This window comes from Rhagoletis zephyria, unplaced genomic scaffold (assembly GCF_001687245.7).
Source record: "Rhagoletis zephyria isolate East Lansing unplaced genomic scaffold, Rhagoletis_zephyria_1.1 Rzeph_scaffold_00198, whole genome shotgun sequence".
Lineage (NCBI taxonomy): Eukaryota > Metazoa > Arthropoda > Insecta > Diptera > Tephritidae > Rhagoletis > Rhagoletis zephyria.
Window position 1 is genome coordinate 13458 of NW_016157282.1, and position 144179 is coordinate 157636.

General features: G+C 35.6%; 11 protein-coding genes across 16 annotated transcripts in view; 6 read left to right on the forward strand and 5 right to left on the reverse strand.

Moving 5' to 3' along the window:
• Positions 1-15863: 15863 nt before the first annotated feature.
• LOC108358057 (uncharacterized) lies at positions 15864-66517 on the reverse strand. The gene is made up of 2 exons (XM_017609187.1): positions 66247-66517; positions 15864-16477 (listed from the first exon to the last, which is right to left on the reverse strand). The coding sequence occupies exons 1-2, from the start codon at positions 66265-66267 to the stop codon at positions 16184-16186; spliced, it is 315 nt and encodes a 104-aa protein (XP_017464676.1). The 5' UTR covers positions 66268-66517; the 3' UTR covers positions 15864-16183.
• Positions 22895-33019, forward strand: LOC108358050 (UDP-glucuronosyltransferase 2C1-like). 3 transcript variants are annotated; one of them, XM_017609177.1, is made up of 2 exons: positions 22895-23714; positions 31698-33019. In XM_017609177.1, the coding sequence occupies exons 1-2, from the start codon at positions 23017-23019 to the stop codon at positions 32611-32613; spliced, it is 1614 nt and encodes a 537-aa protein (XP_017464666.1). In that variant the 5' UTR covers positions 22895-23016; the 3' UTR covers positions 32614-33019. The 3 variants fall into 3 exon arrangements, with proteins under 3 accessions (XP_017464666.1, XP_017464667.1, XP_017464668.1); XM_017609178.1 differs by lacking the exon at positions 22895-23714 and adding an exon at positions 27625-28501; XM_017609179.1 differs by lacking the exon at positions 22895-23714 and adding an exon at positions 27625-28492.
• On the forward strand, positions 53443-55901 carry phu (phurba tashi). The gene is made up of 4 exons (XM_017609176.1): positions 53443-53763; positions 53924-54261; positions 54360-54887; positions 54960-55901. The coding sequence occupies exons 1-4, from the start codon at positions 53691-53693 to the stop codon at positions 55680-55682; spliced, it is 1662 nt and encodes a 553-aa protein (XP_017464665.1). The 5' UTR covers positions 53443-53690; the 3' UTR covers positions 55683-55901.
• On the forward strand, positions 60974-66253 carry LOC108358045 (uncharacterized). Of its 2 annotated transcripts, XM_017609173.1 has the most exons (7): positions 60974-61668; positions 61754-61984; positions 62895-63707; positions 63768-63926; positions 64338-64694; positions 64764-65829; positions 65860-66253. In XM_017609173.1, exons 1-7 carry the CDS (start codon positions 61237-61239, stop codon positions 65865-65867), a joined length of 3066 nt encoding a protein of 1021 aa, XP_017464662.1. In that variant the 5' UTR covers positions 60974-61236; the 3' UTR covers positions 65868-66253. The 2 variants fall into 2 exon arrangements, with proteins under 2 accessions (XP_017464662.1, XP_017464661.1); XM_017609172.1 differs by having other exon boundaries at positions 64764-66253.
• A 214-nt stretch (positions 66518-66731) lies between the features above and the next one.
• su(f) (cleavage stimulation factor subunit su(f)) lies at positions 66732-70758 on the reverse strand. The gene is made up of 10 exons (XM_017609175.1): positions 70475-70758; positions 70074-70396; positions 69737-70012; positions 69566-69677; positions 69304-69495; positions 68399-68590; positions 67920-68333; positions 67747-67854; positions 67155-67446; positions 66732-67092 (listed from the first exon to the last, which is right to left on the reverse strand). The coding sequence occupies exons 1-10, from the start codon at positions 70505-70507 to the stop codon at positions 66866-66868; spliced, it is 2169 nt and encodes a 722-aa protein (XP_017464664.1). The 5' UTR covers positions 70508-70758; the 3' UTR covers positions 66732-66865.
• Positions 70759-71131: 373 nt separating this feature from the next.
• On the forward strand, positions 71132-74732 carry LOC108358056 (RAS oncogene family member Rab35). Its single transcript, XM_017609186.1, has 4 exons — positions 71132-71948; positions 72008-72444; positions 73225-73524; positions 73595-74732. The coding sequence occupies exons 2-4, from the start codon at positions 72393-72395 to the stop codon at positions 73843-73845; spliced, it is 603 nt and encodes a 200-aa protein (XP_017464675.1). The 5' UTR covers positions 71132-71948; positions 72008-72392; the 3' UTR covers positions 73846-74732.
• Positions 74733-75820: 1088 nt separating this feature from the next.
• Positions 75821-86441, reverse strand: aspr (asperous). 2 transcript variants are annotated; one of them, XM_017609182.1, is made up of 8 exons: positions 86179-86441; positions 82732-82798; positions 82053-82285; positions 81676-81757; positions 77089-77180; positions 76629-77016; positions 76427-76560; positions 75821-76357 (listed from the first exon to the last, which is right to left on the reverse strand). In XM_017609182.1, the coding sequence occupies exons 1-8, from the start codon at positions 86179-86181 to the stop codon at positions 76127-76129; spliced, it is 1230 nt and encodes a 409-aa protein (XP_017464671.1). In that variant the 5' UTR covers positions 86182-86441; the 3' UTR covers positions 75821-76126. The 2 variants fall into 2 exon arrangements, with proteins under 2 accessions (XP_017464671.1, XP_017464670.1); XM_017609181.1 differs by having other exon boundaries at positions 82633-82798.
• Positions 86442-103770: 17329 nt separating this feature from the next.
• On the reverse strand, positions 103771-121502 carry LOC108358046 (uncharacterized). The gene is made up of 2 exons (XM_017609174.1): positions 120358-121502; positions 103771-106144 (listed from the first exon to the last, which is right to left on the reverse strand). Exons 1-2 carry the CDS (start codon positions 121480-121482, stop codon positions 104606-104608), a joined length of 2664 nt encoding a protein of 887 aa, XP_017464663.1. The 5' UTR covers positions 121483-121502; the 3' UTR covers positions 103771-104605.
• Positions 121503-122214: 712 nt separating this feature from the next.
• Positions 122215-124461, forward strand: RhoGAP5A (Rho GTPase activating protein at 5A). Its single transcript, XM_017609180.1, has 4 exons — positions 122215-122429; positions 122483-123610; positions 123692-123797; positions 123857-124461. Exons 1-4 carry the CDS (start codon positions 122363-122365, stop codon positions 124014-124016), a joined length of 1461 nt encoding a protein of 486 aa, XP_017464669.1. The 5' UTR covers positions 122215-122362; the 3' UTR covers positions 124017-124461.
• Positions 124342-125956, reverse strand: PpV (Protein phosphatase V). Its single transcript, XM_017609185.1, has 4 exons — positions 125463-125956; positions 125232-125390; positions 125016-125170; positions 124342-124946 (listed from the first exon to the last, which is right to left on the reverse strand). The coding sequence occupies exons 1-4, from the start codon at positions 125754-125756 to the stop codon at positions 124643-124645; spliced, it is 912 nt and encodes a 303-aa protein (XP_017464674.1). The 5' UTR covers positions 125757-125956; the 3' UTR covers positions 124342-124642.
• An 11004-nt stretch (positions 125957-136960) lies between these two features.
• Positions 136961-144179, forward strand: part of LOC108358054 (leucine-rich repeat-containing protein 58) — an 8815-nt gene continuing 1596 nt past the window's right edge. The window contains exons 1-3 of one of the 2 annotated variants that reach the window (XM_017609184.1): positions 136961-137081; positions 137151-137376; positions 137414-138032. In XM_017609184.1, coding sequence (XP_017464673.1) covers positions 137545-138032 — 488 coding nt within the window. In that variant the 5' untranslated portion in view covers positions 136961-137081; positions 137151-137376; positions 137414-137544. Of the gene's footprint in view, positions 137082-137150; positions 138033-144179 lie in introns of both variants that reach the window. The other variant, XM_017609183.1, reaches the window with a different exon arrangement.

The window sequence follows — 144179 nt, forward strand, 5'->3', positions numbered from 1 at the left end:
GTGATTTCCGAAATAGCTATCACTTCTACCATTTTTTCAAATTGTTGTTGCTTTTCCACAATAAATTTTTCATTTAAAAATGGCCTCGAGCTCATTATAAAATTGTTGAATATAAATGATTTATTTAACTAAAATCAACAATCGTTTTCACAAACTAGATTTAACACCAAAATAAATAATTTTTTTTTTAAATAAATGATTTATTTAACTAAAATCAACAATCTTTTGCACAAACTAGATTTAACACCAAAATAATTATTTTTTTTTTTTAATAAATGATTTATTTAACTAAAATCAACAATCTTTTGCACAAACTAGATTTAACACCAAAATAATTATTTTTTTTTTTTAATAAATGATTTATTTAACTAAAATCAACAATCTTTTTCTAAAATTCTTGTTAAGTAGTGAGTATGGAAAAGTAGTTTTTCGCAAAAATCTACTAAAAATACCATCTTGATTTTCATTTTCATAAATATTTGTCGAAAATAACAATTATATTTTAGTTTTCATACATCTTCAATTTTACAGCAAAAAGGAAACATTTTAGTGAATCTCGTGATGACGTTTTTGCTACGAATCGATATTCGATTAATTAAATTTTAGTGTTAATATCATCAGTGAACTGTAATTTTTATTTTCTTTCCTCAACGTTTGAGACATTGCGATTTTAAAGTTATTCCAGCATTAAATTTGCGCAGGAACACAATAAATTATAAATTAATAAAGGTTAAACATTATTTTTTATTATGATAAATAACAATTTTTTATTATAATAAAAAATAATCACTTAACCAATCAGGTGATAAATAACATAATCGAAAAACCCCACACAACTAATTGTGCTTGCAAGTCGTCACTTCGACAATTACTTCACTTTTCCTCCCAAGTCACTCCGAAACACTTCACTTTTAATGTGTTTTCATTTCGCTCGAAAATTAGCAAACGGCAACACTGTTCATAAGCAATTCGTTTACAAGTAATACATTCGTAAACGTAAATTATTATATAAAAAGTCATAAGTATTCCCGATATCTATAACTAATAAAACAAGTTGCCATAAAAAAGATGAAAATTGTATTTACCCACTTCAAAAATTATTTTCATAATTAAATCAGTTCGAAATTTAACTCAATTTCCTGCTGATTTCAGTCAGCCCATTACCCACTCAATTATTGCGAGCAACGACACGAAATCCTATTAAGCAGCACTTATTCGACACGTTTAGCAGCAACACACGCACACACACATATGTACATACAGTCAGTGTCAAAAATTCGAATACCCTGACGTTTTGACGGTTATATTTTTTATTATTTATTATTTTTTTATAAAAATATAGTTCATTTAGCAGCAAAAAACCAGCGGAATAAATTTTTTTAATTTCATATAGAACTCGGGAAAATTCAAGAAATACCAAAAAAATTTTCACAAAAATGTTCAACTTCTCAATTCGATTTCGTAGAAAAATTTTGAGTAAGCAGTTTTGTAGCCTATTAAATTTTAGTATAATAAGATGCAAGTGTCAAGTCTCTAAAAATTACCGGTGATTTTTGAGTTTTTTCTTTTTGTCAATGGTGTTTCGCCTTTTCTTCCATATATCACATGAACAAAATCTATTTTTATATGGAAGAAAACCCATACCCCACGACAAAAGAATTCTCAAAAATCAATTGTAGTTTTTAGAGTTATTTTGGAATGAATTTCCGTCATCCCTTGTCAAGCTTGGTATGCAGCCAAACCGGTTTCGGCGTTGTGCCACCTTCAGTGTCATTTTTAGAGACCTGTAACTTGCACTTTATTATACCAAATGAACTACAAAACTGCATACTTAAAATTTTTCCAAAAAAATCGAATTGAAAAGTTGAAAACTTTTGTGAAAATTGCTTGGTATTTCTTGAATTTTTCCCCGAGTTCTATACGAAATTAAAAAAAAATTGGGTCTGCTGTTTTTGCTGTTGAATGAACTATATTTTTATAAAAAAAAATTGGTATGGAAAATATAATTAAATAAAACCGTCAAAACGGAAGGGTATTCATATTTTTGACGCTGACTGTATGTACATACACACCTAATAAAACATCCGCACTATTCACATTCATATTTAATATAGCTTTCAAGCACTTCAAGCAGTTACTTAACCCGATCGACTATCAGTCAGGCAGTGAAGGTAGTCAAGCCGCCAAACAGTCGATAGACAACTTGTCATTAGTCAGTTAGTTATGTAGTTGGTTGGCTGTAGAGCGTCGGTGGTAAACTCATTTCCTTCTTAACATAATTTCCGCGATGCAACAGCAACAACAAGAAGAACTATCGACACCACCGGCGTCTGGTGATTGTCAGCAACAGATATGCACCCACTTCATTCAATACGCCCGCCCAATAGTGAATGGTAGCTCTGGCGTATCCTTGTGGCATTGAATTGATGCTGGCGCCAGTACAACTGCTAGTAATTTCCGCACTAACATCAACACCCACATACACTTCAAGAAGCTGCTACCACCAGTCAGAGCAGATGAGGCGTAAATAGCACAACGCTTCAGTAGTAGTGTGCAGATTTAACATTTGCTGGCGGCTAAGATCCAGTGGGTTGAAGGCGCGCAGCAGAAATAATCCATTATCGTAGCATAAATTCATTTTCTATACTGATATGCACTTATAATACTGTTGTATGTGTGTGTGTGTAGACAAGCGTATGGTACGCCTGCATATGTGAGCGACAATTTTTAATTCAATTCCCAACGCTGCTCGGCATCCATATGTAGACACAGCCGTATGTATGTAAGTGCATACAGCAGCTGAAGCTTAGCTCCTCTTTGGAAATTTCAATTTTATAGTTCGAAAGGATAAGCGGCAATCGCTCACACTTCATTGCTCCTTGATGCTTAGCACTATTTCCACTCAAGTTGTCTATCGCATGTCTATCTCAGTACAATATATGCATTTGAATATCTGAATGTGAGGCTGTCGTCTGCCTGTTCGTCCGCCTGTCCTTTGCCTGTCGATGCTGGCCTCCGTGTTGCCGTTGCATGTTAATTATTGTGGTTTTGGTTGTCTGTTGGCGCGTCTGTTGCGGTCACAGTGATTGCTGCGTGCACATACAGCACGCACGTAAATTTGTGTTAAATTGCGCATGTATGGGTGTGATTTAATGTTAATTAACTGGGGGATTAAAAATATTCTTAGGCAGGAGCTGTGATTGGCTGCAGAGCACGATTTTGAGAAGTCATAAGCACAGTTAATAGCTGACTAATGATATTAGAAAAAATTAATGATATTATTTAAAGATTTTATTTTTATTAAAAAAGCTGTAATTGGTGCAAATAATTGCTCAACAGACAAATTGAAATCACTTTAGAAGAAAAAAATTAGAATTTGAAAAAATTTTTTAATTCATTTGTTATATTTTTCTCAATAATTAAAAATACGTGCTGAAACGAAATTCGCAAATAATTTTTAATAAAAATGTATATAATTACATAAATCAAAAGTGGAACTATTGATTTTTTGGCATAAAATGTTACAAATAAATTAAAAAATAGCTTACATCGAAATCAAAAACTAAGTAAAAAATAAAATCAACGCGCGATTAACGCGTTTCTGAGAGTGATTTTAGGACACAATAAAACTACCCCTTTTTTGATTGTTCATAAGGGTCTTATAGGAATAATTTTAGTTTAAAGATTTTATTCTAAAAAAAAAAAAACACTTATTTTAATCTTATTTAGTTTTAAACAGCATGGAATATTTTTCGAGCTAAGGTCACATGAAATTAAGCAAAGAAAAAACGAAATTTATTCTTGAAATAGCCGCTGTATCAAAAAAAAATATTTTTAAATAATTTCTGTTTTGGTGTACTTTTTTCACGTAATTCCAACATACTACAGACGGCCAACCAAATTTCCACGCTAACGGAATTATGGATGTTTTTCAAAAATTTTAATTAAAAATTTCCCTTTTAGTCTAGGATTCGAATAAGGCACGATCTTCACTCATCTGTCTAATGGATGAAATGTATTTTGTATGAAATTAGGAAATATTTCGCTAGTGGGTTGGCTGAAAAATTTCTGGTCAGAATATTTTTGGAAAGAAGCAATTAACAAAAAAGAAGCACAAGAACATGTCCTTATAAAATTTAATGAAAAATAATTTTTTATTCTGAAAATCAAAAAATTTATCAAATTAAAGAAAACAAAAATATCTGAAAATATTTATTTGTTGAAATCAAAGGAAAAAATATTTTTTTACGAGAGATCCATCAAACCATTAATTTGATCTAGTTTCGCAGTTTTTTTTTTAATAAAACAATCCATTCTTGAGTAGTTATTGTCTCGGAAGTTAAACTTTTTGTCTACGATATTGCAAAAATATCTCGAAAAATAACATAAAGAAGCACCAAAAATAATTGATTTCAAAAATTAAGTAAACGAGATCTTTATTTTCACTAAGTTTATATCTTGAAATTAAAAAAGTGAGTATTTCGAGTACAAAAAAAAAGATTAAAAAAAACAGCTTCATTTGAAGACTTTTCTTGTTGATTTGTACAAATTATTTGAATTTTTTGAATTTTATATAGAAATTTACATTGAATTGAAAGTAAAAAATCTGGTAAAACCAGCTGTTAGAAAATTATAAATTTTTACAAAAGTAGAATGAAATATTTTTACATAATTTTGAAGATTTTGGTTTACTTTACATAAATTAAATTGTTTGAAAAAGTCGTTTTAAAAGCATTTCAAACAACTGCTATTTACATTTATGAATTTTAAAACAAGTAAATTAAAAAATTCAAATTTTGGAAAAGCTAGTACAAACATACATTTTTGGTCTAAGTGCTAATTCTGATTATTTTTCGCTCGTACACTCAACCACTCCAGACACATTTTTAGTCGAATTGTAAACTATGTATTTTCAAAGTCATCGAAAATAAATAAAGCAAAAAGTTATGAAGTATGCTATATTAAAAAGCCAAGCAACAAAAGGCCACCTCAAGCAACTTTGCTAAGCACTGACAGCCGCCAAATGGAGACTACTTTGAGGCGCACGATTTCGGAAAACAAAAGCCATTCGACCATCTAGAATATTTTTTAACAAGTTTGCTATCAAAAAACTAAAATAAGCAAATTTTGTATGCTCTTTTGTGCGCTGACAACGGCAGTTCATGTTATATGTACGAAAACTAAATGGACCGGGAAAGAGTATGTACTAACTTTGAACTAGTCGCACCGAACAGCGAAAAATAAAAAAGTTTCTAAACAAAGAAATTTGAACAGGTGTGAATTTTTGCAAACATTTTCGTAATCAATTTAACTTGTTACCAGAAATTGAATTTGCCAACTATACGTACAAAAAAAAAAACGAAAACAAATAAAACTATCAAAAGTCAGGAAACTTAAAATGCGATGGCAAAACTTAAAAGCAACAAGGATGCCAGAAGAAGACGTGGAAGCTGAAAATGACTAGGAAAAAAATATAATAAAATTGAAATAAGAATGACGGAAGCGAGCCGGCAGTGTGAAAAAGAGGACAGCATATAAATAGGAGAACAACGGACAGGAAGTAAAATATAAACAAAATAATAAGCAAAAGTAAACTTGAACGGAAGCACGGAGAAACGAATCCTTGAAGCCTTTGATAGATGTCGGAGCTCAGAATAACTTAGCGTATAAATCGAGATTTCGCTATGAAAAGCATTCGGGTTTAGCGGTGTTACTATGCACTATCGCAGATTTTTTATACGATTGAAAAAACTTCTATACTTAACGAGTTGAAATTTTAATTTTTTAAATACAAATTTTCAATTTCCTTTTCACGTGACAGTTTTTCTACTGAAATCTTCAAAATATCGATATGGTATTTTTTAATTGTGTTTTTATTTAAAAAAAAAAATTTTAAATAATTTTCGAAACAAAAATAATTTATTAAGCAATTTTTTTAACGAAAGCCTTTTAATTTAAATACCGGTTTAATATTTGTCTTAAAAAAAAAAATACATTACTAAATATTTTTGTTTTTTTTTTCATTTTTCTTAAACGCTTAGCCAAGCTTATGCTCCAATTTTTGCCGTGTCTCTTGATGTTGTCACGCCAAAGGAGGGATCTACTGCTGTTTCAAATGCCAAATGGTTCTTTTTCGCGGAAAAAATTAACTTGAAGTTTTTTTATTGCCTTTGAGAAAATGTGGCTGTTTTTTTAAAAACAGGTCTTTCGAAATATTATTTTTGAGTGTTGAACCGACTAGACCTCTAAATAGTCGGCCAGGAAACTAGCTGCTCTTTTTTTAGCTTTTGAAATGGGGGAAACACCTTTTGCGTGCCTTCTTTTGGTACCTGTTAATATGTACCATAACAACTATAAGCAAAGTTTATATCAATTTATATACAGTCATCGTCAAAAATATTATTACCCTAACGTTTTGACGATTTTATTTGTTTGTCGTTTCCATAAAAATTTTTGCTTATTTTTTTCCTTATAAAATATATGTCGTTCACTCAACAGCTAAAACCACAAGAATCAATTTTTTTTAATTTCGGGGAAAATGCAAGAAATACCAAAAAATTGGGAAAAATTGACTTGAAACTTTCACTTTATTGTACTAAAAACTAATGAGCTACAAAATTGCGTACTCAAATTTTTTTTTAAGAAATCGAGTTGAAAATTTTAAAATTTTGATGAAATTTTTTTTTGGTATTTCTTGCATTTTCCCGAGCTCTGTATGAAATTAAAAAAGTGATTTTTGTGGTTCTTTCTGTTGCATGAATTATATAAAAAAAATGAAAAATTTGGTATAGAAAACATAAAAAAATAAAATCGTCAAAACGTCGGGCAACCATATTTTGGACGCTGACTGTATTTTGTTTATAACTATGATGACAATATTTTAAGGCTTATTTTTTGCATACAAAACCGGCCTCTAGTTATCAATCATAAAAGAAGACGATTGTAGCTCTCAAGTATTTTTAACCCCGGTGAGACTCGAAGATAAATGGTAAATAAAAAGTAATTTAAAAAAACTACTAAAAGTTAAAGCTGCTGCGCAAATGAACGAAATGTAATTTTTCGCTATTGTCCCACACTTTCCAACGCCTTAAAGTATGCCACAGTTTCAAATTTTACATTCGACAAGCACACATCCAAGGCCAAATGCTTTTTGCGGCGCGGCAATTACTATCTCTCTGCCCACAGCATGACATTGCATACATGACCTTCTCGTGTCACGAACATGCCAATGCATAACAAAAATCTAATTAAATCCAACACGATTCACGCTAGCAATTTAACCTTCAAGGGGTGTGGGCAAAAAGCGGAAGAATAAGAATCGCGAAATTGAGAAAATTGGCAGACAAGGAGAAGAAGAAGCAGACGAAGTTGAAAAAAAAAAGATGAGCAGATTGTGACTCACTGGCTAACGGTTGGCGGTCCGACTGGTCCTCGAAAGGCTGTCACATTTTAACATGCATATATGTATATGTATAATATATATCTACACAAAATTTTATTTAACCAAAGGTGCACGGTGACCTAGCAACCTACACAGGGACACACACAGCAAAATATGTATGTATATGTATGTGCGCCGAAAACTGCCCTACGATTGCATAAATTATGAGCATACTTACAGGCGATTGACATTTACAAGTTACGACTGCCACGAAAAGTGAATGAAAATACATGCACACACACACACCCATACATTAACTAAAGAAGCCTAAAACAATTTATAGCGCTTGGCAGGTGGAAAAACAGTTTCGCTTTCAATTCAGCTGCCTGCTCGCGCGACAGGACATCTATCTGCTCGCTTGCTCGACTCGACTCGCCTGTCGAAGTCTTCAGTTGCCACATTTAGCTTATCAGTAGTTGGCAGGCCGTTAGTTCGCCGTTAAAGTGAACTTTCGTGTAACACTTTTGATTTGATTTAAAAAATTTTAGTTTACTGTTTTTGGGTTGTCTATATTTTAGTGGCATGCAACAACTTCAGCAGCTAAGTGTTGCAAAAATGTTTGAAAAATTTTCCATTGAAACGTATTGCATGGCAATTACGCTGAGTTGCAAAATTTCTCATACAACTGACCTAATAGATTTGAATTTTATTCAACGCGCATCATTGTTAATTGACAATTTGAAGGCTTTAGTGTGTGTGTGTAAAGATGTGCTTGTAATTGTGGCGTAATTGACATATTTAATTGATAGAAATGCAACGGGTAAGTGAGTTATCGAGTTTTTATTGTACATACCCTTGTGGTCAGCTGATTAAGTCAAGTGACATTTAGACTAGTTTAGGCTATTTTTTTTTTGTTTGTTTGTTTAATGTTTGTATTTTTTATAAAAGTTTAGCATTTTATCTAACCAGTGCCACATAACACACTACATACTACATTTCAAACTTCGTACAAAAATTATGAAAATTCAACAAACTTTAACATTTGCAACCAAAAAAGTTTAACCTTTTTATTTCGAATTTTTAGAAAGAATTTGGGTATGCAGTTTTGTAGCTTATTAAATTTATTAGGTTAAAGTGCAAATTTTAAGACGCTAGAAAATCGCATTGATTTTTAATAATTTTTTTGACTGACTTTAACTTACTAATATTTAATGAGCTACAAAACTGCATACCCAAATTTTTTCGAATAATTCTAAATAAAAAGTTTAAAATTTTGGGTGGAAATGTTAAAAGTTTGTCGAATTTTCATAATTTTTGTACAAAGTGTGAAATGGGATTCATGTGACGCTGGTTAGGTAAAGTGCTAAGCTTTTATAAAAAAATATAAAGATTAAAATTTAATTTATTTAATAAAGAAAAGAAAAATAGCCAAAACTAGTCAAAATGTCAATTGACTTAATCAGCTGACCGCAAGTATACATATGTATGTATGTATATGCAAATGTATGCAACCTATTTTAATTGCAAAACAAAATAAATGTCTAAATTATTAACTATTTATTCAAACACACATTAGCGGCGCATTAATAGCCTACAATTAGGCACTGGCAGTGCGTTTATTATTGGTTTATTGAGTGCATTTAAATTTAAGTAATTCGCATTAAAAATTTTTCAACCGCACATTAAGTGCTGCGCTTTTGTAATAGTTGTTTGTGTCAGAAGAGTAATTGGTTGCGTTAATTTTGAAAAAAATAATTAAAAAAGTTAAAAATAATAAAAAATCTAAAATAAAATAGAAAATTACATAGGGGGTCAAAACTGAGTGAGTGTGTGAATGGTGATTTTTTAATATTCACAATTAAAATTTGTTGTTATTTTTTTTTTTTAAATATTGGTCATGCCTTAGCCGAAATTTTTAATCTCGATTTTAAGGGTACGGTAAAAAATCGACAGAATTAAGTGCACATTAATTTTTACAATAACAAAAATGATGGTGAAAGCAATGAAATATTTTCAGAAAAAAAATTAACAAATGTTTAAAGTTTTTCCTTTTTTAAACATTTTTAAACTTTATTCCCATTTTTCAAAAACATAGTATGGCCAAAAACTAACCAAAGATTTATTTTTAAACAAAATATTTTCTAATGGAATGTATGCAAATAACACATTATATGTAAATATTTATGTAATAGTTTCTATTAATTGTTTGGCGCTGGAAAATTAACAGTTTGCTTGGAAGCAATTAAAAACTATATGTGTTCTACAAATGGCCAAACAATTTACTTAAGTGCAAAAAAGTGTGTGAACAAAATGGTATTTAAAAAAATAAATGAATTATTTAACCAAAAAAAAAACATTGATTGCCATTTTAAATTTTCACAGATTTTATGAAAAATATCAAAACAAAACAATGATAAAAATATAATACAAAGAAATTAAAAATTGTTGACAAGAACCAAAAAAAAATAAAAGAAAACAAAAAATTAATAAATAGAAAAAAAAACACAAAAAAATTACAAAAAATACTTATATAACTGTTTGCTATGCAGAAAAAAAAACCAAATTTTTTGCTTATTGTACTAAAATAATTTCGATGTGGTTTTTATTATTAGAAGCATTTTTTAATTTTTCAAATTTTAATTTAAAAAAGGGTCAAACTGAATTTAGGTTTTATAGCGTTTTTTCTCGATCAATCGAATTCTATTTTTTGATAAATTTTCCCTTCATGTCACAATTCTGAGTGTAAAAAGTTCGCTGCTCCAGAAAATATCCGGCTTACACAACTATGAACGCGCACTAAAATTTATGTAACTACCAGGAATCACTTTACATTGAAATGCATAAAATACTACGAGCACCGAAAATATTGCTACAGCTTTAACACCATTTCTTTGCTGCTGCAGCGACTGTTGGTAAAAGATGGCAGGTAAATAAATAAATATTTCACGGCATCGAGCTTGTAATGCCATGGCGTACATGTGTAAGTGACTTTGTGTGTATGTGAGTGAGTGCAGTTGGCACGTAAAACTGTAGTTGTTCTTATACATATTTTGTTGTTTGCTTTGCTTTTGCAATATTTACCCCCCTTTCAGGAGAAACAGCTGCAATCTTCACAAAACTATATACAATTTTCCCCTTTACCCATTTCCTGTGTTAAGCCCGCGCGTATGGAGGGAGGTGAGCTGCAGGACTTGGAAGAGTGAAGTCTTTGCTGGCTCGTAAATGTTGAAATGTTTATGGCGACATTATTTTTGGCAGCACTCCATTGAAATGGTGAAATGTTGCATACAACCAAGCGTCTATGCACTCAATTGCAAAATTTAGGTGCAGAATTTGGAAAGACTATAGCAGTGTGAATTGATTGGGTGGAAAATAGGGGAAATATGTAACTTTCTACGCAAACCTTTTTGGGTTTTAATGGTGATGAATAGTCCGATCAAGAATTTGAAGATACATTATTAAGTACTTAAAGCGCCTAAAGGTTCCATAGAAAACGCCAATATGATTTCCAGCTAGAGAAGAATAAAGCTTGGACCTTTCAATTAGTTCAAAGAAGAAGCAGGACATGCCGTCGCAAAATTTTCAGAAAGTTCGGCAATGTCTGCCAAAAAGACTGAAGTGAAGAATGGACTTATTTTATATAAGTGGCACTCTACACTTCGCTCTATTTTTCCACCTCAGTCGAGTGCAAATTCTGCATGACATTTAGGCAGACCAAGTCAGGGTATCGAAAACATTTATTGTTATAAAAAGGCTCATCATAGGTAGGAAGTGTTGTTCGGAAACATAAAACTGCACCACTCTTCATTAGTTGAACCTTATGCGGAAGCATATTGAGAGCTGTTGTAAAATCTGGGCCCATAAAATGATCTTTTATCACTGTATATCTCATTTTATTGAAATTTGTAAATATGTATAATTTAAGTGCGTATTTCCAATAAGGTCAGCCTTCCTCGACTCATCGTTAAGTACAAAAGTATACTCCGTTTAATTAGGCACTCGAAAGCTATTGAAACACAAATTAATAATGGCACACAATTTTTATGTATGCTCACAGGCCATAAAGGTATTCCCACCAAAACAAAGCCAATTGTAGTAAAGAAAAACAACAGCAACCTCATCGAAAATAAGTTTTACAATAACTATTAACAGCAAGCAGTAACATAATTTAATTACACTGGTTTACAGCCAAAATGTTCCATGGATGCCACTATCCAGCTCCTATGTAGAATTACTCGCTGATTCCGAAAACCGGGTAAGTTTTTTTTCTATGGATGATTTTCAAAATATTTGCAATTTACCGCTAAAAAAAAAGAAGTGATTCCACTTAATCACGTATACCTAATGTAGCAACTAAATAATCTTAATGCGAAATATGGCAAACGAAAGCTAATGAAAATCCCCCATAGACCGTATATACATCACTTTTCGATAGGCCTGATGGTTCCTAAGAAATTAATTAATCATTCCAGATTTTTTGTTTTATGAAAAGGTGGAAAATCAGGAAACAAATTAAAAAGTAAAAGTTTCTGTGTAAATTTGTTTTTATTTTAAAGAAGAAAATTGATGGATAAATAAAAAAGGAATGAGTGGTCAAATGAAAATGCGCAAGAATTTGTTGCATGAAAAAGGGGAAGGAAAGCGTGTACATGGTTTAAGTAACATGAAAATAATCGAAAATCCATATAAAAAATTAGCTCGATTTTCGAAATCAGCATGCGGCTCGACATAGCAATTGGATAGGGGCATCCGTGGCACAAAAAAAATTAAAAAATTGTGATCTAGTGTTATTAAGTCATGTCAATTGCTGACATTTCCCCAATGAACGAGCCGCGCTGAACAGCAAAAATTGCAAACAATGGCGCGATGCTAGGAATATTTGAATGTACATACCTATGGGCAAAAAGGACTAGCAAAATTTAACAGTGAAATTTTACAGTTGCTACAATTGCATGTTTACCGTTAAAAAGGCCCATATTTGAAGGGTAAAAAATTGTAATGGATTGAGTGAAATACTTGTTTTGAATGATAAATCACAAAAAATTTTTTGTTGCATTATTGCTATTGCTAGAACAAGTACTTACTTGGCTTTTGCTGTAAATTTTCTTGAAGGAATAAATAGACGAGTATTTTTTTCTTGACAGCTGCATACTGAGTTAAAAAATTTTGAAAAAAATAAAATTTCTTTTCCATTTCTTGTGCGTCATTTTATATGAATTTTTCGTTTTTCTTGAAAGCTGAAAACAGCCCTTTAACCGTGAAAATTGGATTTCTATTTTTCCAATCAAATTTAACCAGTATCATTTTGATTTTTATTTTTTCGATCATGTTTTCACCGCTATTTTCAGATTTAATTTTAGATTAATTAGATCATAAAAGACTTAAAAACTAAAAATATCAAAATAACGATTAATTTTGACCGAAAAAAAATAGAAATAAAAAATAACGATTTTGCAATGATCTAAAAATAACAATCTTTATATTTAACGGTTCATTTCGGTCGTTGTAAAAACACTTAAATTTGGTTAATTAAATAAATAAAAATTTAGTCCTAAGTTTACGCATTTGAATATGAAACAAATAAAAAAAATTGCCAAATTTGGTGATCATGACCAGTGATCGTATGCGTTCAGCTGAGAAATCAGTGAAGAGAAATCAAGTTTATATCAAAATTTAATGGATTAAATGGATTGAAGTGAAAATTAAATACGTGAATTTAAATTTATTTGGAAAAACATAATAAATTTCGCATATCTCGATACTATGCATAAGCATGTATTGTAGGTACATACAGTATTGGCCAAGACAATAGCACCCCCATTTCGAAGTGATATTCAGGGCTATCACAGAATCCATCGTAGCTTCAATTTTCGTGAAACCTACGAAAGTGCTATCATTGCTCGTAGAGAGCTTTCATTGAATCCGTTCGTTATGAATATTCGTACAGATACACTACGACGAGTTTATGCTGTCCGAACAAAATTTAAAATCACTCAATCTTAAAAATAACGGAGAAAAGCTGCATTATTGTTAATAATAAATATTTATTATACTCCATATTTGTTATAGTTTGATATAATTCCATATATTTGTGTAAACGTAGACGTAAAATATAAATGGCATACATACCTACATATGTACATTCATATATTCATCTGCTAGACGCTATTTAATGAATGTTTTTTTTGAAGCGAGGAAATAATAGTGTAACAACAATTTATTAGGAAAGAAATCTAATTACTTTAATATCATATAAATTTATTTAAAAAAATACAAATTTAAATTATTTAAAAAANTTTTAAATTATTTAAAAAAAATAGTTTTCTCTTTAAAAGAATAAGATCTAAACTAAAAAAAAAAAAATAATTAAAAAAAAAACAAAAATGAAATAAAAAAGAAAAAAGCTCCACTGCCGACGACTCAGACTCGAACTCGGATCTCCCAATTGGCAGTCTAGTGCTTTGCTCACTCGGCCATTGCGACTGCTGGGGCAGCGTGAGCAAAATGGCATACATAAATGTCTATTGTTTCCTATGCACTTGCTGATTTCGAATCAACAATCGAAGCTGGCAACGATATTTTCGAGTTCACTCGGAATCAGTGATAGCAATTTTTTCGTATTCGTAGCAGGCATTCAAATTCGTAGATNTTGGATTCCGTGATAGCCCTGATTGTTTGCCACTCATGTTTATTTATTTATTTTTAAGAATTTTCAATTAAAATACAGTTAATTCTCTCACAAAACTCACATGAACTCAAGTTTAAAACTTTTTAAAATACCACAAAAAAGCGCAACAAATTTTCACCCAAATTTCAAACTTTTTTCTCAGAAGCGGTAGACTTTTTTTGAATACACAGTTTTATAGCCCATTCAATTTTAGTCTAATAATGTGCAAGTTTCAAGTGGCTAAAAATTACCGTTGATTTTTTAGAATTTTTTTCGCCGAGGATGTTGCGGGTTTCTGCCATATAAAAATAAATTGTGTTTAGTCGTTATATGGAAGCAAATGAGACAAAAAAAATTCTAAAAAATCAACGGTAATCTTTAGCGACTTGAAACTTGCACATTATTGGACTAAAATTGAATGCGCTATAAAACTGTGTACTCAAAAAAATTCTAGAGCTTCTGAGAAAAAAGTTTGAAATTTAAGGGAAAGTTTGTTGCGCTTTTTTGCGGTCTTTTAAAAAGTTTAAAACATGGGTTTATATGGGTTTTGTTAGAGAATGAACTGTATTTTAATTGAAAATTCTTAAAAACAAATAACTAAACATAAGTGGCAAACAATATCGCTTTGAAAGGGGGGTGCTATAGATATGTCCAATACTGTATGCATGTAAATATAAGATAAAAAAATTAAATCTCTTCAAATATAGCTTTAGCCCTTGCATTGGAAAAACAAATAGGATGAACTTAATTGTTACCGACTGTCAACGTTAACGACTTCGCTTACCACATTGTACGTGCGTACACAAACTATTTTTAAACCGATAATAAATTTATATACCGTTTAAGTGAATCTTATCTTCTTACTTATGTAAGTATGTACGTATGTATATCAGTTCTTCTAAGTTATGTGATAACAGGAGAACACGTTTTAGTAATAATTGCTAAGAAAAAAAACTTGTCGTAGCTGAAATTTTTGGCCGAAAATAAGAAAAGATTTTTTTCTAAATATTTAAAAGCTGTCTTTGAGCGGTCAATATTATTATTCTAAGTTTTTCATAAAAATATAGTTCATACAATGGTAAAAACCACAAGAATCATTTTTATTTAATATCATATATAACTCGGAAAAATGCAAGAAATTTTAATTTTACAATTCGATTTCTGAGAAAAATTTTGAGTGTGCACTTTTGTAACCCATTCAATTTTAACATAATAAAGTTCAATTTTCAAGCCGCTAAAAATTGCCGTTGATTTTGGACGTTTTTTTTTGAGGGTGCGAAAAAAATCTCAACTACCGACTTGAAACATGCAATTTGTTATACTAAAATTTTAAGGGCTACAAGAAATCGAATTGGAGAATTTCAATGAAAATGTCTTCCATTTTCCCCTGAGTTTTGAATGAAATTAAAAAATATATTCTTGCGGTTTTTGCTTTTGAACGAACTAACGTCAGGCTATGGATATTTTTGACGCTGACTGTATGTATAACCCTAATAGGTTGTTCAGTTTGTCAAAGAAGTTGCAGTTCGATATGAAGAAACTCAAAAGACATTAGGAAACCAAGGCTTACAGCTCAAATTTTTATGTGTAATAAGGGGCCGCTGGATTTGGGGGTTTGCAGTAAACAACTCCTAGGAAATTCGCAGAACAAGTCTTTGGGGGTTTCTTCTTTCTACACAAACAGCAGTGCAGAGTGACCGCAAGCTCAACCGAATTTTTCGCGCGTTCTCAGCGCAGTTTAATTGAAACATTTCAAGCGTTGAGTTCAATAAAAAGAAAACGGCGACCCGACCTCCTCCAATTCAATATGTTGAACAAAAAATTTCCACATTTCTCAATAACAGTGCTTACCTGCTTCTTAATCCAGGCGCCGCAATCACTCCACGCCACCGCACGCATACTGGGCGTCTTCACTTCCTACTCCATATCGCATATGCTGATCTACTGCATAGTCGCCGAGGAATTGGCACGCGCCGGGCACGATGTCACCGTAATTGGCGTTAAGGAGAATTTCTATCCAAATGCCACATATGTACAAATATATACGCCTGCAACTGCCAGACGGCGGACAATTAGATGACAAAGCGCTGCGCGACGTAGTCAATCAACATAGACAGTCCTTCATACGAAGCATGCTAACCACAACGCGACACTACATACATATATGCAAATGGCCAATGAGACGTTGTGGCTGCCATGTATGCGTCAATTCTTAAGCGAAAATCGCGAGGATGCATTTGATCTGATGCTTTTTGGGTTTGTGATGAACGAATTTCTGATGGGTATAGCGGCGCATTTTCGCTCCCCCATTTGTGATTTTGTGGCGGACAGTACAGCCGGCTATGCAAATCAATCGCTTTGTTGGCAATTCCGCAATGGTCGCGTATGTGCCTACCCTGTTCAGTCATCTGCAACAGCCGATGGATTTTCTGCAAAGAGTGGGAAATTTTATTACATCGAGGTTGGAGGATTTATTAGAGCTGTATTTGGATGACTGCACGCAGCAGTTGTATGTGTAAGTACTGAGTATGTGGGAAGGAGGGTTTAGGGAGTGAAACTAGGGATGGCCACTGTGGGGAAACGCAACTTAATTTATTTTTTTTTTTAACTTTGAAGTTTTAAGCCCACAGTAGACAAGACCATGCGGGTAGGGTCGGGAAGAGCATGAAGGTTATTTCGGTTCATTAAAAAAGCGCCAGCAAAGCCATAAAATAGTTATGGTTTTCAGGAATAGTTAAAAAACGATTCTACAAGAATGCTTTATTCGGATTAGATAAGAGAGCTTGTGCTGCCCTTCGGTATGTGGCATTTTGGTCCATCCCAAGGCTCTTTCGATAATCATGTGTAGCAGCATTTCGCTCAAATACACACATAACTACATATGTATGTATGTACGCCCTGAAGGCGGCGTATTCATTCATCTAACCTAGCCGATAGCTTTTATCGCACAAGGAACTCACATTAATGAGCCAAATTACCAATTCATTGATAATCCATGTCATAAATAAAATCATGAAAAATTTTTCAGTCACTGAGGAGCCATTTCAAGCGAATTCTTATCTTCATATAAAAAGTCTTTTGCTCTTTATTATGTTATTCTTTTAGATTTGAAAAAAAAAAACGTAGCTCTTAAGATAAGATAGATGGTTACGTACATACACACATACGCTTGTGGTCAGCTGATTAAGTTAAGTGACATTTTGACCAACTTTGGTTATTTTTCTTTTGTTTATTTAATGTCTATAATTTTTTTGTATAAAAGTCTAGTACATTACATAACCAGCCCCACATAAATCCACATTTTAAAGTAGTTACAAAATTATAAAAGTTCCAAAAATTTAACAATTACACCCAAAAATTTTAAACTTTTTATTTAAAATTTTTTAGAAAATTTTAAGGTTAATTTAGGTTAAAGTGCAAATTCTAAGACGCCAGAAAATCGCGTTTAATATTTTTGGGTGCAATTGTTAGTTTGCTTAATTTTTATAAATTTCGTATGAAGATTGAAATGTGCATTTATGTGGTGCTGGTTATGTAATGTGCTAAATTTTAATAAAAAAAAATTAAAAACATTCAATAAACAAAAGAAAAATAGCCAAAACTGCTCAAATAAGTTAGGCGACATAACTTATTCAGCTGACCACAAGGGTACGTATGTATAAACAAAAAAATATTGTGGCAATATGATAAAAAATAATGATAAATACACAGTAAACACATGGATAACAATTACAATACCAAAAAAAAAATATAAAATAATACCGACCACGATCACAATATCGATGACAATAACAATATCGAAAACGATAACAATAACAATATCGAGAACGATAACAACAACAATAACGACAGCAACAAAAATATGGCTAACGACTATAAATGGATATATCACTGCTGAAGGACCATCTCTAACTGACATCGTCTGCTTGCGTAACTCGTTTTTGCTTAGGGGTAAGCCTCCAATGAATTTTGGGCTCATGGAAACCACCGCAAGCCAATCTAGCCTAAGTGGTATTCATCGAGTGGGGTAGTGCAGCCTTTAATATGACTGGCCTTGAAGTTTTAACAAGCTTCTCTACTTTTGAAAATACGTATATGTACATAAATACGTTCATATGTCCATATGAAAAACAACGTCTCAGGCTAGTGCTTTATAGCTCTATGCGCACTCAGGTACTCGATAAGTATGGCTATCTCTTAAAAAAGTACGTTTTATATGCCGTTAGTCTAGCTAATCCTAGCATTTCAAATGCGCGATTAAACTTGCAACAGGTCATTGACAGGTCTCGAAACAATGTTTCTTCAGATATGATAACATTAGGCGCACATCTCACATTCCTACTAAAATCTCACCTTGGCCGCTCTAAATGGACGCTGACGCGCACAGAATGATGCTTATCATCATTTAGCAAAGATTACATCCCTATTATTAGGCATCTGTGAGTGACTATATTAGGTTGGTAATCTAAGCAAATTTTTTAGTATACAAAGTAGCTTACAACCGTCTAATTCGCGGGAAGAACAGTGCATAACAAACATAACAAAAAGAAATAAAAATGATGTACGCTCGCAAGCTCCACTGGCTTTTCGCCATAGCGATATTGGGCATCGTCCTCCTCGGTACGCAAACAAGGCACACACACGCTGCGCGCATACTCGCCTTCTTTCCGACGCCATCCAAGTCGCATACCATAATACACGCCGCTGTTGCCGATACACTCGCGCGCGCCGGACACAATGTCACCGTCATTGGTGTTTCGAAGAATGTTTACCCGAAAGCGGCCTACGAATTCATACACATCGAGTTGGATGGTGGGGCATCTTTCGATCGAACGGAACTACAGCAAATGGTTAATAAGCCGAAACCCTTCTATGTGACCATTTTCAATATAGTAAATTCGTTTATCAGCATCGGAAATCAAACATTGAGTCACCCGAAAATGCGTGAATTCCTGCGCAACCACGGCGCGGGAGAATTCGATTTGGTGCTGTTGAGCTATGCAGTCAACGACTACACTATGGGGTTGGGCGCGCATTTTCGCTGTCCGATCGTGTCGTCCTTCCAGGTGCAACCGATCTTCGCAAGTGATCGTTTAGTGGGCAACCCGACGGAGCCGTCTTATGCACCTGTATTGCTGAGTAATCTGAGGCAACCACTAACATTCTGGGGACGTGTGGTGAACTACTTGGTCAACATGCTGGAGCAATGGATCATACAGCCGATTTTCGAAAGGGAGTGGCAGGAAGTGTACAAGTAAGTGGCGATGGGGTGGAAATATGGGGGACTTGTAAAATGATTTCTATGAAATCTAAAAATATGTGGCTGGGTATTTATTTATGTATATATACACCGACTGTTGTCATTCAAATGAATACAAAGGTTTTCGTCAGAGCGAAACAGAACAGAGATAGCTTTTACTCTGTGCGCGTCCTTATAAAATCTATAAATTTAAAGCTTTCCAAGTAGGATATGTTTTTGTCGTGGCAAACTTAAATTAAAAGGAAGAGTTCAGCAAGCCTGAAATTCAAATTTTCTTCCCAATATATCTGCTACGAAAATTCCTTATTTAAAGGATCCAATTTGATTAAATTTATTTGTATTGCATAACAAAAAAAAAAACTTATCAACCGCTACGCAGCACTTATCGCCTTGTAAAAATCGTCTTTATTTTCAGATAACTGAAAGACATTTTAAGAAAAGTGATAAAAATATAATGCCAAAACTATCATAAATGCACGCGTTCAAATTTTTTAGATTTATGTAAATCTAGTAGAAAAAATGTTAGCTAAAAATGTAAGACTGATTTTAAATGTTTTTTATTAAAAAGGTCAAAATGAGCAATTAAATTGTGTAAAGAAAATAAATACATAGACTTTTAAAACTAAATTTTCAATTCGTTTTACTAAAATTAAAAATAATAATCGTTCATAAATTTAATAAATATATAATAATAATAGATTTTCGCTTAATCATATGTTAGTGTTTGGCCGAGCTTCTCCTCCCATAAATATATAAAAAAAGGCTAAAAAAACCCCCAAAAAAAAATGTTTTAAAGTCAAATCAGTTTTTTTTCCTGAAAAAAATAAAAGAATTTTGCAAAACAAGGAAACATAATCATGATACAAAAAAAGGTAGTTTCATTTCAAAATTTTTGAGAAAAAATAAGTTTTTGAAGTTTCATAAATTGCAAAAAAAATTACGAGCTACCTTGCCACATTGATAGCAATCAAACAATACATCAGGGGATTCAATGTTGCGCGAGGGAAGTGTTCGATTATTTGTACAATGATTTTTTGGTGTGGAGCAGAGGGGGAAGGGGTGTGTCACCTAAAACTCATTAGAAAGAGCAGAGTATAAACTTTAAGTAAAGTGCCTTCGTCTCCCTGCCCCTTCTACAGGGTAAAATTAGAATTTTCGCAAAGAGAAATTAAACTCGTATTAGGCCATCAGCTGTATTTTTGCGCATAACTTCTTTCCGCGTTGGTGGCCTTCGGCCGCGCTACAAAACATAACCTCAATAGTCCAACTCCGTTTACGCCATCCCCAGTATTTTTGCGCAAAATCCACCTCCAAATTTACAAAAAAAAAATGCATATTTCTAACCGAAATCTTTGTTTTAAAATAAAGTTTAATCCTTTGACTAGACGCTAATGTTAAAATTCTTTGATTCGCGTTTTAGACGCGTTTAGACACGTTAACCCAAAATCATTGTACAAATAACCGCACCGTACCCGAACTGTCTTACTTACATATCTGTGGACTTTGACAAAATAACTTCTCTCGATTGAGGTCATTTTCTCTTCAAATCAGTAATTTATTGAGTTCTCGAATGTTGTTTTTATGTTCAGTCATTAATAGGAGTAGTTCAAGGTGATATCTTAATGAAAGTTAAATAAAAATGTAAAATTTTTAAATGGAAGTTCCTTATAATTTACTCTAAATTCCAACCTACAGAAAGCACAGCCGTTGTTTTGTCAAAAGTCCACAGATATGTATTTGTCTATAAACAAAAATTTTACAAAATGATACTGCAGTAGTTTTCATCTTACGTGGATAATACTTGTCACAAATACACAGTTTCGTGCTTATATTTACAGTCGGTGTCAAATGTACATAGGGATGCAAACGATGCATCGATATTTTTGAAACATCGATAACATCGGTACAAAATTCGATGTTTGCCATCGATGTTTATAATTTCCTAAAATCGCTAAATTGACGACACATCGATGCCAGTTTCAGCGATGTTTTAACATCGACTTTAGTGTGACTCAGAGTTAAACTCAACTTACCCATTATGCTCCAAAAATTTTTTGACTGACCATGAAGTTGATTACTTATTCTTTTCGAGAACATTCAGACATTCCGAGTTTACTCTTATATGTCGATATTAAAAATGCTTACTTAATCATTAACGAAATTGGGCCTTGGAACTTTAGGCTCAGTGAACTTATGACGGCGTGCATTTTTATTCTATTTATAGGAAGGGTAAAGGAATGGTAAATAAATACAGGGAAATAAATCCATATGTAAGTATTTTTCTAATTGATTTACAGAGTTGGAATTGAAAAGTATTAAATTTCCCTTTTAATATGACTACAACCTAACAAATGTTGAAACATCGGAGACCATCGATATATCGATGTTTTTCTGGCGATGTATTTTGCCACGATGTTCATTTTTCCGATGCATCGAAGCATCGATGTATCGATGTTACACTCCAAAATTTGCATCCCTAAATCGAGATGAAGTTTTTTTCTAATGATGAAGTTTCATTGTTGCCTTTAGTTTCATCACATTCATTTTTGGTTGAATACCGTTTATGTAATTAGTTAAATGAAAAATTCCTTAAAAAAAATTTTAATCCTTATTGAAATAACTAAACAAATAACAAAACTATAGCTTTTATTAAAATAACTATAAAAAAGTTATTGGTAGATATTTTCCAGATTTGGTAGATTTTTTTCAAGCGGATGGTAAGTGATTTTTGTCGTCAGTGGCAACCCTGCATGGGAATTAATACTACGGTCATAAACCCTTTAGATCTGAAAGATTGTGGGTGCTAAACGTCCTTAGAAGGACGTTTGGATTTGAAGTCTAAAAATAGGACTTGCGATGTTTTCAAGACTGCCAGACCTCTCTAATATCTCGTACTGAAAATCTGCGGTTGAGCCCCATTCTTCGGCTTTTACCCGACTTGTGCCCAAAACTAGAATCAATACTTTTAGAATTTTCGAAACTATCGCGTTTTGAGAAGCAAAACACTCTGTTACTTTGTCAGAAAGAATGCCGGGCAGACTCAAATGAATTCCTTGAAAAGAAATTACCTGCAGTTGGACGTCGAGTAGTTTCACAGTTGTGTAATTGTAGCTCGGTCTGCTAACAAGCCTCTAGGAACTAAGATAACGGGCATTGCCATTCATCCAGTCAAGTCAGCGTTTTGGAGATGCATCCGTGAAACTCTTTGTTAGCCACTCGATGCCTTCAACGGCGACTTCACTGGATCAGAACACAAATCTTTTAAGAGATAGATCTAGAAAAGAACAACGAACTCAATGTTTGAGTAAATTTTGGAAGGTTTTAATGTGCGACTCATTCCCGTAATTAAATTTTATTATACCCTATCAAAAATTTGTTTATTTTTGTATGTACATACATACAGTATCTCCCGAACAAGTGCCTACTGCAACAACGTTGCAATTATACGCCGACTGCTGTTGCCATAAACTCATTTAAATTATTAATGTATTATTTTTTATCTCGAAACCAGCAATCGCCGGCCAAGTCATTTTCAATTTATTATTTTGCATTCCTACCCGATTTTAGTTTGCTTTCATCAGTTCGAGCGCGTAGAACTCAATAATCGTCAGTGCGCGTCTATAAAATTAATGTATTTACTATATAACTTCCGATAATATATAAACCCGCATACTGCATATATACTCAGAAACGCTCTCCGCATACGTAATGTCGCCACCGGCATCGCAGCGCATGACGTCATCATCATTGCTGTGCTACCTGATACTCTTGGCATTGGCCGTCAGCCGCTTTAACAGCGTCTCTAGCGCGCGCATTCTCGGCTTCTTTCCTTCGCCCGTCAAATCGCATCTTATTGTGCATGCTGCGCTTGCCGAGACGCTAGCGCAGGCAGGCCATGACGTCACCGTAATTGCTAGCGTGCGGAACGTGTATCCGCATGCCAAGTATGAGTATATAGAAATCGATGGCGCAGCGTTCGATCCGTCCGTTCTAACGGGCATGGTGAATAATTCGAAGCCTTTCTATCGCAAATTCGATGACATGATGAAGGCCATCAGCATATCGACGAACGCCTCTATTACACATGCGCGCATGCAGCGTTTTCTAAGCGCACATGGCGCGGGCGCTTTTGATCTACTACTGCTGGGTTATTTTATGAACGACTTTCATTTGGGTTTGGCGGCGCACTTCCAATGTCCGCTTATTGTATCTTTTATGATACAACCTATTTTGTCGGTGAACTTGTTGTTGGCGAATCCCGCAGAGACTGCTTACGTGCCGACTATGCTGAGCAATCTTGCGCAGCCGTTGGATTTTTTGGGACGTGTAAAGAACTATCTCTTTGCCCTGCTAGAAGAGTTTAGCATGGTGCGTTTTATAAGGCGACTACAACAGGAGCTTTATGAGTAAGTGAAAACGAAGAGTGCATTGCTGAGATAGGGGCGAGGGGGATGAGTACTTGAAAAGTGGTGGTTGTGACCAGGGTTGCCACTGACGAAAAAAAAATATTTACCATCCACTTGAAAAAAAACTACCAAATAACTTTTTTTTTAGTTTCCTATTTTAAAATTGTTTATTAACGAACTTTTTATTTAACTAATGATATGGTATTTGAGATCATATTAATGTCATCTTCTCGGTTTTCTTCAACCACAAGCGAAAGTGATGAAACTAAAGGCAAAAAAAAAAAATTTCAACTGGAGCTATTATAGACAAAAACAGTGACTTAAAAAAGCGCTATGTATTTTTTTTAGTACTGAATATTTTTCAAATAAATTTTTTTTTTTTAAATTTTTTTTTTTAATCTATGAATATTGTTTGCGCTTTAACCAAACCCATAAAAATCAAGGATTCTAGCTATTTACAACATTTAGACAAATTCAAAAACATTTCGTCTAAATTTCGAACTTTTTACTCTGAATTTTTAGAACAATTTTGTGTATGCTGTTTTATAGCGAACAATCATAGCGTGTAATTCATACCCGTCCGGGAATTAAAATTGTATTTGTTTTTAAAACAAAATGCTTTAACAAAAATTTACCAAAATGAAAAAAATACCCTTTTACCAACCCAAACTTTTTCTACCAATTTTGGTAATAATATACAACGGAGAACGATGTTGCCTAGGTAAGACGATACAGAAGAAATCACACGTGGACTCGGGATAGACTAGAAACCAATGGTTTGATATGGTCCAGCTAGTGAAGTCAGTTGGATGCACACTAAAGGCGTGAATACACTAATACAAATCGTTGGGGAAAATTAATGTTTCCTTTTGAATTGTTATCTGGGAAAATTGTGATCTTTCCTGGTCTCAATTATTCTCAAATTCGTTTATCTGTAGTAGGTACATGAAATTATTCTTAGCTGCGAATGTAAGTGAGAAACTCTGGAACTAAACTTTAAAAATATGTAGACCGCGGGCCTATTCCTACATACATAGGTACATACTCCCATACCAATGGTAATATGGCTACCGACTTTTACAGCAGTTGAAGATATGACCGAGCCAAATAGCATCTAAAGTGTGAATGTCTCGCAGTTCGAAGGGTCTCACTGAAACCGATAATAAATAATATCAGTCCAAATGCCAACTCGATAACAATAACGATAACAACACAAAAACAATTATATTATGGGAAAATCGATTATAACAGAAATATGATAACGAAATTAATATCAATAACAATAACAATAATGTCAGTAGATATCGATTTCAAAAGTACCGTTTTACAAATCGATAACAGCTCCCATTATGAAAGTAACAACGGTAAAGATAACACAAAATATATGGATAACGATAAAGCAATCGATAGTAATAACAATGCATTAGCTACATAATATGATAACCAGATAAATACCGGTAAATAAATCGATAACAATAGCAATATCGATAACTGTAACGTTGACAATGCCAATAACAAAATCAATAACTACAACACCTACAACAAATATATCCATAAGCTCAATTTAATAATAACCATAATGATAACACTCGCTCCGGTTTAGGGTTAACCGGCAGCCGGATTACCGGTTAATGTGTATGGTTAGTTAAAGCGTCCACATATTTTGTACCTGCAAACCGGCTGCCGGTTTGCTGCCCACAGGCACGTGTGAAGTCGCACTAACGAATTACACAGGCCTCCTTTAAAAAATGAATTAGCAATTTGGGTAGGCATTACGCACTAAGCTAAGAAAAAAATAATAATAATGCAAAAAAAATCCATCACATAAATTTTCCGACAAAATTACGTTTTTAATTTTTCTTGATGTCAAAAGATAGACGCTGCCGCCCGAGTTCATCCGGATCAACTCATTAATTCGGAGTTATCTCGGCAATTAGCTGCAGTTGATCCGGATAAAGACCTGCAGCTAATCCTCAAAATAATGCGAATCAGGGGAATTTACGATGGCAACACTGGCCAAAACGGTCAGCTTTTGTGTACTGCTCAAGTTAGCAAACAAAGCAGGCGTATTTTTCATCCGCGGTAGCCGAGTGGTGGAAGTTGTGTACTACAATTCCGCAGCACCCAGTAGTACTCGACCCCTCAAGACCTCGCGGCTTGTTAATCCGCATTACTGCTGTCTGTCAAGGCACAATTTCGAGCAGATCAGCTGCGTCATTAAACCGGTTCCAACGCTGCCGTCTGACTATGCTTTTACCGCGTATTTCTGGCATTACCTTCGAATTTCCATAAGCCTTTCTGATTTACCTTAGTCTTTTTAAAATATTTTTAACTAATACCACTGGCCAACAAAATTTTGCGGCAGAGTGGTTCCTATAGATTTTTGCGCGCAGAATCAGAAAGTGGCTTTAGAAATTTCAGATTGGCTCTAGTTTTTGGGATATTTTAACTAAAACGTGTCAATAAATGAATTATTAGCATATTTTGAACCCTTATAATATAAGCACAGTACACATGATGGAATATTTTTAATAAGATCTAAAGAAAGCTTAAACCCTGTTCTTTTATACCGAAAGATAAAAACACTGCGGTCGTATTTATTTGTGAAAAGTTTTTAAAATGCACAGGTAAGCAAAAAGTCGAACATTTACAAATATTTCTACATTACTGTGTATATTTTTTAAACTTGCTTTTATAAATTATGTTTATAAAAGTCAAATTTTTACCTTTTGTGTTAAAAGAGCAAAGTTAAGCTTTTTTTGACGACTTATTCAAAGGATTCTACCAGACCACGTTATTCCATTACCGATTTCTAAAAAAATGCCAAAAATCATTACTTTGCCACTTTAAGGTCAAAATATCTCAAAAACTGGAGCCAATCTAATATTTCTAATTCTGATTCTAAGGAGAAAATCCTATAAGTATCAGGGTTCACTTGCCGCGCCGCAAAAATTTTTTGAAATTTTGTTGGCCTGTGTACTGTTTCTATTTCAGGTAAAAGTTTGATTGGTTTTTGGCTTTTCATGAAAATTGTTAAAAATTCTAAAACATGCATGTCATCAATAAAAATAAATATGAAAGTGCAAGGCTATATTTTTATGTAAGATACCTAGCGATTTAAGTAAGTAACATAAATTATTGGAAGGTGAAAAATATAGTTACATTTCGCAGACCTGTGATATTAGCATCACTTTTGGAGTGAGATGTACAAACTGTCGGGTCACAATGGGTGAACTCATCAAAAACGCACATACTTAGATCAACGAATTTTAGCGGCATACTTTTCTAGTTAAAACGTCTAATTTTATTATGTCGAGTTTATTGAAGTGTTGATATTTATTTACTGTATGTCCATAAGTATATGTAGGTAAACATACATACATATGCGCATGCGTGTAAAGCAGCGTGCGCGTGAATGTTTAGGCACAAACCACATATATATAATTATGTTTGAATATATATATATACTTTTTTTCATTACAAAACTGTGAAGATAACCTTTACCTCCAGACCTTTTTTATTTCGTTTTTCCCAGTTCTAAACTGGCTTTACTGCCCAGTTCTAAATTGGTACTAGTAGTACTTCCAAATGAAACAATATGGATATAATCTTGACCTATCTCAACACCATACAAATTAAAGCTGAATTAAAAAAAAATTTTAATAAATTGAGATGCTAAATCAAGACCTCAAAACGTAAAATCCGACATTTGAAAAAAAAAATTTGGCATCTGAACGCAGACTGGAGCGAACTCCAAACGGACTGGTTTTGACCCCAGTTGTGGTATAGCCTAATTTCCTGTGAGGTGGCTACGCGCGCAGCTCCAAATACACAAAGTAAGTGAAAAAGTTGCATAACATTCACACTCGCATTAAGTCTCCAAAATCCAAGTATTCAAGGCACAGCCATCATTGCCTTTCCTGCCCACCGCCAGCCCACAGCTGTTACCTGCTGCGTATTTATGCTAACCGAAAACGAGTTCTACCACTCAGTATTCAGCGAATCGCCCAATTGTAACCAGCACGCCAAAAAATCAAGCGGCACGCGCGCGTGAATTCTGTGACGCATCACCCCGCAGTCGGTACGTTGTATTTCAAAACCGTAATGTACTCCACTAGTCCGCTGGTCCTGGTCTCCTGTGCGCTCTTCTATCTACTGACCGCCCACTTATTGGCTGACTGCGAGGCGGCGCGTATTCTCGGCTTCTTTGCTTCGCCCTCGCAATCGCACATCATAGTGCACTGCGCGGTAGCTGATGCGCTGGCGCATGCCGGCCATGACGTCACAGTCATCGCTTCCAGTCCGAATTTACGCAAGCACGCCAAGTACAAATACATCGAATTGGAATCAATGGGCGCACATCCGCTCATGTCTACGGATATGGTAAACAAACGTCAGCCGTTTTGGCGACGCTTTGGCTCGCTGCTGAGTACGATTAACCGAAGTGCCAATGAAACGCTGCATCATCCGCGCATGCAACGATTTCTGCAGCAGCATCAAGCTGCCGCATTCGATTTGCTGCTCTTCGGCTATTTCATGAACGATTTCCAGCTGGGACTGGCAGCCCATTTTCGCTGCTCCATCGCGCTCTCCTTCATGATTCAGCCGATCTATGCGGTCAATAGATATGTGGGGAATCCCAGCGAGGCGGCGTATGTGCCGGGCATCTTTGGCTATTTGGTGCAACCAATGAAATTTCGTGAGCGTGTGAAAAATTTAATTGTGGCTGTGATCGAGGAGAAAGTCGTACAACCGATGCTGGAGTATCACACCAGGAAGTACTACAAGTGAGTGGAGGGGCGGGAGTAAAACTTAATAGGCATAAGGTGCCGGCAAATAGGTGGGGAGTGGCAATGCAATAAATCGAAATCGGTGAGACATTTTTGTGAAAGGCGCAAGAGTGGGGCGCACGCATTATTATGCGTTTAGCTAGCGACTCTGATGTGTGCATATGTGTTACAAAATTGTGATGTTATTTTATCAGCCTGGTGTATATATGAATTTCTTTGCCGAATTGGAATTGGAAGCATCAGTCTAAGCTAAGTCAGCGAAGCATTTAGTTCCTACCTAGGCGGCCTATTGAGCATCTACAGCTTAGTATAGAGTAGCTCAGGGAGATCTCTCAATTGTCCTGCCGATGACGGACTGAAGAGCACGACGCATCAAGTGAGTGCGTTTATTAGTGCCCCGAAATGCTAGCATTGTTGGCACCAGCCGGCAGTGGGAGGCATCAACAATCTTGGTAGAGCTCGAGGTCTGTCCAAAACCTCAGCCTTAGATGCCAAGACGATGTATCTGACGTCTGTTGTATTTATCTCTATCTGAGCCTACAGATCCTAAAATTCACTTAACTTGGTTTTTGAGCGCTCTACCACACAAGCGCACAAAAATTCGTCCTTTCATCGCTAATATATCGAACTATATATATTGAGACGGAATCACATTTTGTGTCCAAGTGTATGTAGGACTTCGGAGTTTTGTTGTTGTTTTTGTACTACGAAGTTTCCAAGCAGAAAGCTGCTTTGGTTAGGTCGTCGGGTTGATAAAAGCCATTGCCAACCCAAAACTGTATTTTCCTTCCCGTTACAACATCTTAAACATGTAAACCTGCTCTTGGAAATTTTGTCATCCCCGCCAGCCTAAAGCAAACTCTGTTGGATTATGCGTCTTCATGAACGCCGCTAATAGACCTCCATAAGTGGTCTGAGAGTAGCAGAAAGTCCTAATTTCGAAATGTGACCGACCCGATTCTGCAAAGAATAGATCTTGCACCAAATGTTAGCTATTTCGGACGATCGCTACTAGTCCTTTCCATATTAGAATCCAGATTTCGGATGGCTGTTGGGCGTGGCAGTTGACGGATTTTTCCCCATCTTTCAGATTTATGTCTTCCTAGGTTAATCTAAGTTCCAAATCGAATTTCATTGAAATCGGATATAATTTGCCACATCCATCCCTAAGTGTAGTGGGCGTGGCAGTCCGCTAAATTCAACAATTCTCCTCGCTTGGCGTATGACACCAAAATACTTTTTGGATTCGATTGTTTGAAATTCAAACTAAGTACAAAAGCTCCCGCACGCCGCCTCCTGCACTAAGCTCTCGATTTACTATTTAAGTCCAAGATCCAAGTTTTGTATAAGAATTCCCAGTTCTGCAAGCTCTTATTGATTTCGCGTACATAAGGGGAACGAAACCTTCATCAAAAACTTCATTTAAATATACATACTTAGTACAAATCGACGTAATTACAGTCAATGAACTGAAAGTAAATATGCGCCTTATCTAATTTCATTGAAATTTATGAATTACCAACAAAACATTCCCTAAGACTTTTATTGCGGTGAGTTAAAGATTGAGGCCTCAAAATAATTGTAAATCAAAATAATTAACTTTTATGTGTTTCTCCTAGACAGCGTTTGTCTCCTAGGTCACTCTGAATGACTCGTCATATCGTCAAGTGCTTCAACTAATTCGCTTTGTCATCTCTTATCGTACTTATCACACCATTTAACGCTTGCCATTTGATTATCAGCTTACAATAAGCCGCCTACAGCCTCCAACGCAACCGCCTACTCAAGCAATCACTAAAACCGTAAAGCGATTTGTTAGATTCATTTCATTTGGCGGAGATAAACGATCTTTGTCTTGTCTAATCCATATGCAAATATTTAATAGGCTGGTTCTGCATGATAAAAGTCTTTGTTGCCATAGAGAAACTAATATGCTCAACTACATTTTTGTTGCACTCAGTTTTCGTTGGTCATACGACACACACAGTTTATTTCCAAAGCCACGCGGCATCTTAAGTATGTTTCTACACGGTTTTCCCTCGACCACCGTCGGGTTTATTGTTGCCTTTCTCGCGTTTGGCGGCTTCATCGCCTCACCTCCGCTGGTGCAGTCCGCACGCATTTTAGGCTTCTTTCCTTCGCCCTCACCATCGCATCTCCGCATACACTGTGCCATTGCCGATGCGCTCACACAAGCTGGACACAATGTCACCGTGCTGTCTTCGACCAAGAATCCCTACAGCTGGGCTAAATACGAGTACTTACAATTGGATCTGCCTTTGTTCCCTAAGGGCTTCCTCCAGCGTTTGGTCAAAAGAGAGCAACCGCTAATGACACGTTATCCACACTTCATTGACGTGGTCACCAGCTTGGCTAATCAGTCGTTCTCCAGTCCGCGCCTGAAGGAATTTCTCGCCACACACGGGCCTGGTAGCTTCGATCTCATTGTGCTCGGTTACTTTATGAACGACTTTCATTTGGGCTTGAGTGCACATTTTAAGGCACCAATTGTTATCTCGTTTATGGTGCAGCCCATCTTTGCCGTACACAACTTGGTGAAGAATCCCATAGAGCCCGCCTATGTGCCGACTTTGTTCAGCGAAGGCAAGCAGCCATTGGACTTTTGGGGTCGCGTGCAAAACTTGGTGGTGTCTGTTTTCGAAACTTATTTTATAACGTTGAAGGTGGAGCGGGAGTCGCAAAAGTATTACGCGTGAGTTGAGAGAGAAGAGGGGAGTTATAAATTTGGTTGTTTGGAAAGAATTATTGCCTGAAAATCTGAAAATCTTTTGAGGGAATATAGCACCGCTAAAAAAGCGCGATACTTAGGATGTTGAATAGCCAGAGTTTAGCCCAGCCAAGGGCGTTAAAAATCGGACGAATCTTTGTCGAAAAGCTTGCAATCTAGGATTTCTGTGTTACGTACTCGTAAGGCGCAGAAATAAGTAGAAGTAGTAGAGCTTAAAAAACTAGGAGCTAGTGGGACTTTACAAGTTTCGGAACTCCTTCCGTTCATTGAGGCTTGTCGTGAGTCGCTTGTTGTTTTTGAAGGTATTTTGATGAGCCGATGGCCAGATTAACGATTATATACTAAGTCATGGCGAAGATAGAATCTCTTGTGAACTTTTATTTCAACTTATACCATTTTAAAAAACATAAAAATTAATAATTTTTCCTTTCCTTCTATTTGCAGCTACAATTTCCCGCCCGATCGTTATCCACCACTCGATGAGGTGCGCAAGAACGTCTCGCTCGTCTTTGTCAACCACCACTTCAGCCAAGGTCCCATACGCCCAAATGTGCCAAATTTAATCGAAATTGGCGGCATACAAATTAAGGAGAAACCCGACCCACTCCCCGCTGACATCGCCAAAGTGCTCGACGAGACAAAAGATGGTGTCATCTACTTCAGTTTAGGCACCAACATACAGGGTTCTCACTTAACTGAGGAGAAGACCAAGATAATGTTCAAAGTTATCTCAAAGTTGCCCTACAAAGTACTCTGGAAGTGGGGCGAATCAGTTCGACCTGGCCAATCGAAGAACATCATCTACAAGGAGTGGCTGCCGCAGGATGATATACTTGCACATCCCAACGTCAAGCTGTTCATCACACACGGTGGCATGGGCAGCGTCGTGGAGGCGCAATATCATGGTGTACCCATTGTGGGCATACCCCTGTTCGGCGATCAGCCATCGAATATGGCCAACGTTGAACGTTCGGGTTTCGGGCTCTCTGTGGACTATACCACGCTGTCGGAGGAGAGTCTCAACAACGCCATACAAGAGGTACTCAACAACCCCAAGTACACGAAAGCGGTGCGCGACTTTTCACGCCTCTACCGCGATCGCCCGATGACACCGCGGCAGACGGTCGTCTACTGGGTGGAGTATGTACTGCGGCATCATGGTGCCAAGCATATGCAATCGCCGGCGGTGTACCTGAATCGCTGGCAACTAATGTCGCTCGATGTGATTGCCTTTTTACTGGTGATCGTGGGCAGCGTTGTGGCAGTGTTTGTAAAGATTTGCAGGCTGCTGTGTTGTAGGGGAAGAAAATCTGAAACAATCAAAGGGACTCCGACGGCGAAGGTGAAGAAAACGCAGTAAATGTATGAGTGAAATGGAAAGAAAGAGCCAAGAAAAGGTTGAAAGTGGAAAACGAATGATGGGAAGAAACAAAACGATTGCTTGAATGTGCATTTGCTGAGATTTTCATAGTCATCCGAGTTTGTGAAAAATATTAATGTCAAACAATCAACTTCGATTGAAGTCGCCGAAGACGGCTGAATGTGTGTACAATAAACAGCGACCTAATACAAATTTATTTTAAATGTAAAATTAAGTAATTCTATAATATTGTAAATTTTTTAAACTGAATAAATATGTACTTACATAAAGAAAACATTACTAAAGAGTAAGTAAAAAAGCATATTTACATCTTAAAAATACCAAATGGAAATCTCAAGAATTATGTAGGCCATAACATTTGAATGCCATTTTTGCATTATAATTTAAAGACAGCGTTGCCGTTTTGATACAATTGTATCATTTTTGATAAGTTTTTTTTTAATTTTATGATTTGATACTTTGATACCTTTTTGTTCGCAAATGCCACATTTTGATACCTTGGCTGGCAGAAATGAATTTTTGAAAACTATTAATAATATTACTAGTGTAAAGGCAAATAACTTTTCTCTTGTTATTAAAGTCTTAAAATTTTATATTTATTTATAAGTTTAATTTGGTAACTCTTATAAGGGAAATACAAACCGGAATTTCTTCGCACACACCGCTGTTATAGGGCCCCTAAGCCACATAAAAACATTGCGCAATATCGAGCTTGCGTCGGTCCCATACAAATTGTGTTTGAAATAAATTGCACAGTTATTGCGCTAAAAAAATTCAAAATGCATATTTAATAAGCTTTGATATTTAAGCTTAGAATATTATTTAATTAAGCATAAAAAGATAAAAAAAAAATCGAGTTCGATTAAGCTTTAATTTTAATTCTAAAATATATGTATGCAAAAGAGACACGCCTTAACTTTAGGTGCTCAAGTACGAAGCTTGCAAATTAAGCTTCAAAAATTCATACATTTGAAATCTTACGCATTTGTGAAGAGTTTCCGATATATTCGATAAGCTTTCGAAGAAAAGCCCTATTTAAGGTTCCAACACAAAAGCTTCTTGGTGAAAACCAAAGCTTGGTTAATACATTTAAAGCAGCGATGGGTAGAAAGAGCTTTTACTATGCTCGCGCCTATACAACATGGGCAAGGCAATGCCCCTCACAGATTTAAAGTTTTCAAAAACTTTTAACAAAAAAATGGATTTAAAGCTTTAATCAAATAGTTTTCACGCGAAAGCTTTGCATTCCGGTCAAGTAATTTGTGGAGAGCTTTCACAGGAGGGGCCAAAACAGATCAATTAAGACGTATTACATATTTTGAATGTATTTAAATATTTATGCATGCATACATAGAAAATATGTGAATATTCTAATTACTGACAGGTTACTAAAATTGCAACAAAAAACAAATTCTGCATTTCTAATACAAAGTCCAACGCTAATGAAAATATGTATTTACTTTCAAGTGTATAAACGTAAATAAAAAAATACACGAAAACTTAACTGACCCGTGCTATATTTGTTGTGATCATTAATTACTGGTTATACCTAAAAAATATATTTAAATATGCATAAACACTAGTATTCATACATATGTATGTATGTACATAAGGGTGCTTCGCCAAAAAGAGTTGCGGTTTTTCGACCGAAATTATAAAATTTAGTTATTATATTTTACGACTTCCGCCAAAATATGTCCAAAAAATATTAATATTTTCGTAAGCTGGACCGGTTTAGAAATACCTTAAAAAATCTCATTAAGTATTTTAATTCCGCTAATAAAATTTTTATGCAGGCCTTTCGAGCTCAAGCTTTTCTATCACCGGAGTTGTTTTTTTGGAAAAAAAATATTTTTAAAAACTACTTTTATCTATAAAAAAAAACTCGAATTGGTATTTTCAAATCGATCCAGTGCACGTAAATCTTAATATTTGTTTGGAGAGGGATGCACCCTAACATATGTAGTACATACATCACTGTCACTTCGATGTCAAACTTGCATGGGCACATACATATACATATGTACATTAGGGCGGCCCATAAAAAAATTAAGTCGGAATTTTATTGCTCTCACCCCCTAGGATTGTTCTTTATCGAAAAAAATGTACCACTATTTCTTTATTTTGAAATCAAAAAATATTTAGAGGTCACTCAAAGCGCTCAAAGTTTTGCATGCATTTTATATGAGGAAAAAACAACTTTTCGTAGAAATGGTACAGAATTCTTGAAAATCAATATTTTTCGATCGGAAAACTGTGGTTCTCTTCAGGAGACTTTTAGTAACAAAACCCAATTGTTTATTTAACCATTTTTTAATACTAACGATTTTTGGTTGGTCCCCCATTGCATTTTTCGGGACTTTGGGGGTTTCTGGCGGACCTATAATTTTTAGTGTCTATGAAAAAATGGTTAAATAAACATTCGGTATTATTATTGGGAATCTTCTGCAGAGAAAAAAAGTTTTCCGAGCGGAAAATATTGATCTTTAAGAATTATATACCATATCTATGAAAAGTTTTTTTCCCCATATAAGATACATAGAAAACTTTGAGCACTTTGAGTGACCTCTAAATATTTTTTTAATTCCAAAATAAAAAAGGGGTATATTTTTTCGGTATAGAAAAATCCTAAGGGGTGAGAGCATACAAATTCCGACTTTACTTTTTCAGATGCATTTTGGGACCACCCTAATGTATATACATGCATCGTACTCATACATACTTCAGAGATAAGCTGAATATAGGCAGAAGCAGGCAGGTCCACTACTAGGTGTCAGTATATTGTGATAATTTTAAAGCTTTTGATGGACGTCACTCATTATCTATAAATTTATAGAGCTTCTCAACGAAGTAGTAGCTTGTTTACATGAGTAGGTATGCATGCATATCTACATACATATGCACAAATTAGTCAATAAATTAGCAGTTGATTTATATGATTAAAAACTTCCAAGATATTGTTTATTTAAACGCGCTCTAGATGTACACATAAATATGTACATACATACATACTCGTATTTGCATAAGCAAGTACCCAATAAACATTTACGGTTGGAGGTCAAGTGCAAATGCAATACATATTTCAATTTCAATGTTGATACTCAAGTGTACCTCAAATGGAGAACCAACCCATTCTCAAACAAAAGGGCAATTTTTTTTTGTATTTCCACATAATCTGAGTTCTTCACCAGAGAAAAGCTAGGATATATATTCGTTCGAAAACGCCCTATCTCAGAAAACTTTTGAAGACGGCCGTATTTCAGAATTTCGTTGAAGAACGCCCGATCTCAGCTGCCGATTGAAAAACGCAGTTTTAAGCTCTGGTTATCATAGTGGAAAATCTTATCGACAAAATCTTGAACGTGTGGACTTCAGCGAAAATTTTATAACGAGACGATGTCCTCTTACAGCAGTGTCTTCGATTTACCGCAACTGATTGTAGAAAGCGTAAAAATTTAATCGACATCGAGACACTAACACTGCCGGGTAGTTTCATGAATCAGCTGGTCAACGATCCGCTACCATTCTACGTACGCTATCCGCTGCACTTGAAGAAGAGCACGGCGATGGCAAATCGCACATTGTGGCATTACGCGCGTCCAGCAGTTTCTGAGCGAGCATGGCGCGGGCTCTTTCGACTTGCTGCTGTTCGGCTAGTTTGGCAGTGATTTCCAGTTGGGACTTGGTGTTCACTTTAAGTGTCCGGTAATTATTTCATTTATGGTGCAATCAGTATTTTCACTCAACAAAATCATCGGCAGCCAATGTATTTTTGGGCGCGTTTAAGGAGTTACGTCATTTACCTATTTGAATACTAGGTACTATATAGATGAGGTGCTGGAAAGCCTGTCGCAAAAGTATTATAGGTGAGTGTAGAGCAGAAGTGGCTCGTGTAATTTTTTTTTTATGGGGCAGCTGATAAGCATATCGACTAACTTTACTAGTAACCCAAATATCAAAGATTTACAGAAGACTCTTTATCAACAAACAGAAATATTAAGAAAGCACCGGCTAAACGCGTTACTTCTCGTTTATTTACTGCAGCTTCAACTTTCCCGTCGCACGCTGGCCTCGACGAAGTGCGTCACAAAAGTGAAAAACTTATCAATTTATTGACCGAAACGCAATAGTGCAACTTACGAGTGACTATTTCTATTCTGTTTTCGAGGCAAGTGAAAATCGCTTTTCATATAACATTTTTTACAGTTGCAGATCGAGGCTGGAAAAGTTTCGAGGTTTTCAAGGCATATTTGCCTTTAAGGGAATCCCCTAATTAATTTTATATATGGACAGAAAAGGGATACGCAAAATATGTGGAAAAATTTTTTGACGAAAAATTTGGTATAAAGGCATCGGAATTTTTTTAATTTCTAGTACCAAAGCAATAATAAACTAAATTCACCGCTAAAAATTTCAGAAAACAATTCCTTACAAAAGAAATTAAAAAATTCTCCGCGCTCCCTTTCCAATCAAATCGCTTTGATTTTTATTGCCCAACATAAATTCCCAACACCAATATCTGCTGTCAGGTCAGCTACGCTCAAATAAAGCGTACAAAGAATCCAATTCTTCTGCAGAAAAAATAAAAAAAAGAAAACATTGAATGTTGCTCACAAAAAATTCATAACAAATTCGTGAAAATACCCACAGGATATGGGATAAGCCGAGGCAAACAAAAATAACGCAAGAAAAGGACTAAGAAAAAACTCAAATAAAATGCCATTTTACTTGCATTTGGTGCACTCGGTTCGGCGTAGTTGATGTCCTACCCCTTCACTCATACGCCCTCCACTCGTACGACGCATCGGCGACGCGCCTGCAGCAACTTGTGGCATCACAATTTCAGCTCGATTGGCTTGCCATACAAGCGCCACAAAAATATTTGTTTTTCTCATTTTCCACTTATGCGGGTATTTGTGTTACATATTTCTATTTGCTGGCTGCCAATACAAATTCAATATTGTTAGCTTCCAACGAGCGCGTGAACACTTCGTAACGTTCGATTACACTGCGCTGCGCTCTACTCACCCTTCGCCTCTAATCTCACTTCCAAGAGGTGCTAGGTCAATATGGATTCTGCTGCAAAGCTGCTTGCTTGGCTGCATTGCAGCGGAAGTTTGGAAGGCGGGCGGCCGTTATTTATTTTATTTTTTATGAATGTAGTGAAGAAGGGAAGAGAAGAAAAGTCGAATATTCAGGCACAGAATGAAGACATGGATTTTTATCCAACAAAATGGCAAATATATGACCATAAATAAGTATTTACATACAAAGGCTTTACAAACCCAGAAAAAAGTATTCAAACAAGTTTCAAATTTTTAATTTGATGTGAATCCTTACCATCAATTTAATAAAACACTATCGAAATTTCTTCGAAACAGAAACTCAACGCCATACGGTGGTCGGAGAAGCTATGTTTTACGCGAAAAATTAGAAGGGCTGTTACAATTATAATGAAAATGCATCATCTTAGTATTTTTGTTATGCTAAATTTGAATATGCCATAACATTTTTAGTTTGACAGTTGACAGCTGTCAAATCAACTGCTAATTTCTCCAAAAATAAAAAAAAAATAAAATCGTTTTGAAAATACCACTTATTAGGTTTTAAGGCACTCTAGTCACGAATTTTATGTCAAATTAAAAGTTTGACAGTCGACAGCTGTTAATTTTTCTGATAATAAGAAAATGTTTTTTAAGTGCTACTGGTAAGGGTTTTGACACGCTAGTCACGAATTTTACGTGAAATTAAAACCGAATGGGATGTCAATTTCTCTAAAAGTAAGGTGAAGAAGAAGTAAACGTACTACGTTTTAAGGCTCACTGATCTCGAGTTCTATATTACCTTCAAACATTTTCAGTTGAAATCTGTCAAATCAACTGTCATTTTTAGTTGAGTAGCACAATATATTTGTTAAGCAAAATTACTGATTTATAGTATTTTCCTTCTTGGTCATTTTTCGAGTGTTATGCTGGCGATACCATCTGAAGTCTTTGTTGCAAGCCTCCTGGGCTTCCTCAGAAAAATGCCCTACTGGCAAAGGCATACCAAGGGCAATACCAAATGTCACGAAAATTTAGTAATTTTTTTAAATTCTTGGGCGCCATATTTGGTAACGATAACTTCCGATAACAGCCTTCGGAGTTGCCATGAATGCGAACATCTAAATAGCAGATTTAAAAAAAATTCAACAATTTATTTAAATCTGGGACGCCATATTGGATTTTGAATTTAGAATTTTCTAAAACTAGTTTGAAATTTGTAATGAGCGAATTTAAGAACCTCTAAATACCATATTTCATGAAAAATTCAGTTATTTTTTTAATTTTTGGACACCATATTGGATTCGTTATTTTCGGTTTTTGAAAATTGACTTCAGGTTAGATACTCAAGACATATCTTATAAATAATATGATGCTAAATATAGAAAAATTACATTAATCCGTAGTGTTTTATATACTTTGTTATTTGGAACAACTGCTAAAGTTGGTCTAGCGTAAAAAAGTGGTCGCCACTCTTTTTGGCGCGAGTATGCGCGGCTTTTCTTTTCGTAGATCCTTAACGGACCTCTTGCATTACTTTTTGGTAAAGGAATGAAGATCCTACTCTGCTCTACTCATTAGTTATACCGTTTTGATGAAAATGTTTCTTGAAAAATAAGCCGCGTTTAAACAAAAAACTTAAGGAAATGACACTTTAAAGAAATTCTGTGGATTTCCGAATTTGGAATGAGAGGACCCACACGACTCAGTGAAATTTGGGTGCAGAGTCTGCGACATAGAATTAACGAGAATGTTTGCCAAATGACGTCAATATTTTTAGTGTCACAAGATCACGAGCAGGGAAATCGAGAAGAGTAAGCTTTGATTTGTGGCTCTTCCGTGTATAAGGTCAATATACGAGTGATATTTATTTATTGGTTTTACATTCCGGGTCCTAGGCCTAGCGCACAGTACATAGCTGAGAGAATGCAATAAAATTTAGTGACAACAAGTCACTAGTAGTTAAACAAGTGTTTTTTAAGTTAAAATTGGCTGTAATTTTTTTATAAAAACATTGTTGCTTCTTAGACCAAAACCATAAAAATTAATAGTTTCAAACCTTAAGGGCCGAATTCAGGGTGCTTAGTTAAACCATTGTTAACTTAACCAGCAACACGAGTTTAACTATCAATTTATATTTTGTCACATAGTTAACTAAGGAAATTCACATCGCCTGAAAATACATATACAAATTATAAAAATCAAGATTTTTCTTTACAAATTTGAAATTCGTTCCACAAAAAAAAAAATAAATTCACAAGAGTTTAACTATGCGGGCATGCTTGGTTTAAACATTCGATAGTTAAACTCTTGTCAGCGGTTAAGTACGCTCTGTGAATTTGGCCCTAAGTATACACAATTTATAAATCAACAAATTTGTATCAAAATTTTGAACTTTTCAACCTGAACTTTTTTTAATATATTTGGGCATGCTTATAAAATTTTAGTAGTATAAAGTATAGGTCTCAACCTGCTAAAAACCATTACCTCCTTCAAAACGCTTTACGACAATAGCGAAATTTCTTAGAAATCAGACAGAGGAAATCAGCCACCTCGTGCATAAATGGTGGATTAAAATAGTTAGACCACAAAGAAAACTAAATTAAAACTTTTCGTTTCGATTATTATTAAAGATTTATGTCAGTTGCCATTTGTATTAAAAAATACGCCAGCGGTAATAAACGTAGTGTGACAGCGAATTCAACAAAAATCACAATTTTACATTCTAGTTTATTCCTTTTATGTCTTTCACTATTCCCTAAACTAATTTTCTGCAGTAAAGGACAATCGGGTATAGCGCAAAACCGTTAAATTAAACCGCACACATTTTAGAAAAGCAGGCATTTGAAAAATTCCCATTCATACACAACCAAATTTCTGTATGCACAGCTTGTCTTCATTAACATTCCACATTTTATTCTTAGTTGCATACAAATACACACACATACACATACATAGCTAAGCACAAAAATTAACTCAAGCCACAGCTAGCTTCGAAATTACGCTCAGCGCGCCGGGAAGCGCTTTCAGTTTCGGTCAATTAAATTTTACGCTTAGAAAATTTGTGTTTCCCATTTCCGCAAATCGCGACAGCAGCTAAAGCGAATAAAATAGTATCAAAGCGCAAACAAAGTAAAAGTAAAATGCAGCAAAACATTGCATATGCCCAAGCGCTAATTTGCATGCAAATGCGCTGGGTGCATAGTTTCAGGCGAGGTGGAAATGGCAAGCAGCGCCCTAAAGTAAAATGAAATGAAAACAAAGACAAAAAAAAATATGTATTGTATAAAATGCCGCGAAGGCAGTGAACAAAGCGGAGCAGCCAAAGCGGTGCAGCGTGAAATTAACAAATGTTTTTTTTTTTATTTTACATTTTATTAACGATTTTGTTTCAATAATTTTCTCTTTTAAGTGCCAAAACACGCTGCACTATTGCGTCAAGCCAAATTAATTTCGACTGCAAGAAAAAAATTTTAATAAATTGCATAAGAAATATTTATGTACATATGTATGTATGTAAGTATGCCGTTTAAAATGAACTGCATCGAGCGCACTTCAGCTAAAATTTGAGCTGCCTCAAAAAATTCATAAAATGCATATGGCTCTAAGTGGACACAAGCGCTCGATTTAATTTTTACTGCCTTATTTTTAGTTCCATTTCTTACACTTTTTTTGCTTGCTGCCATTTTGCAAAGCAAACTATGAATTTGGCAACGAGTAATAAATCAAATTGCGGCAACCACTTGAATTGACCACCTGAACTGGGCAGCCAGGGAAGTGTTGGCATCGACCTGTAGGAAGATGAAAGAGCTGGATGTTTTAATTACAGGTTTCGCATACGACAGATTCTATAAGTTGCAGGCGGTGGATGTTAATGTGTTAATAATATTTTTGCAACAAAGTTATTGAAAATATCATTTTTAGACTGGACTTCAATACACTTAATGCAAACCAGTTTCTTTGAGTCCAATTATGCTTTCAGACTAGTTTAAAACTAGTTTTAACTAATTTTTGTGAATGTCACAATTTTGTTTGAAAAAAAATTGCATAGCATAAAAAACTGTTAATGGTGAAACCTTTAGACATTCTACACAAAAAGAACGACAAATACATACACTGATAAAAATCCACTTAGTAATGATTGACTCTAAAACAAGAGCTCAGAGCCTAGTTTTTTAGTTTTTATGTATCAATGGCTAAAAACAAGATGAATTTATTACGAAAATGCATTTCCCTATCGGGTATTCTATATCTATATAGATATCCAATTCACTCATATATGCATATTGCGGGTAAATTCATATGTGCCTCTGCTCCTTTATTTCCGCTACTTAAGCTTTCTTCGAGTGTCTATTCCACACTGACTGCTGACCAATGCTCAGCTGCATTGCGCTTGCAGTTATTCAACGATTTTCAATGATTTTTCCCCCATTTTTTGTGGTTACACATGCAAACGGCCTCAAGCAGATGAAGGTAGGTTTTAACACACACAAAAAAATATATATATCTAAAAATAACAATAAAAAATATATGAAAAATAGCAAGTAAGAAAACGACTAAAATTCAAATTGAAGAAGTGGTCTGAGCTTTGAAATCATTCAGGCAAATATGTATGTACATATAACTGACCAAAGACTAAAATTTCCTAATGCTGCAGCGGTAGTAGTGCTACAGGCGGATGTACATATGTAGTAAGGTGACTGGGGCGTATGAGTGACGGAAATCGTATGTGAGGAAATTGCGGTAAAAAAATATAAATTCAGTGACCCTGTTGTGTAAAATAAACTTAAAGATGCATTCAAACAAATTTGATCAAATCACCGATTTTTTTAAATGATAATGAGCAAAATCCGCAAATTTCTGAGAAGACCCCAAAAAACGAAAAGGCCCAAAAACTGCTCAAAAATCTCCAATTTCCTGAAAAAAAAATCCGGAAAGCTTCTACTAAGTTCTGAAAAGTTGTGGAGGCTCTCTTAAAATTTCGAAAAAAATACCGAAAAACTCCAAAAAGCACTAAAAACACCTTTAAAGATGCGGAACAATATCAATTAAAATCCGAAAAAGCGGTAAAATACAAGTATTGAAAGCTAAAAAAAAAAAATTCCGAAAAATTTTTTTAAATGTCTCCAAGTGTTGAAAGTCTTAAAAAAGTATGAAAACATGGCGAAAAATTGCTTAAATAATCCGACAAATCCCTTGAAGTTCCGAAAAGTCTTAAAAGCTTCCAAATAAATCCGAAGAAATTTCATGAAAGCTTACAACAAATGCTGAAAATACTCCGAAAAAATCCACCAAGTTAAAAGTATGGGTAGCTCAGAAAAAACCGAGATTTTCAGAATACTCAAAAAATCCTAAAAAATTTTAAAATTCTTGAAAGGTGCCGAACAAATTCGACAAAATTCCGTGAAAATCCTAAATAAATCAGGAAATATCACAAAATCTTAGAAATATGTAAATTTAAAAAGTCTCAAAATATCCCTGAAAACTAATTCTAACAAAATGCAAATACAAAAATTTAGTAAACCTCGCTTCCTGAGAAAAGCGTTAACTGCATGGATACTGCATTGCCTCTTTGGAATTTAAAATTTTATAATTTTTAAATAAAAACTCCGTCGTTGAACTTTTAAAAGCGCCTTCTCTTTACTATCGTTCACCCTACTTAAATAAATATGTACTTAGCCTGGATGTGGAATCAGGGGTGGCGCAATGTTCTAAGCAAACAGCAGATATTTATCAATTGTTGTTGCTTTAATTAATGCCGAATTAAAAATCACATCAAAGCACAATTCACTCTATTACCACGGCTAAATATTTACGTGCGAGTCAGAGCAGCTGCTTGGCGATGCAGCAGTGCAGAACAACAGCCAACTAACTACAACACTCACCGCTGACCGCCTATTTTTATTGTAGAGTTAGCAGAGACGAGGTGCAATGGTATCAGTCTTGCCAACAATCAGGATCTATGAAGCAAACAATTTTTCGCTTCAATGCGCTCAGGTGGATGACAGAATGGTTAGATAGTGGTAGTGGGTGGCGGCATTGGACGATGCGCTAGCTGCCAGACAAAGACAAAGCCAAATGAAATTTATTGCAAAACAAACGAATAGAAAAGAAAATAAATAAAAATAGAAGAGTTCGCCTAAACAGGGGAGGATAGAAAGTTTTAAAAATTATTACTTTAAAGCAGTGTGTATGAATTTTATAATAAAATGCAATAAGGAAACATCGATTATTTTTTCCTTATAATTTTAAGGGAATTCATAAAGAGGAAAATTAAAAATTTAAATGCACCGTTGCGCCTGAAATTTTCTGAAAAGATTTCGGGAAATTATAACTAAAGCACGATACAAAACACCCCCGAAAAAATCCTGAAAAATTTTAAGTCTTCAAAAGCTCAGAACGATGCCGAAAAGTTTCAAAAACAACGCATATCTAAGACAATCCTAAAAAAAAAAATTTAAAGCATCCCACTAAGTTAAGAAAAAGATCTCAAGGAGTCCCACAGTCGGTCCAAAAGTCACCAAAATTAGAAATATGTAGTTCCCGAAGCATCCCAAAATATCTCGAAATATCTGGAAAGTTCCGAAAGACTCCGAAAAAATCTGAGAAGCATCCCAAAGAGTTTCGAAACACGGCGAAAGGCTCCGAAAAAAACTCTAAAAAATCCGCTAAAGCCCCGAAATGTCGAACTCTCTAAAAACGCAAAAACATCCCGAAATATCAACAACTCCAAGAAAATGTCCGAAAAATGTCGAGCACTCCCAAAAAGTATCGACCGCTGCCAAAAAAAAAACCAAACAGTCGCGGAAACTCAAAAAAAAAACCAAACAGTCTTGAAAACTCAAAAAAAAAACCGAAAGCTCTCGAATAATAAAAAATAACGTTTCTTCTCTGCTTTTAAGAGTAACTACTGCATGTACAGTGCCGTTGGCCTAATACACTTCGGTAAACTTAATTTAAAGTGATAGCTGCACAAGGCAGACAGGCCAACGCTCAAGCAGCAGAGCAGACCAGACAGTTGCAGATGCTCTTTCCCTGAGCTACTGTGGACGCTGTTCTTGCTGTATTTGCTGCTGTTCTACCTGTATACCTCGACAATGTTACAGCATTGCCCAACAGTCCGTCCAGCCGCCAGTTAGGAGTACTTCACCAGCAGTAGCAGTATAGCGTCTGCTTACCACTTCCATGATTTCCGCAATTTTCGCGCTTGCCACTTGGAAAAATCGCAATGCGCTACTGCTCGAAGCTCCCAGTTATCTCTGGTTCCGTCCTACTACACTTTCGTCCTTCCTCTCCTCTACTATGGCTCTAGTTTTCTGCTCTTTGCTGTCGCACTCTACATGTTTGGTTACTTTTAAGGATAATAAATTTTGAAAGCTATATATTTGCCTGTGTCTGTCTGCATGCAGCTCTGCATGTATGTTGCTAAAAAAAATACTTTTCTACATGTTTGCTCGCAGTTATGTGATGATTCACACAAGCCGGAAGTGGCTTGGTCTCAACGTTCCGCCACCAACTTCCGGTGTTGGTTTATTTCGCCGCAGCTGCCTTTGCGTCTGATTGTGCTGCTGCTGCGGAATGTCTGTTTGGATCGTCTAGTTTTTCTTGTTTTTTTTTCTCTCTTACCGTTAGTTAACTCCACGCCTCCTAATGCTTTCCACATACATGAATTTAAAGTGCCCCGTTAAGCATTAAGATTTCCAACTTATGAATTCGCAATTTCTTTGAGCTGAGCTAAGCTGAAGGGGAGATTTTGTTGAATTGAACAAACACATCGCTTCGCTTATAGCCTCACTCCAATCTATCAGCGGCTAACTTGTAGGTATTTGGACCAGCAGTTCTTCAATATCAGCTAGCGATTTGTTTTTAATTGTAGAATTAATCGGTGATAAACCGTGTGCTTAGACAATAAATAGCTAAGGAGCATGCAGCAACAAATTTCGTATTTAGTTGTCAAGCGTTTATTTTGCCAATTTTTAGTTCCCGTTTTCTGTTTGAATAGAAAAATTATGGAGGCTGCTTTGATTTACATTTTTGTTGCGCATTAATGTGGAAACGTAGGGACCTAAAGGCCATTTGAGACTCTTCGATTCATATTTCAAAAATGGGTATTACTTTTCATCTCTATATCACTTTCTCTGATCTATCCTTATACATTAACTCGCCGCTTAGAGGTAACTTCGTGAAACGATTAATATAAGAAAAGCGAATATGTAGTGGGATCTTGAAATTTATTAGAAACTATGTACCTACATTAGGCTACATTACTCTTTACGAAAAAAAAAAATCGGTACTATTTTTCCATCGGAAGTATAAAATGTATTCCATTTTAAGACTTCCGCTAAAATATTACGGAAAAATATTAAGATTAACGTGAGCTGGACCTATTTGAAAATACCTCCAAAACTCGTTAAAAAAAAGTTAAAAAAAAAATCTCCTCAGGCGATAAAAGAGCTTACGCCCAAAAGGTATGCATAAAATTAAAAAAAAAATTCAACGGAAATCAGTCTAGCTCACGTAAATCTTAATATTTTTCTGAAATATATTGACAAAGTCCTTAAATATAATACATTTTATAACTCCAGTGAAAACCCCCAACTTTTATTCGGTGATGCACACTAATGTACATACTTCGAAACTCAGTTAATCCATTCCAAATGCTGCCGGCAGCTAAGCAATACATTTGTTTTTCTATAGGAGAAGCCTCTTCTCGTAAAAAGCAGTGGAGAAAATGAAAATTACGTCGTAAATCGCTCTCTTCAGACAGACAGAGCAGGCCTGGGAGGCTGCGACTTCATTTCTAATAACACAAATCCTGCGTGTTTCTCCGCTTCAAATGATGATGACCGACCAAATTTTACTAGGATGGGTCGAAGCTTGATAGAGAGCAAACAACCCAAATTAAAGAAGAAATATCCAGAAGCGATATTATTACATTATTTTTTCCTCAAACTCAGTCTGCGATAACAAATCAAAGTGTTCATACTTACAACTCCTTAATTCAACAGCCTAACATTTAGCTTTCTTGATATCGCAAACCTTGCCTGTCGATCGAATCCGACATCTGGCACTCAACAAAAAGCACTTGAGGGGGTTTAGAACAAAGTAGGAAAATAATAGTAATAAAAATATTGAAAGGCATTCGAAGTTCAAACTAAATCCATCACTTTACTTTGGGGATCACTTAAGCTGCTTTTGCTCCCCAAAGTCGGGGGAATTAACTTTACTTAAGTCAATTTAACCGAAAATAGTCTAACTAATTCCATATTTTCACAAATATGTACTATATAAATAAGTACTAAGTAATACTTGAATATTCCTTAGGCGAAATCGTTGGCACAGTTAGAGGTACAGTTGTGCTTGAAATGTGTATGCAGCTTCATTAGTTGATACAAATGAATATTGGACTGTTGACAATGAATAAAGGCAAACATAAATATTTTTATATTTGTTTATGTACATTAAAAATACAATAAATAGACATATTATTTGTATGCATGTATGTATGCATAATATTTCTATTAATCTTATTTGCTGCTTTGCAACAATTCAGCCAAGTACAAACACATACATATGTACATACATACATACATGTTGCTGTATTTCTGTAAGTTTTACTGTACTGCAAGAACAAATATACATACATATGTATGTACATAACACAGATACTATAGCACAGATATGACCTAGCCGGAAAATTTGTCAATATATACATATAGTATGTAGCTGTGTGTATTTACTTTTTAGGTACTTTTATCTACTTTAAGGTAAAATTTTCCCACAAATTGATACACTCTGAAAACTCGATTTTCATCCCTGTATTGTACGACGTCAGCGAATGTGTGGACAGTACTGCAATTCGTCACTTGCGCAAAAAGTTATATTCAGGCTATCCTGAGTTTCGGCCGAAAACAATTCACCCAAGAAAAGTGAACGATTTCGGGCGAAAATGAAACTCATGATAAGGCTGATTCGATTTGCAAATGAGTGAAATGCCTGAAGAAGTACGCCAAGTGATGGTTTTTCGAATAAAAAAAGGGGTAAACGCTGCGAAAACAAGCCGAAAAATCTATAGAATTTACGGCGAGAATTCTGCGAGTAAACGCCGGACCCAGGAGTGGCTTGCTTGCTCGATTCCGTTATGGAAAGTTTGATGTCAAAGTTGCACCTCGCTCTGGTCGGCCAGTCACTGAAATCTTCGATGAAATAATGCAAATGGTTGAACAAGGACAAACGGATTTTATGAGAAGCTTTTTTCATGGGAGAAATACACTGTGAGGTTTATCTTTGCTAAACGAAGCAATCGAGAAAGAGGGACCAGAATTGGCCTACTGTTATGTTCCAGCAAGAGAATGCCAGGCCCCACAAATCTTTCATGGCTTGGAATAAATTAACAGAATTTGGTCGGGAAGTTTCAAAACAGCCACCGTATAGCTCGAACTTTGCGCCGCACAGTGGTCGAATAGGCAATATTTTACGCGAAAAGGCCTATTTTTAAACTCTGATAAATTAACTGGAGTAAAGCCATTCTTATTCAGAAATGTCCAGCCAAATCAAAAGTGATTCGTGTTTTTAATAATATCTGCTGAGCAAGCCGTTGAATCCATTTAATTCAACGAGTTCAATCGTGGTATGTTCTAGCAGTTATGGATTGATAGCTTTCTTAACAATTTTTGCATGTAAACTTTTAATTATTACAGTAATCGCTGGTTTGGTGTTACTTCGTAACATAACACAAATTTGTTGCCAAATTATGAATACCTTAATTACACGGATTATTTTTCAAGAAATATTTTTTGCAAAGAGGCATAACTAATTAGTTAGGCTCGAGTAGGGTCTTCATTCCTTTACCAAAAATCATTTTTTAATATTGCGCGAACGGTGTAAGTTTTGTGATTTTTAAGCGGGTGGCAACCCCATTAAAAAAAAAAATAAACTTTCTTGCAGCACTTTTCATTTTACACCTAATTTGTTTAAAACAACGAGCGGTGCAGGTTTTATAATTTTAAAAAAGGTGGCAACCCTTTTCAAAAATATCTTACCTTGCTGTACATTTAGAGGCCAAGCCCTTCAATTTGGAACCTCAGTTTTGAAAATCGAATAATCGGTGCAGATCTGATGCNTGTTTAAAACAACGAGCGGTGCAGGTTTTATAATTTTAAAAAAGGTGGCAACCCTTTTCAAAAATATCTTACCTTGCTGTACATTTAGAGGCCAAGCCCTTCAATTTGGAACCTCAGTTTTGAAAATCGAATAATCGGTGCAGATCTGATGCCGTTAACAAAAAATGCCTTCATTGTATTGTATTTATACATAGTACACATACATATTTAGATTTGATCTAACCTAGGTATTTGTTTATTAGGGAGTTATTAGAATTCAGATAGGAGCTTTAAAACTATCGAATTCGAGTATACACAACTCTGGAATACTTGATTTGTAACTTTGACTTTTATTTTTGACTGAAAAAAAAATAAAACGCAACAATTACCGATTATTTTCTGCTCAAAAAAATAAAAAGCAAATTTTAATTTTTATTTAAAAAAAAAGCAAAATTACCCGGTACTATTAGCTCAAAATAATAATAGCCAAAAAATAACTTAAATTTTTTGCTTTTTATTATAAAATGCTTAACCGGTACGGTCTCTTGTATATGTAATTAAGTATTAGCGCAAACGGTAAAAAAGGGAAAACGAACCGGAATTTACTTTCTACTTATACTAAGATCAGACGATCAGAGAGAGCTTTTTTTTGTGCACGTCCTTATAAAAAGCTTTACAAAACTTGTTGCTGTTAAAAAATTAAATGCGGACTAAAATACAGTATTTCCAACTGGGTTTCTACTTAGAAAAAAATTTATTAAAAACTGGGACTTAGACTTGACTTGACTTACCTAGAAACTTAGACGCGATTATTTTACTTAGAAATCAAAAATCTATAGTTCTCCAAGTTTCTAAGTGAAGTTGTTTTTTTTTTTTTTGGGTAACTGCACACACGCGCTGCTCATTTGCCAGAGATATAATTTTCAAGTCAAGTCAAGTCTAAGTCTTGCATAGCTGATCTTTAAAAACTGTTCCGATTTAATCCTTAAGAAAACATTGAAACAGTTCAATATAATTCTAATTATTCCTTATATAAAAACAAAATGGTTTTGTAAATTTGTAACTTTGTACTCTTATATGGGTTTGTTAGCGATTTTTGACCTTGGCCTTCTTGCGAAAATTAATTGATCATGGAATTCGAAAAAAATATCTCAATAAATCAATGAGGTTGTTCACGCTGGCCGGGTTATCAGGTTATGTGGTTATTATTACTACCAATTTTTGGTTGTGATAAATAGCAACAAAAAAGAGTGATACCAAACAGGAAGTACATCCATACATACATATGTATGTATGTATGTAAATGAAGCAAGTAAAAATCATTCTGCATGCAAATATATGTGTACGAGTACATTTCCGAAATAAGAACACAACAACTTCAGAAATCATGTGCGAAATTTATTAAAGGCACGTTTCGACCATATATATGTACATATGTATGTATGTAGGTACGATGTATATGTCAGGGATGCTGCGAATGATTCGCATCATTTTACACATTTGCATCAAATGATACGAATGTATTGCGAATGTGTACATGAACAGAGAGTCCACTCGAATATTGTTGAAATGGCTCTAAGTCTGTCTAACCAGGGTACGAACAGTAACCGACTTTTTGCTTCAGACGCTAAACGGTTAAGTAGTATATCAAGCAACATTGATGGGCCTCCAACAAATACTGCTAAAAGTCTTATAAGCAACCTAGAAATAATTTTAAATTCCTCCAGCGATAGCGAAGGCTCGTACGTAGAATCTGGAGATATTAAAGAATGTGAACTTAAAGCTCAATAGAAGGTCTATCTTAAAGAAAAACGAGCTCATCTCGGTGAAAATCCTCTCGATTGGTGGAAAACTAAACTAAAATACGACAAATTGACAAATCTGGCCCGCAAATATTTGAGCGCTCCACCCGCCAGCGTTCCAAGTGAACAATTGTTCAGTGCAGCCGGCATTATATACGAGCCTCTAAGACATCGCATCATGGAAGAAAAGGCAGCAAAATTACTTATTTTTAAATATAATATTCCAAACAAAATTTCTTAGTAATAAAAAAGTAAAAAAACGTAATAAAAACGATGACGTAAGTTGATTATAGCTTTTTTAATGTTATTCTTAACATTCGCATTCGCACATTCGCATTCCGAAAATTCGCATTCACATTCGCGACATCCCTAGTATATGTATATACGAAGCAGGTATATAATACATACATACATGCAGACATACAAGTATATGTATACTTCGGAGTAAGACGTAGAACAACAACGTTCTTTGGCTGAACTGAATTTATATTTTTCAAGCCTCTGGCGAGGTTAGTTTACCAGAGTGTGAATGCATATTTGCAAGGGTTCAGGCCACGGTTTTCTTCTAAATTGAGCTGAGCACGTAAATTTTGCCCTACAAATTACATTTTACTACAGAGCTCATCGATTGTGGTATCTGCGCCGACTCTCTTAGCATCACAATGGATTAAGTATAGTCTGAGTCACTTAGGTAACTTACGACAATAATGCAAGTAACGGACTTGGGTTCAAAGATGAAGAAGCGCGGGCGCTAACCATTATAGACGACGAAAACGTCCTACTTCAGTATTCGGTTCAAAAACGCCTAGTATATATGTATGTATATCAACATAAATTCAATACATCGGCACCTGAGATAGGGCTTTTTTTAACCAAATTCTGAAATACGGCGTTCTTCGACCATTTGCTGAGATAGGGCGTTTTCGAACCGGCAACCAAGATAGGGCGAGCTACCACTCAGCCGCCGAAATCCAATGTAAAAACTAACTTAGATAAGAAATTCTAGCTCTAAACAGATTATTAAGACTCTTTCAACAACGATTCTACAGATACTAGATGGATCCTTATAAAAAAAAAGTGTGGTACAGGATATCAAAAGCCTCAACAGGGTATTTTTTGAACTAGCAAAACTCGAAACAGCGATCGACAACGGAAAACTTACAAGAATTGGTAAGAGAAGGGGAAATTACAAGGCAATTTAGTAAAAATTATAGTACAGCTTATTCATGCCCAGAAAATTGTTTTGAAAGGATTAGCTCTGTTAGTTTTCGACGGGACTACATTTGAAATACCTCCAACAAGCACAAACAAGTGAGGGGTATTTGGTTAAGCACTAATTTTAAAAGACGTTTGGTCCTAATCTTTAAAGCTTAGATGCATCATAGCTTTTCATTAATAAAATAGGAGCGAAAAGCTCCGTTAAAAAGTATTTTCAATAAAAGTTCAACTCAAAACAAAGCGAACCCTAATTTCGTTAATGCATGCTAATGAACGCAGATAGCCTTTCAACAAATTTTAAAATTTATTTTTAAATCTTTTATTGAGTAATAAATAAATTTTAAAGGTCATAAGCTTTGTTGCTTAAAATATTAAAAACAATGATTTGCATAGAGAGCCAGGCCGCAGTAACGAATTCACGTGCTTTTTTGAGTTTCAAACGACCAATACGTAGCCAGCGGCGCCCCTGTGTAACAGAGTAAAAATTATTATTTATTTATTTTTAATTTCAAATGCTGCAGTTATTGCAAAATAGTCTAATCTCCAGACACACATGCTGGCAGTCTATTTTTTTCTTCAACAGCAGCACTCTGACGAGGGAAACGTGATGTTCAGAATACCCAGCAATCAGCATGTTTTTTTTTTTTAATATTTCAAGCACACGCAACTCATACATGTAGGTATATATGCCTAATACGCGCATAGCAAGCACACATGCGCCTGTGTTTATGTAAAAATCCCGCTCGCTCGCTCGGCTGTCAAATCAATTATTTATAGATCCGCACACACCAACAAACAATGACTAGCAGAAGAAGCGTTGTTTATGGGCCAGATTGATGCAAGTGTATACTAAGCAGGTTAAAAAGTTAATGTCTCATAACTGTACGTATTATCAATTGAAAAACAATATTTTTAATACATTGCATTTGTGAAGAAATTCATACATGTATTTGCTTTATAAATAGCACTCATAACTTTTCCATGCGCGATAGTTCGCTGTTGATATTGTTGTCCTTGCCTGTGCAAAATTACGCCAACACCCCAGCACAGCACGTTTCGCCGCCACATACGTCAGCGACTTAAACCGCCCATCAAGCGAGCTTCACGTGATTATTCAATATTCGTACATTGAACGGCAGCTAAGCCACGTGAACAGGCAGGCGATGTGCGTAAAGAGTATAGCGCGCGCGCGGGGGCGTCCACGGGATATGGCTGTGTATGTATGGCGCGCCTCCTGTCAATCGCGGTCACAGCTTAGAAGACACATGCATACACTCTCACGCGCGCGCTGAAATGTTATTGCCGCTATATCAGCGAACTGTTGACAAGCGCTTTGTCAACAGGCGAGTTTAGACAAGAAAAACGTGCGGCACTAAGAGCCACTACAGCGGCGACGATTGCTAAATGCATACTGAGCATTAGAACATTGAAAAAAGAAGAGCGCGCACACATACAAATGTAAATTTAGGCGCATCAGCGTGTTTTCATTTCGTTTATCAGCGCTTGCCTGCGTTCGGCGCCGCGTAAACAGCCAGCCTGTGATGGAAAGCAAAAAAAAACAATATCACAGGCAGTCCACTGGACTCATCCCGAAGGCAGCATTTCAACTGATAAGAAGCCGCTGCCAACCGAGCCTGAGTGCGTCGAGTCTATTGTCTGCTGATACGGCACGCGTTGCGAAGCGCACCGCTATAAGTAGCACTGTTAGCCGAGTAGCTGGGTCAGTGAGTGCCGAAACTGTAAGCAAAGTGAGCTGGTTAGAGCAGTGCAAAGTGCAAATAAAAATTCGCTGAATTTCAAAAGGATTTCAGAAAACGCGCACGCACAACAGCTGCGTAACGGAAAGTGCATAGTTTGAAAAAAAACAAAAGCCAGAGGAAACTAATATTAAAATGTCTACATTAGGCGCGCCTCTTCTACTCTTAACGGCGTGTCTGTTGGCGCTCAATCGAGCGCAAGGCTATGGTGAGTGCGAAACTGTACCTAATTTCTCATCACATGTGCGCTATACACATTCAACGGCGAATGTGGCGCCAGTGCGCATTCAGCTTTTTCTCCTTCATATTCTCACATTTATTTATCTCCACTGACTTAATCATTTTCCTTTCTTACTCCTTTTCCACAGCCATACACCACGAAACTACAGAGCGTCGCATGCATCCAGTCTTCAATTTTAAGACAGCTGCGCCGCCACACACACTACAAAAACGCTCCATGCCATTCATTAAGTTCGACGCGCCCAGAACGGAAGAATACTCATATTACTGGAATTCAATTGGCCAGTATATACTAGAGAAACAAATTGCTGAAAAGTCACAGCTGAATATGAATCTCGCCAAAAATATTATACTCTTTCTTGGCGACGGCATGTCCATACCAACCTTGACGGCGGGGCGCGTCTACTTGGGCGGCGAGGAGAAACAATACAGCTTCGAACGCTTTCCCTATGTAGGACTCAGTAAGGTAAGTTTCTTGTAGTCAGCTAACATACGAACGCAACACATACCGCGCCCCCACATCGTTGGTACTTTAGCTAACCTACTTCTTGTTTCGCCCCACAGACCTACTGCACGAACACGCAAGTCGCCGACTCCGCTTGCACAGCGACCGCTTATCTCGGCGGCGTCAAGACCAACTACGGCACCATCGGTGTATCCGCCGCCATTGAGCCGAACGATTGCCTAGGTCAGAACAATACACTTCACCACGTCACCTCCATTGCCGCCTGGGCCCAGCAACAAGGCATGGCGACTGGCCTAGTAACCACCACATCCGTTACGCACGCCTCCCCAGCTGGTGTCTACGCGCACATAGCCAATCGCAATTGGGAAAATGACGCAGAGGTGTTATCCGATAACGGTGATCCGTTGGTATGCACAGACATTGCTACGCAACTGGTGCACGGTGACGTCGGAAGCAAACTGAATGTAATTTTGGGTGGTGGGCGCAAGCACTTCCTGCCAAACACTGAGCGCGAGTTGGACGGCGAAATGGGTCAACGTTTGGATGGCCACAACTTGATTAAAGTATGGCAGACCATACACGGCACGACGGCGCGTTATGTGCAGACACGCGACGAGCTATTGAATGTGAGTACTTGAAAACGCAAGCGTGGAGCGAACAAAACGCTAATAAATTCTGCTTTTTGTGTTCGCTTTTAGTTACCCACCTCCACCACACGTGTGCTAGGGCTTTTCGGCGCCAACCACATGCCCTTCCATCTTGACGCCGATGCCAAGCAAACACCTACGCTCGCCGAGATGACCTCAGTTGCCATAGACATACTGGAACGCCAAAGCAACGGCCGCGGTTTCTTCCTCTTCGTCGAGGGCGGTCGCATTGATCACGCACATCACGATACGCTCGCCATGAAAGCGCTGGACGAGACTGCCGAGTTCGATAAGGCCATCACTTTGGCGCACGCACGCACAAATGCAAGTGACACACTCACCGTCGTCACCTCCGACCACTCGCACACAATGTCCGTCGCTGGCTATTCATCGCGCAAGAACGATATTATTGGCGTGAATAATGGCCAGTTGGCTGATGATCAATTGCCATACGCCACGCTGAGCTACGCCAACGGGCCCGGTTTCGATTACAATGTGATGAAAGCGAATGGCGCAATTAAACGCAAGAATCTACACAAGATCAACATGAAGAACAAGGACTATCCATTCCCGTCGATGGTGCCGCTCGAGTCGGAAACGCACGGTGGCGACGATGTGGGCGTGTTTGCGAGCGGTCCCTTCGCGCATCTCTTCACCGGCAACTACGAACAAAATTTCCTGCCACATGCGATTGCATACGCGGCGTGTCTACAGGATGACAGAAGTGCGAAGCGGACGGCGTGTACGGATGGGTTGTTGAGAGAGCGGATGTGAGGCGAAAGAGTCGAAAAGGAGGAGGAGTTTAAAAAAGGAGCACCTGATGCATTAAACTTGCTACAATATTCATTTGCATTTAATTAATTTATTGTATTTTTAAGACACATAACTGTAAATATGAAGATAAGTAGAAGCATGATTAATAGTCAATTTCCGGAAATAATGTACTTATTTATAATTTAAAATTAAAAATAGGAAATTTAAGTTAACAATTGGAAATTAAATATTAATTTCGCCTATTTAAGGAATGAAATAAATTGTTTTTTATTGTTACGATTTTCGTCGCTCAACTAAAATCGACCCATGTAAATGACAATTCAACCGTTAATTCGTGCTTTGGCTAATCGATTTCCCAGTTGATTTTCCAGTCAACAGAAATGGACTCGTGTAAAGGTAACGCCTTCAACGCCAACCGATTGCTGGTTTTTTTTCTAAGTCGGATTGGTTCGTGTCAACTGGAAAGATTCTTTCGACTATTTATGGCTCACTCATCCTTCCGATAACTGAGCCTTTGTGAATATTTTTAAAGCATTCTGACCAAACTCTAGCTAGGAAGGAATAAGACAACCGACGACTACCGGCAGAAGGCATTTTTAAAGCCTATCTATTGAAGACCAGGCCAGGGCGTGGATTAAGAAATAGACCTATCGCATAAAGTAGACGGAAATAGGACATCAATTAGGAAATTTTGCGGCCGAGTAGATGAAGACGCAATAACGAAATGGTAAGGCAGTACTAAATTGAAGTTCGGTAGGGGCGACATCTGTCGAATTTGAGAATTCAGAATGCCTTGGAATTCGATTCTCTCTTCAGTTGGGGAAAAATAAGAACAAAACTAGCTTTTTTCTTTCCTCTGTGTTATTAGAATAGAAAGCATTCGATGAATTTTATTCAATTAATTTTTTCCTACTTGACCTTCAAATGACCTCGAACCTGACGTGATGGTGTGGCTAACATACTTCAGATTCGCATTCGAAAAACATAGGGATATAGAGGTTTGGTTCAATATGCAGAAACTTTTGTCGAGTTAAGAAAATTAATTTTTCCAATAATAAATGTCAATTTTTCAAGAATTATATGTTCTTGCGTGTTTTCACTCCCAAATGTTTACTGGCTACAATTCAGCCGTTTATTTTGAAATAAAGTATTTCCACCTTTTGTGCTTAAATAGTTAGTAGGTTACTTCTAGCTGAATGCATACATATGTATGTAAATCGTTCTACCGTCATAAAGTAATGACAAGGCATTTAACTTTTGGATGTTGAAGTTGAACGAATAACAGACGCGTTCAGATACAGGTAAGTGATCCACTGAAGTCAAGCGGCACGAAATGACTTTTGCCACTTAAAAAAAAAAAATTAAATAAAACGGCTGCATTATGTATATAAATGCACGCCTAAAATTCTTAGCTTAACCCAAAAGAAAAAATCGATTACCTGCACGAGGTAGCCGTTTGGCGTAAGGTTGTCAGGTATTAAATATGCCAGACAATTACAGATTTTTTATTTGCCGAATTCATTGGCTGAAATGAAGCCTGTTTCTCGCACAAACTAAGTACCTGCGGGTGAAATACTCACACAGTCATGCATATGGGGCGATTCACGTCGTCAATGTCGTAGACGTGCTGAGCGGTGCAAAGCACGCTACTTTTCAGAGAAGCAGACGGAAAATGGGAAAAAAATTCTTCGAAAACTATGATTTATATGGCCCTAGTGACTAATCGTTTCGAATCGAATCAAACAAAATGGCAGCTGTTTTCTCCACAATACATACAATTTAAATCTAAAAATCAAATTTCGATTCTAGTTACGTACGATATCGAATGCCGCGTTTCTCGCGCTGATCTTTCGGTTGAAATTGCTTAAAACAGTATTAAAAATAAAAGCTTGTATAAATGATCATATTTGAGCAAAATGTTGAGAAAAATTAGAAATTAAATTGTCGTTTCGAATTTTCACCGTGAAAATGGGAACATTTTGGAAAACTACTTTCTAGTCATTTCACCATTTTCAGCCGAAATGTAGCTTGTTTTGCACAGCTCAGTGCGCCTGGCACATTTGACGTGAATCGCCCCATATGTACATACATACATACATACATATGTACAAATGCGATTGCCAGCTATAAAGGCTTTCATACTGAAAAGATACATTTATTTTACTAAAAATAATCTGTATTCATTTCGATGCGTTTTCACACGTAAAGTCAAATCAATTGCTTTACAGAGGCACCTCCATAAGTACACAAGCTCATATACTACATTACAATTTTACATACAAATACATTACAATAGGTATACATATTTACCTCGCGCACACAAATGGGTTTGTAAATACTAATTTTTAAGTAAATATTTGTTGCCGAACAGGTAGCAGTTGAAGTTGATATTGAATCTGGCGTATTATGATGGGTGACGACTTACGGCCTAACCGGTTTGTTCGAGAGAACCAAATCAGCTGACTTATAAGCGCAGAAAAATAACTCAATCGCGCGTTCGATTACTTGAGCAGGTTGCGCTCTTTCAGGTAGATACACGCACGCAGTTAGCACATAAATATGTAGAATTTTAAAGTAAGTACAATGTCATAAAATTAGAGGGACAGTGGTAGATATAAAGCAGCAAAAAGGCAGACTTTGAAAAATGAAACTTGATTAAGTCAGCTGCTCATTAAACCAATCAATGATCGGAACTATACCAAATTAGTATGGGACCACCCTTGAGCCACCACCTTTCCAATAAAAAAAAAAAATAATCATTGAAAACGGTTTATGTGGTCCAAACTTATCCCGTTACATAGAACAAAAATATTCCGATGAATTGATAACCTAACTCCTTTGTTGAGGTCGGTTAAAAAAGGTATCACACCCTTTGTGTGCGAAAATCACGCTTCTAAGCCTAATAAGTATATTCAAAACAAAGCGGCAGAACAGGAAATTGTTTGATGTATCGAGTTCTGAAAGAGCCGCTTATGGAATTGCGTTATTATGAAAAACAACGTAGGGTCAGGCTTTCATAAAATCGTTCCCACATAAAGCAGATTTATAAAACGCAATACCCAGATAGTTTTAAAATATCAAAAGTTCTTGTAAAAGAAGAAAGTAATAGCTTAAAGCGCTCTTGGTATAAATAAAAATTGGAAGGTTTCGTAGAATCAAAGCTAGCCTAGATGTTATCACGATGGAGGTTCAGGCTTCAGTTCCTTGAACTTTTAACGTCATAAAAAATCGATTTTATGTCATTTACGAATTTTCCTTTTTTTTGTCTACTTTCAATGGCTGTCAAGCACAAACTAAATGGCGCAGCTGTGCATTTAAAGTTACTGCGCGGGTAATTCAAAAAGTCAGTGGCTTTTCAAATTTCCCTCGTATTATGAATAGCGACTGTAGTTAAGTGCTAAAAAGTTGAAGCTAATGGTATTAAAACAACAGCAGCCAAGGATTGAGTTTAAAAAACAAGAAATACATTTTCTCAATCAACATTTCGGCGCTAGTTGCCATCTGTAATATCATTTCAGCCATTGGCGACGCAACTGAAGTTTCTTTGCCATACGAAATCGACCCATAATTGATTTAAAATGTGAACTATGTATTATATTTTTAACTTTTAGTTTTAATCTTTTCCATATTTATTTTTTTTTTAGTTTTCTGTTATTTTTTTATTTATCTTTTATTTAAAGTTTTCAGTGTTATTTGTTTTTAATACTTCATCTTGTATTAATTTTTATTCGTTTTCTCTTTTTATTTTTAACCGACTTCAAGAAAGGCGAACGTTATCAATTCGTCGGAATATATATTTTTTTTTAGGTATGTACATATGTTATCGAATAACTTTGGACCAAGTTAACCGATTTCTATAATTCTTTCTTTAAAGGAAAGGTGTTACCTTATAGGTGGTCCCAAAATTAAAATCCGATCATTATATCATGAAGAAATTAACGATAATCTTAATTTTGTATATGAGAATTTAAGTCGGTTTTGTTTTTGCTTAAAAATTTCTTGTTTTTATATGTATTTATGTAAGTTTTTATTTTTAATTTTTAAATGTTTTTATATTTTTATTTATTTCTTATGCGTTGGCTTTTTATATGACACCTTTTATTGAGGTTTTCTTGCTTTCTTCTATTATTTTTAAATTTTTACATACCATTTTATTTTCTTGGGACTTAATTAATTTTTTTTTATTTCAATTCTGATTTCTACAACTTAATTTTATGAATTATTTTATTTTCTGTTATAATTTTTGATTTTATTATAGTACGTATTTGTTTTTCTGCGTTCACTAATTTTAATCTTATAAGGTTTATTTTATGTGATTTTTTCGACTTTATTATATTTATATTTTCACGTTATTTTATTTTATTTTATATCTATTCATTTTTTTGTTTCATATAAAATATTAAATTTTATGTACCTATGTACTTCATTTTATTAAAAAAAATTGTTTTACTTTATTTTAGTTAAGTTAAATAATTTTATTTTTGTTTATTTGTTATTTTTATGTTTTTTCGTTTTTATATTTATTTAAATTTTAGTTTTTTTTTTAATATTAAAAATTTTTAATTTTTTTATTTGGTTTTTTTATTTTGAGTACCGTTACTTTTCCAATACACTGTGTCTAAGCAAAATATTCATCGAACAAAACCACTTAACCTTCTTCGGCGCACACACTTACACGCTGGCTCACAGAGCGAAAGTCATTTAAACAAACACGCATACTTGCTTCTGTGTGTGTGTGCGTGTTACCAATTGTTTGACGTTGTCTCCTCAGCACGTTTTCTTAAGCCGGCACGTCGCTACCTGTTGCTGCCTCTAGCCAGGCAAGCGCAACTCAAATACCTGTTGTTTATTGACCACACTCTGCCGTCTTCCACGTCTGCGCTATCGTCCTCCTCCTCCTCCTTTTCTTCCACACCGTCTTCAACCGTTTCGTTCATTCAACTCTGCTGCTGCTGCTAAAAGCCGTCAGCGTTTTGTTGTACTCGTAGGCCGTTTCTTTGCATCATTCACCCGGATTTTGTTTGTGTTGGTTATAGTTTTGTTATGATTTCGTGATTTCATTTGCTGACCGACTGTCTAGTTGTTGGTGTTGCTGTCCCCCGCTGCCGCTTTTTATTACCACGTCTGCGGCGGTAACCACGGTTCCGGTTTTGGCCACGGCCACTTGGCACATTACTCTTGCAGTTGTTCTTTTTTCAGTTTCTTCAGTTTTGTTTCTCCGCTGCTCTGCGAACTATTCGACTGAGCCACTGATTTTCCTCAATAATCTCAGATTCAATTGCGCACTTAGGCTTTAGTCATCGTCGCTCTGTCATCGTGATCGGGACAATATTTGCGCGCTAACGGCCGCATGTGCTTAAGCTATTTTCAATATAACTCTTTTTGTTGTTGTGCGATTTTGTAATTTTTAATTTTCTTACCACGTTAAGTGCGACGTCATCGAATCGCCATTTATCGCTGCTTAAATAGACATTGCTCGAGCACGCTTTGGCATGCCGAGGCAAAAGTTATTTTCTTAGTGCTTTTTATAGCCGAATAAGTGGTATTTTTGGCCATGTTTAACGCACACGACAATGGCGCCTGCGCAGCTGCCACACCTTCACCGACAACGCAGCCAGCTTATGAATTTAGCCAGCCACGGCTGAAGTGTGGGGAGGTTTTCGTTTGGGACTGCGTCGGTGAACTCTTCGCTATCGAATGTCAGCTCTGCGAGGAACGACCGATCTGTACGCTTTCCGAGTTTGCAGAGCACATGGATATCTGGCACTACGATTGGACAGCGGAGGCGTATGCCTCACTACCAGATTCAACGACGCAAGAACGCTGTGGAACTTGGACCACTCAATGGACGGCTATGGAGGAGCAAACAGACTCGGCGAGCGAAGTCGATAATTTTGGATCAGAAGCTGAAATAGATGCAGAGATACAAGACACTTTTATGGAAGCGACAGCTTTGGCTGAAAGCGTGCCGAGGCACGCGACAACGGTGAGTGTAGCGCGCCATTGTAACGTCATAAGACGAATCGGTTTGGTTTTTTGGTTTCTCATTTTCAAAATTTTTTTTTTCAAAGATTTCCGATAGCAGTGAAAACGTAGCCATATCCGTCGCTTGCGACAACAACTCAAGCTCGTTTGCGCCGTTCGAAGTGATAGCGCGCGCTTCTACTGCTGTACGCTTAATCGATAGTGGAGTTGCAAGTAATTTGTGTGCGGAAGAAAAGACGCTTCGCGGTGCTGAAGACATGTATGTGAAGTGTGCGAGCGCAAGTACAATGACTGCCGACGTACAAAAACAGGTTGAGGTAAGTAGATGCTAATTTATTCCATGTTTGCGCACAGAAATTTATTAGTTTCTTCTAGTTTTTCATACATAAGTACATATTTATGTATTCCGCTTTCTAAATAATAAAGTAAACTTTGTTATGTGGCTTGACAAAATAGATATTAGGTCGACTGTAAATCTATCGAACGTACACATGTATATTGTCCGGGTTCGATGACCTGCTTTTGAACCCTTCTTCGTCAACCGTCGTAGTTTTAAATGCACACAAATTTTTCTGAAGTAGCATGCCTCGGCCAGATCTAAATCTTGGTCGATCCGACTATGTAGTTCCGACTGCCGTGAGAACATCCTATAGTTTCTTTAAACTAACGGTTCGGTTGGCTTTTTTTCTTGGGCTGTCACATCGGCCGCCACTCCTTGGATCCTCCATTCAACCGAAGCCCTTCTCTCTTTCATCAACCATCGCATCGGTCTAGTTGCAAAAGTCGGAGATTCATCTAAAGTCAGGGCTCAGAGTCCTGCTAACCTAGGCCTTTTTCGTGTACTGCCGCGTCGGTCTGAGTCAATCATCTATCTAAATCCGGCCTTTTATCCAATTTACCTTCCTTTCATTCATACAAAGTCCAGCGGGTATGCTCTTTCTCTCATTGGAACCTATCATCTTTGCGTTTTGGGTGTCATTCATGCGAGGTTCGAATTTTATTTTTATTTTTTATTTGCGCAATGAGCTTGAAAGAAAACTCCACCAACTCTGCGGAAAAGTTCGTAAGGTTTTCTACAGATATAATGATGATCAATCATTAAGATCTTAATTGCGTTGCGTAAGCTCTGAATAGAGACTTTGGCTCTAATAGAAGCCTTCTTCAAAACTAGAAGCGTCAGTCATTTTTCTAGTACTCCATTCTTTTTTTTTAATTCCATTTCCACAGAATCCCGCCCGGCAACGTAGTAAAACTGAGAAGTTAATCGAAATCTATGAGAAATATCCCGAGCTCTGGCGTAAACAACAACGCAGCGAACTTAAACCTGAGGAGCAAGCGGAAGCATATCGCAGCATCAGCCTTGAACTAAAGCAACATGGAATAAACCTCGGAGCGGCAGCGGTAAAACATCGGCTGGCGGTGCTACGAAAACGTTACCGCCTCGAGAAACTCGAAGAGCTGAGAAGCATGCTGGAAGGCCGGTCATCTGAGAGATGCTTTGAGTTTTATGCGCACCTATCATTCTTGAAAGAACACATCGAGCCACAGTTTTGTGGAATTTGCAAACGAATTTGCAAAGATGCGACTGAATGCTGCAAAAGTTCAGAACAAGAGACAGGCTCCATAGATAGCGGTACAATAGAAGAAAGTGGAGAAAAAATGGAGTACTGCTTACTGCCGATACAATTGAACGGCAGTGAATTACAGAAAGAAGACGTTGTAGGGACTGATGACGTTAACGGGTTTACACAGTGCGTGAGTTCTGCGGATGGAGTTTCCGCAGAGATTATAGACAATCAGGTTGACGTAAATTCAACTGCAAGCGAGTCCCAGCACTGTGGTGGTGATTTAGCAGCTGAAACATCAATCGCCTCGGAGCCGGCGACCGCGCAGTCAGAGACGAAATCTTTCAAGCAAAAAAATGCACTCAGCAAACGTAGAAATGCAGAGTACGATTCAAATGTGGAGAAGAGAGTTTTACGGAGAAGAAACGAGGGAGGCAAGGTAGAAATTTTGGAAGTAATAGAGCTGCAGCCGGTGGTAAGTATCCCATGGCAAGGCGATGTAAACATAAATGTAAGGCAAACTTTTTGCTTTCAGTTCGATCTAAACACACAAGAACCGGAAGTAAGCACCTCTACCGTTGATGCCAGTGCAGTAGAAACGATGCCCAAGAACAATGCTACAACTGTGGCTGACGAAAACGTGGCTTCGGAGGAGTATGACTCTTCGAATGGTGACTCGGGAATTTTACAAGATGTAAGTACGCAAGACTATGTATAAAGGTTACGCTGAGTGGACTTAAGGGGAGAAGAGGATTATTAGAGTAAGAATTCATTCGGGCTGGATTGTTAAGGTTCTTTACGATTGAGAGGACATTGATATAGGTCACATTTCTTTTTTATGAATCTCTGATAAGTATGTAGATTAGATCAGTGGTGAACTTGAATTATATACTATTTAAGGGCCGTTTTACAGTGACGAGTTAACTCTCATTCGGCAGTTAACTGCCGGCACTAATTTAAATATAGTGCTTGTCTAAGCGATCTTCATGTTTTTAGAAACTTTTAATTGCAATTTTTGTGCAAAAAAGTAATAAGTCACTTGAATTGCAATCGCGCGCCTAACCCAGCAACCTAACTTATTTATTAACCAAACTCCCCAACTTAGTGCGACGAGCGAAATGAGGCCGGGACCACTGAAAATACAGAAAAAGCTAAAGGCGAATCTTTTGCGCGGCTCACGACCGAACAGACGCGTAAATTAATTCAGCTCTACGCGGAGCACCCGATTCTTTGGAACTCCTCACATAGGGACTTTAACGCGCGTGAGCGGCGCCGCAACGCTTGGCGGAAATTGACCGCACAGCTGAATGAGCACTTTCAAATGCACTACACCTGGACAACGGTTCATCGCAAAGTGCACGACTACGTCAAGTATTACAGACGTGAGCGAACGCGTATCGAGTCGGAGGGCGGCAGTACGCGTTGGTGTTTCTACGATGACTTCGCCTATCTAGCGCCGATGGTGAGCGTAAAAAATATTTTTTTTTTTTTCACAGCATATGCGCTGCAACACATTTGCTTTTACTTTCAGCTTGCGGAACACGCCAACGATCCGTCGAAGCAGCTGCTGAGCAAGCAACAAAATCTGAAAATCATAGAGGTATATGCCGAGCATCCGCAGTTGTGGGACATCAATAATGCGCAATTCAAGCGACGCCGCTTGCGCCAAGGGCTTTTCAAGTCGATGAGCGACAAGCTACGCGACGCGCACAACATCAACATTTCGGCGCTCAAACTCAAGCAACGTATAGTCGAATTCCGTTGCACCTATCGGCTGGAGAAGGAGCGCCGCTTCACCTCCGAGGAGCAGGGAGAAATATACACGCCCAGGTACGAGTACTACGATCTACTCAAATTCCTCGACCCGCATGTGGCGCCATTCGTTTGCGAGAAATGCGGCGCGCAATATAAAAAACACACCGAAATCGAGCGCCACATGTGGCAAGAGCACAACAACAAGCGTCGCAAAGCCAAAGCAAAGCGCGCACCGCTAACAGCACCCGAAAAGAAAGCCGCCGCGCTTGCCAACGTCTGCCACATCTGCGGCATGAGCTTCACCATGCGGCGCAATCTCAGGTGCCATCTCCAGCGGCACACCAATCAGCGACCGCACGCATGTACGCAATGTCCGAAAAAGTTCTTCGACGCCGCCACGTTGCGCCTTCACGAGCGCTCGCACACCAAGATCCGGCCGTTCATCTGCGAGCAATGCGGCGCCAGTTACGTCAGCGGCAGCAAACTAAATCAGCACATCAAACGGCACAGCAATAAGCGCGATCATGCCTGCGAGCTGTGCGGCAAGGCCTTCTACTCGGCCTTCGAGTGTGATCGGCACATGCGCACACACATGAATATACGTGAGAAGGTGTGCACCATTTGCGGCAAGGATTTCAGTGTCGGCTCCAGTTACTATGCGCACATGCTGCTGCACTCGGGTGTGAAGCGGTACAAGTGTAATATGTGCTGTCAGCAATTTGCGCAATTCGCTGGATTGTATAAGCATCGCAAGCGCTATCACCCAGCTGAGTTTGTGAAGGAGAGGGCGGAGAAGATGATAGAGCGTGCAGCATCCGGAGCAGGAGCGGGTGAGGGCGCCGGTATAGAGGGGGAAGAGGAGAATAAAGACGTTGCATGAGATACCGGGAAACATTAAAGAACCACTGCCGCAGCGGCGATTCAAAACAGAACTAAATTTTATAGCTAAGTGAAATATACATTGATATTACAACAGCAAAGAGAACTATTTGAAAGATTATGAAAATACTTCGAAGAAAGACATCACCTCCAGTAACGCTAGCAGCGCCAAGATTTTTGAAAATTTAAATGCTGAGCTTAAATTGGTAACGATTTCCTAATATACATTTCATCTTGAATTTCACGGCTTGAAGTACACAAGATAATGCAAATATTACATAAGAAAATACAAAATTATAAATGGTGAACTAAATACCCCGTAATGTTGTTCATAAATCCCTATACTACTGAAATAGTCAACCAAAAGAAGTCAAACTTACCAGTGAAATTTTACAATTCATTTGTATGTTTGTACGTACATATATCCTTAAATAGTGCAATAGGTTTGTAATGTTAGTGCAATTAATGTGACAGGAAAATTATGGGAAACTAAAAATAGAAAAAACTATATTTCAATATTAAATCCAACCGGAAATTCAAAAACGGCTCACCACCGATGGAAGAATCGAAAGCAGAACTAAATGCTTTGCGTTATTCTATTAAGTTTTGGAATTTTAGATTTTGGATGTGAAATTGTTAATGAGCTGGAAAGCTGTTGAATGATGTGTATGCAAATTTTACAGATGAACATTTTAAAGGTGCAAGCGCCTAGCAATTAAGACTAAAGTAAAAAATTAAAATTAAAATTAATGAAAAAAAGATGTTTTAAGGTTTCAAATAACATACTCACTACTCCGTCCAGTGCTCATGTACTTTAATTAGTTAATTTGTATCAAATATGTAAGCTTATTGCCTTTACTTTGCCTTGTGTTGCATATTAATAAAAAAATGCTTTCAATAAAACTGTCATTTACGTACATTGTAAAATTCAGCACTTTTATGCAGTGCCGCGCGATCTTAGTGAGTATATTTAAAATTATATTAAAATATATGCATAGTTTATTTGGAGAAACGTTTTTGCTGCCGCAGTCGATAGATATCATTAGCGGGTGGCGCTGGCGCCTGTGCCTCTTCATCGCTGTCATCCCCGCCCGGCAACATGCGTCGACGCTTGAGGCTACCCGCATCGCCGGTGCAAATGCTGTCATCAACAATCCAGTGCACTGACTTGGCCAAATCGAAGAGTTTCGTATCGCAACCATGATCGCCAACAGGCAGGGGCACGGCTGAAAATAGAAATAGAGGTAAATAAAAGCGAACAAAAAACATAAGAAAAGCAACTATGTACCATCGGGCAGCTTTATGCGGTTGAAGATATCGAACAGCATTTCAATAGAGACGAATGGACCGCGGAAGGAAACTGGAGGCGGTAGCTGTGCGCATAATGAGGCCAATGCCGGCGGTTGAGGGAAGGTGCCGCCTGCCAGTGGATGTTCACCGGGATGCGCATTCACCTTCGGTTTGTAGGGTATCATTTGTGAGAAGTCTGGACGCGGTAAGGTCACCGCCTGCTCGAAGTCTGGCTCATCTGTCTTATCAGTCGTAGCGCCGGCCAATTTATTCGTCATGATGCCAACATTCTAAAAGTTTATAGAGTCCGAATATATGATAATTATAGTAGGTGGAAGCTGTTCTACAGCTATGAAATTATGTAAAATATGCTAATGAAGTGGCAAGAAAGCAATGGTCGCTAGCCGTTGCAACGCATGTCGTGAAAAGTGAATGCTGGTGCTGCCATTTGGCAAACTTACGTAAACTTTCTAGCATTTTTTCAGCGCAAGCAGCATTGAAATTTCAATTATGTACAAACGTTTACAAGTAATATGTATGTATAACATTTTTTTTTGTTGTTAAAATTAGGGCAGCGAACTGCATCTCACCTCTGTGTAGCCAATCGAACGCAGCTCGACGGTCGTGCAAGGATATAAATCCAGAAATTTATAACGATCCACCAGCTGAGCAGTCTCTTTACCTTCATACTCTTTCAGCTACAATTGAGAAATATTATTAGCTCCGTGAAATTTCGAATGTACACCCAACACCAGCCACTCACATTCTCCAGCACGGCGCTGCGACGACGCTCTACTTTTACAATACTCGACAGATCGCCTATATTTGACTCGAATTCCAGAAAACGATTCCACACATCAACACTGAGCGTTGGTGTCAGCCCGCCTGATGAGAGTACACGCTCGAAAAGCACACGCGTATTGTTATCCTCATTTAAATGTGATAAGTAATCAATGTAGCACATAACATACTCTGGGCTTCCACCAAAGCGCTTTAGTCCCAGTTCGAAAATACGAAAAGCAATATCCTTATCCTTAGAACAGTAGTATTCCATTAGCGCTGCGGCCACAAAAACATGGTATCGTGAGCGTACATCTTCACGCGCTTTCTTGAAGACTGCACGCGCTGATTTGATACCCTCCGCACGGCGCGCAAACTTCATGTACTGCACAAAAGCCTAAGGGAGAGTGCAGATAGAAAAACTATAATTTATTCATTGTTAAAAATGTGTATAGTCCTTACCAGTGTTGGATCAATATCCGGAATAGACAGCAACTTATTGTACATGGCATGCACTTTATCGTATTTCATGCGTCCCTCCTCAAAGTCAGCGTAAGCGAAATAAAGTAGAGCGTTCTTATTCAAAACGCCGCTGATAGAACGTTCCAATATATTGGCGCATTCATCGCCGAAAATCTTAGCAGCTTGTGTGTCCTGTGGAGGAGGGAGAAGAAAGTAATAAAACAATTTTACATGAATCTAGCAAGTGGTTAGATGGCTTATAAGTACAAATGAACACAGTAAGTGGGCGATGTCGATGGAAGCATCATTGCAGTTGCATGACTAGTACATATTAAAGGGATTATTACATATTTATTGTAGCGTTCCCACGTCAGTCGGGACTACTTAACGGGAACGACCCAGATTCATATCTGGCCAAGGACTATTACTGCAACATCATTCCCCAAAACTGTTTGGGGAATTTGTATGCTGTTACAAGAACAACAAAAGGATTATTACATATACACATGTATATGACATTGAAAATGTTTTCATTAAATTTTTAAATCTGCCTGATGGTTTTAACTCCGGAGTCACATGCAACTGCATCAATACAACCACGCATCTGTTGCAAGTTTCTTGTAAATAAAAAGAGGCTAATTTAGGCAGTTTGAATGCGTAACGTGCTGCGCATCACACAGCATTTTATTGGCATCTTTTCCCGCTAAACTGCGCAATTGCAAAAGTAAGTACTGTCGGGAGTTCTTTGAAGCTGTCTCCACTATAAAAACGAAATTCCTTAACATTAGCATTTCATGCACTTTAAATGTGTCATACAAATTCAGCAACGCAAATTGTTTCCTTCTTCGAGTGTAGCTATGAAATTCTGAAAATATAATTATACTTTTATGCAACACAATACGCACGCCTTTTTCTGCCAACCCTTGAGCGCTTTGATCGAGATACTGTGCTGCCTGATGCCACACCGCTGGATGATGGGTGAGCACCAGCAGGCACTGTTCAGTAGCAAACATAACACGGCGTGTAATGAGCGCTGTATCCTCTGTGCGCAACGGATTTGATTTCTCGAAGGCAATAAATTTTTTCCACAGCTCAACCTAAAAGGAAGAAAATTTAGAAGGTTTTTAAAAATGTATTTAATGCATATGCATATTGTAGCTAAATTACTTGTTTGGTTTCCTCTTTAGAGAGCGTTGGGGGAACGGCCGGTAAATTGCGATTCAGCCCTTTGGTAAGTATTTCAAGCTCCTTGGCAACGCGTCGAGCATTCATATAATCCCTAGAAATTAAAATTTTTTTCAACAAAAAGGAGATATACATTCTAATGTCGACATTTACTTGGAACGCTCCAAACTCATTTTCTCTGATATTATTGGGTTAATATTGTGCTCAAAAGCGATATAGTCTTTCCATAATTGTTCAATGCCGACTATGGGCGTAACTACCGCCTTCTGATACACACGACGCACGGCCGTTATCTTCTGATTTTCGGCATAACTACCAACAGCCTCAACGCTGCGCAGGAAATGAATGTAGTCCTGCCATATTGAAAACGAGTGCAAGTCCATACCTATTTTCTCCAAGGCGAAGTCGTAGGCTTGTGCAAGTTTTTCTCTAAAACGCGGAAATATTTTATAGATTCAGTATATTTTTTTTTTATAAAAGGACAGCTTACTTGTGCGTGCTTAAGCCAGCCTTAGTCTCTTTTACATAAGTCAGATACAATTTCCACAAGTCGATATTTAGAATTTTCACCAACGAACGCTGGAACAATTTTTCAACGCGTTCAAAGTTGCGTCCTTTCATTTCCTGCTCAATGTAGATTTTCCAGTATCGTGCGGTTGTAGGAAATACATTTACCAGTGATTCATATAAGCTGCGTACGTCGTTGACTGGCCGCGTTTGAGCCTCACGCAGCAGCACGGACCACGATTCGATATCGTAGGGTCGCATCTCCACAACCTGTTGCGAACGCACCAAGCGTTCGTGACCCCATTCCTGTTTATAATTTAGTTTTTCAAAGCATTAATAACTTCCTTTCATAAGATTCATTAAAATGATGCGATATTTACTTACTATATCAATTTTTATTTGATCGCGTACGGACATGTTTGCTGCTTGAGGTACCGGCCCACGCGGATGTTGCTGTTTTGTGTTGCACTTAAACACGCAGAATTATTACCAACTCACGGCCCAAGCACTTATTGCAAGTAAATTTTCTGTCTTATTTGTTTATTTTTACAAACTCTTTTATTATATTTCGATTAAAATAATAATTTTTCAGCAAGCGCGAAAAAATCGGCTGGTAAACGCCGCAAAATCTATCGAAAAACGACAATTGTCAAAAGTTAACCCCAATTCACCTCACTCCACCAAAGTTGCCAAGGCATTTTTTTTATATGCCGATGGAAATACAAGACCGTAGAATACAAAATTGCACTGTTTGATGTGAAATCAAATAACGTGAAGAAGGTGCTGTCAAAGTTGAAAATTATTGTTACGTTCTTTGCTGCAAGTGTTATCAAAGAAGGTAAATTTATTACATAGTTAATTAAATATATTTACGTTCTTTGGTGTTATAATCCTTGGTACGAGAACGAGGCAAGTCAAAAAATTCTCATATCCATACAATTTGTATGAAGCATACCGAAACGACGCGGCGTCACCGCTGAGAGGTTGTAAAATGCGATTTTGAGAAGGCGTTAATGGCACTTCGGCGTTAGAAAATTCTCCGACCAACGCCTTTGTTTGAAATGGCAGAATGTGTGCTTAACATGAAAGCAAGTTCTTGATCGTGTAAGATTCGATTTTTGACTAAAGTCAGAGTCGACTTTACCATTCCTGTGCGAAACAAAGGAAAACCAGTACAGAAAAATTACGGATTATGATAAAAGTGAAGGCAGAAAAGTGAATGAGACGTCGTGTTTGAATTAAAGTTTCAATTAAAAACCTGCACCTTGGATTCAAAAGAGTTTGGATTCGGATAAACCAGACAATAAATTTACCTGAAGTGTATTTTTTATAAATATTAAACAAAAATCGGAAAAACCACCACCCTCAACTCCAACGTCTAGCCAATTTGCACAGCAAGTAAATCAGTAGGGCAGAAAAAGCCACAGGAAAGGAAGGGAGCGGAAGCAACAGCGAAATCAACGTAGTCTCAGCCGCTGTTCGCGTCGACGTCACAGAATTTGCTGTGAACACTTCTCTACTCCCGTCGATTTCGTCTGCGCCGCGCTGCCGCTTAACCGTCTACAAAATGAAGTGTTGAGTGTGTGAATGCGGGTGTTGGAGACGTTGGTGCTGGTCACTTGACACGAGAAATTACAGAAAAAATTGCAGCATAAAAACTTATTTGCGTCTGAGCTGGCACAATTTCTATGTAGAGGTAATACAGGTCACCCTCTAGTACATGGAAACTGGTCAAAATTCATTTCTAACATCCACCCATCGTCAAGAAAAAACTTGGAAAAAGCAACTCGCCCAGAGCCGTAATCGCCAACACAATACCCAAGGAAAAAACAAGAATTGTCCAAAACACAATTAAAATGTATGTAGCAATTGGCATATTTAGCATATCAGTAGCGATAAATATCAAAATTCTTCCAGCTTAAACGACATTTTTGCGAACTGCTAAAGGCCATGCCTCACACCCAATAACCGACAACCCACCACCAGCCGGCCGCGCAGTGCATAACTCATTGAGACCCTTATCAGCTTCGCATAAGAAGCATTTTCGTCGTCGGACATTGTAGCGATAAAAACTCAAGAAAAAACACAACAGAACAAAATAAAAAGACACAGCGTCAAAGCAAAGCCATTCGAAAGCAGCACAAAATATAGAAAAAATCACTCGGCGCTAAACTCCTTTCAATAACTGGGAAAATTTCTTATTTTGCTGTTGTTGTCATTGTTGTTGCGTTGGTCATTTAGTGGGTGTTGCTGCTGTTTCTAATCGTTGGGTAAACGCTGCTAAGCAACTTAGCTAAGCAACATGGCACGCGGCTTTGATCATTTATTTAAATTACTAATTATAGGTGATAGTGGTAAGTATCCTATTTGCAATATGTATGTATTTATGTAGTAGAATTTTTTATGTGCATACATTTGCGTGTATCAACATCCTTAGGGAATTTGTGTCATTTGTAAATATGGATGAGCGGCATTGCATCCCAGAAATTAGCTAATTTTAGCGATACACGAAAGTGGAAACTAAAATTAAAGCTATAGGCGTATATTGCCGGCATACACGCCGCACGCCAACTGCCAGCCTATATATGTATGTGAATATGTTTTTACCCATGTACATGCATACGTAGCTCATAAAACAGAGGATGACTAATTCTTGCCGATGGTCACTGGTTGCAGACGTTGAGACCCGTTTGTGTGTCAGACGCTATGTTTTTTTTGTGTTAGCGAGGAAATTATGCAGTTAAACGCGAAAGGTTTGATCGGGTATAAAATTTATATAGTAGAAATCCAAGGCTCCCGCAAACCTCCATATAATTGCGCTATAACAGTATAAGAAACAAGTGTTTTTGGAGGTCAAAAGTTATTACAGAATTTACTCTTATTTTTAAGCAGAAAGCCTTTGTAACAAATGACTCTCTTTTGGAGAAACACGTTGAACATGCACCCCTTCAAATACATTATGATTCAGTGTGCTCGTCTGGTGCAAGTCTCAATGCAATCGCTACGTACATTGTGTCTTAGATAATTAATCTGCCCAGCCATTTATTTTTAATTAATTTTTTATCCTTTTGTACCTATGTTTTGTTGCTTACACTTATAACTCAATTTCATTTTGCCGCCCCTTTCCGGTGCAGGTGTTGGAAAGTCATCATTGCTAATACGTTTCTCAGACGACACATTCGCCGGCACTTACATTACCACTATTGGCGTGGATTTCAAGATCCGCACGGTTGTTATCGACGGACTCCGCATTAAGTTGCAAATATGGGATACTGCCGGACAGGAGCGCTTCCGTACCATAACGAGTACCTATTACCGCGGTACGCATGGTGTGATCATTGTGTATGATGTAACGAATGGCGAATCCTTTGCGAATGTGCGTCGGTGGTTGGATGAAATACAGAACAATTGCGATGTGGTTAATAAGGTGTTGGGTAAGTACGAACGTACTTTTATGAGCTTGCAATTGAGTTCTAAAAATGTACATATTTTCTCACTCCACAGTGGGCAACAAGAATGACGACCCCGATCGCAAAGTGGTCATCACTGAGGATGCGCAGAGATTTGCGCGCCAAATGGAAATCGAACTGTTCGAGACATCCGCCAAAGACAATATCAATGTAGAGGAGATGTTCCTCGCCATAACGCGGCAGGTGCTGCAGCACAAGCTGCGCAACGCACAAAACGAACAACAAAAGGACAGTATCACCTTGAAACAGGCAAAGAATAAACGAAAAAGTAAATGTTGCAGTTGAAATACACGCAATTCCTCGACGGTTTTGTGTAGAACGCGCAATAAAACCACAGTACTCAGCATATTTTAAAAATATATATTATATTTAAAAGAAAAACGAAAGCAAATACATACCACATACATATATACATACGCCAAACAAAAACATTAAATTATACAACAAAAAACACTAAACCTACCCACAGAACAAACACAGGCGCGAGCACACACCGCACTCGTATTGGAGTGTGTTAAGGGGTATGCGAGTTGTAAAAATGTGTAAGGCGCAATAGGAGCATTGATGTGCTACTCACCATCGTGCACAGTGAAGTTACCAACTTTAGCAGTTGCCAAAGTTAGGCGGTGTGCTATATGAGATGCGGAAGCAAAAGTATGCATTGTATAAAAAAACTTTTTGTAAAACAAAAGAAAATATCCTAAAAAATTAAGTCACACTAAAACCACAACTGCAGCAAACTGCAATAGCGTAGCATTTTATAAAAAAAACACACACAGATATTTATGTACATGTGTGCATAGATACCTATTACCTACGACATAATTTATACAATAACATCAAACAAGAAATATTTAACGTATTTTTTAGAATGCTAAAGGTCAACTAAAGGAACCTTCAAAATTTATTTCATTACTCTAATGCTTAAATAGCAACTCAAGTTTGTTATTCCAATGTAGCATCTTTCAACTGGTATTTACGTATATTTATTTGCCAAACTACGGCGACGAGCATAAGAAACCCTTCGTTTATAAAACTGTATTCAATTATTAGTAAAACAAAAAAGTAAAATACTAAATATAAGTGATATTACGTCTTACCATGTCAAAAAAGAGTTGTATATCATTAATTATGGCAGTGATGAATATATTCGAATGGAAGAGGTAAATGAAGCAGCTGCTGTTTTTGATCTGCAAATTTGTTCCGGAGATTTTCCAATACATCGTATACTCTGGCGACTGGGCTGATAATGTTCGAATTTCCGACCATTTGTTTGCTTTCAAAAGTCACAGCACGCAAATAACCGTAGGTTGCCGTATTTGGAAGAGAGAAATGTTAGAAAACGAACACCTGTGAATTCATCTTGAATACGTCGAGGTATGCACACTTTTACTATTTTTGTTAAGCACTCGTGCACTTTTCGTACTTTCGTAATATTTGATGATTAAAAATTTGCTTCTATGTAGTTATGTATATCAACCGCCTCTGACTACACTGGTCGAGAAGCGTTATCTAAGCAGCAGAAAATACAATTCATATCATCTGGATTTTAATAAGGTTAGGAATAGTGAAACTAAATCAACTTTATTTTGATCATGTCTTAAGCGATCTGTTTAAGCTTTCATGGTGGATGTATTATTTAAATAAAAATTGCTTGTTTCTAGTGTAAAAATGCCTAAACACTTTTGGAAAACTCTGATAAAGGGACAGACCTTACTCGCTTATAATTATGTGAAAGCAAAAAATGCAAATTATAACAGGAAAAATATTTAAAACAAAAGATCTTTTATAAATTCTTTTGATTTGTGTTAAAGCCTATTCTTTTACAAAAACGTCAAGCTTTCGACGAAGAAAATTGATTGATATATAAAATGTAAATGGTCCAATGAAAATGCTTAAAATGAAGATATCCTGCGAAAATGATCTGATCTAGAGAAATGGCATACAGGGCCGTAATCTACGAGCCAAAATTAAGTTTTCGTGCTGCGGCGTTTTTTGTGTCATTTCAAAACTTAAAGTGTTCTTAGACGATATGTATTTGCATCTGTAAACGTGATTTTTCGATACATATGTAATTGCGTCTGTCAAATTCACAGTATTTAATTAACTGTTTTGCCATTAAATAAAGCACTGTGATTGGTGATTATTCAAACCCTTTAGGGAATTTTTATGCTGTTACAACAAAACACCGTGTTTTTTTTAATTATTTTGTTATTCCCGAGCTGTACACACCAAAACTAAATTTTATTTTATTTTATTTTTTTTTAGTTATAAATTAAATTTATTAAGGATACCTCGCTTACATGTCACAATAATCATTTAACAAAATGCTTAATATATGTATTTAAAAACCAAAATTAAACAAAAATCTTAATTTCAGAACAGCGCTTAAATGGGACGTAAATTTTAAATATAAGCGAAAAACAAGAAATAAAAAGAAAAAATCATCTGGAAATTCGGTGTAACAATAGTGGAAGATTTAAATGGCAGCTTAGCGCATCCCATGTACGCCTTCTCCAGCGCATGGCAGTTGTACTCATCATTCCAGATAGCAAGCTGAAGCAAATTATTTGCCGCACTGCGTGCAACCATCGTACTTGGCCACAGGGAAGGCGCGCGATTGGCGACACGACACCAACGCATCACCTGAATAGCCAGGTGGACACTTGCACACCGCCAAATGAGCCTTGGGCTCGCAAGTAGCACCAGCAGCACACTTGCCAATGCAAGGGTTCACACACTGATAGTTGATACAAGCCTTATTGTCAGGACACTCGTTGTTGCTCAGGCATTCGCCCTGTAAATAGAAAACGAAAAAGTGCAATAATTACCAGAAAGTCATCCAAAAACGGCTTGCTACACAAACCCGCGTGCAGTGCGTCAATGGATTGCCAGTATAGCCAGGTAGGCAGTTGCAGACTGGGCGCTCTCGTCCTGTATTGTCATGGCCTGGTACGCAAATGGCATTTGTACCGCAAGGATTCGGCTCACAAAGATCCTCTGTAAGCAAAAATAAAAACGCATAAGATTTGATTTTTGTTCCATTTTAAAGTGACTTAACTACATACCTTTAGTAAATGGCCGACAGCTCACGAATGGATCACCGGTCATATCACGCGGACAACTGCATACAGGCGTCAAACCGCGTAAGTTGCAGTCGGCGCCGACACCGCAAGCGCCGTCACACGTATTCTTGCAGATGCCATAGAAACAAGCGGGACGACTGGCTGGACAATCAACATCGCCATAGCACTCGGGACGACATTCGGTGTATGGTGAGCCAATGTAACCCTTGGGGCATTCACAAACAGCGCGATGCGCCGCAACCGAGTTACAAGTGGCGCCAGTGCCGCACTGCTGGCAAGCGGGTACGCATTTATAGTTGCTACACATGTCGCGGGCACTGCAATCCCCATCGTGTTCACATTCGTGGCGACAGCCGGAGAGAGGATTGCCCTGTGCGAAAAAGCAGATACAGGCATAGTTTATAAGCAGATGCGGCACATAATAAATCCAAACAAAACTTACAGTGAAACCGTGTATGCACGAACAAGTGGGTACGCCATTTATAATCTCACATTTCGTGTTAACACCGCATGGACTTGGATGGCATTGCTCGTCTGCAAAGAAAAAAAATTCAAAGAAAAAACAATAGTGCGGATAAGTTGGGAAATCTTTGAGGATGAATACATAAATTACTAAACACCATCTACTGAAACCATATACATACTAGCGCCCCAGTTCCACTCTACGTTCGACCAATTTATGGACTTCTACTAAAATACGTATTGAGAAAGTAGCATATCATGCCAGAATTGCGCTATCTTCCCACATCTTCTAAGAATAAGGAAACAGTAATGTTTATATGTAGAAGACCTAACAATTCTCCTCAAAATTTTTCACAACATTGCGAATTATTTTCACGTCGTTACAACACCGCTGGGTGAACTGTGCGTCAAGTTCTGGTGACTTTCTATCAGGTATATATTTAATTTTGTTTTATTTAATGTTTCGAATGATTTACATACATATTTACATACTTAATTCTTAGATAATATAGTTTTTAAGCAATCACGGGTCAAAACTATGTTTCGGCTGATACTAACCATACTAACAATTATCTCTTTAGTCCGCCCCCAGTTTATAGTCTCTCGTCTTGAAACGCGCTCCCAACCTTTTGTAGATCCAGAAATGTCCGCATGCTAGATCTCTCTCTAATTAGTTCCTAATTGGCCACATACAGGAATCCTGACGGTTAGACCTTCTACGGACAGTATACAAACTCGAGCTCTTCGTTTGCGATAGATTGTGGTTGATCTCCGATGAACGCTTCAGCGGTAACGCATGCGGTAGCATGTTTTGAACCTGATATTAAGCTTACTAACTTAGAGCTTTAGCGCCCCACTATGTGGAGTGTTTTCCTAGTGATTGCGATGTCCAATTGGTGTAACCTTGCCCACGTCGGTTCCGTTTGGCAAGACATCTTTAAATTTTTGATCTGTGTATTCAGGGTTTAGACTACAACAAATATTGGAGATCAGCCAACTAAGTGTGGAACGCGATTTGGATTTTTGCTTTAATCTGTACCTTGATATTTATTTTTAATTTTTTGATTAAACAATTTAGCCGCTATCATAAAAATCTTATTTTATTTTCCCGCTAACATTGTTGTTGATCAATGGCGTTGATAATTCTCTCATAAAGTCATTATACGCATTATTTAATTGTCGCGCGCACGCCAACGCATTTAATGAAAAAAAAAATCAAACAACATCCAAAACAAGGCTGCCAACAGAATTCCAAAATTATTCGCTGAAAAAATGATGATGAAGTGACGTTTGCTTAACTCGAAATACTAAAAAAAGGTTTCTTAACAAATTTATGAGTCGACTGCCCTTGAACTCCCTTGACTCCCTTGAATATACAACCTTGAAAAAATTTGAGAATTCGCTTTTTTTAGTTGAGAAATACTATTTTCTAACTTTTTAAAGCGTTTCTATGCTTATAATAAGTAAAATCAATCTGCCAGATGGAGAAGGTATTGTATTTACTTAATTGGCGGCCTCTTTAAAATTGAGCAGTTGATATGTATAGAATTTTACTTTGAAGAATGTAAAAATAAAGTTAAAAATTCGAGACTCGCAAATCATGAGGTTTTAAAAAGATCAAAATTCTCGATTTGTTTTTTTCAAGATTAAGGGTTGTTTCACATTACTTTAAAAAATTTAAGTTTGGGATTTTTTCATATTTAATTTGCTGGAAATAATTTTCTTCGTTGGCAACACTGATGTTGAAAACAAAAAGGACAGCGCAATTCGCCTTGGCTGTGAACTTGAATATGTACATTTCCCACACCTTCTTGAAAAGAGGCACAATTCAAAATTTGGCATTTTTGAAATTATGCGCTAAAAATGTCACAGAGCTTGTATTTATTTTTTAGCAAAAGCTGTAGAAAATTTTTGTTGCAATTTCTTAAAAGAAAAACCTAAGGAAAGTCTCTCTTGCCCATATGATTATCATGTGCCAAGAAATAGTTTTTCGCATTTTCTGACAAACGTTTAAATTTGAGTTGTGCCCGTTTTGAAAACGGTGTGCGATACACATATACACAGCGCAAATGCACCTTTTTATGTTGAAAATTAATTATGCAATATTTTTTACTTCTTTATTGCAATTTATAGTTTTTCTTGATTTGCTACGTTCGTAATGTGTTGAAATATTTTAGCGTAAACAACTTAAATATTTTTTGGCAGCACTTGAAGGTGAGCAGGAAACAGTACCCAAGGCATATGAATGTGGTAGTAGCATTTGAGCAGAAACATTTACCTGTATTTTATTTTTGCTTCTGCCCTCCAGAGTGAAAAAAGTAGTCTGGTTTTTTAAATATCATATGCAAATATCAACAAGAATTAAAAGAAAAATATTAATAGTAAAAAAATAAAATAAAATGTTTGTTCTTGTTGGTAAATTTGTTTTTTTTTTTACCAAAATCATCGAAAATTTTGCAAGACCAAATAATCAGCGTTTGTGCTCCTCAGTTAACCGAACGTTCCAAAAACTGGTTCGTAAAAAAAAGGTTCGTATTTAAATCCATAGAATTTTTATGAAAAAAAATAAACAACGTTTGACTATGTACTTAAAAACTAAATAGTAAAAAACAAAAAATTAATAAGACAGCTGCTCTACCGCAACCACCTGTGCAATATGACTTCGCATTACCAAAAATTTCGAAAGTGTGCTATTCGAGTGTATGAATTTATAATTTTTTTACGCTTTAATATTTAAATTATTTGTTAAACTTCTTTTGGTATCTAATAGTTTTTTTGTGAATTTAAAGTTGTTTGTATTGTTTTTAAAATGTTTTTGTTTTGAGATTAGCATCTGTATTTCTTTTGTGACTTGCCATTTTTTTGATCGAAAAATTTTGTTTATTTTATAATAATAATATTTGATTATTTTTGTACTTTTTATTTTAAATTCATTTTATAATGTTTTGTTCTGTTTCTAATTTTAAAATTTATTCCTTAATTAAAATTTTAGTTTTTCTTATTTTTATAATTTTTTTTCTCAAATATAATTACTTTATTTATACTTTCTTTTATTTTTATATTTAATTTTTATATTTTAATTGCGCATTCCACTGAGAACTTTTGGCGCCAGCCGCCTACATTTCAACGCCGTAGCTGAGGTAATGCATAGTAAACATCGCCATAAATGGCAAAGAAAAAATGGTTTACACTACAAATAATTAATAAATTACAGCATAAGTAAACAAGTAAAGCATATCCGCAAAGCGACTATGTGGGTTGCGGCTAATTTGCTGACAATCGCAGCTGCGCTGATGAAATCAAAGCAACGAACAAGCTTTTAGTGCCTTAAATATTTCTAATCGCTTCAAATCGAACGCCTAAACATTAATTTTTTAGTGCTTATTGGCACTGCAATATTGTGGAAACAAATCACAAACTACCCGATAGATATATATGTATATGTACATACATAGATACATATGTATGTATTAATGCATCGCATCTGGCTTGCGGCTTCGCGGTTTTCCTCTTGTGGATTTGCTTTTGTTATTCTTAAATAGTGAAACGAATTCCTTTGTAGGCGGCTTTCTGTTTCCCTCTACACCAAGATCAGGGTCAAACAAGCTTGTTGGCGCGCACAAAAGTGTTTACAAACAAATGCAAAAATATTTATTTGCATACATTTTTGGCGCCAAGTTTGCGGTGACACTGGGCGTATGAGCAACATTCACTTGTTGCAGAATGACGCTCTGGTAATTATGTAAGACTATGCTATGTCACTAGTATTGATTACTAAAATTTTTGCACTTTTATTTCGTAAGAGTGTTATGCAATTTGCAACACGTGTCTCTTTTACGTTTCCGCTTAATTTTTCTAAAAAAAATTTCGTTTTCCTGAAATAAATAAATAAATTATTTAGTTTAAGTTATATATTTTCCCCGATTTTAGAAAAAAGTTTTAATTGTCTTTCCAAATGGGTATGTACATATGTATTTTTCCTGACTTCACTTAAACTTAAGAACAAAAAAAAAATGTTTCCCACCGAAAAATTTTGGTCTTCTAAGAACATTTTTTTATTTCCTAAAATCTTTCCCAAAAAGCCTTTTTCGTAAAAAGTTTTGATGTATTAACACATTTCCTAAATTTTTAATTATGTCAGTATTTTTTCAATCCTTTTTATGCACACTTAGCTTCGTTTAATTTGTTTTCGTTTTTTGTTTAAAATTAATTCGAGAAATAACATTTTCCTTAAAAATTGTGTGCCTAAATAATTTTTCCGAATTTATTTCTTAAAATTGTTTTTTTGTTTTTGAAATAATTTTTTTAATTTGTTTTATCGAACTTGTTTTCTAAAATCTTTTTTTCAATAAGTCTTTCTTAAAATATTTTTATTAATAAATTTCATAAATTTTTTAATTCATTTAATTTTTTAAAGTTGCTTCTTCCCACAATTTTATTACTACAAAAATTCCTCCCAAAATATTATTCTTAAAGTCAAAATTAAAATTTTTTATCGAAAAATGGTTTCATTCTAAATAAAATTTGCACCTTCCTATCTTTTTTGTTGCTAAAATGGGATACTCACCAGGATCAACTCGATGGCAAGCAGTGAAGGGATCGCCTCTGTAGCCTGTTGGGCAACTACAAACGGCAACGTGGTTTTTCGGCTGCGAGTAAGGGAAAAGGTTAAACAAAATAATTAGGAGTGCAGAGTTTTTTATAACAAACAAAGTTTTGGCAGTGGGACCCTACTTTTAATGTTTTTTTAAATAGAGCAAAATTAAATTGCCCAAACAAAAAAATAAAATGCTCTTGTCTTTGGTAAAATTATTTTTGATAACAAAATTTATATCAAAGTTTTTTTTAGTTATATCAAATTTTGATCATTTAGTTATAATCATAGATCAACATCCAATTAACGCTTTCTTTGGAAAAATAATTTCCTTTTTTTTCAAAACTCACCTCACAGTTGGCACTGAGACCACAAGCGCCCACACAGGGATTCACGCAGCGATTATCCTTGCACTGCAAGTCACCACGGCAGTCAACATTATCCAAGCATTCGCCACGATTGCAGTGAGTCAGCGGATTGCCGCTATGGCCGGGTGGGCAAGAACAGACCGGGCGGCCGCCAGAAGCTTCCTGGCAGACAGCATTAACGCCGCATGGATTACCATGGCAGCCATATGTGCCGGCTAAAAGAGGGAAGAAAAGGGAAAGTGTTGAAATTAAAGGGATTAATGTAAGCTTTCTATAGGAAGTGTTAGCATGCCTCCATAGTACTAGTATTTAAGAGGTTGGAAGCGAAAGAAGTGATGAAAAGCGAATTAAGTAGCAAAAATTTTTAAACTTTATGTGAAAGCTTTGAAAAATCTCAATGAATGTAAAAAGCTTCATCTGTATTAACGTATTTATGGCTGCGTGTGTGTGTGAAAAGCGCGTGAAATTTGTTATGAAGCTTTGCAAACAGCCTTTAATGGAGCTTTAGATTGAGCTTTCATAATTTTTTATTGAATTTTGAACAAGAATCTTTATTAAATACCACTTGAATCGCGCACTGTATACTGTTGTGACGGACTGCTGGCGGAGGTGTAGTATGTACGATACGTGCAATTCACGCAACGCTTGTCTACATTTTTACCTAAAGCCTCTGGAAAGCTGCTTGTTATGGCAAGCAAGAGCAAAGCGCTCAAGATGATCTTCGAGGGCTGAAAAGAACAAAAAAGTTAAAAATATGAATTAATAGGAGTTTATGAAAAATAATTTTAAAATTGACTTTCAAATCGATATTTAGATTGCAAACGAGACTTTAGTCCTTTGACAACTCCAAGGAACCGGTGGCCCAAAATTCGAAACAAAGAAAATGTAGACACATTTCTATGGTTAATGCTTTAATAAAAACTATCACCCTCATTGCGAGAGTCGTATCAAATGCAAGACGTTTTTCGAGAGTCGATTCGTATCGAAAATTTCACGTCATTGCCTAAAATTTCCACTCGACTAGTGTATTAAAACGGAAAAACTTGGCAGCACTGTATAGTTTTCGACAATTTTGGTCGTTTACTTATTTCAGTACGACAATGGACAATGCTACTGTTGTCGAGTCGTACAATTTAGCCTAATTTACGACTTACGCAATGAGGGTGTATATAAATCACACTTTCAAAATTGGTACAGAACTTAGAAAAATTCCACAAATTTGTATCTAAATTTCGAGCTTTTCAACCAGAATTTTTAGAAATTTTTTGGGTATGCAGTTAACAATCTTATAAAATTCTAATATAATAAATGCAAGTTTTAGACAAAATTTTTTACTTAAGACAATTTTTAGCGGTGTTTTAACTATTGAAATGCAGCATTTGACCTAATTAGTACTTTTGCTAGCACTCGCACAATATTTAACTACAAAAACACTTTGTCTTGGACCTTTCTTTATTTACACCAACTAGCCGGCTTGTTAGTTAATTACTTAAACTGTCATTGTCTTTGCTTTGGCTAAGTTGGGCTCGTTGACTTAGTCCATATTTACATAGTTTTAAATACATATTTCACAGCCCATGCAAATATGAGTGCTTTTAAATATTTATTTGAATGGAAAAAATCCCAACATCCGCAGAAGATGACACACTTATGTGAATTGTGATTTGTGTTTTAATATTTGCTAATAGTATTTGCGAAAAACAAAGTACATAAGTGTTTATGTATGTTGCAGCTCCATTTACAGAGAATCGTTGCAAATCTGCCTGGAAGCAATTAACTTAAAATTCAAGTTCACTGCTTGTTGAACGCCCACATAGTTTTTGGCCGGTTTCAAGCTAATAAATTTAATGCAATTCTTACTTTATCTGCACCTTAACCGGATGAGTTAGCGGTTGAGTTGAGTCACTAGCAAATTGAAATAAAAAAGTAGGCTAAAAGGCAAAAAAAAATCTGTGCCATTAAGAGCGTGTGGTTTTCACAGTTTTTTGTTCCCAATAATTCAATGAATTCAAAAATAGATTGCTCTTAGAAACAAAATAGAAAAATTCTAGAAAATTTTAATTTTATAAATCATTTAAACTATTTTTAATAAGTAGGTCGAGGTCTATTTTTATGTGTTTATTTTTAAATTTTTTTATTAGTTCAATGTGCGCGATAATGTGTAATATTCTTCCTATTGCCCATATACATAGTTCACCATACTATATGAATATTTTTTTTGCATAATATCTAATGAACAATTATCTTAATCTTAATCCCGCAAACCACGGCCGTCAGAAGAAGGAATGGCTTCTGTCACAGGTACAACCCGTTTATCTAACCTATTGGGTCTGGAAATCAAGCCCCGTTTGGAATCATGAAGGTTTTTCCTATGGTAAATTAATCGACAAACTCGTTTTAGAAAATATTTCGTCGAATACTCCTTTGACCCTAAATTTAGAATATGTGCCGGCGTAGGGAGTGTATATATTCTCCTAGGAAATGTATTTTCGCCTTGTGCATAGATGCCCTATGCTTCTCTCCCTTCTATGTAAAACGGTCTTACACTCCAGGACGAGGCGTAATGATGGCTCTCTGGCGGTGTCACAGAAGCGATGTAGATCGCTCGACCAGATTCCTAGCTTATATAAGTGGCCTGTTAGCCTGCAGTGGCCCATCAAAATGCCTGTAATGATCTTAGTTTAACCTTAGGGAGGCCCATGACCAGCCTGTATCTTTTTAGATTATGGTGTTACGCTAGTGCAGTTCCCTTTATCGTGCTGAACCTATTGAAAAGAGTCACTCAGGTCCTATATTGCTCGAGGCAACATCCATTCTGGCTAACTGATCGGCTTCCTAATTTCTTTTGACTTCCATGTGCCCTGGTATCCGTAAGAATTGGATAGCATTATTCTAGTCAGTCTCTCCACACACTCTAGGGCCACTGGGGAACTGATCTCGAAGGATGCGAGAGCCTTCAGTGTCACCTGACTTTCACTTAAAATTTGTATCCTCTCATTTCTATAATTCCCGTGAAGGTTTATCTCTGCACGTAGACTTCTGCTTGGAAGATCTTTGGAAAGGTTACTAGGGGCATCGAAAACTTCAGTCGAGGGCCATATGTATGAGCCTGCTTAAATACCCTCAGGAGTCTTAGAACCGGCTGTGTATCACTGTAGTATGCTCCCCTGGACGTGTCTCTCCTTAATAATTGTATTCCAGGTCGCCTTGCTATATGTATCAACCTTGAAATTTCTTTCAAAAACTACTATAGGCATCTCATATCTGGGGGAGCCTAACTTATGGGAGCTGGTGGCTTAGACGGCGGCCGCCTCCATAGGAGTTTCGAATCCATTTCAAGTCCCAGATACGTAGCCTCTGTGGCGACGCCGACCGCGACCCCATCCAAGGTTAAGTTCCTCATACCCTGGAGAGTTCTCTTTCTGGTGAAAGGGGACATGGTTATTTTAGAAGAGAAGATAACACACCTCCTTGCAGGCACCCTTTTGTCGTTTGCAGTTGAACTACGCTGTCACCGTAGGAAGGCTACCATCCTTGTCAATCTTTGTATTTAAACTAATTATTTCGGAACGTATTTTCGTCATCCCTTGCGAATTTGGTTTAGAGACAATCACCTTTCGCTGTAGCTACATCCTGAGATTTTTCTTTTGTTTTTTTTGGGACGAAGCAATATTTATTATCAATTACTAAAAAATAAAAACTCGTTTTTACGAGTATTTTAATGCCGAGAATTCGTTTCCCTTTTCATTGAAAATAATTGTTTTTCCCTTTTAGCATACCCGGCGCATAAAATTTGCTTTCGAATGGACTTTTGGCACATCACCTTTTGTCACCACGCAATTAATCAGCGAAGACTCATTCTTACTTGCCTAAAAAACTTACATACATATATAATTATATTCATATGTTTGTACATTGCCACATGAAATAAGTGTTATAGTTTAAATACGATTTTTTTTATTGTTGTATCAGCACGTAATTTCGCAAAAAACATTGCGTCAGAATTAAAATTCGAGTCACGTTCTACAGTTGTTGACTTTAGCAGCAAAAGCCTAAAAAAGATGCCTCAGTGCGTTGAGTAATTAAACGCCTGCGGCGGAGGACTCACCATTTCGCAATTTTTTTATATATTTTTTATTGTTCAGCGTTTTGTTTATTGTTTGGAGTTTTCATGCACACGAACTTATGCAGCTTCTTTTTTGTATTTTGAACAAAGTCACCATAAATACCAACAGCGCCAAAGCGTGCCTGACTAGAACAGAAACGGCGGTTCTATCTCAAAACTACACGAATATTTAATTGTTAATAAATATTTAGAACTACGAGACGACGTACCACTGACGCGAGCCTCTGCTTGCGATTTAAAACTGTGTGCTGCTTTGCATCGCTAATTGCCTTTTATACGCGCCATTGCCAGTTTGAGCGCGCACCTGATGAGGCGACTTGTCTCGCAGCTGCGCGTGCGCTCAACAGCCGAGCTGACTGAGATGTGTGCACTGCTTAGTATGGAAACTTGTTTGAGTTTTTGAGCAGTTTTTGCGAATATTATTTTTTTATTCTCCCTTTTTTCAATGTAAACTTTCTACTCCCGCATTTTGTTTGAGCGTAGCTTTCGCATTTTGTTTTTTACTTTTGGGACTTTACGCTCCAACACACCTTTTCAAACAACACTAAATTTAGTAGCGCAGCATTGTGAGTGTCCTGCGTAGGCGGGATGTAGCTAGGAATATGCAAAATGAATAAGAACAAGTTAATTAGTTTTTTTTTTGCAACGGGGCAGGTTTGCCTTAATTTGTTAAAAAAAAAAACGAATGAATAAAATTAAACGAAAATATATGTATATGGAAAAGCTTTAATGAATTACTTTAGATTTGAGTCGCTTCAAATCGCTAAATACGCTGGCGATGCTCCGCTAGCAATCCTATGTACAATAAATTATTTGTACACCCTGGAGGTGGATTCCAGCCCAATATGGTGTGATATAGATGTATGAAGGCGCTGTTGTTGGTTTGCTTGGATGCTCATTAAGGTTGTGCTTCACCTCTTTATTGGTTTAACGATTTCAATTAAAAGTAATTCGCTTTTATGTTCGTGGGTTTGTTGGAGTAAATTATGGACATTTATGACAAAGGCGACTCTAGAGTTTTCTTCACTTCGTGAAAGATTGATTGTTAAATGATATTTTTTCGCCGGTTCACTTTAAAACACAATGGCATGGCGCAATCCACAATTTCAGGAAAATCGCTCATATCTGGGTTTTTCTAGCTTTAATTCATCAGCCAGCGCACAAAATCTGCATTTCATTTCTTACGAGCGTCTAATCTTGAAAATGTTTTACTTTTAGTTGCGTTTTTTTCGTACTTACTCTCTCGATTCAGTTCCAGGAGTAGGTCCGAGATTCACTGAGGAGAAGTGAAAAGCGTAACATCCACCATTGAACGGCAAACCGAATTGCTCTTAGCTTATGCAAGTTCCAATTTCTCAAAGTCATAGTCCATTGTAGACAGGTCTTCTATATTTTCTTCCCCCAGACGAGTCAGTAGTAGTCGCATAGGAGTCTTCGGGTCCTCCCTTTTGATACCGCCTTTTACTTATTAGAAGACGATAACTTTAGATAGGGCATCGACTACTTCGTCTTCGTCGGTGCCCTTATTGTTTTGTACGATTCCAAGGTTTTTAACGTAACCTTGCTATTGGATATGATATTACCCTGGCTTCATTTGTTCTTCCACTAAGAGATTTTTTGTTTTCGATGGAATATTGTCGGGGAGTACCAATTGTATCTTGGATAATGTTTTTGTTCTCAAGAGCTCGCTGTTGAGATCCAGGTGCTTCGATTTACTTACAGAGTGACCTTATTTTTGAGGTGACTATATGAACGCCAAACATTGCCCTCAAATACCCGTCGTAGCTTAAAGGTAGCAGGGACTTATGTCTAAATGGCTACGTGGTACCTTTACGCAATGCCCAATGCAATTGTTGTTGTACAGGGTAGTACATATAGTGGTTTCTTTTTATCATATATTATTTTGACAAAAAGAGTCAGTATCATATCCCCGCGGCCAAAAACACCATTTCGGTCAAGGTTTAGCGCTACAGAGACATGATAAACGTTTTTTTTTTTGTGGCCGGGAATTGAAGACATGGACTTGGACGATCTTTGTTTCAGCACGATGGTGCACCAAGTTCGGTATTCGAGTTATCAGCCGTCTCGGCGATGTCAATTGGTCACCTAGGAGTTGTGATTTGACGCCGTTAGACTTTTTATGTGGTGTGCCGTGAAAGACCGATGTTATGCGACAATCCATTAACGATTCAGGCCCTCACGGCGAATATAAAGCAAGCCATTCATGAGATAGAGCCAGAAACCGTCAACATGGTCTTGGAAAACTGAGTTAACAGGATGCGCTACTTCGAAGTCAGCCAAGGCAGTTACATAAATGAAGTCGTCACTTTTTGCGGCGCACTAGAAATCACAACAGTGCTGAGTTTTATGACTCTTGTTAGAATAGAGGGGATAGATGAACTCTCATTAAATGGTCCTATTTTCAGAACCTTTGAAATTTTGGGCTATCCCTTTTCAAAAATTTTTTGGGTGGTACCTTCAGATTTGATTTACATATTCAAAAACGAAAAACAGCCTATCGATATTTGGATAGTGGAATTTGGTTAATGTGAATTTTAAATTTCAGATTTAAATAGAATAGTTGATTTATGTGCAATCCTATTATGTTTTCTGTAAATACAAATTAACTAATGTTTTTACGCTTGCCAGATTGTTTATACTAAATTTGTTGGCAACAGGCCGTGTTTTTAATTCGCAATATGTTAGTTTTATTCGGAACCTGAAAGCAATAAATTTTATATGTTATAGGCCGACTGGTGCGAATTATTGTGACATTGCGCTATTTCTTCACTAGTTTTTTATTATATTTTATTTATTGGCCTCTCTTAAGCCTAACAAATCCTCTGCAAAAAATATTATAATAATTCATATTTTTCACGACCTGCTCAAAAATCGCAAATATTTGTCAAAATAAATATCAATTTATTTTTATAATGTTCTATGCATAATTAATATTTAATTTTCAGAACCCTAATTCCTTGCGATTGATTGCAAAACATTGATCAAACAAGCACTTACTTACATACATATGTATGTATTAAATGTGCGTTCAACAAACAAAAGCATAAAACTTCAATTAAAAAAATGTATACATGCATATGTATATTTTGTTAAATAATTTAAATAATCGTTTATGCTTTTAATTCTTCAGCTACCGCCTAATCCACGCACACTCATCTATCAAAACAAACAAACAAAAAATCAATTCCATAGTTGTTGCTAAATTTCTTGGACAGAGTGTTGTGCCTATTTTTAGCCAACGCTTCATAGAAATTTGTCTCTGCCGGTTTGTGACTAATGCGTAGACACTGCAGGGGCGCGAATATGCCTCTTAAATGTTGACGAAATGTCTAAGCGACATTTCATAGGCATAACTCACACTGGAAATGCGCTACAAAAGTGTTGATGCGTGTAAAAGAAAATTTAAAGAAAATGTTTTTCAAAAATTTTTGATGCGCAAAAGTGGGATAAAAAAAAGAACAATCAGTTCGCAAATACTCAGGCCAAACACTAACATATGGGCATTTCCAATCTGGCGTTCCGCGTTGAAAAAAATTGAAAAGCCAAAATTTTAAAAAATTTTTTTTATATTTACATAGTAATTAACTGACCCTGATGATGATTCAGTAAAAAAATTGCAACTGTTGGTAGTAGAGGTTTGAAGATATTAGTAAACATGTGCGCTGGCGTGACGTTACAAAAAACAGAAGTGGATTTTGACCTGGGTTACAAAATTGCAAACCTCTGCGATTTGGGCAAGACTATTTGTATAAAATTTTTTGTAGTAATATTCTAAATATTTAAGGTTAATTTTCCGAGTTTTTGAATGTAGAAATCTTTTCTGCTTTTTGTTTATTCAGCTGAACTATTTGAAGTGACGTTATGTTACGAAAATTGTCATTGAAAACGTTTTGTTAATATTGGTTTTGAACGAATTTTTAACGTGAAGAAATTTCGACATCAGCGCCACCAGCTTCCATATTTTGCAAATCTATGTCTTACTACGTTTCAACTAAACATGCCAAATTTGAAACAAATCAGAGCATAAATACGGCTTTTGAAAATATCTCGACTCTAGCGCCACCTAGTTAGATAATTTTTCGCAAAAATTTTTCTGGTTAAGTGACCAGTATAAGTTATAAAAAGAAGCCAAATTGGCTCATAAATAAATTAGATATATACGTTTTATTAATTTCTTTCGCTGTAGATTTTCCGATCAAACATTTGTGGAAAGTTTTGGTTCGGTTAATTATTAGAAAAAATTAGTTATTCCGGCTCAAAACCGGTTCAAGTCCATGGTTGGAATACATAAAAAACCAACTCTTTGTGACTAACCGATCGTCATTGATTAATTTTGAATCCGAAGAAGACTCGAAAGATGTTAGTGACTTTCCAAAAATGTCATCGTATAGTTCTTTTACTCCTTAGTCACCCTTTTGTAAATTATTTTTCGGATTTTGGTAGCAGAGGATTCAAGGGTTAAGACAAAACTAAAATATTTTCTTTCATAGTCGCATTTCTGGGAATACGTATCTGGGACAAAATTCGGCAAATGTACCAGGAATAAATTTTTATAGCGGCATGTTGTTCGAACTCCACCAAGTTGTTGCTATGGGAAAAAAATTTTTTCTACCGCTTGTCGAATTATACCATTTTAAACATCCAAATTTCAGTATTTTTCCTTAGTCACAAGTTTTCTTAAAATTCTTATCTGATGTCACACGTATGATAGAGAATAAAAAAATTGCTGACCTAAGTATTACAATTTTTTCCGTGCTTTTTGGTGGAAATTAAAAATTTTTGCAAATTTTTTTTTCTAAAAATTTTGTTTTCCAAAAAATTTGAAAAAAAAATTCTTTGCATTTTTTAAACAATGTACCATTTTTGTGTTTTTTCGTAAATATCTTATTTCGATAGATGATTTTCTAAACTTTCCATCGATATATGTATAATTTATATTGGACATGGCAAAAGGACTAATAATAGAACGCACTCGGATCCGCCTTGCATTTTGTCGACAATAACACAAGTTTACGGAAATGAAAAAAATGTCCGACTAGCAACATTACGAAATTAAAATGTAAGAGATTAGAAAAGTTTTTGAGATATAGCGAAATTTCGGGTTTTTGAGATCTGAAAAAAGTGCAGTTATTTACAAAATAGAAATGTATACAAAAATGTCGCGGTTGTATTTAGCTGCCGAGATACGTGATCAGTCCGCGAGCCCGCCACTGTGCGCCTATTCGTCGACTGATTCGTTGGCACATTTCCTAGTTCAGTATTTCACCCAGAGCTCAGCCCAAACATATCAGCTGCATTTAGTCTGAGCTACGTAGGCAATTTTCGATGTAGGCAAAACTTTGAGAAGTCTTCAGTTAGAACTTCACACCAAAATTTTCAAGCGCTTAAACGCTGAAAGCTTGAAAAACGCTAAGTATTAGTTATGGAGATATAGTTGTAGTTTAGCATCATTACTCTGAGGTCTCTAAACAAAAATGCATATCAGCAAAAAACTCTCACAAGTCAAGTCTTTTATGTGCTATGAATGCCCACTGTGGCTCACTAAACACAAAATTTCTTGGAACACCCATTCAATGACTTTACGGACTCATCATTATCCGCCAACTTTTTTTTTGTTTTGACTTTTAATGTTTCATTCATGTCTATTACCTTTTTATTTGCTATTTCTTCGACAGAACTTTTAATCAACTAGACGCTAAGCATTTTTCCTTAACAAACAAATATAAGTTTTTGCTTTGTTTTTTTTTTTTTTGTCGGTCCCTCATTTATTTACATACAACTTTTTCCACAAAGTTCCTACGCAAAGTAATTGATGGCCTTCATAATTGTTTGTATGTATGTATGTATGAATATTCTCACATTTCTATTAGAAGAGCCATTCCCAGCAACAACAACAACCAACCACAAACCACAAATCGCAATAGCCGCGTAGGCGTCGAATCAAGAATTGTCTAAACAATGAAGTGGCCTTTTAAATTGCCAATTTTCGTAGATGGTAAAAAATAAAATTAAAAAAAATAACAAGAGAAAAGTAAGCAAACAGGTTAAGTAACAAAAACAAAAATAGTAACAAATAGATTATTATAAAAATACAAATACATATTGATCTTCGCATTAAATAATCATTGGACGGCTGCTTAAGAAGTCTTTACATACAAAAGTGGTTTCGAACTCCTTGATGGTGGCGATTTTTGACGATATGTCGATTTATTTATGTATTCGTTAATAAGTGACTACCGTAGAGCGCGAGAAACGTATTGCATAAGTAATTAAGAAATTTGAGGTAGTGAATGATTAAAGAATGGAGGATGAGTTGGTGGTGGCAAATGAGCGTAATGAAAAGAAAAAAGACTTATCCATATATAGATGTCTAATAATGGTCTTACTACTGCAGAGTTCGCTCTTTGTAGCTGAGTGTTAGCATTCATTGTTACTAAGGCAGCGACTTCCTGGTATTATTTTAGTCAGGGCAGTCCAGAAGATATATGTTATTATAGGTAGCTCATATCATAAAGGTTTATACGATTCATTCTAATATCTGCGGACAATTGTGCTTTCCAAGCGTGGACCTTTGCTATATTTAGAAATATCAGTTCACTTATAGAAATGCTCCTAATGATAAAATGGGAATTTTATGATACATATGTACATACTTATCTTTGAGCACAAAGTTTGGGGGATCTAAGTAGAAACAACAGGATCGGTCTTTCAAGTAGCAGTAACCTCGACATCTAAATACATAAATCTTTCTATACCATACAGCAGCTCTAATGAATTCTTCTTTCGTAAAAAGAAATTGTTAGTCCTAGTAATCTGCTCTGACTGTGAATCTTCCTGGTGTTGGTAGGTCAAGCATCTAAATGATGTCAGTACATGTGTATGTACATATACATACATGTGTTTATCGATAAATATCGATAACTTTGACATATGTGTATTTATCGAACACTATCGATATACATATGTAGCTATCGAAATGTCGGTATGATCGATGTGTTTATCAAATGTTTTACTATTGATATAGTTATCGAAATCTCTATCGGTAGATATGATTAGGTATAAATACTTTTATCGATAATTTTGTCCTGTTATTCGAAATCGTCATCAATGTGCTTACAAATCTATACGTACATATCTATAAAAATATTCACCGAAATCAATATCGATACTCATATATATGTATGGATTATGACACTATTGAAATAAATGAGCGAAATTTATTTATCCATTACTTACATGCCGACATTAAAGCCTTATCGCGCCTCTCTAGGCTAATGCAACAGTACTGAAATGCTGCAATCAATGTTGCCTTACGTTAAACAATTCTATATTTAAAGTTTTTAAATTAAATAAAATTTTGACGCTCGCATGCAAACACCCTGTAATGCTCCAAGCAGACGAGCGACGCCAGCAGAAACACTTTGCACGTTTTTTTTCTTCAATCGTTATCTACTAAAATGAATATTCCTCGTTTTTTAATAGAGGGCTGCATAAATGGTTTGGAAAGGGCAATCAAAACATTTGCTAATTTCACTGTAATTCACTTCGCTTCCGCAGAGCTTTCAAATACTGTCAAAGGCGGACTACTGCAAATAGTGAATTAAAACTTTGCTTCAACAAAACACGCTGTACTGTCCCGTTATTTTGCTGTATTTAGTGTAAATCACTATTTTCAGTAAGCAAACAAATACTGTCATTGCAGTAACGATAGCCAGCAGCGACACTACAGCATTTGTTTTGATTGCGAGCATGCCATGAGTTTCACTTCATTTATTATCTAGTGGATTTGCTTTAATACTGTATTGTGCAATAGTGTACAGTAAAAGTAAAACCATTTGTGCAGCCCTCTACTTTTTAATGAGCAGCACGACGTCATCGAAACGCCTCCGCTAAATTACGGGCAGTATTTTGCTCAGCTCAAAGTACACACCAAGATGTACATATATATATATACTAGTGTCCGACCGAGCATTCGGGTTCGGGTTCGGTTACTGAACAGTGCGGCCATGAAGTTCGGGTTCGGTTCGGTTCGGTTTCGGAAAAGTTGTAAAGAAAATTTTTACAAATTGTAAACATTTTAATTTTTTGAATTCAAGTGCGTCTGTAAGGTGTCTGCAATTTGATTTTATTGCTTTTTTATGGCAACTTTCTTACTTCTTGCTGTTCTTTTAATTTGATTTCCTTCCCGAAGTTTTAAAGCCCGATAAAACATTTGGCCAGTTAAATTTTCAAAATTGCTTTGCAATTCGATGTCAAATAGAGAAAGAAAGTCTATTTCCACGTGTGTAACGGCCAGAAAGAGCTTTCTGTTAGATTGCGAAAATCAGTTTCAGAAATAAAAATTCCAAAATGTGACTGCAATTCAAAGAGCAAATATCGATTTAGAAAATAAATTTCAACTTACTCGTGTTGCGCTAGCAATTTTTATTTCTGCTGCAAGTGTGTGAAACTGATGCGAGTTTTTGAGAAGCAATTTACATAATTTACATAAAATATCAGAAATGCTTTTAATTAATTATTTTGCGGTATATAATTGCGAACTCTAAAAAGTTCGGTTCGATTTCGGCCGAAAACTCGAGTTCGGTCGGACACTAATATATACAACAATTGCAACGCTTCTATAAAGCTAATATTTAATTGCTAGCAAAAGCTCAACTTAAAAAGCGCACTTGCCCACCTGTATGTATGTATGTATTTAGGTGCTCTTTTATAAAAAATTATGTGTATAACCCATTGTTATTCTGAAAATGCACGCAAGTGCACATATGTATGTACTTATGTGCATATCTTCGTTTGCTCTTTTGCATATGTATATGGAGTATGTTTGTATGTAATTAGCAGTGCGTGTCTGCCCGCATGCAAATTTTTTCATTTATTTTTCCCAATGAAAATATGAGCCGTTTATTTTGAAAGTGGCATAAGTCATTTCATGTCGTTTGACTTCAGTAATTATTTACCTGCATCTGAACGCGTCGGTTATACGTTAACTTCATCTGCCAACGCGTTGCAACGGTAAAAAGTTTTCTCATTAGTTTATGACGGTAGCACGATTTTTAGATGCATTCAATTAGAGGTAGCCAAGTATTTAAAAATAAGAGGTAGAAATGATTTATGATTACTTTCAAAATAAACGGCACATACATTTTTTGTACTTTTGAAAGTAAAGTTGAAGTTCAAGTTCATGAGCGTAGTATTGAGAATTTGTGTAATAATAAAAAAAACACTTGCCAGAAAGTGTAAGTACAAAAAATGCATTTTAAAGAAAAGATTGAGACGGTATGAGTAGTGATTAAGTGAAAAAATTATTAAGTCAAAAAAAGTATACCTAATAGTATTAGTCGCCTTGTCACTACGAAGCCACGCACTCCCTTTCCCGTGAAACGGATAGAGTGTGTGGGAAGAAGATTTCATATTTGATATTTGCTATTGGAACGTGCTAGTTTGTTGGGTTCATTGTGTATGTTAACAGACCTATTCTGCATTGGTTACAAAAATTTCGTTACCGGTAAATAAAGCTCCTGTCAATTTTGAAACCGTTTTCGCATTCTTCGCACTGGTAAATTTTGTTACCAACTCATAAACTGGTAAAAACAAGTTTTGGCATGAAATATGCAACACCAGAATTACAATATACAATATAGAATAGAAAACTTCATGGCTGAATTGCTGAATACAAGAAGTTACAAGAAGTGGTGTCATTTTTTGGTAACAAAATTTCCGCTGTCAAAATGTTCGGCAACGAGCAGAATAGGCCTGTAAGTATACATCGTATATATTGATATTCCCTTGTAACCACTGCTGAGCACAACAGTTCGATTCTCAACCGCCGTATAAAATACATACTTAGTTTTTTAAAAGCTCAAGACTAGTTAGAGGTAAGAACTCGCGGGTCCACCGAAACCTTGTTCTAAAAAAACTCTCAAAAATGTTATTCCCCACACTCTATTTATCCACCACAACCACGCACCGCCTCTCTCATGACACTAGTCAGGGTACATTAGTATATATTTTCCGATCTGACACCGCATTCTCCTACAAAGGTCAGAGTACTCGCAACTCCTAATCTTTGACTAGTACTATTCATCACTTTAAATAGCCTTCTTATCTTCCGTTACTGGCATCTTATCAGTATCTCACCGTCACATTCGGAATATTCAGTTCATCGTCAGTAAGCTAAATATTTTTTTTATTACCTTCCAACTGCTTTTTATAATCCGCCGCCCCTGCTTTGTCACAGCGCTCACCAAAGCACCTATAACCTCTGTAATCACGATTTCATATCTCTTTCTTCTTAGTAACCATAGCCTTATGAATAGAATATTATATATATATATATATACATGTATGATTTCAAAAGCACTACCTGTTGAAATGTCTAATTTAATTTTTTATTTTTTTTGACAGAGTCATTAAGAGTCGAGCTGACTCGCAGTATCTAGAAATTCCTCTCATTAATGTTATTTTTTTTTTACTTTTTATTTAAAAATTAACTAAAAGCTAGCATATAGTGCCTAATGTAAGAAAAAATTGTGCAACTGTACTGTTTCAAACTTAAAAAAAAAATAATATACACTCGTGGGCACGCAAACCTTACCAGGACTTAAAAAAAAAATTAGCCGCAATTTTTTAATTAATAAGAAAAAAATATGTATGTATGGGCTAGAAGGGGATCAAACCTGGCCAAAATTCAAAATCTTATCGGATTGGCTTGTAACCTGTCACTCGGGGGTTTTTGGATTCGCTGATTACGAATCTGGAGCTCGAAACTATTAATCTAGCATTTCAGGGTACTATTTTTCTATATATATATATAGGGAAAATGGAAAGTTTGAAGAGCTCGAGACCGTTTAAAACCAATTATGAACCACTAAAAGTAAACTAAAGTATATAGCATAGAATTAGAAATAAAATTATAAAAAAAGCATTATGACCCTAAGCTTATTCTAGATTCTAGACTCTAAGACCAGTAAAGTAGTGATGCACAACTGCCTGACTGCCAGCGTCGCAAAAGTTCGGTAGCTGCGCATACACGACTTGTACGTGAAAACCGAATGGCTCCGTTTGGCTCACGTGTGCACCACTGATCTAAAGCAATGTGTTATTGACTGTCGCAGTTACTGTTACAAATCTAAAAATTAGATGACTGAATAAAGCCTTCTCGGTGGTCTGAATATTTCAACAAGTACAACTTTTATCGTTATTATGCAATTTCTCATGCTTGACTTTTTTTTCATTTTTAAGGGTAAAACTTCTTGATACATTATTCTAAAAATTAAAAATTCAAATACTTCTATTTAACTACACATGAATCGAAAAAAAAATGATTTGAATCAAATTCAATACCTGAATTTGGACCACTTTTGACTGAACTCCGGCCACTGTAAAATTTTTACGCAAATTTCGACCCATTTAATTTTAGCATAATAAAGTGCAAGTTTAAAGCAGCTCAAATTTATGATGTTTCCATCATAGTTGCGCATATTTTCCATAAAAAAATGTATTAAAATGTTTGAAATTTTTATGAAAATTATATGATTTGTTCCAAATTTTGTTCAAAGTATGAAACTTTTATTTATATACATACATAGTTTAAGTTACAGAGTGAACAATGTATACAAAAAAAATTATAATTTTTTTTTACTATTTTACAAAATTCTACCTAATTGTTTTTTAAGTCGTGATAAGGTTTGCGTGGCGACAAGTGTACTACAATCTAAGTAGAAAGAAAATTTTAGAAAAAATCAGTCAAAGTGTAATATGTTACTTATCTCCTAAGCTGTTGACTTAAAACATCGAGTAACTCTCTTAATAGATAATGTGAATTTTATGATGCCTGTAAATAAAAGTAAGTAACCTATATTAAGGCTATAAAAAATCTAAATAAATATCAAATGCAAAAAAATCAGCCGACTTATAGACTGCAGCGATAAGCTTATTAAAAAATAAAATAAAATCTAGTCATAAAACGAAGCCCTTTTTAATCCCCTAATATAATATAATAAGAAGAAAGATCACATTGTAAAAGGGCAGCCAGTATGCAGTGTTATCTCTTCTACGGGTAAAAAATATATAAAATGTATATTTACAAATATGTATGTATGTAATTGTCTTGTGCAATTAGAAATAATTTAAGTTTCTTTTATCATACTCCTGACAGGCACGTTTTTTAACTTTTTAAGAATTTACTGAAAATTAAAAAATTTCTCAGCTAATATTATATTTTTCAGAATTAACTCTCATTCACAGAGCTTTCATGTGACACCCATATTGCAAAATTGTCAAATTTTTGCATGGCAACCCTATTAGTAAAATATTTTGAGCTTCCCCTTAAATAAATTTAAAATTGTTATGAAATATTAATTTTTTAGTTTATAAACTTATGTTTGGCAACCTGTTTAAATGCTTTAATTTCACTTTTTTTATTTTAAAAATTCTGATCTATATTTTTTTTGTTTTTAAATAAGGCTTAATAAGTCTAACAAAATATGCATATAGACACAGCAGCTCAAAAGTATATTTAACAAAAATAAATAAGAAAACAGGTATTTTTCATTTTTTATTTTTTCGCACATAAATTTTTCAATTTTATTCCAGTTTAAAAGTAAGTGTGGCTTTAAGCTAGGACAACGCTTCGTATGTGAATGTTTTGCTAAAAAAAATTTGGCTACTCTGACGGAAAGCTTTCAGTTTTTTCAAAATTGTAGAAAATTAAGAATTTATGATTAACCTGATAAAATAAATATTAGTACCAGAAGGGATAGGCTTTTAATTTTTACTTTAAGCATTTATTTTGAAAACTTTTCTCATCCTCCTTACAACTGGAAGTTTTAATTGCTTTTTGCAACTTAATGGCAACTCTGTTATCTTTTTCCCCATTTTTGAGATTTGGAAAAGAAAATATATATTTTCACATAAATACAACTTTTAAATTGTATGTAATTAAAATTACGTAGCAACCCTACAGACGTATAAAGAAAAGGTATTGCATTTCATAAAGAAAAGGTATTGCATTTAAAAATTAATTTAAAATATCTACTGAAAATATGTATATACGTTTAATTAACAAAACTTAAATTGTATTTAGAAACTATTCTATTTCTATTAAAAAATAGTATATGTCAACTCTGTTGAAAAGCTATAAGGTTCCGAAAAATTTATCAAGTGGCATAGAAGGAAAATAATAGGAAAAATAGTTGAAAATTTTGACTTAAATAAAATAAAATTTAGCACCCTGCACAGAAAAATTTTAATCTGTGCTGCGATAATCTGGTGAATTGCATTCAAAATGTTTGACATATTTTTAGTGGCAATTTTTGTTTTAAGCATAAATGGCAACCCTGTACAGTACTTTTAACATCTTCAAGCTAATAGGTATATGTAGTTTGTTTTTAAGTTTTTAAAAAGAAAAGTGTTTCCAAAAGAAAATGTTTGTTAAATTCAATACACATGGCAATCCTGCACAAAAGTTTCAAACAAGTACACGTTTTTGTACTGTTTAAATTTATTTTTTAATGAAAATGTACAACATATTTTAAAATGAAAACGTACGCTGAATTTAATGCAAATGGCAACCCTGGACATACATGTGTAAATTTTTGTAAATCTTAAAAAAAAATTCAATTGCTTTTTTCTATAAATTCTAAATTTTAAAAACAAACCCATAGAAAAAATTATTTTTGAATAAATGCATTTAAAAAGCTACATACATATGTATATATATTATTATTGTATATTAAAAAATAAGATTTATGATGAATTTGATAATATTTATGTTAATTGGAATACTATTTTGTAATTTGACACTTGCCAACCCTATATATAAATTTTTAAAAAAGCTTAAGCAAAATAGTGTCTATGATAGTTTTTTTTTTTAATTTCTAAAGTTTTAAAAAGAATTTTATGTTTAAAATTATGTGGCAACCCTTCTAAAAACGATTATTAAATAAACACATTATTTGAATAACTATATTGCAGCACTTTTATTTTAATCCGTCGGAAAATATATATGCACATACATACATATATTATCATAGTTTCACCGATAACGGTTGAAAAGGCTAAATATATTTCAACTAAAGGATATACTTAATAAATTCCTAAAAATACGCAAGAAATTGCTACTAAAACGAAAAACCCCGAACACAACTCACTCGATCGCAATTTTCACAACCGCCAAATGCACCAGGCGCGCAGGACGCGCAAGTAGGTGGCGCGCGCAACATGTTGCTCAGCGCTAGGTGCAACATGTTGCGTGGGTGGGTGGGTGGCGGGCCGTATACTTGTTGTGCGTTCATAATTTTAGTTTTTTGCCCATATCTTCTTTGTTTTTGAAGATATTTTGATGAAATTTTCAGCATATTTAAGAGAATGATTTTGGCTATTGAATAGTAGCATTTTAACTGCTCATTTCTCAGAGAAACTTCGATTTTTGTTGAGCTTTTATAAAGGAAACTTGGCCATCCAGCACTTTTAGCAGCCATAAATCGAACAAATTTGCAGCTACCAACAAGAAAAATTACTGTAATCATTGCGGCACAAACCCTTATGGTTTTTTGTTATACCATTAAAAAGTAGAGCGGATATTTCGAATTACACGTTCCTTTATTTCTCTGTGATATTGATTTATTTCTTAAACTAATACAATACATTAAAAAATAGTACGAGCTGAACGAACTCAGCTGAAATATACATACACATATGACGTTTTACTTAGATATTTTGCTTTTTTAAATTTGCTCACAAATATTTTTTTTTCAACTTATTTACAAAAGAACTACATGTACGCGGTATATGGCCTGCGACGCAAATACACTGGCGGCAGAAATAGTAGACTCTTCGTACTTTTAAGAGTTTTGGCTATATTTCTTTAATTTATTTTATGTTTAATATGTTTTTATAAAAGACTAGGTAGTTATACAACAAAAATCATATAAATCCCGTTTTCAAGCTCTATACAAAAATTATAAAAATTCGAGGGGATTTTATAAAAAAAATATTAAACATAACGTAAACCATGGGAATATAGCCAAAACTCTTCAAAGTAAGGCGAGTCTATTATTTCTGCCGCCATTGTATGTATGTTTACATATATGTTGTACGTAGATATACCACATATGTATAAATGTGTGCGCACATACTATGTACATATGTATATAAGAAGCCAAATTCCAGCGATAATTGTTTATACTTAACTGTTACAAATAGATACATATCTACATACATACGTACGCATGTATGAATTTGTTGTATAAGAAAGAACAGCGTTACTATTAAAACATTGGTTTTTACATATACACTGTTGCGTTAATAAATTTTTTTTTTTTTGTAATAATTTTGTATGCTTGCTCTTAGCATATGTTAATAAAAGTAATAAAAATAACAAAAACAAAAACAAAGTGCAAAACAATTTTATCAAACACATACATACATACAGATGCGATCAACTACATAATTAGCACCGAATTTCAAAAGATATTGCTTGCAACTTATGCTTATTTATTTACTTTTAATAATTTTCATCAAAATTTCAAAATTTTTAATTAGAATATTTAGAAAATTTTCGGGTATGCAGTTGTGTAGTCCCTTCAATTTTAGTTTAATAAAGTGCAAGTTTCAAGTCGATAAACATTACCGTTGATTTTTTAGAAGTTTATTTGGGGAGGGTATTGCGCGTTTTCTTCCATATAACGCATATCAAAATCTTCTACAACACCCACAAAATTTTCAAAAATCAACTCCAGGACCTAGCTACTTCAAATTCGCATTTTATTAGACTAAAATGGAATGGGTTAAAAAACTGCATAACTGAAAATTTTTTGAAGTATTATTTTTTTTCAAATTTGTATAAGCTTTGAAACTTTTATTAATGTGGTTTCTGTTATAGATTCAAATTTGTATAAGCTTTGAAACTTTTATTAATGTGGTTTCTGTTATAGATAGAATTATATTTCAAATGAAAATTATTAAAAATAAATAAATAAGCATAAATTGCAAACAATGTATGTATTTTGAATTTCGGTGCTAATTAGGTGATCGCATCTGTATATAGATATCAAACATTTTTTGTAAAAAGACTGACGCTACATAGATTCACCTAATTGCTTTAAAACTTAAAAAACTAAATTTAAAAAAAAAAAAACTTTTAAATAGAATTTAGTTTTATAGGTAAAAAATATATAAAGAAATGTTTTTGTGTAAAAATAATTACATATATTAAAATTTATGTATGTATATACATATATATGTATATACCTTATAAAAAAATTAAGAATCAGTTGAGAATTGCGGAAATTAAGGCAGTGGGGTGACAATGCTTTAACAATAAAATATGGCAAAAGACGACGAGATGAGAGGAGACGATCATTGCACATTGAATCTACTTTTTGTTTTTTTTTTTTTAGTTTCGAACAAATATTGAAACTCATAATTTCTTTTAATTTTAAGAAAATTTAGAACTCAATTTATTTTTAATGAAAGAAATTCGCTTTTAAATTGAAAGCAAACATCTTTCATTCAAGCTGTGCCGTATCACTTAAGTGCTTTTGTAAACATGGAACTGATTTTAATTTAGATTTTTTTAATTTACAATATCAAATTTGTTAATTAGTATTCTTATAGTTTAAAAAATGCGTTTAAATATAGAAAAAAAGTTGTTGTCAAGCAGAGCCATTTTTTGAGGCTTGCTTTTTTTAGTTTTTTTTATTAATATTGTTTACGGTGCACTAACAGACTTTTGCGGTAATTTGGTAAATAAATTTTAAATATTTTTAGCATACTTTGCATACATATGTATGTATTCATTAGTTTTTTATTTCATTATTAATTTTTTTACTTTTCTATATATTTTTGTTATTGACCGACATCAAAAAAGGAGGTCATCGGAATAATTTCTTACATATGTTTTCGATAATTCTTTTTTTATCGGAAAGCTGACACCTCATGAGGCGTCCCATACTAATTTGGTTTGGTTCCGATCACTGGTTCATGAAGAAAGTAACGGTACTTCTAAATTTGTATACGATCATTGAAGTCGGGTTTTTTTTTTGTTGAAAAACTACTTGTTTAGTAAATTAACTTAAAAGTAAGTTTTTTTTATTATTTGGTGTAGTTTTTAATGCATTTACAAGCTTGTAATTCATTTTTCACTAGTTATATTGTTTAATTTTTTTTTATTTTTTTAACAGTTACATATGTAAGTATTTTTGTTTTATTATTTATATCCTTATTTTAATTTAATTTATTTTTACTTATTTTACTTGATGTTAAATTATTATTTATGCTTTTTTATGTCATCGCATAATTTATCCCCGACCAAATTTCGACTTTAACACTTTAGTCAATAGGCTTGTAAAAAGCGTAAAACATAAAAATTATACAACAAAAAATATTTTAGCAGTCGAAAATGTAAGTAAGGCAATTAAATTTAAACCGATAACTTTTTATTTTTTTTTGCATTCCGTTATAAAAAAACGACTATCTACGCCACTTTATTTATTTATAATTTATTTTTATTTTTTCTGTTTTTTTTTTTGTTTTTTAATTTATTTGCACCCTCAATTTTGACAGCTCTCTTATCTTCAAAAAAATTTTTGTTTCGTTAGTACCAAATGTTGTGATAAAATTGATTGATTTCCCGGAAATCTACATCGAAAATCAGTTTCTGATTCGCACAGCTCTTGTTGCCTGGCACTTGTTCGCCCAAAACCATTTTTTTGTTCACAACTCAAAATCGTTGGACGATTAAGTTTTAAATATGCACTATTTACAATAATAGCTGAATAACTGTTGTTTTTTCCAAATTTTTAAGCACTTTTTAACGTCGTTTTCACTTCCGTTGCCATTTATTGCTGCAATATTCATCCCTCTTGCTTCTAGTCTTATTAGCTGTATTTTAAACACCAACAATTCTCAACGCAAGTTTCTTAAATACAAAAACAAACCCAAGTATGGTACTCAGGAGCTACAATGCTTATAACACTGGTGTGCAGACATACATATGTGCATACTACATACGTTTCCTTTCACCAAAGCACATATGGAAGTATGTACATATGTTTGTCGTGGTCAGCGAACAACATCATAGCAATATTAAATGGAAATAATTTGTTGGTTAGGTAGAGAATTTGAACTTTTTTTGTTAATGTTTTGTTATTGGGTAACAAATCAGAATGCACGCAATAGCTGCACGCCCACCAGCCTTTGCCCTCACACTTACTCGAAATATTCGCTAGCCACTTGCCCAGCAGGCCATCACTGTTCGCTGGCACACTCCGTTTCGTCGCTCCCATCTAAGCCGGCGCTGCTGAATTTAGCTATCCGCACCAATAAACCTCTGCAACTTCAAAGCTATTGCCCAAGCCACCTGCTACTACAGGCAAGCTACAAGAAACTACAGCCTTTTCTCCAGCTGATTCAACATTGCTGTCGGTTCCTTGTGGTTGGCCGTCAATTGCAGCTGTGCTGTGTCAGCCTGCTGTAGTTGTAGCTGCTGCTGGTGTTGCTGCGGCGGCAGTTGTAGTTGCTGCAGCGGCAGCTGTTGATATTGTGGTGCTCGTGTTGTCGTTTCGACGCTAGTCAATGCATATTGGTGCTGCTGCTTATGCTGCAAATGCACGTCGTATTCGTTCCTGATGTTGATTAGCTGCTCAGCCTGCCGCTGGTGCTCCACAAAGATGGCATCTAGTTTGTGATTGAAGGCTTGTGGCACCGGTTTTGGCAGCAGGCGTGCATGCTGTTGGCACAAAGTACGCGCATTCTTCTGTATGCTCTGCAGCGACTGATCGATGTTCTCCAGCGAGTTGCTGATGACCGCGTGTATTTCTGCGGGCTTCGCAATGACTGTGGTTGGCAACATTTCGGGTGAGTTTGCTGCCATGACGCTTGGACAACGCTTTGCTGGGCTGACACTATCTTCGAAAACGATGCTGCTGTTAATGGTTGTGCTAGTCGAGGCAGCACCAGCGGCTGCGGCGATAGATGCCGCTGGACGCAAACGCTTCAAAACAGATGTGTGTGATTGCTGTTGTGGCACAACCTTACCACCGTTGAAATTAGAGTCAGCCGATGTCGTATGCTCATTCGATGTTTTTGCTTGCGACGCCACAGTCAGACGCTGCTCGAGCACACTAACCGCCAATTGTGGCGACGAAAGAGGGGCACTCGTACTTGCTTGTGTATTTAGCTGCAGCACACTCGGCCGTTGCGTGCTGTTCGCCGCCGTGGTCGCCGTATTGGAGTGGATGGAATTGGGAGGCACGGCGCCCATGCTGTCGCCAAAGTCGTCGCCTAAGTCAATGCTACTGGCCGGTGATAGCGACAAATCGCTGCTGGTGACGCTACGCGGACTTTTCATGTGACTGAGATTGTGTTGCAAATTTCTAGCCGCTGTCACATTCACAACCGACACTGACTGTGAAATTGAGTTCTTAACCGAGGCGGGTTCGGGCGGCACGAGAGACATCGGCGGCGTTCGAGCATACCGCACATTGTCAGCCTGCGTGTTGGTGTCTTCACCACAACCCGTTCCATTGCCGTTGTCGTGTCGCGGCTGTAAATTATCGATTAAATAAAGTACGATGCGCTCCAGTTGTTGGGGATTCTCGGCAGCGGGTGCATCCAGCAGTGAATTGCTTGGTATCTTTGTTTTAATTATTGTTGAGAATTTATTTTTCATCTCCTGCAGGCGGCGACGGCCCTCCTCCTCGTCCAGAAGCGTGTTGACGCAAACGAAAGAGGTGACATTGCGAGATTTATCCGCAACATCGATGTAGCCCCTCGAGTGCAAGTAAATAAAGTGGCCGTTGCGTGTGAGTAGTCTATAATAGCTTTCGCCTTTATCCTCGTTATTATCGTACATCTGTCGTAGCGCCACAATAACCCAACGTACATCATCCTGATGCATGAAGGAGAAGGGACTGAGATTATAAACCTAGAAAGGAGAAAAGAAAATAGATTTAGTTAGTGCACATAAAAAATTAAAAAGCGAAACGATTTGAGTTTTTGGAAGAAACTAAGATATGTGCGTATACAAGTTATGTACTCCTTTGTTAGGCAACTTTGTGCTGAACGAATTTTTTGTGGTAAAAACACTTCCATACCACCTACATATAGACATCTACGTTAAAAGCGCTGTAACTAAAAACGCGCTGAAACTTAAGGTGTCTGAGAAGCTGCAAACAACTGGCAGGAACCATGCTTTCCCGACAAAAGAGACTGGTAACTTAATATCGTTCTAGGCTATAGTGAGGTCCCGATCCTCAGGGATTTCAAACCGCGAGAAAGGGATCTGAGTTAAGATGCTAAGGGAAGTTTAGACAGTTTGGGAAAAAGCACATGTGGCCTGCTAGGATTTGCCATTAAATTAGTATAGTTTAAATTAGTATAGTTTAAAACAAGGAGGACAGTCTTGCGAAATTCTCTCTTTGGCATCACAATGAACACCTGCGGCCTCCGAGGGAGCTATTTAACTTGAGCTGCCCGTCTAACCTAACGCGTACAACAACCAAAACTGAACTTTAAACTACGTTAACTATAAGATTGCACATTTTTAAATTTAACAAACTTATTGATTCAAATTATTGTTGACAAAAATGCAACCGTATGCCACAATCTTGCTTGCAAATTCTTGCTGGGAAAATTTTCGCCAGCATGAATTTGCAACTTCCCCTCCAAATGAAATGTCAAAAGTGTGCTCTCTCCTTGACAGTTTTGCAAGTTTTTTGTCCAAACGAACGCGATTTGTTGACAATTGGTACTAACTTGTACACGTTTTTTTGCACAGCGAACAGAACTACGGGTAATTAAGCGAGAAATCTGGCATCCATGGCAGACGAGCCTCTTTTATTATTAGATTACAATCCCTTTGTTTATTTATTTTTGCGTTTAATGCCAAAATTTGCCCAATATTACCAGCAGTTCTTAAATTTTGCTTATCACTGATAGTTCATCTGTAGAAAAACGGTATATTTGTACATTTGTAAATTTTATAATAGGTTATTAATGCATCTCTGCTGGAAAATGGTACTTCTAGTTAAAATAAAATTATACGAAGGCCATAATAAGCAAGAAAAATAAATAAATACTAGAGTGAAAGTTACTGTCGAAATTCGACAGTTTTTCTAGTTTTAGAAGCCTTGGAGAGGTTTTCTAACTTAACACGTAGCCATACTTATACGGTACAAATTAACTAACCGGAAAATCTTCTGCTAAAACGTAACAATTTATTTTCTTTATCTGAGAACGTCTTTGGAGGACTTCGGCAGGACTTGGCATTGACCCGATACATTCAAGTTTATCGATAAATTTCGATGATTTGATACATATCGATAGTTCGATGAATTTCAAGAACACTAAAATTCGATAACTCAACAAAATTCGTTAACTCGACCAATTTCGATAACTGTGAAATTCGATGGCTCGATAAATTTCGATAACTCAAAAATGTACAAACTTTGGACACCTTTATAAATATTTACTTTTGACATCTCCACATTTTTGGAAAACTATGTTAACATTTTGAAAACTCGCTACACTCTGTTAAGACGATTAAATTGGATAAGAAGTGATAAATCGATAAGCTTATATAACCTTGAAATTTCGATAAATGGATATATTTTGAAAATTCCATAAACTTTGCTTTGTTGAACCAACCAACTTCAGTAGATCAATAATTATCGATAAATCTGAAGTTGAAAGAAGTCCATGCATTACGACACCTCGATTTATTTAGTTAAGTCTATAAATAATGATAATTCAATAAATATCGATAACTTCATACATTTCCTTAACTTGACAAATTTCGTTAATCCCACACGTTTTTATAGCTCGATAACTATCCGTAAATTTGGACAGTTGGACAGTGGTAAGTTTCTGTGTCTATAAATTTCGACAACTCAGTAAACATTGATCAGTTTGAACGATTCGATACGTTGCGATAACTTACACCCCTATTGCGAATGTCGACTGGCAGTAGATAAACGACTATTAAGCGATTATCGATTAGCGATGCTATTGCGAGTGTCGCTTAGTCGCTCAATTAGCGACTGTGAATACTTTTTAATCGCTCATTCTTCTATTGCTGTTTTTTAGTCGTTGGAGTTTGCGTTTATAAAATTTACATAAGAAAGTGGTACTATAATGGATAAAAAGTAAGTCAATTGAACTGGAAGTTGTAAAAAATTGTGAAATATACATATGCATGTATGTGTCTGAATTACAGATCAAAAATTATAAGCAACAAAAGGCAACTTGCGCGGTTGTTCGTACTGATGCAGGAGAGTGAAGACATAGGCAAAGGAATTTCCGGAAAGAGTAGGGTAGGAAGCTCCGCTTCTATTGGAAAAGATACATATACAATATTTCTTGTGCATATAACTCCGGCTACGCCATCCACAGTGTTTTTGCGCAGAACCAACATCAAAACTTTATACAAAAAAACTGCATAATTTATTAATTGACTAGTGCCCGGAAATTTGAAATCTTTATTTTAAATTAAAGTTGAATTCTTTCAATACACTTGTTATGTTGTTATGTTAAAATTTTTAAACTCGGGTCACGCGTTTGGACACAAAAACCCAACATCATTGTACAAAAAACTTAACCGTACCGTATTTCTTAAACTTCCATAAAGTTTATTAATGAGGAAAACAGCTTTTCCTGCAAATCATGTAAAGCCTAAAAACTGTGAAGCATCGGGAACGCAACTTCTATTCATAAAACTCACACGTGTACATACACCTTCAAAGTCCAAGGGATCCGACGAATCTCGCAATTCCCTCCTTGCTTTAGCTAACTCTACTAATCTATTAGCTTCCGCATCATCTTCCTCATCACTAAACCATATTTCAACTGTGTCCATATTTTAAATTTTATAATAAAAGCAATTATTTTAAAAATGATGTAAATAAAACACTCAAGAAACAAATGTAAACAAACAAACAGCTGTTTACAATTCTGTCAACCATTCACAATAGTACAAATTTTTAGCGATCAAGTTACACAATAGCAAAATAAAAGATGATCGACTCGATCGACAAATTTCTATTCTACTGCCAGTCGACACTCGCAATAGGGGCCTTAATAAGCATGGATAAATTTCGATAATTATAAACTTCGATGATTCGATAAATTTCAGTAACCTTTATGGCTGATTTTATTTCGATTCCTATCTTTTAACCTAATTCTTATGTATTTCTCATTGTTTCCATTTTCGCCTTTATCTCAATTTTCGTCTTTATCTTCACTTTTGCCTTTTTTTGTCTTCATAGTTCTCACTTGTTTCTTCATCTTCATATTTATCTTTATTTCAAAGTTTAATTTCAAATACGAAGTAAAACAAAATGCGAAACAGCTTAAATTGAACAGGTTGCAAAAACAACCATACACAAATATGGAAATTTTTAAACGACGATTTTCAACCAATTTCGAAACTATAAAAACTCTCCTCATCTACAGAAAATGACCTTTCCAACGGCGTTTTTGGTTTTGAAATCGATAACTTTACCTTGGTCTTTGTCACATTCCATGTTCCGATTACTGTATCGATAACCCTGTTGATAACTGTGTCGATAAAAATACCGATAACAATATCCAAAAACATATAGAAAAATACATCGATTGTAAAATCGATTAATTTCTCGATAAATATAACAATCATCAGTATCGATTATTGTACATATCGTTAACAATATAAATGACTAAATCGATAACAAAATCAATTATTTCATCGATTATTATACCGATAACAATATCCATTATTATATCGATAACAATATCGATTATTATATTGATTATTATATCGATTACAATAGCGGTTATTTAATCAATAACAGTATCGATAACAATATCGATTATTTTATCGATAGCAATATCGATCTTCATCCTCATCCTTTTCTTCATATTTATCTTTATTTTTGCATATTCCTCTTCACCTTTACCTTAAAGTGTTTAAATTTACTTTGATCTTCGTTTTTGCCTGTACCTCTAGGCATCTTTGTTTTGGTTTTTATTCTCAAATCGCTGAGAACTATTTCCATGTGCATTATTCCCCTTGAATTTGACAATTTACTCCCAACCAACCAACTGCCGCTAAAGAAGTTTCACTTCATAAATTCAAGAAATGTTCTTACCCTTTTAGTTACCCTAATTCTTATGTATCTGTCATTGTCTCCACTTTCGTTTTTATCTTCACTTTTGCCTTCTTTTTTTGACTTCATCGTTATCATTTATTTCTTCATCATCATATTTATCATTATTTCAAAGCTTAATTTCAAATGTGTAGTGAAACAACAGGCGAAACATGTCAAATTGAACATGTTGCAGCAACATCTATACACAATTCGAAAATGTTTAAACGACGGTTTTGGCCGTAATTTTCAACCAATTGTGAACCCATAAAAACTCTGCTCATCTACGGAAAAATGCCTTTCCAACGGTGTTCTTGGTTTTGAACTCGGTTCTGTAGAATCGCCAAACGAACGGAGACAAAATTTATGTTAGCGTATTAATATATAGATATAAGTAAATAAAAAAATAAAATAAGATAAAAATGAACTTTGCATGTAATAAAAATTTCTAACAAAGCACTTTCTATGCTAATTTGATTTAAAGCTTTTAACATTGATATGAAAAATTAAAGGAAAAAATAAAAATAAATTGCAACACAGCTTTTATGACCCGAAGCTAAGCAAGCGCTAATAAAAAGTGTACAATTCAATTAGATAAACACTACTAAGTACATACTATCTATATGTAGTTGTATGTATGTAGATATGTGTCTGTATAAGTTTGTATGATGTACATATGTATGTATATACTCAGTTTACTTATTTAAAACAAAATAAAATAATAAACTAATTACGAAATAAATAGTTTCTGGAGTTGGGTTTATTAAAAATATCAACAAAAGAACTGAAACATATCGTCGCTTAAAGTACAAAACCGCGTATCAAGATAATGCAAAACCGGATATGCGAATTATATAAATTACTTTCTAGAGAGTAAAAACACTCATATTTCAAAATGGTTCTCTTTTTTATAAAGCAATTTCTGGCTATCGGCCGCTGTGGTGTAGTGGTAAGCAGTGCGCGCTTTCACTCATCAGCACCTGGGTTCAAGCCCTGGTCAGAGACACATCACAAAAAATATAGAAAAAGGTTTTTTCTTAACAGCGGTCGTCCCTCGGCAGGCAATGGCAAACCTCCGAGTGTATTTCTGCCATGAAAAAACAGCTTCTCATAAAAATACAATCGCCGTTCGGAGTCGGCGTAAAACTGTAGGTCCTTCCGCTTTGTGTGACAACATCAAGGCGCACGCCACAAGTCGGAGGAGAAGCTCGGCCAAACACTAGCATATGTGTAAGCGCCAATCTATTATTATTATTATTAATTTCTGGCTATTATATTTCAGGCCGAATGGATGGCGATTGAGTTAAGAGCTTGTGTGAGCAAATCCAATTTTTGGCAGCAAATGTCAGTTAAGCAGTTTTGCAGAATGACGATACGCGGTTTTATACTTTAAACGACGATATGTATATGTAGACAGTCTTTTAGACAGATGTAGGGGAACTTCGGGTATTGTGGTATAGGAGTGTACTGTGGTATAGTCGCCTATATTCAATTCAAGCAAGTCTACAACGTCTGTTCTTGCCTTAACATGTGACGACTAAAAAAAAACAACGCGGTTATAATACAGATATGAAGTCGCACAAAACATGGGATCCAAAAGTTTAAAGTTTTTTTAACCGCAAGAAATATCAACTTTATTTGTTAAAAAAAAAAATTATTTAGAAAGAAAAAACTGTTAATATTGCAAAAGTAAGTTTTGTATTTCGTTTGTCAAGTCTCGGATAAAAGAAAATTTATGTTTTGCAGATTTTGTATGAGTTTGTTTGGAAATTTGAAAATCGGTCGGCTGTGGTCGGTTAAGGTATTACAATACCACATTACCCCCTATAGGTAAATTTTTAGTTACTTCAACACCACTTTCATTCTAGATGCCAAAAATAGGCGAAATCGTTATCGTAATGTGGTGATACTGCAAAACGGTCTATGTACTAATGTACCCTTGACACTTGGATGGCCTCTTACTTGCACCGGACAAAACTATCCACATTTGCCAGATGAAGAGGAACGATTGACAGAAGCGATCAGATACGGATAACAGATCAATTACGCACCAGAGGTAATAAGTGACATTGCCCTCCAATTTTTTAACTAGGTATTTTTTGGGTTCGTTTAAATTTTTTTCTCAATAACTTTGTTATTTTTGAATATACAGTTGGTGTCAAATGTAAGTGTACACGTTGGTGTATTATAAAATTCACAATTATTTTCATGCAAAATTTTTTTCTTTAATTATTCATAAATATATAGTTCATTCTATAACATAAACACAAAATTTTTTCCTAATAAACAATCGTGGTACAAAACTCAATAAAAATATTGAAAAAAAAATAGTGATAAGCCACAATAACATTAACAAATACAAAATTATTTTATTTAGAATTTCTAGAAAACTTTAGGGTATGCAGTTTTGTAGCTCGTTCAATTTTAATAGTGCATATGCAAGTTTCAAGTCGCTAGAAATTACCGTTGACTTTTTAGAATCTTTTTTGTGGGGGGTGTTGCGCATTTTCTTCCATATAAAAATAGGTTTTGATCAGGCGTTACTAGAAATTCTGGATAAAAATTTTGAAATTTTGATGAAAATGGTTTGAATTTTTGTGAACTTTATATAAAGTGTGAAACTTGATTTATATGGTTTATATTATAGAATGCACTATATTTTCACAAATTAATGAAACAAATTTTGCACGAAAATAAATGTGAATGGTGGTTCAAACATGCATGAGAAAAGAAGTATTCCACCATTTTTTTTAATTTGGAAAGCAAAAAAATTTAGAGGCCGCTCAAAACGTTCAAAGTTTTCCATGTATTTTATGTGGAAAAAAAAACTTTTCCTAGAAATCGTATGTAATTCTTAACAATCAATATTTTTCGATTGAAAAACTCTGCCCCTCTGCCCCTATAATAATACCCGATTGTTCATTTAACTATTTTGCCATAGTAACTATAATATATAGGTCCGCCAAAAACCCCCAAAAAACCCAAAAATTCAAAGGAGGCGCCAATATAAAATAAGCAGTATTAAAAATGGTTAAATAAACAATTGGATATTATTATTGGTAGTCTCCCGAAGTGAACCAGGGTTTTCCGATCGAAATATATTGATTTTCAGGAATACCATACGATTTCTACGAAAAGTTTTTTTTCCACATAAAAAACATGGAACACTTTGAGCGCTTTGAGCGACCTCTAAATATTTTTTGGTTTCAAAATAAAAAATAGGGGTCTATTTTTTTCGACATAGTGGGTGAGAGCATAAAAATTCCGATTTTGCTCTTCTTGGACCACCCTAATGTACATACATACACGTAGCTACATATACATATGCACGTATGTACAAAAGTAGAATGGCCTTTTTAAAAACATTGACTTCTCAATGCAATCTTTTCTACATCTATTGTTTAATCATAACATAACATAATCATAATTAAAAGCAAAAAAATATGCGGCCACTTTCAGTCCAGGACTAGTACGGTTGCTTTATCAAATACTGAATGAAAACTTCGCCAAAGTTGAAAAACAGCGAAAAATGTTGCGATTGTTGAATAAATACATACAGATATCTTAAGTTTTGTAAATTAACATATACACTATTCAAAAGGTCTAAGTTTTTCGTTCGTAAACCGGTTAGACGGCACACTGATTGATAAGTAGTCAACTAAGTTACAGACTTTTAAGAGAGCAATGGTACGCAAACCCGGTTTTTTAACCATAAGTCAAGATTTTGAGGGAATAGGAGAAATTTGAAACATGGTTTTGAGTTGTACTCGACCAGATCTGAAATGTCCACTATGCTATCTTTACAGTTCAAAGCGCCTTCTATTTTCTCAAATATACGGAATCTCGCGGCTTATCTCGGGGATCCGAAAAATATTTTATTTTTTTTTGAAACAGTCTACTATGTGCTTGGATTTCATTTATGATTGTTTAGCATCAGCACACTAATCTACATGCATACAGACTACGTAATAACAGTGTACTTATGTACATATGTATGCACATTAGGGTGGTACTTAAAAAATCAAATGAGCGATTTTTTCAGTCTCACCCCTTCAATTGGTAATACCACAGTCACACATACAAATTTTGGCTCCGATTGGAGACGGTTAAGGCGTGTCGTACAGGAGCCAAAGTTCAGATTCCTCTATAGCAACTCAAAGAATTCAAATTAGATTTTTTTGCCAACTCATACCCAAAATCGATACTACGTAGTCGAAGATATCAAATTCTGGTCCCGATTGGAGCCGGTTAAGACGAGTTCAAAGGGTAATCTGAATTTTGACCAACGCCTGCGCCACGCCTTAACCGACTCCAATCGGGACCAAAATTTATATGTGATATCTTCGACTATAGTAGCATCGACATAGGGGTTGAGGCTTAGGAAATCTGATATAAAAATTTCCTTCCTAAATTTAAGGACCACCCAAATGTACAGACATACATACATAACCTTGTGGTCAGCTGATTAAGTTAAGTGATACTTTAAGTGGCTATTTTTCTTTTGTCTATTTAATGTTTATAATTTTTTTAGAAAAGTCTAGCACATTACATAACCGGCACCTCATAAATCTACATTTCAAACTTCGTCCAAAAATTTAACTTTTAATTTAGAATTTTTTGAATTTGTGAATATCATCAGATCATATACGTCCCGTTATCCTTGAGCTGCTTGCTTCATAATAAAAAAAATTTACCGTTTTTTAACGTTTTCATGCAAGTTTGCGACCGTATCAATCCCTTGCGTCACGCTCAAATCGTCAGATTACTAAAATGCACACTTTTCAGCATGTAATTAATCCACCATTTCTTAATCTGACGCGCTCGAGTAAATCCACCTGTATTTTTTTTTTTTTTAATATTCAATCAGCTGCATCATGCGCGCGGCTCTATACAGATGGCTTAGATTTGGCAGAGGTACTCAAAAGAATGCAGGGTATCCCCATATGTTAATCTGACGCGTTCAAGTAATTCCCCGAATCCCGTCTTGGGCTCTCTTACTATTAACAACTCGCCTAAAAATTTTAATCTTTTTACTTAGAAAATTTTTATTCAACAATTTTTATTGAGCTTGAGGCCGTTTTTAATGTTGAATATAATTTGTATAAGGCCATAAAATAACAGAAATAGAAAATTTTTAGGGATGCAGTTTTATAGCCATTAAAATTTACTAAAATTTAATGGGCTATAAAACTGCACACCTAAAATTTTTCTAAAAATTCTAAATTAAAAGTTTAAAACTATTGGGTGGATTGTTAAAGTTTGTTGAATTTTTGTACTACGTTGAAATGTGAATTTATGTGGTGCGGGTTATGTAATGTGCTGGGCTTCTATAAAAAATAAATATAATAAACATTAAACAAACAAAATAAAAATAGCCCAAGCTGGTCAAAATGTCACTTAACTTAATTAGCTGACCACAACAGTATGTAGGTATGTATAGGTACATATATGTAGTTGCTTGGGCATACTCTCCACAGGGTTCACGGACTATTATTAAGAAAATTATTTTATTTACAAGCTCATGAATGATTTGGCAAAAAAAAACCTAATAAAAATATCGAAGTAGAAACACATGTACATACATACATATGCACATACATACCTACTATTTATGTACACTTATACCTAAAATCTTAGAGAAACTCATGCGCATAAAATAGTTCTACATAAATATTTACTTACAGACTATTTCTATTTCTAACATGTATAAAGCAAAATTTTTATAGCGCTGACGATATGCGGTATGTTGTAGTACACAACGTACACACATATTCACATGTGCATACATACAATGGTTGGTATGTAGTAAGTACCCAGTACGGAAAGAAACTAGTTAAAATATTGATGTTCAACCAGTTTTTTACCCACCACAACTGTTGACTTTAACATGGCGATGTCCTAGGAAGCAGTCAATTATCCGGCTCTGCATTTGATTTTAACTACTTTAAAATGCATTTGGCTTAAATCACTTCAAAGTCAGTATGTTTCTTTTGCAGATGTCTTTTCAACCAATTTAAAATAACTTAGGCCCTTATTATGAGCTGCATTCGATTTTCGATCTTCGCTGGCTATCGAAGAACGAAGATCGAAAGTGAAATTCGTATTATGAGCTATGCAAGGTTGTCGAAATTTTCGTTGAGTATCGAATTTTCTGTCGAACAGAATTTTGCTTTCGATGGTGTAGCGAAGTGTTAGAAAATTGTGAAAAATGTATGATTTTGTATATGTTTTCTTACATTTTGGCGGCTAGACATTAATTTTAAACAATTTTTATTAATTTCATGCAGTTCTAACATCTTGAATACTAAACACAAGCTCGAAAGGCTGGTTTTACTTGTGAAAGAAAATCCCAATACTCTGTTGGCACGATCTCTGAGAACAAAATCGTAGCGCTGTTGATAGTTTTAAAATATTTTAAATAGATTTGGCTCACAAACGCCTCTTTAGATGGTCGGAACTTTTTAATGAATCTGTAGACAAATTTCTTAAATATATTTTATATCAAAATATATTCGAAAGACTAATAAACTTAAACTCTCTTAAACATTTGCTACTCCTGGCCAGTTTACTAAGCTCTCATCCTCTGACGAATCGTTGAACCAGAACTCGTTGTACTCATTTTACCACGTTTTTATAAACTTGCTTTCTTTTTTACTTCATTTTAATTAGAACAAATTTACATAAATATGTATAAGCACACTATTTAGTTTGCTCGATTTGTAAACAAAGCTTCTCAGCGGTGAAAAATATACTATTGTGAACAACCTAAACGAGCGAAATTCACAATAGCGCTATTCTTCATCGAATGAGTGCCATAATACCAAATGAAAATTCGTTCGCTCAGCACTTTCGACCACAGTCGAAAATCGAATGCAACTCATAATAGGGCCTTTAATATTAATTGGTGAAATAGGGTATTGCCCAAAGTTAGATGATTTTTCAACAAATATTGAATTATGTTTTTGCAAAAGTATTAAAAGTGTATTTTATCGCAAGAAGGTTGCTAGGTGATTATACATCAATTTAAAGCTAGTTACTACATAAGCAGAAATAATGGCCCCTATTATGAGTTGCATTCGATTTTCGACTGTGGTCGAAAGTGCTGAGCGAACGAATTTTCATTTGGTATTATGGCGCTCATTCGATGAAGAATAGCGCTATTGTGAATTTCGCTCGTTTAGGTTGTTCACAATAGTATATTTTTCACCGCTGAGAAGCTTTGTTTACAAATCGAGCAAACTAAATAGTGTGCTTATACATATTTATGTAAATTTGTTCTAATTAAAATGAAGTAAAAAAGAAAGCAAGTTTATAAAAACGTGGTAAAATGAGTACAACGAGTTCTGGTTCAACGATTCGTCGGAGGATGAGAGCTAAGTAAACTGGCCAGGAGTAGCAAATGTTTAAGAGAGTTTAAGTTTATTAGTCTTTCGAATATATTTTGATATAAAATATATTTAAGAAATTTGTCTACAGATTCATTAAAAAGTTCCGACCATCTAAAGAAGCGTTTGTGAGCCAAATCTATTTAAAATATTTTAAAACTATCAACAGCGCTACGATTTTGTTCTCAGAGATCGCGCCAACGGAGTATTGGGATTTTCTTTCACAAGTAAAACCAGCCTTTCGAGCTTGTGTTTAGTATTCACGATGTTAGAACTGCATGAAATTAATAAAAATTGTTTAAAATTAGTGTCTAGCCGCCAAAATGTAAGAAAACATATACAAAATCATACATTTTTAACAATTTTCTAACACTTCGCTACACCATCGAAAGTAAAATTCTGTTCGACAGAAAATTCGATACTCAACGAAAATTTCGACACGCTTGCATAGCTCATAATACGAATTTCACTTTCGATCTTCGATCTTCGATAGCCAGCGAAGATCGAAAATCGAATGCAGCTCATAATAAGGGCCAATTACTTTTTCTGAGGTAGTTGGTTGAGCTATGCCGTACTGGGTAGGTTCTCATAAGCTAGATAACGTACGCGTTGGGCTTTCGCAGGGGTTTCAACAGAGCGCTACACACACCCTTTTAACTGAATTTAACTAAATTAAGGGCGGTATTATCACTTGCGAAGCGAATGAATTTGGCGAAGCGAACGGTTTGGCGAAGCGAATGGATTGGCAGACGCAACTTAAATATGCATTGAGAGTGTTCTTTTTTAACAGCTTTTGGAAGTTCTTTGCATCGCGAAAACTTTGAATGCCTTCCCTGCCCTTAAATTCGCTCCGCCAAACCGTTCGCTTCGCCAAAATCATTCGCTTCGCAAGTGATAATACCACCCTAAGTGTAGGATAATGGTTTTCCTACATACATACATACATACAGTAATGTGAAAATTAATAGGCACACAACATTTTGACCAGTTTTGGCTATTTTTCCATTGTTTTTTTTAATGTTTTTACTATATTTTTAAATATAGCTCATTGTCTAACAAAAACCACATAAGTTCAAATTTCAAACTTTTTAGAAAAATTAGAAAATTTAACAAAATTTTTATTAATATTTTCTAAGTATGCGCCCATTAAATTCTAGCTTAAGAAAGTACAAGTTTCAAGTAGCTAAAAATTCGCATTGAGTTTTGATAATTTTTTCGCGGATAGTGTCATTATGATTCAAAATTCATACAAAATTTTTTCAATTTGACTTTATAGGATGATTCTTCTGAGAGCAATGTCAAATTCAATCACACTTTGTTGAATACATTTTGCTTGTACTTAAACCTTCTATAACCAAATAATAAACAGTAAACAGCCGCCAGTAAGCCGAAACTGGTCAAAATGTCGTATCCCTATTAATTTTCACATGACTGTATGTATGTACGTACCCCTATGTATATGTGCATACATATACATAACATATCTGTGCGTTTATGTTTATTAGTTATTTGTGATTTATTCTTTAAAATTGCGCATCTGGAATATTGAAAATTTAACGAGTTTTGACCGATTTGTTTTCATTTTTTGCCTCGACGCTAAATACTAACTGCTAACTACCCACTAGTGTGTAACAAAATTAGAATTTCGGTCATAAAAAATTAACGCCCGTCAGCCAGTGGGGCTGAAAGCGCTTTGCAAACCTGTTTGCGGCCATAAAAAATTAGCTTTATACTGTTTCTTAACATTGTTTTTAATGGAAACCTAAAAAACCGGAGTGTTTTTTCTTTTCTCAATTTTGTTATGTCGCTAAATTTGGTGGAATCGTTTGATTGCTTGATCGCTTGGTTGAATGGCAGTTCAATAAGCTTAGTGCGAATGCCTTCACCGCCGATGATGCGCTGAATAACAATTCCAAAATACGATATTTTATTATAAATGTGTTACTAATTCATCCTATGTATGTATGTATGTATGTAGGATTAGTCCAGTAAGTAAATTCGACAACGAAAAACGAATTGTTATGTAGCGTACTCATCTTGCAAATGTAAATAGTGAGCATGGACAAGCAAATATACAAGTCGGCTATTGTTTTCTACACTTCATAATGTACAATTACCAATTTATTTGCTTGTTTTCTTTTTTTTTTAGTTGCTTTGTTTGGTTTGCTTCTTGGCTTGTATGCCTTCATGTTTTCGGTTATTTTTGATTTGCCTTATTTCTTCTGTATAAATGTAAATATGTAGCATTTGAACGATAAGCTGCACTGTTTAGTAGATAGTTAAGTATATTTGCAATAATAAAGTAAATACATACAGACAGACATTTACACACAGATATCACTTATACGCCATACTCGCTCACTGATAAGACAAAACGCCAATCAAACAACCAAATATATGTACCTTTATGCATGTAATATGTATGTACCTAAATACAACTAGAATTCGATCGTTCGAACCTACCCGAAGTAATTTTATACTATTTGCATATATGTATGTATACAGGTACCTACAACCTTAAACCCAGCCTTTGCACTGTCCGCGTCCCTAATTTGTCTAATTAGCCATTACATCGCTGATATGGCTTGTGTGATTGCTCAGCTTACTATATGCACGCTTAGAATTAAACTTACCTCGTCTTTCATATAGCCCGCTACTAATCCTATACGTTGATCACTGTCTACAATGCGCCCATCGATTAAATGCCTCGTTTTATATTCCAATACGCCAGTGTCGTTTGACAGGCAATGTATTATCTTTGGTGATCGTATGATTCGTGCCATCGCTACAAGCACCACATCGTTGCCACTGATGCCGTGCATCGCTGCCTGTTGTATGACGTCGTGCTGCATCATATGCAGACCGGCGATGTCTCCATTGTTGCGCGTCCGCCGTATTAACTTCGATACAATAGGGAATGTGCCGGCGGAGCAGGAGTAGTCGCTCCGTCGAAAGCAACCGTCAAATTTCACTAACTCGTACTTGCGAGTCGCCTCTGACCGCGTACCCGCGCGCGCTAATCGTATTGCGAAAGTACGTCGATCGTTACGCAAGCGTCGATCAATGTCGCCCAAGTAGGCATCTGTGTGTTGCTGCGGGCTGTTGCTACGACAATGGGACTGCTCAGACGCCTGTTGTTGGTGATAGTCCTCCGCTGAGCATTCAGTTTCTAAAACTTCGTCTGCCTGATTGCCTGTTGGTGGCGGGTGATGTAGTTGATATTCATTACTGCTGCGGAATAACGCTTCCATATCACGTGGTATTAGCTGCTGTAACAGCCGCTCATGATCGTCTGGATGTGTAATGCTCAGTATGTTCTGTCCGTAGAGATCGGATTGACAATGGCCGAGTAGTTGCTCCACGCTTGTGGATATGACAACGATTTGGCCATGACAGGTTAATGTTATAAAAAAACTGTCAAGCAAGTGCGTGAGCGCATCTGTGAAATGTGGTTCATCGATGAGCGCTGGTACGTGGCCACCATTTTGCCTCCTCGGCGCCGACTTGCCAAATACATATTGGAGCCGTAAACCGTGCGTGGCGCGACGCAAAACACCGGTCTTGTCTAGCCGTCGAGTGGCATCCGCAACGTGCGGCACCATGGAGGCCAGCTCCTGTATACTTGCATTCAATTTGTCTCTGCGATGCTTCTCTGCTAAATTGCGAGCCTCCCGGCTGCTGGGGGTATTGCCACTCGCCCCACCATCCGAAACGATTTCCGCCTCTGCTGATGCCATATTTGTGGGCATGCTAGACATAGCCTTTATTCACCTGTTAATTACTTAATTTATTCTTTATGCGTTTTGTTTTCCTGTTTTTTAGTTATGGCTGCTGGAAGTCACACGCCATTCCTTCGCACTTTGTCTTACTCTGTTCTAAGCAATGTTCGTCGTCTTTTTTCTCAAGGTCTCACTTCTATGGCTCTGGCCCCACCGTCTTTCCGCAGAGCCCACTATACAATCTTTTTCGTTGTTTTCTTCTTAGCTTTTCTTTTTTTTCTACTTGGTTGCGTGTCGTTCTCACTTTTTCTACGTACTTCTCGCCAGCATGTTAATCAGTCACTACTATTAACTACTCAACTATTATTAGCCACACACAGAATCTTGATAATAGTTTTCACTGATTTTGTCACAAATTTGAGCCACTTTTCGCTTTTGCACTTCCACTTTTATCAATCACCCGAAATGGAAATTTTTTTGTTTTGTTATGCCTTCTTCTTGTTATAACAAAGTTGCGGTTGCAGTAGAAATGCAAATATCGGCATACTAGCCAAATGTAGGGAGACCCACATTAAAAATATAATGGTGGACATGTTTTGATGAAGAATTTAATAGCAAATTAAAACCATTCCTTATAACAAAGATAGAGAGTAGGTAATCAGTAAAAAATCGGTAAAAAGAAATAGTTAAAACAATCGTATTTCACCGTAGTTTTGGGTGCAGTTCAATAATTATAATAATTTGCAATCACCCTGTTTTGTTGATGTTACGTTTTCTGCTATTAGTTTGTATCAGCAACTTTATTACGATTTCCAAAATTGCAACTTTCTTCGAAAGTGCAATGAGCAAAAAAATTTGTGGAAAATGATTCATTTTAGCAGTAAAAACTGAGTTTTGACAGCTAAAATAGCTTAGCGCAATGTCGCGACCATCGCTCACATCTGCCGAGCCCAGTTCGCCCGTGCAAAAAGTATGGAAGCCAGAATGTAAGCAATTAAATTACTAGTCCCTGACCACATCTAATACTCTTCTTTGTTAGTGTATAAAATACAATTAGAAGCGCCTACGCCCAAACCCTTCCGCCGTACTCGTCCTTTGCCTTCGAATAATATCAACAATGAACCGCATTGTTATGGCACAGAATATTATGGTGTAATGGGCCATCTTGACGCAGAGCAGCTCTTGTCCAATAAGCCAGATGGCACATATCTACTGCGTCGAAGTCCAAATGCTGTAAACTATTTCACGTTGAGTGTGCGTTTCAATAATCGCACCAAGCATTTCAAGATTTACTACACGCGTGGTAAAGGTCATTATCTACAAGAGCAGTCCAAGCACTACGATACAATTCATGACCTGGTAGCCGATGGATTAGTCAATTTCTATATGCAATTACATGCTGCACCGATTATACTCCAAATCAATCAGCAGACCCGCCATTGTTATCAGCAGAGCCCCTATATGACGCTTAACCGGCGCAAGTTGAGAGCGCTTTCGCATGAGCTGGGCAAATCAATTGTCGCTGCGAAAGTTAATAGTGAAGCAGAACAGAATGCAAACTCTGAGATCAACGGCATCACGACGAGTAAAGCTCCAACGCAGAACAATGAAATATCTACAACAACAAAAGATTCAAATGACACAGCCGACACCATACTGCCGCTCGTTTATGAGAAGGCGCACACTTTCAAGGTGCACAATTTCAAAGGACTTAATTGGTGCGAGTTTTGCGCGAACTTCCTGTGGGGTTTCACCGCACAGGGCATGAAATGTGAGGCATGTGGGTTTATGGCACATTTCAAGTGCGCAGAGCTGGTGCCGTCTAAATGTGTGCCAGATATGAAGCGTATACGCGGCGTATTTGGCACCGATTTGACGACAGTGGTGCAGCTATACCAAAGCAGTATACCATTTGTGGTGCGGCGGTGTGTGGAAGAGGTCGAGGCGCGTGGCATGCTGCAGGAAGGTATTTATCGTGTCTCCGGATTTGCCGATGAAATAGATGCACTCAAGTTGGCTTTAGATCGCGATGGTGAGAAAACTGATATGTCGGAGGCGGCCTATGGCAATGTGAATGTAATAGCAGGCACGTTGAAGCTCTATTTACGCCTGCTGCCCGTGCCGCTTATCACATTCCAAGCGTATCCGAGCTTTATGCAAGCAGCAAGTAAGTAACTACTTAAAACACTATAAAGGACTAGTTTTATAAATATATATATATATATATATATATATATATCTATTTTAGGGAGCCCGAACACTGTCGAGCAGATAAGAAATATGAATGAAGCGGCCAAGCGCTTGCCGCCAGCTCATTATAGTTGCCTGAAATTCACGGCAGAGCATTTAAAGAGGTAGCGTGGGGTTATAGTTTGTAAAACATAAATTTATTTACACTCCTTTTTTATTGCAGAGTTGCTTCTCATTACGCGGCCAACAAAATGAATGAACACAACTTGGCCACGGTATTTGCGCCCACATTAATTGCTACTCCACAGCATATGACAAATTTAACGGAAGAGATTTTCATGCTATCTACGCTAATTGCAAACTGTGCAGATATTTTCATTTAGTCACCGAGTTCTATACACAGAAAAACCTTTGTAGGTCTAATATTAAGGGGAGGCGAATTGAGGGAAAGTGCAACCAGTGGCTCAAAGCAGGCAAAAGCTCAGATTTTAGACAAAAATTAGAAATTGAAATATTTCCTCTGATAATTTACTAATTCGTTTTAAGCAGCAGACACGAGTGTATGCCGTAAACACGAATTTATGATGAGAAATTAAGAAATTAGTTGTCGAATATTTAAAACAAATTTTACACATTCTAAAATTTCATACAACTTTTTTTTTATCTAAAACCAAAGTATTTTTTACGTAGTAATAATAAAAAACCAACTTATGATATGCATTTACAAACAAATGATGCCTTGTAATTAAAAATGGCAATTGTGCTAATCGTTTTGAATATTAAAAAACTATACGGTTCATTTGCACTTGATGGAATATTTTCGCATAAGACATTGGTATTCTCAGAAGCTTTTTACTAAAAATTTATGGTACATCGAGTATATCAAAAGAGTGCAGAAAAGTATGTAGAACATAGCTTAAACATTAAAGGCAGATAATACTCAGCAGTGAGCAATCGTTCATGGGCGGGGTTGACAAACAAAATAATATATGCATACATACATACATATTTACAAAAAATATGGTGTAGTATTTTGTTGTGGTATAACGCGCTCTGTTTCTGGCACTGCATTGAAAATACTAGTTGTTCGATCTTTGGCGGTTTTGAAATTCAAAATAGCAGCCACATTGCCGCAACGATAGCAATAATTTGGCGCCGACCACACCGTCACAAGCTTACTGTCGAACATATATTTAATACCCTCGTTGACGAGCTGATGCGCACGACAAATCAACTCCAAATTGTTGATATTCATAAAGTCTTTGGTAACCAGCTGACCAAAAAGCCAGCCTGCGCCGCGCGGACTCTGGCCCCTAAAATAAATGTGGATTTAACTTTCTCAGGTACCAGCTTGATATAATAGCTGTGCAGCTACTGCTCACCATAGATCCATATCCTCTGGATCCGACCAAACCAAATCACAGAAGGCGCCTTTGTAAGGAATCTCACCATTGCGATCTATTGTGCGTATCTGATCGAGTGTAATAATTTCCGGACTGAGACCACCATGTACACAAAGCACTTCCTCATCGATAATCTGAAATAGAGATGCATGAATTTGAATGTGTTAACTAGTTTAAATACAACAATTAAGTTACCGCAGCAATTGTCAGCAAATCAAATACTTTACAGCAGTACTTCCATGCATTAGCGTTTCCATACTTGGTGAAACACTCATCAAAAAACCCATATACTTTGGTAATTTGTCGGGACTCGTGATTACCACGCAATAGCGTTATGCGGTCAGGATAACGCGCCTGCATTATGTTAAAACAAAAAAGAGAAAATTTAATGGGCTGACTAGCAAAGACCCGTCATAGAGAGCTCACCTTCAGCGTCATTAGACGTGTCAGTGTTTCGAGACTGTAGTAGCCACGGTCGACAAAATCGCCCATGAAGATGTAGTTGGTATCAGGTATTTGACCACCTGTACGAAAGAGTTCTTCCAGATCGTAGAACTGCCCATGTATGTCACCACATACTGTGACAGGCGTGCTAACAGGCTGTATATTGGACTCCTCGAGCAAAATCTCACATACGATATCACAGAGTTTCTTTAAGTCATTCTCTGGCAAGTATTTACACTCCTTTACAGTTTCTATCCACTTGTCGAGATCTGACATTGTAACAACGTATTTTTATTGGTTAAGTGTGTGTCTATTTTGTTGAAAATTCGGCAAAAAACCACTTATTTTCACAAATTATGGGCGATTTTCCGCTGTTACAGTGTAAAATGTTGTTCTTGCTGGGTGGCGCAGTTGACAATCGGAAATGTCAATGCGTTGCAGTTGAGTGTGCTGCTTTTTGAGCGGAATACAATTCACAATAGTGTGGTGTATTAAGTGTGAAACTTTGTTGAGTTTGGTGAATTTAATTTTTTTTTTAGAGAAAACAAACGAATAAATCACGACTTTACTTTGATTTAGGAAGCGCTAGTTAGGGCGAATACATATAAGGTGATAGCGGGAGTACAAAAACAAAAATTTACATGTATTTTGTTTTTGCTTTTGCGATGTGAGTTGTCCAAATCTGTAAGTGTGCACCGCTTTGGATAAATTCGCTTCGGCGCTAGTGTTGTAACACCATCGGCTCCGTATTTTTTTTATTAAAATTAAGTGAAGCAAAATAAAAGAAGACAGATTATGTAAAATCAATTTAACTTAATTCATCCCCGATCTAAAATTGTAAGTATTATGTGTACATACCACATATGTATCTAGAAATACATTGTGGGTGTTCACACTTGAATGATTATCTGGTTATGTGGTTATTTTTTTATTCAGCTTACAGCAATAATATACCCTACAGAATACTAATTTTTAACCGGATACGTGTGAACACTTACATGTATTTCTAGCAAATAAAAATAACAAAACATGGAACATAACCCCGAAAAGTAAAATCGATGTTTGCTCATACATATGTTATGACCAGGCCTGGACCACGCCGACCGCGCAGTACCCTCGGAGTAACGTCATGTGTTCGTATACACGCAGTTGAAGTTAAAAATTAAGCGAAAATTAATAACTTATTCACAATGAATCGGTTAAAATTCAATACGCTAAATTACACTTAACTTTCCTTCGTGTATACGAACACGCGACACTACCCCGAGGCTACAGCGCAGTCGGCGTCGCCTAGGCCCGTTTATGACATTTAAAAACAGGCTATTTATAACTGATAAGAAATTCTAATAATTAAAGGAATTTTACAAAAATTACCAAAATATAATGGACCACTGCGCCAGCGAAAGTGAGACATAAAAGTGTGGTGAATTTCGACCAACCAGTCAATTTAAAAATAACTATCTAAAGAAGTCCAGTAAAAATGGTTATAGTTCGTTTGTAAGGTTATGCCAGGTTGCGCAAAAACACACATGCAAATTTATATATGATATATCTACATAAGCACTTTCCTTACCATACAATTGTACCGATCTTATCATACATATGTATGTATGTACTACTATGTATAATCATTGTTATTTATGTTTGGTTTAGCTTACTGATGATTATGACTTGCAAGAATTAAAAACAAAAATTTTGAAAAACAAACGTACACATGTGCATACATACAAACGCATGCACTTACTACATACATTTGTACCTATCATCAGTGATAAGCACCAAAAATCAAAAAAAAATCTTAACGTTTCGAGTATTGCAGAAGCGATACCTTGAGCAGAGGAGGACTGAATGAAGACAATTGTTACACATACATATGTACAGATGTAGTTATGTATATACATATGTGCTTAATATAACATAATATATACATGCATATATTTGTATTGTATGTACAAAAATTCGACATGCACTTGTGCTGACATATGTATGTATGTATGAGATGGGCGCTGGATATCGGGACCCGCGGTACCCACGGTATTGATTTCAAGTTGGCCGGAATGGGCGGTATCGGGAAGGTCTGTAGAAATTGTGCGGGCGGGACGGGATCAAAATCCGTTCCAGACACTCTCGATAGAACCGCAACCTCCGCAAATTCAGAAAATCTTCCTTAAGAACGATATGTGCAATATGCACTTTTTCATGTTTTATTGAGACGAAAACGTACAGCAAAGCAAAACAAAATAATCAGAAGATGCCTGAACTTTCATTATTTTTCTTTTTTAAATTTTTTACTTAATTTGTAATACATGTGAATTTTTCGTAGTGATAAAGATAAATTTCGGGACCCACGGGACCCGCAGTACAATGCTGAAAAACGTCGGGATGAGTGGGTTCAGGACTTAAATATTGAATTTCGAGATGGGCGGGATGGTATTAAATATTTAGTCACGTGCCCATCTCTAGTATGTATGTATGTATGTACATATGTATTCATGCATTTATAAATACCAATCTCTATACCTATAGTGAATGGCATAATGATAAGGTCACCACATATTGATAAGTTTTGACTTAGTTTTACTTTTAATTATTGTTAATTAATTTTTATAAAAATATAGTTAATTCTATAACAAAAACCATATACCTATGCGTATAAACCCAAGTTTCAATCTTTTTGCAATTTTTTTAAAAATTCATCCTATTTCCACCAAATTTTCACACTCTATTCAGAACTTTTAGAAAACTTTAGTATGCGGTTGTATAGCACATACAATTCTAGTAAATAAAGTGCAAGCAGGAAGTGACTGCACGCTACCGTTGATTTTCGGCACGGGCTAAGGTCTCTTATTTGACCTTTAATTTTTGAAATTCCTTTTCAAAAGTATTCTCAAACTAAAATCTTCTTAAATCTTAAACTGATGAACTAGTTCGAATTTGATTGTTCGAACAAATGGCAACCCCCTAAATAGAGGTCAGGAATAAATCCCTTTCAAACTCATTTCGATTTATACCCACCTTTTAATAATTCATCCAATTTGCGTGGTGGCAACCCTCCTATAGTTCAGCTAAGAAACAAAGCTTTTCAAAGTCATTTCAATTGATACTCAGTTTGTAATAATTGATTTATTTTTGTAAATAATTTGAATCTAATTTTTTAAAAGCTGGCAGCTCTTTTCTAAAAAGTAAAACCTTATTGCACATCTGGCACATCCACAGTCCAAGTAGTTTGACGCCTCATTTTTTGAAAATCGGAACGAACGGTGCGGATTTGATGGCAATTTAATTTTTCAACAGGTGGCAACTCTTTTCGAAAAACTAAAACCAGTTTGCACATCTACAGACCAAGCGCTTCAATTTGACATCTCATTTTTGAAAATCGGGCAAACGGTACAGATCTTTTATTCTGGACGAAAAATCCCTTCGCGTATATAGATTTCCAAAATAAATCAAATTTGGAAAAATTGTGAAGTTTGTATTTTTTTATCGTTGTAAACCATAAACAATTTATTCCGCAAACAACACTCGACCGTCGAAACAATGGTGGTCCACTTCACAAATTTTTACTCAGCTTCTACTGTTATTATTTGTGGAAAATTACGCAACTCAGAAGCAGTTACAAGGACGCATTTTAAAATCTATTAAGGCGATCTCAAATGTTCGAAATTAATCACAAAGTTCCTTGAGAAAGGTTTTGCTACACGTCCACGGCGTATGAGCAACATTCTGTTAAGCATTGCGTATTCATTGTTCCATCTCTTGCTACTTATGTACATATGTACAGTGCCGGCCACTTGAATAGCGCCGTCTTAAAAAAAAAATTACAATTCAATACTAGTGAACCGGCATGGTGTTAAAAGGCCAAAATTTAACTTAACTTTCTAAAAAGGTGACAACCCTATTAAAAAACCAAAGTAAATATTCGAAATGTTTCATCCAAATCCGTCCAGCAGTTTCTGAGTGAAGAGAGTTATTATTAGAGCGGATAAATTTCTTTTACTAAGCGTGTACAGCATAGATCGATTCTACGTGTAACTCTTAGCAAATTTGCCGAAGAAACCAGGAATCTAAAATGAAGTTGGAGTTTGTCATATTGCGAGAAGAGGTTTCTTTTCCTTACAATATTTATTGCTGTGGTGCCGTAAAGAAGTGCTTAAATTTTGTATAAAAACACATGCTATAACGGATGTTTTGGTATGACGAACCCATTTCCGGACTCATGTTTTTCTTAAAGCTTCTGCCAGAGTGCGCAACAGTGAAAATTTTTACATTTTTAAAACAAAAAAAAACGTTGATATATTTTCCTTTTCCTTGAATTTTTTTTCATACAATTAAAATTCAATACAAAATACATACATGCACATGCATGTCAAAAAAGGGACAGCGGAGACACAGCCGCTAAATTTAAACGTAGAATACGTGGTATGGCTAAGAGCACATCCAAGTAAAAAACGAAAGCACACAGTAAGAAAAAAATATCGATAACAAACGTGATAATAATATCGATAGCAAAATCGATAACAAAATCGATAACAACATCGATAACAAAATCGATAAAAATATCGAAAACCAAAATTGACAATATCAATAGCAAAATCGATAGCAAAATCAATAAAAATATCGAAAACAAAATCTATTACAAAATTTATAAAAATATCGATTAAAGTATCGATAACAAAATCGACAAAAAATATCGTTTATTATAGCCATAAGTTCCGAAAATATCGATAGCAAAATCAATAACAATATCGATAACAAAATCGATAAAAAACATCGATAACAAAACCGATAATATATCGATCATGATATCGATAAGTCCCGAGAATTCCGTAAATCTCTAAAATCCTGAAATAGTCCCCAGATTGAGTCTCTCTCAATATCCTTTTCTCTATAATTACCTTTATTTTAATCTTTCTTCCTCTATCTTCATCTTTACTTTTATCGGTATCCTCATCCTCATATTTTTCTTTATATTTATCTTCATTTTTACTTTTATGTTTATCATATTCTTCATCTACATATTCTTCTTCACCTTTGCCTTTTATAAATATTGCGCCACCTGTTATTCAAAAGCCGAAATACCTACACACACATATGTACATACTCTTTCTCTCCTTCTCTCACTTCCAGCGCATGCACGTGTTTGCAAAACGATGACGAAGTGATTTTGTATGGAAAATTATTTATGCTCATATATTTGAATCAAATAAACATACTTAGAAGATATCAACCAATACTTCCCACATACGAAATAGAAGGAAAAATCTTGAATTTTTGATTAAAGAAAAAAAAAGGAAAATCATTCGAGCGGTTTTCGAGCATTTTGGAAATAAAAAAAAATTTGAAAAATTTTTCAACTATTTTTTGCATCAAAATGCTCAATATTTGTTGATTTTATATAAGATTTGTACACGACAATATTTCTATTGCTCCCAAGAACCTATATCCCGAAAATGAAAGTTTAACCTGCAAATCATAAGTTGCTAGAGCACTTTAAAGTCTCAAAATTGACCCCAAAATAAGCGAATATTTACCGTTGTTTCTACGATAGAAACCGAATTGGTTACTTACAAAAATAAATCTGTCGATAGGTTTGGAATTATATCTTTGGAACGTCATACTTCCCTTTGAAATCGCTTCATTAGTTCGCTTGCAATAAGCGTTTTCGCAAAGCTCTAAAAATTACAACTACAACATTTAAGCATAGCCTCCATATCGAAACGTAAGACACATTCTACGTCGAAAAGATGTGTAATTACAGAGATCTCTAGTGTTTGTGAATGTGCTGAGGGAATTCTCCTTACCCAGGCTACAATGGGTTAATCTGGCAATGTGGATCACACAAAGACTCAGAGCCCTTTGTCATACCGTTCCTCGTTCCTTTAAAAACTATTTGGTACTCAATGAAAGAGTGGGTAGTATCTGCGGACATTTAGATTATCAAAGAAATAACTGCGAAGAGCTTTTGCTCTCCGTTAAGCTAATGACAGAGCAATGCATTCTCGTTCAAGCAACTACTACGGTAGAGCCATTCCTGTACGTGTCGAGTAGGCTGCGTGTATACGGACGGCAAGAGCCCATAGGTTAAATGGTAACTCGACACATGGGTTCCTATAGCCATCGTAACATAGAACCATCTGTCGTGCGATCGTCTACTGCAATACGGATAGGATTCTTCACGTATCATCCCAATGAAAAAAACTCACTATAAAACTTATTTTCGTTGAGTGATGGAATCGCAGAAAAAATGAGATCGCGATATCATCAACCAAGTATTTATTATATTTCAACTGCCAATTTCGAATAAATATATTTGCTGTTACCATAGTCCATTGGCAATAATTTAAACTTCCGCCGATAAATGATTTTGCCAAAACATTTTAAGACCACTTGAGTAACGTGTCATAAACATTAATAAGACGTCGTAAAATATGCACAACACAAATCGACTGGGCGATAGAATGGTGAACAAATTTAAAATTTTAATCTGTAAATTACTTATCGGATCGTAATAAATATCTCTGAGGGTAGTTAAATTGAAAAGTTTAATTTAATGCCAATTGACGATAGCATCAGTGAAGGAGAAGGGGCCTCATGAATAAAAACTAAGCAATTGCTTTTCTTAGAATTTCAGACCTTTTACGTAAATTTATCGGAATAAATCGGGCAAGAGGTCTGAGATCTTAAGAAAAAGCAATTGATTAGTTTTTATTCATAAGGACCATTGAGTCTTTAAAAACGGACCCACTTAAAACTGACTTTCTGGAATTTCCATAAATGAGAGTTGTTTGATTAAGGTAAATAATTATAATTAGTTGACTAAAATAGATGGCTGAGCTATTGGAAAATATTTACATTTATGTATGTATGTGTATTTATATACATACATATATATATTTTTACACAAAAGAAATATATTTTGAATTCCACATACATATTATGTACATTGGACTGCATCACCAAAAAAATAGTTGCGAAAAATATTAAGATTTGCGTGAGCTGGACCGATTTGAGAAACCCCCCAAAAATGGAGATTTTTATGAATAAAAATGGTTTGTTAAATGATTTTTTGGAAAAAAAACAAATCCCCTCAGATGACAAAACAGTTTAAGCTTAAAAAATCTATAAAAAAATATTAAAAATTTTTTTTTACGGAGTCCTAGTGAGATTTGTTGTTGCTGTCTTTTAACTTTTTTCAAAGATTTGTTTAAGAAGAACTAGTATAACTAGGCTAAAACTATACCGATATAGACTTGTGAGATATCAGTGGAAAGGTATTCTCGCACCCTTTTATTTCTTTGCAAAAAACTCATTAGCGTCTCTATCAAATACCAAAACATGACGCTCGGTTATTTTACCTTTCTCTTTCATGCCTTGAACGAGCTCACTTGCTCACGCACTCAAGAAATAAAAAGGGTGAGAAAATGCCTTTCCAATGCTACCTCATAAATCTAAATCGGTAAAATTTTGGCTGAGTTATTCAAGTTTTTCTAAACCAATCTTTGAAAGTATTTCAAATCAGCATTAAAAATCTTATTAGTATGGTTCCGTTGAAGGTTTTTTTTTAATATTTTTTTATGAAAATTTTTTAAGCTTAAGCTGTTTTGTCATCTGAGGTGATGTTTTTCAAAAAATACTTAAAAAAAACTATTTCTATTAAAAAAAAACTAGATTTTTGAATTGGTCAGGCACACGTAAAACTTAATATTTTTCCGAAATATTTTGGTGCAAACATTCAAATGTATTAGGTTTTACAATCCCAATGAAAAACCATTACCGATTTTCTTTTGTATGGAGAGTGATGCAGTCTAATGTACATAAATACTCGGTAGTAAATCTAGATTAGTTTATAGTATGGGGGATTAATTTTAGGCATATACTTATGTACATATGTACAAGTATTAGGCAGGTCCAAATTTTTTCCAGCGTGATGAAAAGTACGGTTGCGGACCCGTTAGGTGGCGCTGAAGTCGAGTTATTTAGAAAATCCGTATTTATTGTACTATCTGGTTGAAATTCATAAAGCGTTTTCATTTCATGAGAAGCATTGCTTCTACAAGCAATGACCCAAATAGGTGGCGCTGCAGTCGAAATATTTCGAAACCCCGTATGTCTGGTCTGCTTTGGGTCTATGCTTATGTTATACGCATCTACTTCTCAGATGGCGAAATGAAGGAAGGACGTATATCTTTACAGGGCTCCGGGGCACACCTGTATCAGGGGCAGTAAGGATGCCGATGCCTCTGCGCGTGCCCTGTCCTTAGCAGACTGTAAATTAGCTTTCTAGGAATATGCCTAATGTGGAAGCTGCCGCCAAAATAGAATAGAATAGGAACAAAGTGTTCCAGTTTGCCAAGAGGACTGCGATGATCTTCAACATTAGTCCTGATACCAAGTGGTTAGCTGTTTAATGTGGTCATAGTTTATCTCGTAACGCTGAGGACCTTAATGGTTTCTGCGTAGCCACGCCCATATATACATATGTATGTAGTATTGTGGTATTGAACAAGCTTAACTTTTTTAGTAATCGTTGTTATATTTCTTTTTTTTCTAAGATGGAAACCTCATTCTAGAGTATTTTCTTAAATATCTTTCAACGCTTTTAGTTCTAATGTAGAAATTTTAATAATCTGTTGGGCCTCTAAATAGTTTTTAGGTTGCAAATAGCTGGCAACCCTGTTTTAATTTATTATTTTTTTTTTAACACAAATCCAAAAAAAATATCGAGTTAGCAGAGACATTCCAAAAAGTTGAGTTTCCTCTCTATTTTTGGACCACACTAATGTACATATGTATGTATGTATATAACGACTATTTGTCGCCTACCAAACTAAATTTTATAGGAATACTAACTATTATCAGTAAAAGACGCAAATACGTAAGTACATATGTATGTACCTTCATACATACGAGTATTAGGTATACATACATACATATGTACATACATACTTAGTTGATAAGTGGAATGTGAGTGTATTAGGTAATTAGAAAAACAAAGTAATAAACCGCGATAGCGATTATTTTTAATTGATGTATTTTGGGTAAAAAAAAAACACTTTTAACCCCCCTTATCTCCAGACAGCACCCGAAAGTACCCCCCATTAAGCGCCTACGCACGTTCGCCTTGGATTGGTACGACAAGAATTTCTATTCTACAAGGACTTTTTAGCTGCTACTTTTCGAAATTTCTTTTCGGAAGTAGGATAAGAAATGCGTATGAAGGTTGTCGCGGCTATTGGTTTCAATTACGGATTATAAAGTTTCAAATTTTTCATAATATATGCAAGAATTTTTATTCTAATATTTTTTCGCCCATTTTGTATAAAAAAATGGTTCATTCAAATTCAAATTCCGCAAATTTTCGACTTTTTAATTAGATTTTTTAGAATTTTTTTTCGAGTATGCAGTTTTGCAGCCCATTAAATTCTACATAGTAAAAAAATACAAGTTCGGAGTTAGAGTTGATATTTTTTTTTTTTGAAGGGGTTTTGCATTTTCTCCATATAAAGTATTTTCGAAAAAAAAAAATTTTTTTATGGAAGAGACTGCGGGAAAAAAAAAAAATCAAAAAACAACGGGATTTCCTAGCTACTTAAAACTTGTACTTTATTATAATAAAATTGATTGGGCTACAAATCTGCATACTCAGAAAATATCTAAAACATCTGATACAAAAGTTGAAAACTTGCATGAAAATTTGCTGAATTTTTGCGGGTTTTGCACAAAGTTTAGGAATTATATGTTTTTTGTTGTAGAATGAACCATATTTTTTATACAAAATTGGCGGAAAAATATTAGAATAAAAATTGTTGCAAATATTGTGAAAAATTTGCTGTGCCAATACTTTGTTCCGGCAGTGTACATCGACAGTGGTGTCAACTGCGTTCCGATTACGACTACAGCTTTTTCAGCCGAGTACCTTTAAAATCGTTGGAACTAATTATGTAAATTAATTGAACAAACAAGTATTTACATACTTCTTTCATTAGTAAAACGCGGCAACCGGTGGCCACAATCCTGCTTGCAAATTCTTGCTGGCACGAATTCCCCTCCAAATGAAATGCCAAAATTGTGCTCTCTTCTTGCTAGTTTTACAAGTTTTTTGTCCAAACGAACATGCATATCTGCGTTCATATGGAATGGTAGCTTATGTCGAAAGGCTGGCTGTAGTATAATGCAGCATTCGCAGCATACGATGATTGCGAATGACTCACTAGCGCTCACTAGATTTGGCAAATAAACGTGAAAGAAATAGTTCCGATAGTAGCAAGTCAATAATGTTATTAGGTCTCATCGAAAAATTCCTTGTCGTTTAAAGAATAAAGGGAAATCCGCATTATACTAAAGCCAACTTCCCGACTTAAGCTACTATTCTGATTTTCAATATGAAATAATGATAGCCCTTTTTTATTTATGACTAAAAAAATCGATTGGTTTTTCCAACCACTTCTCATTTAATACGTCTATAAGAAGATCCCTTATCATATTTACAGTGTTTAAGTAATGAAATAAATTACATATGCACGTATGTATGTATGTATGTACATATATGCTTATATATAAGCACATACATATATGTGGATAAATACAGATGTACATATTTTGCAATCGCAGCTCTGTAGAGAAACGAACTAGTTCAGCACTGTATAGAACTACTGCTTTTTGTGAGAATACTGGGCAAGTGCGAAGTTTTGAATGTGAAATGCATAGAATATATATCGATATACATGTTCATAGACAATGTTAATTATTAATTAATACATATAATTTATTTGGTCATCGAAAGAGTAATCGATATATTATTGCCAAAAATAAATATAAAAAAAAAAAATTCAAAATAGATTTTTGTCCAAGAAACCATAGGTCTAAAATGAATTTCGAGCCAGCGATTTGGTAATACTGTTTATCGACATATTGTATGAAAAATGACATGTGTGACAGCATGCGATTTCATTTTCATACAGTGTTTAATACGTAAAATAAAAAAATAAATAAAAAAAAAAAAAATTCAAAATAGATTTTTGTCCAAGAAACCATAGGTCTAAAATGAATTTCGAGCCAGCGATTTGGTAATACTGTTTATCGACATATTGTATGAAAAATGACATGTGTGACAGCATGCGATTTCATTTTCATACAGTGTTTAATACGTAAAATAAAAAAATAAATAAATAAAAATAAAAAAAATTTTCAACGCTGAACATTTTCGGCTATTTAAAAATTTAAACTGCATTATGAGAAAGTCAAATTTCGTGGATTTTCGCAACAATATTGTCGGTTTTCTGAAAAAAAGCGTTGAAATCCAAAAAAAAAAAGTTCGGAAGCGCCCTCTGGCGGCTCTCAAAAGAAAAAATTAATTTTAAATTAATTCTAAAGGGACTACTTAAAGCCAAATTTGGAACAAGTTCACTTTTGAGACTCATCCAAAATTACAACCACGTGGCTGCTAATCTTCTCAGCACTCAAGTGAATGAAATCATCCGACGATCTGTTCAGAACTCGCATTCGAGTTGATTTCGTCGGAGTGATTGCATGAGGCCCGAGTACAGCGGCTGTCGCTACCATTTAGTAGTAGTTGAGTGCTGGATTTGCTTTAGTCAAGTGGTGCGGAAGCATGCTGAGCGCAAGATTGAATTGAGAAGTACTAATTTTTTATGTTTTTTTGCTTTCTAGCAACGTACGCCGCGTTCAGCTGGCAATCTCTTAGCACTTAGTTGCGCTCCACTTACGCTCCACAAGCCAACGCGCCCACTACTCAGTTGGTTAAATGAGCAAACAGCACTTGCAATAAATACTTGTGCCGCAGCTTTTAATCACAGTCACTGGAGAACTACTTATGCACACGTGCGCGGCATTTGTGAATTTATTAAGTTCAAGCGCAATTTGCTTAAATTAAAATATTGCTGATTACTTTGTATTACTGGCAGAAAAACAAAATTGCGAAACTATAATACTTTCTGCAAAAAAAAATAATAATATAGAAAACTAATCCACTCAAAAATACAAATCAAGAAATAAAAACTAAAAACATTTCAAAACTAATTTCATCAAAATTAAACGCCAAAGAATGGAAGTCTACACATCGGACAGCAGCGACACGGACTCGCGTGAGCAAAAAACACTCGATTACGGACGAATGAACCTCACCGAAATCACGCTGGACGACGATTTGCACGCAAAAAAGACGCTCAAAACACACAAGGACTTCGAAACGTTGCTGCTCAATCACAATCGGCTGCAACAGCTGCCGCCTTCCTTGATAAAATTCATCAATCTGAAAGTTTTGGATCTGAGCTCCAATTCTTTAACCCAGCTGCCGGAGGCTATTTGCAATTTGCAATTAGTCACATTGATCGCCAAAAATAATCAGCTCACAAATAAATCGCTACCCAAATCGTTTGTGATGCGCAATTCAGCCTTGAAGGAACTTAATTTGAGCGGCAATCAGCTGACGCACTTTCCCGAACAGGTGGTGGAGTTGAGACAGCTGCGCTACTTCTATGCGGGCGCGAATAAGATTACAGCAATTTCGAAGGATATATGGAAAATGCAAAGGTGAGTGGTAGGGATAGAGAGAGAAGAGAGGTATAGTGGAAGAGGCAGTGTGAGTGAGTGTGAGAGTAAACAATTTGTTTTGATTTTTTTTGTTAATGTTTGGTTTAAGAACTCACCACAGTTAAGTCAGCCAGCACAGCTAAGGGCATCTACTTTTTTGTTAGGTGCAAGTTTACATAAATGTGGTAATAAGCTGTGATTTATACGAACTATTGAGGTTAAGACTGAACTTCTACACCTAGTTTTGTGCTACATGTTTAAACTCTGTTTGAAATGGAGGAACCTGTAAGAGAGTTTTTCGATGCACGATTATGAGGTTTACATGGTTACGAGGCATTTACGCGTTTAGATGAATTGCCCTTATTATTTCTTTAACATTCTTAATTTTTGTTGAATTAAGAGTCTCGGAGACAAAATAAAATATATTTGAATAAATAAAATACGAACTTTTTACGGCCTTTTTTCTGCGTAATGAGCCCGAAATTTTTCTTCGGCCTACAAACAATATTTTTTATTACTAAAGCAAATGTTTTTTTTTAAAGACCGTTAAAACTCTGCAAATAAAAAAATAAGTATCTTTTCCAAGCACTTTGAACCTTTTGGCTTTACATAAGCTTAAAAACGTAAACATCAATTGGCATACATATAAACATATCGATAAAGCGCTGTCTGTATGTAGAAACAACTATGTACACACTTTTGTCCTATCGGCGATGACGGATATTTGTGAGTTGAATGCCGTCACTGACCCTTTCGGGCGAAGATTATCAGCACAAAAGCAAGTAAATATATACATGTATGCATGTATGTATGTATATTAGACAGTACCACCTTACAAGCAATCCAAAAGCAAGTTCACTGTACACCCCTGAGTTCCATGTATTTTCTGCAAGACATTTTTTTTTTTTTTGCTGAACCTAGGGGTAACCTTTTTATATTTTTCGATAACACCTGTTCAGTCGGTTTCAAATTTTTTCAAATAGTTCCACTGGAATAATTGAAATACTTATTTAGCAAAAGTTTATTGCTTTTTGGTGAGTTTTAATTTACTACTATTAGGGTGTTAGGTTAGCGTGATAACAATTGAGATGTGTTGTGTACGTACTATAATGGCGTGCATTGTGGTCAATGAACGTTGGAATAAAAAAAATTCTCCTTTCGACAAAAACATCAAGAAACAGTTTACATGAACACTGTCATCCGTGAGCACCGTTTAAGTTGAACCCTTTTTTTCAGCATTGACTATTCCTTAACGTGATAAAATTAGAAGTTTGACTCTCTGAGTTTGGGTACTCCCCTTACATTAAATAAAAAAATGGTTTGGTTTACAAAGTTTTGTTTTTTATATTTTTGTGTCACCGAACTAAGTTTTTCTCTTTCGCGGTGTGATTATGGCAAACAACTCCATTGTGTTTAATTAGTTCACGTTATCGCGTGTGCACTGTATCATACTTTAAAATTTGATTGTAAATGTCGCAGATATGACGAAAAATGTAAAAAGGCGACTCCTACGTTCGCAAATTGTCTCGAAAAAGTACAATAGATTTGAAATTGTACGCCAATCTTTTTTTCTGGTACGGTCTAATGTGCATATACATATTTATAAACATCAACAAGTATTTTTATATATGTAGATTTCCATATAATTGTGTGTAAATACAATGTGTAAAGATCTATTAAAAGCTGATAATCTATAACATTTGTGCTGTGGGTTTACAAAAATTATTGAAAAGCATGAAACAACAGAATAAAATAAAAAAAGGGAACAAGTAAAAAATTAAACACACAAAAATTAGGAAATAAAAACTGAAATAAATTCAAATAAAAAAAAATAAATAAAATGAATTAAGTAATATAAAATAAAAAAATATATTGAAAAGTTGTTGTTTCAAAAATAAGTTCAAAAAAGTAAAAAATAAAATGGAGTTTGGTAAATTGCTTAATGAATTTCAAATTAAAAAAAAGCGCAAATTAACGAAAAAATAAAGAAATTAATAAAAAAATAGAAGAAAACTTTCTTAAATTTGATAAAAAAAAAACTTAGTGCTTTCAAATTTAAAAACACAAAAAGCAAAAGTAACGAAAAAATGTTAGGTAAAATGAGTGCATTTAAAACGAAAAAATGTCAAGCGTTTCAATAACTGCTCATGAGTGAAAATTCCATAAATGATTAAAAAAAATAATAGCAAATTATTTTGCAAACATTGCAAAAATGCACCTAAAGTGCTGAACTCCTCGACATGCTCTGATTCGCAATTAGTCTGCTTCTTAGTGCGCGCTGCGCTGTAGCTTTGTGTGAATGAATGTAGATTAAGCTGATTTAATAGGTTTATTACTTTATTTTTCTTTCAAATACACTACTCTCCCGACAGACAACGGTCATATTGATTCCAATTAAAAAATATAAATTGAAATAAAATCAATATTTGCGAAATTCTTTGTTGATAATCAGGCAGCGAACAGCAGCCAGCAGTAGCTATCAGCTAACAGCTTAAAATTCTATGAACAATGATAACCTGTTTGTTTATTGTCTGTGTACGAAAAGTCAATAGCGGGCAACTTAGTTACAAACCTACATATGTACATACATATACTTAAATCAGTTTAATTAAACCGCACTTATGTATGTATGCGTAGGTAGTCAATAAATTAGAACAACAGCTGGCGTCATTAATTTAACTTTAAAATGCAAAATACTAAAATGCAACAACATAATAAATAAAATATCTATAAATAACAATAAAAAAACACAGTAAAATATGCAAATTTCCCCCACTCAAAATGATGCAAAATCGTTAATTTAATACTCGCTTATCTGCTGCCAAGCAAAACGACTCGCTTTTTTTCAACACAATTTACAGCATTTCGATTTCAACAATATTTCAAGTTCGTGTCAAGGGTTTGAACCTTGAGCACTACTTATTTGCTTACTTAAATTTTTCTTGTTTTGAAATAATTATGTTAATATTTATGTATAAGCATTTGTCTATACAAGCCTCTTTTTCCTTAAAAAAAGATTTTGCCACTGCTGTTGCCATGCGTTTAAATAATTAAAATTTTTAATTGAATGCCTTTTCTTATCAGCATTTTTTAATGCAATAGTCGCGAACGATGTGAAGTACGGATAAAACGAATAATCAATATTTTTGCTCAAAAACAATCTCTCAAAATGTACATATGTATGTACGTATGTAAATACGTAGTTATGTATGTTAGGGCGGGTCTATTTGTATGGAAGATTTTTTCAACTATGCGCGTATAGCACAGAAGCATTCTACGTCTACGTGGGTCTAAAATCAAAGTGACAAACTACGCGAGTTAGAAAGGCAAAAATCATGGGAGACACGTAGGAAGACGCCCAAAAACTTGAAAGATCTGGTAAACGCTGTTCCGGGACCGAACTCGTTCTTACAGCTGAGCGAAGAAGAGGTGAAGATAAAAAAAAAAACCCAACGGACGAAGATAAGAATAAGCAGCACACAGCGATTCCGATGTTCTCAAGTGCAGACGGCTAGCTATGATGCTATACGAGGGATGAGTCGAACCTGGAGTTGGTTCTAGGAAGTTATCATCGATGAACTGGTCTAAGCGCGAGAATAAACGCTGGCCTTTTCTAGAGTGTACTTTCGTCGACGATGGGCCACCTCTGGAAACCTTCGCAGAAAACGTTTCGACATCTTAGACGAAATGTAGGAAAAGTTTAGAAAACATTTTGAAAATAAGTTCAAAAAATTTTTGAACCACTCTAATGCATAGATATCGTACGGACACATGTGATTATCTTAAAATCGGAAACATCTATCATTATGACAGCTAAAAGAATAAGCCCCCCATATAAACATATCGCTAGCTTAGAGTAAAAAGTTGCTAACTACACATTTTGTGAAAACTGCTGCGGCTGACTACCACTCCGGTGCCTGGTCAAAATATGATTATAATTTTTAAGCAAGAAAATTTAAAAATGCATCGTTTCCAAAAAGATTAAGGCACATATTATATTTTCTTCCGTTTCAATTCAATAAACGACAAATTTACTCAGTACTACAAATGAGGTACCGAAAATTCGGTAGACCAAAGTATTACAAAATCCTTTAATTAACATCGAATTCCTCTCATTCGTATTGAGTTTAGCTGTGTATCAAGTATTGCAAAATAATTAAAGAAAATTGCTATAAGCAGTTCTTTTCCCACCTGTAGAAAAATAGACTTAGCAACTTTCCACTCTAAGATGGAGAGATGTGAACTATTTATTTAGCTCTTTTTATTAGTGCGTTGGCACTCAAAGATAGACTTTGCCTGGCGATAAGACCACAGCTGAGTAATCATAAATTAAACTATGTATGTACATACATTTTACAATAATAAGATCATAAATATGTACATACATATACTATGTATATGCATATATACATATAACTCTATTAACTAAACGACGACAGATGCTTTAGACATTTGAATGTATTAGGGCACGTTTCTAGGGTCAAATTTGGCGTTAAAAGACAAATATAAAAATTTGCACAACTGTGCGTATACGTAACGTCGAAGGCGGATGAAGCTTTGTTATTCATACATAGAACATACTAACATAGTACCGCATAATCTTCGAAAATATTCTTTATCGTGTGAGCGGTTGTTAAACTTATTATTTTATTGCGCAAAAGCACTTCAGAAGACTTTTCAATAATGCCCGCCTGAGCGAGAAAGTAGGCAGTTAAAAGCAATGCATTTCCCCACAGATTCGCTTGGTTAAAACACTTGAAGGATGTTTACAGAAAAGGATTTTAACTAAAATTTAATGCACAGCAGAACTGCGTACTCGAAACTGAGTAATTGATGGAAATCTCTTGAAGTTTTTGTGAACTTTGTACAGCCTTGGAAACTTTTATCTACACTGAGGGAAATAAAACTAGTAAAATCAAATAAAAAACGTATTTAAATGAAATGAAAACGTATTCAAAAGTATACACATTATTTAACTCAAATACGCCCATATTAAAGTAAGGCGTTAGTTTTGCACTTCACGGATGATTTTTCATTAAGATAAAAAAAAAAAAATTGGCGTGTTGCTTGCATTGGGATTTGAACCCTGAGCATCTGGAATCGGCTACAGCCAGACATGTAAATGTGCTTTCAAATGTTGAGTTTGAATCAACAAATAAACATGTGCAATATATGTTTGTATGTGTTCACACAATTCTCTCTCTCTGCTTTAACTCTGAGCATGATGCGTAGTAATGCAAATTATTTGATTTTATTAAGCGTTATTTTCACCTATTTTTTTAAAGAAAATTAATAAACAAACATAAGTTCCAAACAATCGGGCCTGAGCTGAATTAGGTCATCGTCAGTAAAAGTGACGATACAGCCATCGTAAGCCATTTTACTGATGCGCTGACGATCGTCGACGATGACGACATTCATCATAGGGCCTAATATCATTTTGAATTTGGTCATTATTTTGCACACAACTTTACATTTTTAGGAACATCTAATTTTGAGAAAATTTTTTCTTTTCTTCTTTAAAATTATTAAACAAAAAAAATAAATTAGATTTTTTTTCTTTGTTTTATTTTTAATTATTTGGTACTCAGTTTTTTACAAAAGAATTTGTTTGCCCATCTTTAGAGAAAAACATTTTCAGACTTATCATGAGTTTCATTTTCCCAGAGCCGGTTCACTTTTCACTTTTGATTTCCATGGTTTTACTATGGGCGAATGACAAATTTTCGGGTGAATTTTTCTTTCTGGCGAAACTCAGGATAAGGCAGATTTTAAATTAGAATGTCATTTTGATATTTTCCCTCCCTTCAAGCTTTCAAATAACAAGAATTTTGTATTTTTTTTTAGAAAAATTTTCAATACCTAGACTTCTGTTTCGTTTCTTCTGCACCGCTTTTTTTGCTTCAATTTATTCACTTTGAAATTGGTATATTTTAATTGCCACTTTAGCTGTGTGTATTTTTTTTTTATTGTGTTAAAATTATTTTGGGAATAATTTAATTATTTCTCAGAGCAATAAGCTTTACATTTAAAAAAAAAAAACTTTTTTCAAATGTATTTTATTAAATCCAAAATTTTTTAATTTAATTTTTTCTAATTTCTTTTGCAAACGAAAGTTATTTTCTTTTTCTACCGACTTTCGGTTTT

Excerpts from the sequence above, each read along its gene's own strand:
- LOC108358056 (XM_017609186.1), top strand. The coding sequence starts at position 72,393 with ATGGCACGCGGCTTTGATCATTTATTTAAATTACTAATTATAGGTGAT. Across the intron at positions 72,445-73,224 it reads ACTAATTATAGGTGATAGTG|GTGTTGGAAAGTCATCATTG; the intron begins GTAAGTATCCTA and ends TTTCCGGTGCAG. Across the intron at positions 73,525-73,594 it reads TGTGGTTAATAAGGTGTTGG|TGGGCAACAAGAATGACGAC; the intron begins GTAAGTACGAAC and ends CTCACTCCACAG.
- LOC108358057 (XM_017609187.1), bottom strand. The coding sequence starts at position 66,267 with ATGAATTGTAAAATTTCACTG. Across the intron at positions 16,478-66,246 it reads TGAATTGTAAAATTTCACTG|AAAATCCATCGGCTGTTGCA; the intron begins GTAAGTTTGACT and ends CACTCTTTGCAG.
- LOC108358050 (XM_017609177.1), top strand. The coding sequence starts at position 23,017 with ATGTCGCCACCGGCATCGCAGCGCATGACGTCATCATCATTGCTGTGC. Across the intron at positions 23,715-31,697 it reads CTACAACAGGAGCTTTATGA|CTACAATTTCCCGCCCGATC; the intron begins GTAAGTGAAAAC and ends TTCTATTTGCAG.
- aspr (XM_017609181.1), bottom strand. Across the intron at positions 77,017-77,088 it reads CGTGCATACACGGTTTCACT|GGCAATCCTCTCTCCGGCTG; the intron begins GTAAGTTTTGTT and ends TTTTTCGCACAG. Across the intron at positions 76,358-76,426 it reads CATTGACGCACTGCACGCGG|GGCGAATGCCTGAGCAACAA; the intron begins GTTTGTGTAGCA and ends TTCTATTTACAG.
- LOC108358045 (XM_017609172.1), top strand. The coding sequence starts at position 61,237 with ATGTTTAACGCACACGACAATGGCGCCTGCGCAGCTGCCACACCTTCA. Across the intron at positions 61,669-61,753 it reads TGCCGAGGCACGCGACAACG|ATTTCCGATAGCAGTGAAAA; the intron begins GTGAGTGTAGCG and ends TTTTTTTCAAAG. Across the intron at positions 61,985-62,894 it reads ACGTACAAAAACAGGTTGAG|AATCCCGCCCGGCAACGTAG; the intron begins GTAAGTAGATGC and ends CCATTTCCACAG.
- phu (XM_017609176.1), top strand. The coding sequence starts at position 53,691 with ATGTCTACATTAGGCGCGCCTCTTCTACTCTTAACGGCGTGTCTGTTG. Across the intron at positions 53,764-53,923 it reads CAATCGAGCGCAAGGCTATG|CCATACACCACGAAACTACA; the intron begins GTGAGTGCGAAA and ends CCTTTTCCACAG. Across the intron at positions 54,262-54,359 it reads CCTATGTAGGACTCAGTAAG|ACCTACTGCACGAACACGCA; the intron begins GTAAGTTTCTTG and ends TTCGCCCCACAG.
- PpV (XM_017609185.1), bottom strand. The coding sequence starts at position 125,756 with ATGTCAGATCTCGACAAGTGGATAGAAACTGTAAAGGAGTGTAAATAC. Across the intron at positions 125,171-125,231 it reads ATTTGCTGACAATTGCTGCG|ATTATCGATGAGGAAGTGCT; the intron begins GTAACTTAATTG and ends TCTCTATTTCAG. Across the intron at positions 124,947-125,015 it reads CCAGAGGATATGGATCTATG|GGGCCAGAGTCCGCGCGGCG; the intron begins GTGAGCAGTAGC and ends CATTTATTTTAG.
- RhoGAP5A (XM_017609180.1), top strand. The coding sequence starts at position 122,363 with ATGTCGCGACCATCGCTCACATCTGCCGAGCCCAGTTCGCCCGTGCAA. Across the intron at positions 123,611-123,691 it reads GAGCTTTATGCAAGCAGCAA|GGAGCCCGAACACTGTCGAG; the intron begins GTAAGTAACTAC and ends TATCTATTTTAG. Across the intron at positions 123,798-123,856 it reads ACGGCAGAGCATTTAAAGAG|AGTTGCTTCTCATTACGCGG; the intron begins GTAGCGTGGGGT and ends TTTTTATTGCAG.
- LOC108358046 (XM_017609174.1), bottom strand. The coding sequence starts at position 121,482 with ATGTCTAGCATGCCCACAAATATGGCATCAGCAGAGGCGGAAATCGTT. Across the intron at positions 106,145-120,357 it reads CGGGCTATATGAAAGACGAG|GTTTATAATCTCAGTCCCTT; the intron begins GTAAGTTTAATT and ends TCTCCTTTCTAG.